At 41.4% G+C, this 121,896-nt stretch overlaps 1 protein-coding gene across 2 annotated transcripts; it reads right to left on the reverse strand.

Moving 5' to 3' along the window:
• Positions 1-62,372: 62,372 nt before the first annotated feature.
• Positions 62,373-120,688, reverse strand: TUBGCP3 (tubulin gamma complex component 3). Of its 2 annotated transcripts, none has more exons than XM_059835851.1 (22): positions 120,613-120,688; positions 108,827-108,934; positions 107,342-107,409; positions 103,635-103,712; positions 102,789-103,006; positions 96,728-96,900; positions 91,731-91,849; positions 88,621-88,746; positions 85,061-85,129; positions 80,175-80,307; positions 78,646-78,812; positions 76,763-76,873; positions 76,226-76,334; positions 73,630-73,819; positions 72,207-72,342; positions 71,335-71,403; positions 69,956-70,091; positions 67,268-67,356; positions 67,003-67,134; positions 66,478-66,618; positions 65,774-65,890; positions 62,373-63,481 (listed from the first exon to the last, which is right to left on the reverse strand). In XM_059835851.1, the coding sequence occupies exons 1-22, from the start codon at positions 120,686-120,688 to the stop codon at positions 63,323-63,325; spliced, it is 2,724 nt and encodes a 907-aa protein (XP_059691834.1). In that variant the 3' UTR covers positions 62,373-63,322. The 2 variants fall into 2 exon arrangements, with proteins under 2 accessions (XP_059691834.1, XP_059691844.1); XM_059835861.1 differs by having other exon boundaries at positions 102,789-102,975; positions 103,631-103,712.
• Between the last annotated feature and the right edge of the window lie 1,208 nt (positions 120,689-121,896).

Genomic DNA, 121,896 nt, shown 5'->3' on the forward strand with positions numbered 1-121,896 from the left:
GGTATTCAATATTAAGAACCTCTTACTTCAGCCTGTCATTGTAAGCAAAGAAAAATACAGAGTAAGAAGCAAAATAATCTGTTTCCAGGTGAAGGTGCAGAGGGAAACATAATGAACACTGCCATACCCGAGCTAAGAAATTTGTTTCTACAATGAAGATTTCAGACTTGGAAACAAAGTTTGCTTGTGAAAACCAATCAACTCGTCACGACTGTGTTTAGTCCTATAACCAAAATTTTTAGCCCCTGACAAAAATAGCTGCTACCAGGTGCCTACATCTCCCACTGCTCAAAGACTGATTTCAGGAAACCGAATTCTGCCCCAGGCTGCCCCACTTCTCAGGAATGTGAGTTATTTGCAGCTTTCTCTGGAGCAGCGTCAGGCCTGGCACTGGCGTTTTGCAGCTTGTCCGCAGGTTTTGGGATCAGCGGAAGAGAGAAAGCTCCGTGTTTTCCACCAGGTGCCAGGGCCTGTAGCTGTGCCATGGAAACACAGGGGATAGGAACACTCTGAGCACTGCATCCTGCTCTGCAGCTGCATCTTTCTACATGCACTAACTATTTAACTACTTTTTTCTTCTCCAGGTTTCAGTGATTTCAAAGCTCTGATTAATTTAACTAGCAGCAGAAGGTGAATCTGAATGACTACTCTGTAGCTGCAGAATGCGTCGTATTGAAGAGCTTCATAACCACCATTATAGTAGTCTTGGGCATTAAGACATCTCCATTTTTTTGACACAAAAGAGACCTGACTGTACAGCCTCACAGCTCCTTAAGCCAGGCAAAGCTTTGCCCTCACTTTCAATAGCAGCTGCCATGGGATTTTGTCTGGCAGTTCCTGCAGAAAAATCTACAAAATGTTTTCATTTCCTAAGGTGAAAATGCACACCCTGAATGCATAAATCCATAGACGCTGAGTTATGGCCATGTGCACCTAGGGCCATGGCCCAGTGATGTTTTCAATGGTCAATAGCGTTTGATGGCACAAATGGTGCCTTCGAAGTTGATGACATTGCTTTCGAAGCAAGCTGCTAGGTCGGACAGGACCAGCCCCCTGCTGATGCTTTCACAGCTGGCCCCAAATCCTGTTTTTCGTGCATTATATTTCTTCTGTGTTCCTGTGATCCATAAGGAATTCCCAGGTTCCTAGGCTGGGATTTGCCATAATGACGGGCCCATAAACATCCATACCTAGGGATGAAGAAACAATGAAGGGAGCTGTAACTTGCACCACTGCCCTTGAGGACAGGCTGGTGCGGTGCTGGGAAAAGCCAGCTGCGCCAGCCCACCTTGCCCTGTGCTTGTCCCCAGGCTATTTCCTTCTCCAGTGAAAGCAGTGGGTCCTGAGACCTGAGTGAGTCTTTATCCCCTGAGTGAGGGGCCTTATTTGCCTTTTCTGCTGAAAAAAGACTAAAACCTGTCCCCTTTCCACTACTGTATTTACAGGGCAGGGCTATGTGGTCAAGAACAGACCCAGGGAAGACCTTACACTGCAGCACTTCCCCGCTCACAAAACCCAGGCGTGAATCCAGCAGCACCGACACTCCAGCATCCCATCCCCAGAGCTGGATACGTACCCTCATTTCTGGGGAGCACTCAGGAAAGGGTATCACAGCGCTGCGGGGACAGAACAAGCGGCGCAGCCCTCAGCCCAGCGCTGGCCTCTGTCTCCTTGCTCCCCAGGAGAAAAGATACTGGGGAGCGGTTTGCACAGCCCTGTTCTGTCGGCCAAGAAGCAGCCCATGACCGACAGCCTGGCTATTGCTGGAATAAATGAAGCTGTGATCTGAGCTGGGACATGAGGTATTACTGCAGAACAAATAAAAACAGAGCTAGAACTCCATACTGCAGAGGTATTCATCCTTTGTATTCCCTCAAAGAACAAGCCTAATCTACTAACCCAAGTAGATTAGTAAACAGAACATTCAGCTTTCAGAGACTTTCAGTATGTCTGCAGGGCTTGTGAGGTAAAATAATATAAGTAAAGGAAAGAAATGGAAATTTTAGTTAAAAAAAAAAAGAAACTGAAGTATTATAGCTGCTTACTTTCTCACTGTTGTGAGGAAGATCAGAGAAGAGTCTTTTGTGTCAGTTTTATTTTGAACCCATTTCGCTCTTGAATATGGGAAGAGATTAGTTCACTGCTAATTGTGCTGTTGGTTTTGTGATTCTGTGAAAACCCCCTAAAAGTCTGCATGCAAAACCAATGAGGTAGAACATGTTTGACAAGCTTAGTTCCAACATGACCGATGTAGCAGGAAAAGATTTTAAAATCATTGCCTCTCTTCAATAACAATAGTACATACAAGTGTTTACAAGAGGATTAAAAGCTGCTTTAGTGAGTTGTGTTAAAGATTCCTTTATCAGACAAGTTTTATCAAAAAACCTGTTGGAGCACTATGCAGCTAATCAGATGTAAACAGAAGCGGGTTATGTTACTGACTTTATTTTACTTGCTTTAAAAGGATGCACGATGTATCTGTAAAATATACACCATGTGTACAATAAGCCATACCTATTAACAGCCTGCCCAATTACAACAGCAGCAAAAAAAAGCTCCACAAGCAACGACCCCTAGCACCTGGTAATTAAAATTGCTAATCACCAGCAATTATCTGGCACAGCTTTATAGCCAGGCGAAGCAGTTTGACCCTTTGCCCACTGAAAGAAGAATGTTTGCTGTCTATTGATAAGTGCTTAGGCAAAGCTGTGTTCGGCTCACATCCATTAAGTGGTGACTAATAGGAAGTCAACAAAAGAGCTCTGACATCTGTAGTGGGCACTTCTTGCAGGCCAGGTTTGGGAGCACAGGTGTCTGATGGGCTCCTGCCAAAGACCAGCATACAGGACACGGGGACTTCTTCTTAAAAAGCAAACTTGAGCTGCCCACGTTTCCCGACTGACTCCTCTGCAACCAAAGAGTAAATGCAGTAAGTTTCCAGGACAAAGATTAAAATAATTTCTCTTCTTGGGAGTGGTGGCTTGTTCTCAGACTGTCCGTACGCTTTCAAGCACAGGGAGGTAAGAAGTCTTGTAGACTCAGTAATTTAGGTAAAGATTGTTCTTCGGTCTATTTCTGTTCTTATTAAGTATCGAGTTAAAGATACATAAAAATGTCTCTCTAGTGTGCTCTTTAAGTCTGAGATAATAAAGATTTTTTTTTCCCATACAACACTATTATGCTCAAAGCTATAAAATACCCTTCCATTGTTACAACTCCAGGAAGCTGCCGCTAGAGATTATTTGAACTACAATAAACAACTCCATTAAAGCTTCTGATCTCACCAATGACTCTTATAAGGTCCTAGATAAAAAGATCAGATTTTTTTTTCTTTTGAGAGAAGGAAAGAGAGACAGAGTCTGGCAAAAATATTGCAAGCTTTTAATAATGAAATGACCTACAAAACCTGAAGGACAAAGCATCCCTTAATCGCTCAGGAATGCAAATTGCTCCAAGAACAGGCATCAGTGGAGATTAGGAAGCCAGGAGCTGCTGACATCCAGAACCAAACCTCTGTAGCCTCATCCCTTCATTTAGAAGGGGCTTTTGGGCATCTTGGCAAGTGGGAGTTTCAGTGTGAAAGGAAAGGACAAAGGATCAATCCCAGGGTGCATATTTACAGACACAAGCAATTTGGGGGCATTCTGACTTGCACATACCATGCCTTTTCCTCCATAAGATCTCAAAGCCCCTCCATGTACATCTTTGTATTGTGACATGTAACATATGAACAGTTTTATAAATGGGAAGCAACACTGCTGGTGTGATACTTGACAATATCTGCTAATCCAAAATCATTAGTGAAGTCATTCAAAGTGTTCTCTCCCTTCCGAACTCTCTCTCAAGCCCACCTCCCAAGATGCTTCAAGTTACTGGGGTTAGACAGCTTGAAAATAATGTTATTATTCCATGAGCATGTTGTGAATAAAGCACCCCCAACTTGCATCTCTGTACCATTTGCATTGATAAAGTTTGCATTCTGACTGGATATCTCTTGTCCGCAGAGGACATCTTGTAGAACTCGGTGTAGCTCCTGTTTAGCCCATACACAAAAGCTCCCTTGCTAGAGAAGGAGCAATGTTATGGTGGGCGCATACATCTTGCTCCAACATGGAGTAAAAATGCAGCTAGAGTTTACATCCCAACCTAAGAGCCTGGAAACACTTCTGGGTCATCCAGTTCAGCTGTAGCCCAGGAGTTCTCAAAATGTCTGTACTCTTTACCAAAGCCAACTGTAATAATTTAAATAAAATTTCAGATAAAAACATAAGAAGATAACTCCCCCCCGCCCCGTATTCCACACAGATTTCTTCCTTTGTTGAAAATAAAAGTTGAAGTTCAATTTTCTGCTTGAATTTTGGCACATGCATGGGTTATTCTCCATTAGATTCCAATTCTTGATCATCAGTGTTACCATGGGATCTCTGTCTACGGTTGTTTGTAAGCTCCTGCTAGTGTGAAAGAGCCAGATTTCTCTTTGACAAATCTTTAGTGAAGTCAGAAAAAAAAGAAGTCACTGGAGATACACCTACTTACAAGCTTGGGCTGTAAAGTGCAAACCAACATGAAATGATGGGTTATACATTCTGGCATTGCTTGACACTCAGATTCTTCTGCCTGCATGTCTAATTCAATAATGATCCATGGAAGAGCATGCTGGCAGATTTGTGTAGTCTATCCATCACAGAGTAAATTACACTCAGTGACTCTTCTCTGGGTTAGCTGAGGTAATGAAAAATCTGAGGAAGAAGAGGAGGAATAGATTTTCTGACACTCTTTGCCATTTGGAGTCCATGAAATGCCAATGGATTTCAGAAGGTTCTGTTCAAATTGGGACCTCATGGCCACTCAGGTTATGAAAACATACTTGCCTACCAACATTTACATTGAAGAATGTTTTTTAGTACTATTGTCCAAATCGCAGACTAATGGAATGGCCACTGGGGATAAGACATTCAGCTGGTTTTTGTTCCATTTTTGAGAGGGTGAGTCTTTGGGGGTGGTAGTAGGATGGGTGAATGAATTCAGGGAACAGTAAATTAATCCAACCTTTGAAAACTGAGGGGTCAAAACAAACTAGAAGATGGAGATGGGGAGCTAATATGCGGCTTGGGTGACCAATCATTCAATTTCCATTTCACATATAATATGTACCTAACACAGAATGGGTGCACAAAGTTCACCAAATCACAGCTGCACAAGTTTTCTCTTCTCTCTGCGTGTCATTCCAAAACAAAACCACCTCGCCCATTTCTTCTTCAGGTGAAAGCCTGGCTGTGCCCCACAGGTCAATGAATCCATTCTGGGCTTCCTTGGAAGAGAGCTCCAGAGTCAAGAGTCCTCCACTGAAAATGTCTTACTAGTGACTGCTAGACAATTAAACCTGGGGACTTCCTGCTCAAGTGCCTGTTAACCTCTTCTGTCCTGGGGAGGAAGAAGAAATGAAGGAGGAAGATTTCAAACCACTCAGCTGCTCCACTCCGTTAGGAGTGCTGGTGAGCTGTGCTAGTGTAGACATAGTCCTGGGGAGTGCTCTGTCCCAGGATGGCACGTCTCAGGTGGCATACCTGCTAGTGCCCTCCCTGACAGCTTGGCAGCCCCAAGGATATGCCTAGGAAAAGAAAATACACTGCTCTAGAAATCGGGAAGGCAATGCCTATCTGGCCACAGTTCACTCGATTTGGACATAGGGTAATAAACACACTCCTGTACTGCCAATGCTTTGTGGAAAGACAGGCAAACACTCACTGAGAAAAGAAATCTCCATTCCCCCAGGTTATGTATGTTCCTGCACATTCCTTCTTTAGCACCAGCTCTGTCTAGTCCAGATTAAAGCTCAGTGAATTCGCTCGTACCTCCCCCTCAAGCTCAGTCAGGCTTTTGATGGACAGCAATGCTGCTCCTCCTGGACTAGGCGAACTGCTGCTAAGCAGCACAATGTTGCCACGGTGGCCCAAATCGTTTCAGCACCTCCCCTACCAGAAGTAGGGCACAGGGAATCACAAAAGAAAGAGAAAGGTGGAAAATAGAGCATCATATACCTGAGATGATGATTTGTCCCAGTACGTCTTGGACTTTTGACCGGTCTGGGAGACAGGCTCCTACAAGAAAGATATAAAATAGAAATATAGAACAAAAAAAGTGAAATGGAAAAACAAATGAAAAAGCTCACCTTTAATTTAAAAAATGTTCATAAACTCATATGTTTTACAAAGAACTCTAAAAAAATTCAGACTTATTTTCTGCCCAGTTTACATCCTGCAGACATAAGCAGACTACAATAGGAATGCTAAATCCTGACGCCAAACTTTGCAGCCATATTATGTGAAGTTAAAATGGCTTCAGAATCAAAAACTGTAGACCTCACCTTTATGGAAATGCGTCGAGTCTCACCAATTAGTGGGTAAGCAAAGAGACTACAAGGGGCACATAGTCTTTATATTTGTTGGACTATAAGAGTTCTCACACTAAAAGCAGAGCCAAGCCTCTTGAGCACTTTAGATTTTGCAGAGAAGTAGGTGTTTCACCTAAAGAAGGATGGTAATATTTTACTGGCATGAGGCAGAGGACTGCTAAGTAGCTGAGGAATTGCTGCACCAGAAATCAGGAATTTGAAGTCAAGATCCCTCTTCTCTAGAATTCATTTTCACACCGTGTTCAAGTGATGGTCCTGTGCATCCTCAGAAACTTCTTGAATAAAACAGTAGTGCAGAAAATTAATGCTGTGCTGACAGTATTTATCCTATTTAGCCAATATTTATTCTGTCCCTCTCGTGTCTATCCCATCTTTATTTATTGTGTGAGATGGCTGTGAAAGTACTGTGGCTTTTGGTTTCTTGTACCTAAGTCTGTAGGAGCATTTTAAGAAGTCCAAATACTTGTTAAGTGGATTTGTTGGTCATTTTTCTGATTATCTCAGAGGACTCAACTTTGAATAGCACAATATTTATTTGAGGGAAACCATGCCAGGTTTCGCCATCAGTTGTCAGATACTGGATCTCTGGCATAATGTGGCTTGCCCTTAGCTATTGCCCTGGCAGTACCCTATCCGGTACTGAAGGAAGAATGGTTTACAACTCCCATGGCCCAGTAAAAAGGTTTTCTTAAAAATATATGCCTTCACCATTCTCAGATACATTTTAATGACAGAAAGCCATAGTTTGGTTACCAGCTCAGCTACCTTCTGTTTTAGTTGCTTATGGTTGCTAAATGCATGTTGAGCAACTCTTTCTACTTAACGTGCTCCAGAATCTTCTCTTGATACCTCTTCACTTGTTTTACCTTTATTACTTGAAGAGACAGATATTTTTTTAATATCTTCTGGATGGAAGGCAGATACAAACAGATTATTTACCTCACTTGAGATGTCTCCATCCTCCTTAGAAACTTTCCAGCTTCTTTGTAAGTCCAGAAGATTCAGCAACTCTCTGACTAAATTTTTTTGCTCAAACTTGAAGGAAGTGAGATAAATACATTGTAAATTGTTTCTAAAAGAAAGCGAGAGGGTCTTGGTCAAAACTCCAGACACTTTACATGTTCCTGTAGGCTCTGAACATGGGAAACATAACACCAGCCAAGCTGGCAGGTCTGCTGGTGCTGATGGCACTGCTGCTTCTATTTCTGCTGTGCCCCATGCCACTCATGACTGTTTGAACTTAGATCAACGTGAATTTAGCAGCAAACTACGCCTTCCTCTGTTTACCACACCCAACCTCTGAAATAACACCTTTTGTGAGAGAGAACGAACAAAAAGCCCCTGCCACCTAGAGCTCCCAAGTGCTTTTCTAGCTGGAGGTGTACACAGCGTGGCTCCTGCCAGACTGAAGCAAGTGTGGGTGCTTGCATCCATGCACGGAGTAGGAGTCGGACACCCAGGTGGTTTGTGGGTCCTAATCTTACAGTAAGAGTGAATCTACACCAAAAGTCTCTGTAATGCTGGTGTTAGGTGGGCCCAGGTTTGGCCAGGCATCTAACTGCAGCTTCTGCAAGGCAGAGCGCCCCATGCCAGCCGTAGCAGGGATTTGGGACAGAAGGGGCACCTGAGCCAGCTGGCCGTCTGCCTTCCTGTCCTTGGAAAGGTCTTCAGAGCCTAAAAAGGTGCCTGAGCCAGCCAGGCCACAAAGATGTTGCTTCTGTGCAGGCCAGCAGCCTCCATGGTTGCCACCTCCCAAGAAGGCCATCCTTATGAAGAAGGGTGGGTTAGACAGATGACAGGATGAGACAACCCCCAGCACACAGAGACCTCGTATCTTTCCAGGCCTATGCACCGATGTCTTCCAGTTTACAGGGTTTCAAATCCCTATTTTTTTTTCTGATAAATGTACTCCTAGCCCACAAGGAAATAAAAAGAGAGCCTAATAGTGGATGGAGGTTAACCACAAATGGTTAGAAGTGTTGATATTGGACTGATCTTCCCAGCCCTCTAAATCTGAAGAGAAACTAAACTAGATCTTTCAGACCAGTAGTACAAATGCAAAAATGTATTATCAGCGTGTCAGTCTTGGCCACAACATTTCCCCAGTACCTATTAGAAGGTGGAAAAGAGCTCCATTAAATAAGAAGCCTAGCATTTTTTTAAAATAAATTGTCTATTCATAGGTTATTTCTGTACAATGGAAACTAAGTCTTTGGCCACCGAAGAGCACCATTAAGCTGAATACCACGACACACTCCATTTCAAAGAATTAGGGTAGGGAAATCCTAAGTCAGTGGATGACAACACGACTAAGTTTCTTCAGAGAGCTTAAATAGAACATTGTTGTTGAGATGTAGCGCCCTTGCTGAGGGATGTCATGAAGGAAACAGCTCCAGCAAGCAGCAGAAAAGACTGCAGGAGATGCTAAGAAAAAAAAAAAGTCAACTGTGGGAATAAGTTAAAAATAAAAGTAAATAAAAAATGGGATGTGGAATGGGAAAGACAGCCAAGAAAAAATGTTAATAAAAGGTATTGGATGAAAGCCCAGAACAGAAGTACAACAAATACAAACAACTAGCAAATGTACACATAACAGGGTGAAAATCAGAGTCCGTCCTCCCCTTGCATGCAGAACTGAGCAAATAGAGCTAGAGGCAATTTTGGAGAACGGCAGGTCTAGACCGTCCAGAGTACAAACATTTCTTTCAGGCCACAAGACAGAAAGACACCAATGCTACCTGTGAAGTACTGAGAAGGGAGGTGATGTACAAAACGGCGACACAATTCAAATATTCCATGTGCCATTTTTGAAGATTTCTCAACAAGGTCGTGTAATAAAAGTCTCAAAATCAGTTATCTCCGTTGTTAGTACAATGCCTGCTCTCTAAAAAGTTTCATAAAGCATAAAAAGCATGCAAGATCACCAAAAGAGTATAACAACAAGTTTCAGATGTACCTCATTGACACGAGTAACTCACAGATACTGATTACACAGTGAAACCTTTATTTTTCTATTCACTGTATATCTGCATTATTTCAGGTTTATTTGAGAATTTCAGCTAATAAACATTGAATATTATTGTTTATGTTTACTCTAAAATATGTGTGAGATCTTTAATAAAATGCTTCATATCCAACAGTCAGAGTTTGAACTGTGAGTTTTAGTTTGAGTTTTGTCATAATGTTATAGCTATTTCCTGGCTTGATGAGCATCACTTCTGCAACTGGGAGAGATTTAACAAGCCTCTGAAAAGAGGGTGTATTTAGATAGGATTGAAAGTTTTACATAGTTGCAATCCTTCTTCTCCAAGCCTAAACATTGTTTTTGCAAGTCAGAAGAGGTGTTTACGAATAAGGAGATGATGTAGTCAATGGTAAAATGTATTAACTGAACGTTAGTTTTAAAGTAAGTCTTCTCATTCAGAAAAAAAAAAATGCTGGTTCAGACCAACTTGTAAAGGATTTGTTATCCTTTTATTTCTTTCTCTCAGAGTTCAGGCTGGGATTTGGAATGCTGCTTCCCCTTGTGGGCTCAGCATATTTCTCTCACTTCATAAAACATTCCACTTCCAGGGCAAATACATGAACAAGAAGTATTAAAATTTTGTATCATCAATTATTAATATGGGCATGCTTAAGATTCTTAAAAAAAAATCTCATTAAGGCCTTTAAGACACTTAACTTTTAAGTAAGCACACATATACAGAGGTAAATGTTCATATGTAATTGGAGATGGAATAGCTTTAAGTGAAAATAGGTTCTTTTCTATGTGAAAATGGGAAGGGAGGGATAAAATTAAAATTAAAATGGCTAAAGGGAAAAGCTAAATAAGTATATAAATGCCTACATTGAAAATGAGATTAAAAAAATGTAGCAGAGAAGAGGACACAGAAATATTTTGGAAGAGTTTCCTTTTATATTAAATAAAGATTTAAGAAAGTGGTGAGTTGTCCTGTTAAACAATTTTCTGGTTCCCAACCTCCTTCAGGTGTCTCAAATCAGAGAAGCAAGATCTGAGACACTTAAGATGAATCCCCACTTTTGAGAGACTGGGCCCGTGATAGAAAAAAATAGTTAAGTTCTTCCTATCTTGTTCAAATCCACATGCACTCTCATGGGGCAGCAAAAATCCCCCCTTATTCCCAGGTCATCTCTCATGACCGATTTCAGATATCGTCTCAAAACCATGAAAATGGTGAAGACTTACAGAGAAAAGTTGGAATAGTTCACAAAAACTTTTTCTAACTTTGTTCACAGAAAAGTCTTGCCTCTCTTTACAAACACTCACCCAGGAAATTCAGGGACTGGCAGAGCGCAAGCAAAGAAAATTTCATCTCAGGTCACAGAAGTTTGACAGAATTATGGACAGAAGAAAATAATGTCATATAATGGAAAGGATTAGGCAATCATAAGAGGTAATAGAGACATCTCTACCTCATTAAGTGGAACTCGCTCCAGATGCTGAAACATTTCTTCAGCCAGTTCCCTTTCCTAACCACCACCTTCCTTTTCAAGACAGTTTGGGTTAAAAATAAAGGCCTTGGGCATGTTTTTAGGCCTATCTAGTCCTAAATTCCCTTTCTTTCCGATCAAGATTAACAAGAGTCCTAAATCGTCCTGTCTCAGGGTTAAGCCACAGACCCACTGGCCTTTGCCTTCTGGACCAAAGGAAGCAGAATCCCAAATGTCCTTTCTGTTCCTCAAGCTGTATACAGACACCTCCCACTCCTCTTTTCTTCTGGCTGCAAAAAGAAAAGCTCCAGGCATCTTTTCCAAGGGTTTCAACAAGCTCACAGATGTCTCAGGGAAGTTCCTCTCAGCAGATATTTCACCTTCCTTCAAGAAGCCCAATAAACTTTGGTGTTGGTTACGGCGATGTTCCCGTTAAAGAAGATTTCGTACTGACCTGATGGCAATTTTGGGAAGGGTGAGCTTTATTTTTCAAAAAGCCAAACGAATGTAGCGAGGCCTTGGCCAGCCAACAAGCAGAAGGTTGGCCTCTATTTTGCACAAGGCAGTGCAAGTACAATTTAAAAGAAACAAAAGTATTATATGGGGCTGCACGATGGGCAGCCCATTTCAGGTGTGCAGCAGTTCTCCAAGCACAGCTGTAGTTTCAAGTACATTGTAACAATGACATACGTGCTGTATGTATGTATATATAATGTGCTTAGGTTTTAGGATCAGCAGGTAAGATGGGCAATGAAGGCTCAGAGGCCTTTCAAACCATTTTTTACTGAAGGAGGTAAAGCTCAGACATTACAGACCGAGAGGCTTAAAGAACTTTCCAAACAGGTCTTTCAGCAGTTTGTTAAGGTAATATAATGTTCACCATTTTGTTACTGATAACGAAGTCAAAACTGCAGTTACAGAGTGCTTTAGCAAAACTTTAAAATCCAAAATGTGGAGATATTTTACAACCTACAATGCCTTCACTACACTGTTACCCACATTTATGAAGTGCTCTAATGGCAGCTTTCAGAGAACTATGTGTACCAATCCTGCTGGTGTAAACCCCTCAACTCTGAGGATTTAGCAAGCAATGTATGGGGGCTTAAAGGAAAAGCACCTCTTTTTACAAAAGGAGACCATGTGTGGGTGTCTAAAACCAAAGGAACTCTAGAAAAACACTGGGAACAGACATTAACTGATTAAATTTTCATACCGCATGAAGTTATTAGCCAGGCGCGAATGATCGTGTTCAGGATAAAAGATGATGAGGATAAGCAGGTTGTTGCTCTTTTTACCCAAAGAATTGCAGAAAGTTAATACCAAACAGAGCAGATTTCACATGACTGGAAAAAACATAGATGTGAAAGGAAAAGCAATTACTGGTAAAATGGTTGGCATGGCCTTCTCAATTCAACAGCTTTGTGGAAGCGATTTAAATCTATGCCATTTAGATATTAGGCACTGCTGGAAGAAAATAAAAGCAATGGAAGTTTTAACATTCTTCTCTCCAGAAACATCATGGTAAGATTTTTCCTATAAAACATTAGTTCACGTTTTGCAAAATAGGTAATTAAATGTTTACAAATACACTGCTCTTACAACTGGTGCGGCAGCAACAGCAAGATTCGCTTTCAAATTGTACTCGTCAGTAAGAATTGGATGCATTTGGTGCTACTATTTGACCTTCTAGTACTGATACAAACAAAGCTGTGCTGATTCAGTCTTTACATCCGAGGCTCCACAATCGAAAATATGGCACATCATAGAAAAAATTATCCTGATAAGGCTAACACATTTTATACTGGTGGTGAACAAGCCAGTATCTTAAGTTGCTCCCAATTTAAACTATTTATAAGCTTCCCTTTATCACAGTCATCTCTGAAGGGTTAAACTTTTCGTACGATTGCATGGATGTCACAGGATACAACTTCTCTGTAACCCTCTGTAACCCTTACTCCAAAAGAACAACCTGTTTGCCCTCACTATATGTGGAAATACTTAAGTCCCTGTGAGTAACAATACCATTAAATTTAAAAATAAATCAGACCAAATAAGATGTGTCTCATTTTGTTTCATAAAAAATGCAGAACCCATCACTCTTCTCCTTTTTAAAAACGTGAAAGGTGGTTGTTCCATCCTTTCACTCACCCAGGACATGAACAATGTGCTTGAATTTCTTTCTTGGCAGCGAGGAAGCAAATCTATGTGTGACACAAGAGCTGCAAACTGCTAAGTGTCTGTCTGTAATGTAACCCAAGTCACCAGCATGACTCCATAGCTTGCTGGCTACAGCACGAGCTTGAAAAGGAGTGTATTAAATGAAGGACAGTATTTTGACCCATGTTCCAAGGACTCTAACAGGACATTAAACAGCCAAAGAGCAAAATACAGTTCCAGATTCATCTGCTAATATTACTGAATGATAAAGTGCAGGGTGCAGAAAGTAGTAAGTTTTCTCCTTGCCTGATCTTCATAGAGTCAGACCTCTGATTCCTACTGACACTTCACTCTGACAGGGTCTAGTTCTTTGGGTTTGGGGATTTTAGGGTGGGGTTTTTTTGGTTGTGGGCTTTTTCTTTTTTCATTCTGACAACATATGTTTACAAAACATTCTTGTGTCTGAAAGACAAGACCAGAAATGGTCTCAGGAAGGAATAGAAGCTAAGTTATGTAGGCGTGATTTACAGTAATGTGATTTGCCTGATGGAATGTAAAAGACTATGAAAAGTCCTGGTCATTCTTTGCATCTTGCCTAGTGCTGCGTTACGTCCTTGTAAGGAGGACTATAGTGATGACTGTTGCCAGTTGTGACTACTGCAGATGTGGTCCACCATGACCAACACCAGCTTCAGTGGTGATGTTACTCAGTTTGAAAGGCACTGATAACCATTCTTTAGTTTCTCCAGGCAGCACAAACTTCCTAAGGAGCAAAGACTTCTGGTCAGATAACTATAGGAAGAATTCCTATTTTGTTCGGGTTTTTTGTCCAATCTTCTTTTAGGATCCCTTTATGGTTATAGTTATTTGTTACATGCATGCATTACTGAAGGCTTCCTACTTGTGCACCGACTCTCTACCAGGAGCTCTGGAAGGTGAATCAAGCCCCCAGTGTTCATGCCTGAGGAAGCTGAATCACCCTGCCATTTCCACTGTATCAACTAGACACAGCTGACCATAAGGGAGGCCAGGGCTCCTAGCCCATATGTGGCACCTACACATACATATCTAAGCACAAATATCCTGATTCAGATCCAACCCTGTAAGTCTAGGAGAATACAATAAACATGAGAAGTGGACGAGGAGATAGTGGTGGTTTCTGCATCATCTAAGAGATGGTGGTTTCTGTACACCAGTAGCCTAACCACTTTCAGGATCTTTGTAGGCATAACAGAAGAGCCTCAGAGAGATCTGATAGAACAAGATGAATTGCAAATTTTTAGGAAGAACTTTCTTCTAAAGTGGAGAGAGCAAAAAGATGCTTGTTTGAATGTTGAGTGAGTGAGTAATGGAGGTAGGAGTTTTCCTGGCAGTGCCAGGTAAGATGGGGAAGAGTCACAGAAGAAGGTGCAAGTCAGTGGAAAGATGTCATGGTCCAAGAGGCCACTTTTTCAGTAGGCTACACACCCTTTGGGATTCTTGCCTTCCACAGCAGGGAAACAACTCACCTGTTGATACTAAGTCAGGATATGAGGTTGAGGATGGGAATGGCATGTAGAAAGATACCGAGGAGGTCAATCTAGAGATGGTTCCCACAGTGAACTGGAGGCCTCTGGAGGAAATACAGGAAAGGTCAGTAGAGAATCACAGCTGCCCGCCTGCCCTGAAGCCCCCTGGAAGTGCAACACGTGCAGCTGGAGCCACAGAGGCACCCAGGCTCTCAGATCACAGCCCAGAAAACTGCAGCTGGGGACAAGAACCAAAAGTACAGCCTCCACCCCCTGTGAACATGACAGAATTTTTTAAGGGGCCTTTGGGGTGCACATCCCTTGCCTTCCTGAAGATCATCCTGATATCATTCTGGTTCAGTCAGTGGCATTGTGGGGGCCAAACCACCCTGGGTGACATCCAGGTGGGACTTTTGGAGGCACATGCACACAGCTGTGTAGCCACTGGCAAACATGGTCTGTACGGATCAGCTCAGATGCAGGACCAATAACCACCAGTGACTCAGCAGTCTCAGACGTGGGGACTGACGCTCATCTCACAGCTGAGGAGAGGCTGCCACGGTGAACGGGAATACCTTGCTGGTGTTAGGCATACTGTCATGTAGCAGCAGTACCTCCATGAGTTGGTCTTGGCAGATGAGAAGGGAGCATTGCGCAGCTGCTACGGGGTTTCCCAGAGGCAGGTACAAGCTGGGTGTTGTGGGGTTGATGAGCTGTTGTCAAAGGTCCCCTGGGAAGTGTTGTACCTGTCATTCATACAGAGACAGCATCACGCACGCCTGGCTTCATACACAGGGCTGGGGCAGGAGTGAGGACGCCGTGCATGCCAAGGACAGCCTGAGGAGGCCTCTGACCACCGAACTTTTGGGCCAGAGCACAGCACTGGTCTCATTAGTTTTAAGAGAGCCCTCAGCTACTTAAATGAGGGTGACAACATCTTGCAAGATGGCTCTGTGCAGAGTCATCGATAAGCAGCTCTGTTCTGCTTTCATGGCAGCTTTCGGGACACTGAGGCTTATCGTAGCCTGGTGCATAATCCTGAGATGCAGTCCCTGGTTTTACTCCCTAATTATTCACCACCACGCATTCCTTGTTAATTTGTATACAGAACGGTAATCTCACCGAAGATCCTGTGTCACAGGTAAATCAGGTTATTATTGTGACATGTTACTGTTACAGCTTATAAATGCCTGTAGTCATTATTTGTATTTGCTGCACACAGCCATTGTGGAATAACATAGGAAAGAAATGGTTTTAAGATTAAACATGTCAAAATCCAGAATGTTGTGGTGCCTATTATTTTGGTTTTATTTTTGTTTCCTGTGTTCCTGCAGGTAAATGCTGCCCCATATTTTTTTTATCATGGTCATATTATCAGGGCACGCAATATAATAAACAGATCTGTTAAAGCACCAGTGATGTCTCTATTGGCAGACTTATAAAAGAGCTCGGTGACCTTGGTTAATTAGCCATGTAATAAACCAGAACTGAAAGAGCCTATTCCCACAAACCACAGCACAGCACCCCTCCACCCCCCCAGCTTGTCAGAGAGGCTCTGAATGGGAAGTCAGCAGACGCAATGCAAAGTGCAGCCACTTAGCCTTAGAGGCCTTTGGAATATATGCAAAGATTCACAAAGACATTTCCTTCCAGCCACTGATTAAGAAGCAGTCTTTAAAACAGAAAGATAAGTTTTCTGAATACTTGTGGCAGCTATTTATTTTCTTTTACTGGCTAGTACTGCTTAAGTTATATTTAGATAAATGTGTGTCTTTCTGAAGCCTCACAACACTTGTATTTCAAAAAAATCTTTAAATTTTTTTCTATTATTTCAGAAATGTTTTCTATAAATTCTCCAATTTATTTGTTTTCATGTTTATTTTGGACATTCCAAATAGAAAAAAATGCAACCCCTCTATTAATTAATAGCTAGTATTCTTTAAATGTAATTTATTTTGTACCTGTATGGCGCAGTCCTCTTGAATTGAAAATCATGTTAATACAAGTTATATGGAAAAGGGTGTTACATGCATTTCTGTTGCTCATTTGATTTGACTAAAGAGTGAACTTACTTAAAAAGTTAAAACTGTGCTATAAAAATAGAATGGTTGGACCTTTATCAGAGGGCAGGAAGGAAAAGGAACACAAATTTTTAGCAGATTCTTTGACTTTATCCTGTCAGACTCTTTAGAAATAAAAGCTTATTTAAGTACAAACAAGAATCACTGCAGTTTTAAATTCACCCAGATGTCAGTTCATAACAAGCATAACCACGATTAACCACACAGCCAGAGAGTTAGTATTTTCTTCTGCAAATGCAATAGTTTTTCTGATTGTTTTAGGAGTTAGTTCTTTCTTAAGTAAACTTATTTGAAGCCTGTGACTGCTATCCTTTCATGGCATGCTCCTGAGTTCTGGCACGACAAAGAAAACAAACAAAAAACCCCAACCCCCTAAGAGAAGCTAACACTGTTTTTCATACCATCAGCTGTCACTTCCATACAGGACAGTGATTTTGATCTCATAGAAAAAAAAAATATCAGCATCAGCAGTTTCTTTAATTAAACTTATTTTTTGCCAGAACGCTTTTCATTTTCCAAGTGAATGTTAAAATTACAGTGTTCCTATCCGGTAAGACTAATGAATATCACTCTGGTTTTAAATCCTATAGATCTGTTGATCCATTCAAGATTGTTTTAGCTGCAGTCATTTCCTTCAGTACTGCAGATCATAGTAAATTCGCTTGAACAGAGAGTTTCACTGGGTCTGCCAAACAGTCTCCATTGTGCTGGGGAAGTTTTAGAATATCAAGCACAACAACATCCTCGATAAATCTGAGATTACAGCTGGTTGATACCAGAGTATCCAAGAACAACCTTTTTCCTATATATTCTTGATTGTCAAATCCCAAAGTAAAGTGGGAGAGGTATTCTAGGCAAAATATATTTGCTAACTCATTCCCTGTGTTTTCTAATGTGATCTGAGAGATCTCTGGAATGTATCTCAAGACTCAGGAAACTACATAGATACATGGCTCAGCAGCTCATTCAATAGACAACGTGTGTGTGTGTTTGTTCACGTTCATAAAATTGAAGATTTTGATCCACCTACTATAAATACAAATGCTAGTACTCATACAGGAATGTGAGCCATCCCCATGACTTGCAGTAAGAGTATGCATAAACAGTTCAGGATCAGACACTTCAGTTGAATTTTCCCTTCAGTGTTCAGCTTCTAGGGTGACTGCAGCCACATAAAAACCCCTAATTAGACAGGGAGAGGGGTAGGTACATGCTGATAGAAGGGGCCATTACAGCTTAACGTGAAGTTGCAGAAAATACCAGCAAGCAGAAAAAGAGGAAGAAGAGAACAGGGAATCGTGAGTTAGTCGCTCTCCTAAGATCCTGATACTGTAAACACTTCTGCAAGGGAAACAAGTGGGACCCTTCCCAGGGACGAAGCTGGACACAGGTTTAAATGTTAGTAGGACCGGGGCTCTTACAATTCAAAAATGTTATGCTACATAAGGTACAATGTGTTGGTGGAAAAACAATCCCACCAAGACGACTCAGTAGGTGCTGAAAATACACACGTGAGCTGCGATCTCCTCTGGCAGACCCTGGTCCTGCCACGTCCCACATGTCAGTGCAACCACATGAAGGGGCCAGAGGCACAGCGGTGTCTCCCCAGGCTGCTCTCCGGGGCATGGGGGAGCTGGGCTGGAGGTGTCCCAGGTCAGGCCAGCTTATCCCTGGGGAAATCCCAAGGGCGCCAGTCCAGGAGCCAGCTCACTTCCCATGGAGGATTGCCACTGCTGCACAAGCATATACCCAGGAGAGTACTCTCCTGACTGCAAAGAGCGTGTGCTCGGAAGAGAAAAGTTGGGAAATGTCAGCTGCAGGTATGCCTCTCCTCTCTGATTTCCAGCTCCTTCAGGTCTGCAGCTGCTAAGGCTGGAGGAGGATGCCCTCCTCTGGCTAGCATCCCCTTTTCATCAAGCCTCGGAGGCTGAAGAGAAATCACTTTGAACACTGAGGCGGGGAGCTGGAGGCAATTACTTGTGATTGATAGCACTAAATATGAAACCGCATGTACCTCATCCATGAAGCATGGAATCAGCAGCATATTGTTAGTGGGGGAGATGAATGGGGCTTGAGATAACCTTGGCAAATTAGGCATATGTTAGCATTAAGCTTTGTCAGTAAGCAGGCTATAAATTACAGACATATTGTAACTCCATAAACTCATCTAATGAATTGAATGACAGTGGTAATTTAAGGCAGAATGGAACTGTTTAACCCTTTTAAGAATTTAGCTGTATTTCTATATTATGCAACAATCCAAACTGTATTAAAAGGTTGGCGTTTCATATATACTGCAAGATACCATAACCATAACAGGGAAACAATTCTTCCGTGTTTCATGTACATTTTAACAAACAGTTGGCAACCTGCGACTTATTTTACTTATGAGTTGATTAAAAAAGAATGGAAAAAGAACGGAATAGCTGGGGGGTTCCTTGCACATTCTCTAACTTTATCATTATTTTTCTGTATGATCTAGCTAAATATATTTAAGCTATAAGACACAGCATGCTGCGCATTTCTGGACTACCACTGAACACCTCGGGAGGTGTTATAAGACACAAGGCTAAAGGGCAAGTGACTTTAGTCATAAGAGAATTGCTATAATCCCTTCAAAATGCATGGCCTGCAGTGTCTTATTGCTATTCTGAAATGGAATTTATAAATAAAAATAAGAGGAAAAAGTCAGTCTCCCACATTTACTGGCTGCTGTTGACAGACTTATGCCATCAGTGACAGCTAATCCAGGATTCTGAAGCCATTTTCTATTTTACTGTGTATTTCAGCCAAAGTAACATTTGAAAATCTCTGGCATATCAATGGCATAAAAGGGCTTAAAATCTAAAGTAGAAAATTTAATGCAATATGTTACTAATTAAAATGCATTGATATAATAAAAAGTATTTTTGCTTCTATTCAGTAGAAATAACTGAAGAAATTAGTATATCAACTGTACCATAGGGACAGTCCACTTTCAAGGAAATTTTAGGAAAGCACACTTTTTCACACACTTCTAGGCACTTGATCTTGGCACTCACACAAACCACTGAAAATTTTCTCCTCAAACTTCTGTAGAATATTTGCCTTTGTACACATCGTTCCCTTTAAAAAGACACATCAAATGAAACAAACAGGAGCATTTATCTTGGTGCCAATTGAATACAGAGATCAGGGGGGCAGTCCTGTGGGATGCAGGGTTGGAAGGGGGCCTTGGCAGAAGGGACAGTAAGCAGAGAGTGAAATCCTCGACATATGGCATTTTTTTATTAAGTAAATAATCATTACTCCTGCTGCCCACCCATGATAATAAACCATATAAGACTTAAAATGCCAGGATGCACTTATAGCTCAGTGTGAAAAAAAGAGGGAGATGTACAGTTACAGATATTTTTCTCACGTATGACACTTTCTAGTTAGTCCTTCACAGGTATTTCTTTTTAGAAAAGAATAACCTTTATCACAACATCAGGAAATACAGGTGCATTATTAGCTCTGCTTTGGCTGATGAAGAAACAAAGCCTCCATGGGGCTCACCTGGAGTTACACAAGGAGTCTGCAGTAAAGCCAGGAGGATGCCCAGTCCTCATCAATCCCCTTCTTTTAACACACGTAGCAGTAACCCCGTGCTTGGGAACGTGTCTGAGATCAAACAGAGGCTTTCTGTTGCCAAGAGTTGCAATACAGTAAATTTGAGAGTAGAAGCAAGATAGCAGGATACTGCAATGGCCAGCAGTGATGTGAACCCTGAATAGGTCAGGGTAAAAAGGTAGTCTGTGAGTAGCTGGCACGGAGAGCTTAGAGGAGGCAGAGCTCATTATCCCCAGCTACGTGCCCCTTCTTCCAAACCCAGGTGCCTCCTTCGCCTGTTTCCTGTACGAACTGGGGCTTTCCCTTCTCCAGAGTTCCCAGCCCCACGTTACCCTGGAGCAGAGTCAGGGGACTGTCATATGTGAATAAAAATGTAATAAGGTTTGTCACCTTGCTGTGATACCAAATGTACCACAAATGTATTTTTTATTTTCTTTTTTTTTTTTCTTTCATACAGTGCAATTATAGCGCACTTTTCTATTGACACATGTGGACCTGTATTTGGGAGGGCTTCCTCAAGACGCTGGTGGTTATTAATTCCTTTAGTTCTCTCCATGTTGGTTTTTAAATCATATTTCAATAAACAGGACTAAAGCTTAAGGCTCATGGTTCAAAAATCCACTGCTTTTCTCTGGATTACTGCTTCCTTCCAAGGAAAAAGTTCTGCAGAAAGTTCCATGACTTCCATCTACATTTATGAAATATATATATTATATTTTCTTATAATAATAGTGCACAAACTTATTTCTGTGTTTTGTTAGTGTTCAGCGTGTCACGGGTTCAAAGTTGTTGGCACTCGGGACACGATGTAGGGAGTACAAAGAAGGATATCAGCATTTTGACTGAAAGTAAAAAAGAAACAGCTAAATGAGGCAAAGAGCGTTATGTTAGTAGTGAAAGAATTTAAAGTAACAGCAAGTGGGAAATCAATATAATTCCTGTAAACTGACAGAGCGAGATAAGAATTTAGGCAGAAAATGCTCCATTTACTCAACTCTATTTCTAGCCCTGGTAGCCAATGATACCTTGAGCTACTGGTGAGGACTTTTATGACAGGAGCAAGTAAAATCATTCAGTAGCGAGTGGCCTTTTGTGCAGTACACAACAAGGAGGAGACTTCAAATACCACATGTTCCGTAACCACGCTTTGTTAATTCAGAAAGGCTACATCCTCGCGTCCAGAGGAGAACAAAGCCCATGCTGTAGCAGCTGGTGCTGCAACATCCTTCTTCTGCGTGGCATGGCTGGTACCAGGCTTTGGGTGGAAATGGTTCACCACAGCCTGGATATGGCCTCGAAGCTCAGTTGCTGATGATATTTGAGCTGGTAATGAGATGGGAAGGGAGCTGCCAGCTGTGGCTGAAGTGAATATTGTCTTCTAATACAGTCGTCCAAACTCTGCTCCCAGTGCTGCTGCTCCCGCGTGGTGGAGCACACTAATGCAGGCAAATGGCTGTAGTTAAGCCTTAAACTAAGGGGATTCTGAAATGTAGCTTTCTGCAGAGCCTAACCTCTCCGGGTTTTGACAGCTTTGACTCGAGGTCGCCTGCTCTCAGCTGTCCCTCACCTCTTAACACAGAAGCTCCAGGGAAAGTGGTTCAGGTGCCTCATGCCATCAGGCACCCTGTGCAGCTGAGACACCTGAGAGGCTGACAGACCGGATCCAGGATCTGCTGGAGACTTACCCTCGTCCTTAAGGGATAGCTGGGGAGCCAAGTCAGGTACCCTGAGGCCATCTGCAGCAGCTCTAGACCCCTGTCTTTAGGCATCTGAATTTCTCCCAACATTTACATGCTAAGGGCTTACAAGGTGTTTTCAGGCACTTGACAATACCTTGTGGTTGTAAAAGCCAGTCTTTTTTCCAAGAAACAAATTTATAACTTTCATACTTATACTGCCTTCTTTTAAATGTGAAAAGGCTGTGTTAAAACACATTGAATATCTTTCATGTGCAAAAAGAAGAAATTTAAGATTAAAGTCAATAAATTCAGTTTATCTCATTTAGCAGAAAGTATTTTCTCTAAGTATCCCTGGAGGACAAAAGTGACTGCTGAGAAGAAGAAAAGTGATTACTTGTGAGCTTATGGGTATGTGTCTGAGGCAGATCCAAGGGCCTTCTCCACGTCACAGTCAGAAATCACAGGGCCAATGCAAACACCTCCATAGGATGAAGGAGTACAAAAATGCCTATGGATAATTACCCTGCTTGCGTAACATGGGAAATTCACAACCCATGTGTGGAAGGAAAGAAGCTGCTTTTCCATTTTCTGTTGAGCAATGTTGTGTTTCACAAATGTTGTATATCAACAAAATTTTGTAAATGCTTAAATAATGGCACAGTGTGAGTGCCTCAGAGGTTTTGGTACAAATCTGACCTCTGAATAAAATTGGTTCTTCATTCTTCATTCCAGAACAGATTGCTGTGACCTTTACTTATCCATTTTCCTAATGGTTTCTTCACTACAATGACAAAATTGAATGACTATATCTCAGCCATTTGTAAGCTTTGGAATTAAATTTACCTAGTGCAAATCAATAAAGTGGAAATCAAAACTAAAAGCCTGGGGTTATTTTTACAATACTCCATGTGTAATACAACTTTGCATTTAACCTCTGGACTAAATGGTGACTCCGTAACTAAAAGTCAGTCACTGAATGCATGCTTTACATACTTCAGTGGGATCAAACTATTTAGATCAGCAATGATTAATGAGAAGATCTGTTAAAAGTGATTTAGAGAAATGATACCTACTCAATCCTGTGAGTTTGTTAGGCCACCAAGTCAGAAAACCTACACAAGATACATATAAAATTATCTTTTTAATGGAAAATAGGGTGAATTTTGTTTCAGCTGTATAACGATTACACGGCCTAGTTCTAGTGAAGGGATGCGCATGGGGGAAGGAATCCCCATCCCAGCAGTGCCAGTGGAAAGTACAGTAAGACTGCAGCCATTTCCCCCCATTCCAGCTGTGGGAATCTCAGAGCTGTGGACTCAGGTCTTCTCCTGGTGACAGCCAGCTTCTCAGCGGCACTCACAAGACCATCTGCCTAAGAAACTCCCTGTTCCTAGGGCTACCACTGAGCTGTTTATCAGCAGACCTTGGAAAGACATGCAAACATCTGATTTTACAGCTGGCAGGCTGTAGGTGTAGAAGAAGCTGAAATAATTTGCCTAGAATAACGTCAGTAGGGAAGCAGTGTCACCGGGAGCTGAACCTCACTTTTCCCAAGCTCAGATCCCTGTGTCTGCTGGACCACAGTGCTGCTGTGCTGTGATGCTGGAGGATCACAGCAAACAGGCAGCAGAGCAGAGACCCTCCAGAAAGCCTGGTCCGTGACACCAGCACTCCCTGTGCCACTGCTCCTTCCCACTGATAAAAGAACCTCATTTACCTTAAGGGAATAGGGGTCGGGCCCAACAAATAGTGAAGGACACCAGGGTGTACTGGCAGGTACCACTGAATGGGACTATTTATGATTACCCTACCCCAAGAGTCGGTGACCTGTCTGACATTTTCTTCCCCAACGTAAGATTTAAGTGCATTGGTAGACACTCAGCAGGAGCCAGGGCACACAGCCTCTCCAAGAGAAGTGATGCCGTGAATCGCATGACCCGCAATACTTCATCTGCCTCCCCAGCAACCGACCCCAGTGCTCAGTGCGATCCAGGCACGGTGACAGGCAGGAGCAGAGAGGCGCTCACCCTTCCGTGGCGCTGCTGGGTGCCACACAAAATCTGCCTGTTCACCAGCCTCGGGCTGCTTGCCTCAAGTTGCTGGTGCTGGCTCTGCTCTGGTTCTTCAGCAGCACAGATGTGGTATGGAGGGAGAAAGCATCTGTGCTCCTGCTGCCGCAGATGGGAGTCTTTCAAGGGCTCTCATCAGCTCACAGGGGCTGGGAAAGTCCTTAGGCTGGGCAGATAATGGGTAACCAGCTCCTTGCAGGTCTCTCCCTCCCTACAGCACCAATGTAATTAGCCAGTGTTTTGCTGGAAGTAAGTATTAATTAACTGAGATGAGCTTTCTTTTTACCTTAAGATTTCAATTTAATTTTTAGTCTTGCATTCAGGATACACGTCATACAAGAAGAACACATTAGTGCATTAAAACTGAACATTAGTGGAGACTGTGAAAGGATAGGAGGTGCAATTAACTTTCAAATAACATACAAGTGTAAGTAGGCAGTATGATAATATACATAACAAATAATAATATATCACAGCTTAAGATAAAAACACCTATTTTAACAAAGGACACAATTAAAATGATTTCTAAGTATGATTTTGAGAAGTGCCTGTTCATCCCAGCCTTGCCTGAACCAGTCTACAGGAATGGTCTTATGGTCCCAAGTGCCAGTGAGGCCATGTCCCATGCCCAGTCAGGGGTAAGACCTAAACACAATGTCCTCCCTCATCCCACCACCTTCGCATTGGTTTCTCCTGGGAGAACAACTCAGGCAACTGGGTTAAAAGAAAGCCACAGCTTTTTGATGAAAATTATTCTGGTCTTAAGTCCTTGTCTTACTTCTATAAAGAGGTGAGCGTTATTCCTGCAAATTAATTTTTTTATAAAAATGGTGATCTATGGCACCTCCTCAAGCACTGAATAGAAATAGAGTAAGTTTTTGGAAGTTCTGGATGAAACTACTATTTGCCCAAACTGGTGAATAGAGCGAAATCCAGTTGGTGGCCGGTCACAAGCAGAGTCCCCCAGGGCTCAGTTTTGGGGTTGGTCTTGTTTAACATCTTTATCAATGATCTGCATGAGGGGATCGAGTGCACCCTCAGCAAGTTTGCAGACGACACCAAGTTGGGTGGGAGTATTGATCTGCTGGAGGGTCGGAAGGCTCTGCAGAGGGATCTGGACAGGCTGGATCGATGGGCCCAGGCCAATTGGATGAGGTTCAATAAGGCCAAGTGCCGGGTCCTGCACTTTGGCCACAACAACCCCATGCAATGCTACAGGCTTGGGGACGGGTGGCTGGAAAGCTGCCCTGCAGAAAAGGACCTGGGGGTGTTGATTGACAGATGGATGAACATGAGCCAGCAGTGTGCCCAGGTGGCCAAGAAGGCCAACGGCATCCTGGCCTGTATCAGAAATGGTGTGGCCAGCAGGAGTAGGGAGGTGATCGTGCCCCTCTACTCGGCGCTGGTGAGGCCGCACCTCGAATCCTGTGTTCAGTTTTGGGCCCCTCACTACAAGAAAGACGTTGAGGTGCTGGAGCATGTCCAGAGAAGGGCGACGAAGCTGGTGAGGGGTCTGGAGCACAAGCCTTATGAGGAGCGGCTGAGCGAGCTCTGGTTGTTTAGCCTGGAGAAGAGGAGGCTGAGGGGAGACCTCATCGCTCTCTACAACTACCTGAAAGGGGGTTGCAGAGAGGTGGGTGTTGGTCTCTTCTCCCAAGTGATGAGTGACAGGACAAAAGCAAATGGCCTCAAGTTGCGCCAGGGGAGGTTTAGATTGGATATTAGGAAAAATTTCTTTACTGAGAGAGTGGTAACACAGTGGAATAGACTGCCCAGGGAGGTGGTGGAGTCACCCTCCCTGGAGGTATTCAAGGAACGTGTGGACGTGGCATTGTGGGACGTGGCTTGATGGGCATGGTGGTGTGTGGTGTGTGGGGTTTTTATTGTTTTTTTGTTAATGGTTGGACTTGATGATCTTACAGGTCTTTTCCAACCTTAATGATTCTGTGATTCTGTGCAATTACATTAGAGGTAAATCCAAAAACATGATCACTGACTCTGGCTGCCTTACTGCAGATGGCAGCCTAAGTTGGCTGAGTTTGGCTCTTACCATGCAGTGCTGGAGTGAGAGGCTGATCAAGCAAAGGCAGCAAGCCTGAGCTGATCCCATAGGTGGGAAGTTAAGCCCTGGCTTTTCATACAACTTCCTAAAATCTTTCTTGCATGCACTTTAGGAGTTCAGTTGTGTCTGGGGTGACATTTTCTGGATGGGCTCGTGGTCCCTGTTGACTTTGGTGAGGTCACGTTTTCACAGTGTTTCATTCAGTGAGTAACAAAGTTAAGCCAAAACTGAGGAGGTATGTTCTGACAAGTGGAAACAGTCTATCAGTCTTTGATAAGACGGATTTCAGATAAAAAGAGAGAAATCCTCTAATTCAAAGTTCATGTGAGTTAAGAATTGCAAATCATAAAAAAGAACAATATTGAGTAAGTGTTCATAAAATTTCAAAGTGCTTCACAGGCATGAATTAATTAGCTATAATCTGAGTAAAAACACTAGATGTCAAAATGTTCATGAGTTTCATTGGGGCCCGGATGTCATTACATAGAAGAAAGCCTGCAGGTAGAATAGCTTGCAACAAGCTCTGACCCCATAGGAGCTTTGAAGGCATTAAAGGGGTCACATTTAGCCCCACACCAAAGGGAAGGGAAGGGAAGGGAAGGGAAGGGAAGGGAAGGGAAGGGAAGGGAAGGGAAGGGAAGGGAAGGGAAGGGAAGGGAAGGGAAGGGAAGGGAAGGGAAGGGAAGGGAAGGGAAGGGAAGGGAAGGGAAGGGAAGGGAAGGGAAGAATGACTGAAAAGCAACAGCACTTTTGAGCACCACAACCAATTTGCAGCATTTATTTTCAAGGAGACAAGTGAAAAAAATATTGCAATTGGTTTAAAAAATGAAAAGGAACAGATGCAGCTACTAACTCAGGAAACAATGATTCATTAATTAAATTAGGGATCAGAGTTCTTGAAACAGCATGTGAGGAAAGAAAAATTGGTCTGATGGATGACATTAAATGTCAGACAATTAAGATCACATTTGACAGAACAGAGGTTTAGCAAAGAAACCTAAAGTTTATAAAGAATACTGCAGTAGCTTCTGAAAATGTCTGCATTTCAGTAGATTTTGTTAGTAAAGCAGATGAGGATGGAACTCTGTCAGCAAAGGCAAGTTTGAAATTCATACAAATAAATTTTTCAAGTCTGTTTTAATCTCACTCTGTTAAAAGACTTCTGATAACAACTTACTGAACTTTGACCAACACTTTCTCATTTGTCTCAAAATATTTATTGCCCTTTCAGACATAAATTACTAGCCAAAATTCATAGACTTGTTTGTTTCCATTATGGTCAGAAAATGACCATATTTACTAAAAATACAGGCCTTTTCCTCCACAGCGAAGAGACGAGCGACAGTATTTCTGACCTTGAAATCCTTGTATTAGTGAGAACAGACCTCAATGGTTCCTTTAAGTGTAGTACAGGCGTTGAGGTGCTTTTTTCTCATCATTTGAAGATGTCACTCTTTACACTTTCTCCTGTTTTCCTCTTACCTGTGATTCTTGCAGCCTGCAAGCAGTGTACTAGACCTGTTCATTTTGTGAGCAATTTCGGAGGTAAGGCTCCTCTTTGTTATTACCTCCCTTCTCATAGCAGCCACAGGGGCAAAATGAAGAGGCAGATGCCATGACCTAAGGCTCTGTATTGGGGTATCCTGACTTCACCTCCTGAACCCTATCCCCAGGCTTCATGTGATCCAGCCAACCCAACCCATTCTACTTAATCTGGCCAAAATCACCCGATCTGAAATCACCGTGATTGATGATAGGGAAAATATTAAAATCTTGCTCTCCGTTGAAAAGTTTTATCTGAACAAAGATTTCAGACCAACCCTGAAAAAGTGTTCTACAGCAAGTCTTGAGATGTAAACAAAAGGGTCTGTCCAGCAGTGTACTCAGTGCACCTTCACTCAGTGTGCCTTCACAAGAGCTTAAAGGGTTCAGCACTCCACAAGAGCCAATCCTAACATTCCTCCTTCACATGGGTTTCTAACAAACGTCCAGTCACCTTGGGTGAATTTGTCACTTGATCAAAAGCAACAGGAGTCTTTCCACCAACTTCACTGAGATGAGAATTCCCCTTTTTGAGTGAAAATTAATTTTACTGTATATAACTTGATGTCCCTATATTGAATCTATCAAGATCTCCATTTTCCATCACACTTGTTCCTTTTCAATCCACCCCACCAAATCATTTTAGAAGGAATTTCCTTTTAGGATTCAGTGCCATGTATAAAACAAGTGATACCTTTAAATGGTGAGAAAAGTGAGCTAAATGACTGGTAATCATTAAATACTCTAACTACATGTTGTCATGTTAACCATAGGGTGTAGCACCGCTTTTCTTTTCTTTGTCATAGAATGGGGCTGTCCCCATATTTATAGGCTGTGCAACCAAGTTGTGTGCTCTTGTATCCACAGACTGCTTCTTCTGTTGCCCATGTGAATTATCCCCTCTGCTTTCACTGCCAGCAGCAGTATGGCTTACCCCAAGAAGGCGCTGTTGTTTACAACTACGAACAAGTAATACTAGAAGGGAAACAAATTTTCTGGCCTCCGAGTATTTGGTGGTAGTGTCTAGTAATTAAATACTAGAGGCTTCACTTAGGTGACATGCATCCTTCCTTGTGCAAGGCAAGACCTGAAACAAGGGCAGAGGAGATGAACTCTATCCTCACTGCCTTCATGGAAGCTGCTAGCCTTTGATGGGTACCATAGCAGGTCCCCTATCTCCCACTATTCCCCTAGCAAGGTTATGGGCTCCTGAATATGTTTGCATACTGATACACTGATCCTTCCCTACTCTTAGCAACATTCCCTGAACTGGTCTGTCCAAGACTGTCTCCACAAAATACCGGCTAAGGTAGCTTTGCTCTACAGTCAGATTGCTCTACCAGCACTTCTACCCACGCAGGGTCAACCCACCACCAGGCCTCTGTGTTTCATCCTTTGCTAGAACAATGGAGAGGAGCCTGTGCTTTCTCTTCTATAATATGTGTTTCCAGATATTTTTAAAAACTATGGTTTTAATTAAGTTTTGTTGGATGTTAATTAATAATAACCAGTGTATTTTCTTATGTGTGTCAAGAATTACCATGTGCGCGTGCTTGATGAGGAACCAAGTACAGAAAGGTAACACTGAGGCAAAAATAGAGATCTATGACCTTCATGAAAGAAAGAAGGCAGAAAAAGAAAAGGAAAGTAGGAGGTCTACCTGGGCTCCAGTACATCTATGTTCACGTCAATTATTAAAGTGCGTAAGGTGAGTCATGGTCTAAAAATGACTGTTTCCCTCCGCTGACCATAAAGCAGCCTTGAGTGACTAGCTCTTCAGAAGACACGTAAATGACATGTCCTATGAGCATCTACAGTTAGGTCCCATCCATTGTGCTTGGCTATAATAAAACAATGAGCTTCTTAAGAAATTCTGTCCGTGCCTCCCTTCTGCACCAGAATTGTATAAGCACAGGGGAAAAGATTTACTAGAAACACAGAATTTTCTCCCTTTGGAAAATAAAAATATCTGCTTGAAGTGGATATTTTTTGTTTCCTTTCTTTTCAATTTTATTGTCTTTTAGGGGGGTGGGATGGAAGGTTGGCTATTCAAGGGTTAGTACTAGGGTTGTTTTTTAGTGGAAAGGCCTTTTCAAAGAGGAAATTTTGAAGAAATCCCCAAAAAGACAAACCTTGATTTGACTGGTCTTATTTGGAAGGCTGTTTCAAACTGAATTTCTTACACTCGTAAGACTTTGGTCTCACCTCTCACAGGGTTCATCCTGGATTTTGTGATGTGTGGTGATGTAAAAGAATATGGCTGCTTCAATGGTTCCCAGAAATCTGGTCTCCAGTATAGCAGGGGCTTTACTGGAAATTTTATTCCATTTTTAAGGTTAGAAGCAAAATGTCACACTACGGTCACAGGCTGTCCAGGCAGAAGGGAGGAAAGCTGTAGTGATCCTAACCAGAGAGAAGGTGTAGAGACCCTTTTTATATCAGATTGCATGCATTACCCTTGCCTTTCCCTTCAGACCCCATCACTCAGTCACTCTAGTCTAGACTGGAAGTGACATGACACAGCTTTAGTTTGAAAGACATGCCCCAAATACAATCAGAGTTAACAGAACAGGCAAGAGGGATACTTTCCAGTCAAAAAATAACAAAAAAACATAATAAATCAGAGTTTAACTAGGCTTTGGTTCCAAAGAGAGGACTTGTACCTACGAGTCAAGTAGCTGTGCATAACTTTAGGGTGCTGACTTGCAGATGGGCGTTCAGAGTCTATCCAAGGATTAGAACCATTCTCATTTCAGATTAAAATAACTCAGGAACAACTTGCACCCATAAGGTAATATGCTGGTACTTTTCTCATCTTCCCTGTTATTTACTCCCCAAAAGAATGATGCTGAGCACTCAGACTCCTCTCCTGGTCTTCATTCAGCTAGCTCAGCATAAGCAAGCTCAGCTCTTCAGGTCTCATCTTAAACACACAAATTCTTTATCTTTATCATCCAAGATCTTCCCTGGTCATTTTTTAAAAAGTGGACACAGAGACATTTGCAGTTACTGCATCGTGTTTCAGAAATGTGCTTAGACCACAATGACCCATTTAGGCTTTCCAAGGAATTTGGACAGAGCTTTCCCTTGAGCTAGATCAGACACGGGCAGGTAACGAGGCCAGAGCAGCTCTGGGTGATGTGCAGCACAACTGCAGGTATCTAGACAACCTTCAGGACAAAGAAAGACCTAAGAGTTTGATGAGGAATGGAACTGTTTTAGGGTTTTTAAAGTAACACACCTCAAGTCTGCTTAGAAGACCTGCTGACTCGTCCAGGACAAGGGTGGGCAATGTGGTCATTGTTACCTGCTGACCTCATAAATTCCCAGGGCCCAGTTTTGACTCAGAAAAACATTTAAGACATGCTTGAAGCCATTTCTATTCAGGAACTGACAGGCAAGCTTGTCCCAAAATGCAGCACTGCAAATCAGCATCTGTCGTGCGGTAGGGTGTGGCTCACAGGACTGGTCCACCCAGCCCACCACCTTTCTTCCGAGGAGATGGGAAGGCTGCTCAGAACCATGGGCTGCCCAAAGTCCTCCCTTATCCCTGCATGCAGCATGGTGCTGAGGCAGCCATGGATGCCTCCTACCTAACTCCAAGCATGAGACTGATGCCCTGCATTAGAACCCCCCCGAGGACATCCCTCCTCCTGCGCTGCAGCCCAGCCCCTGCCCGGCCATGCGGTCACTGACCCTCACTCGGACCCCAACCCGTGGTCTTGGACTTGGCCCATCCTCATCACCACAAACTTCCCGATGACCTGGGTCTTGAGCAAACTCTATTTTATGAAGCCCTTCTTCTCTCACTCTGCCATCACTGTTGAGCACTGGAGATGACTAGGGATGCCAGAGGTTCTTCAGTTTCTCAGAGGAAAGCTGATAAAAGCTCAAAGGCACCAGCTTGTAGCTATGGTGCCTTCCAATAAAACAAGATAGGAAAAAAGATTAATCCACATAATACATTAAAAAAATATAGTCCTGATTTTCGACATGGCTAATCTGCCCTAGTGATACTTTACAAGCCTTTGTACAAGACAAAAGTAGAAAGGACAATTACATAAACTGCATGAAGACAAGAAATAGAAAGTAAAAAAGCCAACAACAATATATCACAAACAGCTCAGTAAATAATAGTGCAATTTTCCTAGCTAATAGAATGGTTTAACACCTGAATACACTTACACGCCTGATTAAACACTAACAACATAAACCCGTGAAAGAAGATTATAAGTTGTAATATCTCTTTGCAAATAATAGCATATTAGCCACTGTTGCATACTTCTCCAATTACATCCCTTTAATTCTTTTCATCTGGAAAACAGTTCACATCATAATAGTCAGCATCATTTGTGTTTTAAAACAAGCGATTACTTTATATGCAGTGTATATTGCCAAATTGCAGGTCTCTTTCTATATATATCTAAGTATACTCTTGAAGTTAATAAAATCAGTAATTGGTAATGCAAGTTATCTTTAACTTGGCTTTCTATGAAAAAACATTTGAACTTCAACAAACTGTTACCCCCTGTCAAACTGGACACTTTTCCCAGGCCTTTTTCCTTTTTCTTACTGGAGGTTGCCAGGAGCATGAATGATATCTAACAGCAGCACCCTCACATTTTCCAAAATGCATGAGCCTGCCCAGATCCACATCCATACAGCTTTGCTTAGCTTCTGTTCAGTTGACTTGGGGTGTGGGGTGTGGGGTGGCTTGGAAAGAAACGTGGGAAGCCAAAGCCTCTGGTTTCAGTCACAGCAATCTCCATTCAGCACCTTTTCTAATGAATCACCTCTCCCTTCTCTTTTCCATCCACCTCCAGCTATGCAATTCGCTGTCTCTTCTTGCTTGGACATTCAACACTGTAATTTACTGACCTTCAGGCCTGCCCTCCTGCTTGAGTTACTTGGAAATCCCCAGCTAACTTGAAAATCCCCCGAGTGAGACAAGAGAAGAGAGCCCCTGCAGATTATTCTGCTCCAGAGATTTAAGCTAGTAAACAAACTTTCCAACCCAACGGCAAAACACTGGAAAGGTGTAACTCAGTGCACTGTAGCATTTCTACTGCTGGAGCTTTTTAAGGACAGGAGAAACAAACATTTCTCAGGAACAGTTTGTGTGTACTCCATCCTGTTTTAGTGCGCCAGGTGAGACTCCATCATCCACTGCACTGCCGTGATTCCTTCGGAGCACAGAGCACTGTGCTAAATGAAGCCTGGGGCTGAGCCAGTACGGCAATTTACATGTTTCAGAGGATGTTCAAAGTGAGGAGGAAAATCAGCCCAGTATTTTTGAAGTATGCTGTTTAAAAAGGGGTGATACTCATTCACAACAGGTAGCCTAGGTGGAAGCATCTGTTAAGAACAAAGGTAGTCTACTTTACAGATAACTGCTTTCTCTTTTTTCTTGGAATTTGGTATTCCAGTTATTGAGGCATATGAAATGTACGGTCATGATTTATTCACCGCCATACAGGGAAGACTGTATTCTGAGATTTTTCTCCATGCTCTTCTAAGACATCAGCTATTGGCTATTTACTGAGAGAGACCAAGGATGTTCTGGACCAGTCCTCGCAATTGATATGGCTAATGCTATGCTTCCTACCAAGAAGGTTCAAATAGGTTAGATTTATATGATTTTTTTCCCTTCCACTTTTTTTGACTCCTAGAAGTTTACAATTTGCAGCTTCTTTATTGTCAATCTATCCACTAATATGCCTCTAGTTCATTTACTAATTTTCCAGTGTGTTTCATGACGAGGTATTTTTAAACTACTCCCGTAACTGAGCCAAAATCAGAAATAACATGCCCGCTCTTTCTAGTGATCATTTTTCCTAGTCTATAAGCTCTCTCTGGGTTGGATTATCCAGTATTATCCTAATAGCACCCCACACACCTCTTACCAAAGAGCTCTTAGTATGCTAAAAAGCCTTATTGGACAAAGCTTCCTTGGAGATAAAGCAGATTAAAAAAAACAAAAAACAAAAAAAGAAAGAAGAGGAAATGTAAAGCTTGACAGATCCATGAATGAAGTTAAAATGTTTTGCTGGCCTGCGAAAGGGTATTGAACCTGACTGTAGTCCACTTCTACCACGTCTACAGGAATAAGAACAATTATCAAAGGAGACAGATTGGCCAGTTTTTCTCTTATAGAGAATGACAGATACTTACTGCTAGTTTATTTTGCAGTTTTGTTTTCTTGTGCAGAACTATTGGTCTGTACAGAGATGGCGTTAGAACTGAAAAGCAGGTAATACAAAAGGACGATTAAAAAAACAATTGAAAAAGTAGGAGAAGGCCTGAAAATAGTTGCCTGGTGTAACCTCACACCCAGCACACATCTCAAGAGCAACAATAGCTATCTGAGAGCTGACACTGTCTGCCAGAAAGCTCGTCTGCCACAAACTTGTAGATGCTCTAGGTTAGTAGCTTAGGAGGGTCTTTTATCATCGTTATTATTAAAATAGGTGGGTACAAAGATAAGACAATTATATTTACTGGACCCAATGAAAATGTAAATTTTGTTCACCTTTTGCTACCTGCTCAGCTGAGAACTGTTTTAAGCTTCACATTTCTCTTAAAGGCTCTGGATGAATTTATGTTGACTGCAACCATCTTAACATTTATCAGGGTAAGCATAGACTGTATAACAACATACAGACTTCTGATTTAGTGCAGTGGCTGAGGACTGGGAGAAGGATGTTTGAGAAATCTAAACCAGCAGAAGTCTCACAATCGCAAGCCCTTGTTCTTGTGGGGGACTTCAACTTACTGGATGTCTGCTGGAAATACAACACAGCCGAGAGGAAACAGTCCCGGAGGTTCCTGGAGTGTGTGGAAGATAACTTCCTGACACAGCTGGTAAGGGAGCCTACCAGGGGAGGTGCGCTGCTTGACCTGGTGTTTACCAACAGAGAAGGACTGGTGGGAGAAGTGAAGGTCGGAGGCCATCTTGGGCTTAGCGACCATGAAATGATAGAATTCTCAGTTCTTGGTGAAGTAAGGAGTGGGGTCAGCAAAACCACTACGATGGACTTCCGGAGGGCAGACTTTGGCCTGTTCAGGACACTGGTTGAGAGGGTCCCTTGGGAGATGGTCCTGAAGGGCAAAGGGGTCCAGGAAGCCTGGACATTCTTCAAGAAGGAAATCTAAAAGGCGCAGGAGCAGGCAGTCCCCATGTGCCGTAAGAAGAGCTGGCGGGGAAGATGACTGGCCTGGCTGAATGGGGAGCATTTGCTGGGACTCAGGAAAAAAAGGAGAGTTTATCACCTTTGGAAGAAGGGGCAGGCAACTGAAGAAGAGAACAAGGATCTCGTTAGGTCATGCAGAGGGGGAATTAGAAAGGCAAAAGCCCAGCTAGAGCTCAACCTGGCCATGGTCGTAAGGGATAACAAAAAATGTTTTTACAAATACATTAACAACAAAAAGAGAGCCAAGGAGAATCTCCATCCTTTACTGGATGCGGGAGGGAACATTGTCACGAAGGATGAGGAAAAGGCTGAGGTACTTAATGCCTTCTTTGCCTCAGTCTTTAATAGCCAGACCAGGTATCCTCAGGGTATTCAGGTCCCTGAGCTGGAAGACAAGGATGGAGAGCAAAATAAACTCCCCATGATCCAGGAGGAAGCAGTTAACGACCTGCTATGCCACCTGGACACTCACAAGTCTATGGGTGCTGATGGCATCCACCCAAGGGTGCTGAGGGAGCTGGCGGAGGAGCTTGTCAAACCACTCTTCATCATTTATCAACAGTCCTGGTTAATGGGGGAGGTCCCGGATGACTGGAAGATTGCCAATGTGACGCCCATCTACAAGAAGGGCCGGAAGGAGGATCTGGGGAACTGCAGGCCTGTCAGCCTGACCTCGGTGCTGGGGAAGATGATGGAGAGGTTCATCTTGAGGGTGCTCACAGGGCACGTGCAGGACAACAAGGGATCAGGCCCAGCCAGCACTTTGGCCACAACAACCCCATGCAATGCTAGAGGCTTGGGGACGAGGGGCTGGAAAGCTGCCTGGCAGAAAAGGACCTGGGGGTGTTGGTTGACAGCCGGCTGAATATGAGCCAGCAGTGTGCCCAGGTGGACAAGAAGGCCAACGGCATCCTGGCCTGTATCAGAAATAGTGTGGCCAGCAGGAGTAGGGAAGTGATCGTGCCCCTGTACTTGGCGCTGGTGAGGCCGCACCTCGAATCCTGTGTTCAGTTTTGGGCCCCTCACTACAAGAAGGACATTGAGGTGCTGGAGCGTGTCCAGGGAAGGGCAACGAATCTGGTGAGGGGTCTGGAGCACAAGTCTTATGAGGAGCGGCTGAGGGAACTGGGGTTGTTCAGTCTGGAGAAGAGGAGGCTGAGGGGAGACCTTACTGCTCTCTACAACTACCTGAAAGGGGGTTGCAGAGAGGTGGGTGTTGGTCTCTTCTCCCAAGAGACTAGCGACAGGACAAGAGGAAATGGCCTCAAGTTGCACTAAGCGTACTTGTGCTAGACTGGATATTAGGCAAAATTACTGAGAGAGCAGTGAAGCATTGGACCAGGCTGCCCAGGGAAGTAGTGGAGTCACCATCACTGGAGGTGTTCGAGGAACATGTGGACGTGGCATTGCGGGACATGGTTTAGTGGGCATGGTGGTGTTGGTTGATGGTTGGACTTGATGATCTTACAGGTCTTTTCCAACCTTAATGCTTCTGTGATTCTGTGATTCTGTGATTCTGTGAAATGTTAGTGTTGGGCTGGAAGGTGCCTCAAGAAGTCCTCTAGCCCATTTCCCGTGGACTGCTGTGAGATCGAGACGAGACTTTCAGGCGGATATTGCTCAGGCATAGCCATAGCATATACAAATGAAGCAACAGCAGGCAGGAGTTTGAGACTGAGTGGCCCACACCACTCCAGAGCTGGGTTCAACTCAGCTGTCCTCACCAGCAGGCCAGAGTTTGCCAAGATGATTTGTTCTCAGAAAATCAACTTGCCTAAATTATTTTAGGAGTCTTTTCTTTACAATTAGCCTACAAAGTTTTTATGGCAAATTAAGCTTCTTGAGAAATTCCCACAGGACAGGACAGGATAATCATCTGTCCTCCTAAGTACTGCAAGACCACTGTCATGGCACTCTGCTTTGCTCACCTCTTTCTTGAAGTCTATGGTGCAAAGCCAATCATGGGATTCCACCGCAAGCTTCACCAGCATTTTCCCATGTCTTACATTTGATGTTTCTTTTAAGACAACCCAGAATTAGGTGCTTCTGGAAGAGGATCATGTCACTGATTCAGATTAGGCTTCTAATCTTCTGCAAACCCATGATCCCTCCCTATGATGCTTCGAGAGATAATACATATTCTCCGCATTTGTGCATTGATTTCTTCTTACATGTAGTGTTATGCACTTTGCATTGAATTTGTTCTTTTTTTAACATCAGGTCATCTCTTCAGTTTGTCAAAATCATTCTGGATTATGAATCTGTCCTCTAAAAGGCTTGACAGACTGCCCCAAATTTCATCTTATGAAAATTTTATACTCATATGTTGTCTTTCAATATCAAGGCAGTTAATTGAAATATTGCATGAATGTTGGCTGTGAATATAACTGGACAGTTTGAAAAAGCTGTGTATGACTTCAGCATAGGAGAGCCTACAGTGTGTTATCTGTCTATATAGCTTCATGAAGTGATATGGAGCATTTAGTTGCCCTGACCATTTTCAGCAAATTCTAGCACTTTTTGAGTTGCACTAATTAGTAGTCACTGACATAGAAAAGATATACCTGAACAGCTTCCATTGAAAAACTCACCAGGGAATTATTAAATAATAGCAGTGGAAAGGTTAAACTGCTCAGAAATCCTCAAACATGTTAAACACGCTGAATACTCATATCTCAGTGATCTGATTTTATCTTAGATCTGCAACCTGTTCAGGGTAAGTCTGTACCCTACAAGAAATCATTTCCTAGCAAAATGTTGCTGTCTCAAACACAGATGTTTAAGACCTGTTCAAAGCATATTGTTGTGGATGTGGCTCAAATGGTTCCTGATGTTACTACTGATGTTTTCTTCTACATCAAAACTAGCTTTAAAATATATACCTTTAAGATTTATACCTTTTTGTTCTTGCCTCTTTGCTGCATTCACTTGCTCTTGTGTCAACATTGCTGATAGCCTGGATAAGCTCCAAGGCAGATGACTGAAATGATCTGCATTGAAAATAAATGAAGAGAAGAGGTTCATCACACCATCCCAGCAATCTTTGTCAGGACTCTCTGGAGGAGAGGGCAAGTACCCTTGCTCCGCCACAAAGATGGCAGAACCACGAGGCTGTCAAAACTTGCACTTGCTGCCAGAGCAAGCATCATCCACCCTTGGTACTGGGGGAATGGAAATGCCAGTGAGAATTAAGCTTTCAGCTGGACCCCTAATAGTCTTTCAAAACCAACATCATCAAGGCATGGAATCAGAAGCACCAAATACTAACCGAGCTGAAAAATAGGATTAATGATTCTTAGTCTGGATGATGTACTCTAGAGCCATATTTGGGACCCAACCAGAGCATCTGCCTCTGCAGAAGGAAAAAAAAAGAAAAAAAAGAAAAAAAGAAAGGGCAACCTTTTCTCTGGAACAGTTGCTCCATGGGAGTTACCCTGGGTACGTGGCAATGGGAAGAGTCAGGAAGCAGACCTGCAGTGTCTGAACTGAACTGCTCAAAGTCAATTCATTCCTGGCATGTTAGCAGCTTCAGTTTTATTCAACTCATTCTTTATAAATAAGTTTTGGAAGAAACACAGTATAATGACAAAAGGGGAAAAATATATATATTTTATTTTTCATACACACATGGCATGCCTCCCTACTCTGGAGGTGGATACCAAGGGAAGGCAACAAGGCAAGAGCAAAAATGTAAGTAGTCACTATTCACCCAGTGAGGATTTGAGCACCACTTCAAACAGCCAGAATCTCTTGAAATGGATGGGGGCGGCTGCACGCTAGCAGATTGTTTTGCACAGCAAAAGGCTGTGGTCCAGCCTACAAACTCTTCCATGAGCCCTGCTCTCTGCAGCTGTTACGTGCAATGTTAGAGTCCTGGTGACAAAGCAGTTGCATGAGTGTTTGTGTCCTTCCCGTTCGCTTATTAATATATTTTTTCCCCTAGGCTTCATATTCTTGCCTTCTGTTTACCCTCCCACGTCGCAGCGGTGTGGCTGGCTGGGATGCGTTTTAGGCGTCCCCTCTGCAGAGGCGGGCAGGGCCCCTTGCTACCCCTGCTTCCCTCTTGGTCCCTGCTCAGGGGGATGCCCTGAGAGCAGCCGGCCTGGATGCCGGGGGGGTGCTGCAGCAGTCAGTGTGGGGCTGGTGGGGGGATCAGGCCACACCGCGCTGCTCCCTGCCGCCTGGTTGTTGTAAAATAGAAACGCGTTGCAGCGTATGCTCGCTGCCTGCCTTGCACAGTATTTCTGTTGTAATTACGGAAAAGGCGCAGAGTGAAAACAGTGTGTCTAACAAAGTGCTCGTGTGATGCAGCTGTATCCGCTCTTAATCCTTCATTAATGCCTCATCAAAAGAGTACTGTACTTTCCGTTTGTTTCATTTACCGAAGGTCAGCATACTTGGAAGCTATTGTCATACAGCATTGCAGACTTTTTACATATTTCTCTGGTATTGTTCCAAGCTATCGTATATGCAAATGAGTCAATTGGTATGCAGATTGTCTATCATTAAAACTGTTTCAAAATCAGCTTTGTCGTTGGTTTAGTGTTGGAGCTTGCTTACCCTTCAGGAATGTAATGCGTTGTTCTGCATGGGTGTGGTGAGGTGGTTGTGCCAAACTCCCACAGGACCTGTCCTGGTTTTCATATTGGCAGAACTTTCGCTGAATTCAAGAGAAATTTTCCCCAGGGCCAGGCCTGCAAGCTGAAGTCCTCTGCTTTCACTGCCTTCTGTTTGCGAACTACATAGTCTACGTATGGTCTTATCAGTGACTGTGCTTTTCCCTCCTCTCCACCTCTGTTCGCTGGGTTGTGTTTTGCCTCGGTGTCCATGCGCATTTATCTAAAAGGCTGCAAAAGTTTTTCCTAGCCACCTTGGAAGAGCTGTCAGTCCCAGCAGGTGGCACATCTCCCGCAGCTTTCGGCACTGCCTGCGCCAGCAGCTGCCTCGCTGCCGATGGCACTGAACCCGCATCATTGTCCCAACACATCCAAAGTTCACACACACCCATGGTGGAGTGTTCTGCTTTGGTTTTACTATTGAATTTCAGCTTCGAGCAAGAAATAGTGCTTCGAAAAATGAAGGCCACTTGCCTTTTCTATTATCTTCACACAGTTATTTAGTGTTTCCTCTGGGGTTTTTTTGGCAGTACTTACTAGGTATCACAAGCTCTTGGTGCAGAACCTGGATTCATTCATCTACAAAAAATTTCTTAATTACATCACAGAATCACAGAATCACTAAGGTTGGAAAAGACCTGTAAGATCATCAAGTCCAACCATCAACCAACAAACACCACCATGCCCATTAAACCATGTCCCACAATGCCTCCTCCACACGTTCCTTGAATACCTCCAGGGAGGGTGACTCCACCACTTCCCTGGGCAGTTTATTCCAGTGTCTCACCACTCTCTCAGTAAAGAAATTTTTCCTAATATCTAGTCTAAACCTCCCCTGGTGCAACTTGAGGCCATTTCCTCTTGTCCTGTCATTCGTCATTTGGGAGAAGAGGCCAACAAGCACCTTTCTGCAACCTCCTTTCAGGTAATTGTAGAGAGCGAAAAGGTCTCCCTTCAGCCTCCTCTTCTCCAGGCTGAACAACGCCAGCTCCCTCAGCTCTATGTGAAAAAAAATGTATTTTTATTTGCAGCTGCATTGTAGATGTGTCAAATGGCATAAAAGTCTTCTCTCTTTAACAAGTGAACTATATAATCATAATCAGAATAAAATGAAAGTAAAAATTAAAAACTACATCTATATAAAAAGATTCAATGACAGGAAATGTTCATTTTAACAATGGGCAATTTATCAGGGGGTTTAGAAGAACAGGAAATGTAGATATACAATTCTTACCAATAGTGGAGGAGAGCTGAGTTCGGGAACACCTGTACAAACCTCGTATTTACAAGTCTATGGGACCTGATGAGATGCAGCTGAGGGAGCTGAAAGAGTTGGCTGACCTCATTGCAAAACCACTTTCTATCATCTTTGAAAGATCATGCAGGTAAGGGAGTCCCAGACAAGTAGGAAAGGGCTAATATTATGTTCATCTAGAAAAGGACAAAAAGGAAGATCTGGGAAACTACGCACCCGTCAGGCTCACTTCTTTCCCTGGGAAAACTGTGGTTTGAGCCCTCATGGAAGGTATTTCCAGGCAAATGAAGGACAAGAAAGTGACTGAGAAAAGTCATATAGTGGGTGGTAGCCTTCTATGATGAAACAACTTGCTTGGTAGATGAGGGGAGAGCTGTACAGGCAGTACAGACAGGGGTCTCACTGGCTGGAAAGCAGCTCTGCTGAAAGGACCTGGCGGGGAAGCAAGCTGAACATGAGCCAGTAGTGTGCCCAGGCAGCAAAGGCAGCAAATATCCTCCTGGGCTGTGTCACCAAGCACACAGTCAGCAGTTCCAAGGATATGATCATTCCACTCCTCTTGGCACCTGGAATATTGTGTCCAGTTTTGGTCCCCATAGTTCGAGAACAACATTGAATAATTGGGGAGGGTCCAGTGGATGGCCACAAAGATGATTAGAGGGCTGGAGAGCATGATACAAAGAAAGGTTGAAAGAACTGAGTTTTCTCAGCCTAGAGAAGAGAAAACGCAGGATAGATCTAATGACAGTCTTCCAATACCTGAAACAGAGTTATAGAGGAGATGGAGGTGCTCTCTTCACAAGGATGCACAGTACCAGGATGAGAGGCAATGGACATGAGTTGCTTCAGGAGAAATGCTGTCTGGGTACAAGAAAAGAGCCTTTACTGTGAGAACAATTAAACATTGAAATAGGTTGGCCAGACAAATGGTGGAATCTCAAGACTTACCTTGTCAGGGTCCTGGAAGACTTAACTGAAGGCTCTGCTTTCAGCAGAAGGTTGGAGTAGATGGTCTACAGAACTCTCTTCCAACCCAGACTTTTCTGTAATTTCTACAGTTTCTATCACAGTAATGGCGAAGTAGCATGTAAGCTATGCAAAAAAACCTAAGTTAGGCAAATCAACAGCCACTGGAAGTACCATCTTAGGTGACTTCTTAATGGAAATACACTCTTGGAGTTGGAAACCACCTCCCACCATCCCCTGAAAGAGCATAACATTACTTAAGGACAAAGCTACATGCACTAGTCCAGACACCCAGCCACCATAGAGATTCTGTCTGGAGAGATTTTCTTTTCATTCCTGAGGGGGGGAAATTAACAAAAATGGGCACATGATTATAAAGTACTGTGAAGGCTGAAGAAGTCATAACTCATTAAGCTAGGAATAGTACAATACAATAATCCCATAAACTTGAGTTGTTCTGGTTAGGGAGAAAGTATTGGCTGGTCACAGTAATTCTGACACTACACAGAGCAGAAGCTGTGCAAGTGATTTGCCCTCTGTGATGTTGAATAGCAAGGTCACCCGTGTCTCGGTGTCCCAGCTTCTCTTCCAGCTGGGTGTGTTGCTTCCCACACTCTCTGTTGCTTGCATAGTAGGTGGTACCACGTGGTCCTACAGCACTGGCGACATGCTATGTCAGAAGTCAGACCTTTGTAGTTCTTGCTTTTTGACCTCATACACAGACCCATTTGTTATCACAGAATCACAGAATCACACAGAATCACAGAATCAGTACGGTTGGAAAAGACCTGTAAGATCATCGAGTCCAACCTGGGGGGGAAAAAAAAAAGAAAAAAAAAAGAAAAAAAAAAAAAAAAAAAAAAACAAAAAACCACACAACATCAAAAAACCCAAAAAAAAAAAAAAAAAAAAAAAAAACCACAACACAACCACAAAACCCACGCCACACAACAACAATAACAAAATAACAAGCCACAACCCACCCAACACCACACAGCACCATGTCCATCAAGCTACATCCCACAATGCCACATCCACACGCTCCTTGAATACCTCCAGGGAGGGTGACTCTACCACCTCCCTGGGCAGCCTATTCCAGTGTTTCACCACTCTCTCAGTGAAGAACTTTTTCCTAATGTCTAGCCTGAACCTCCCCTGTCGCAACTTGAGGCCATTTCCTCTAGTCCTGTCACTAGTCACTTGGGAGAAGAGACCAACACCCACCTCTCTGCAACCCCCTTTCAGGTAGTTGTAGAGAGCGATAAGGTCTCCCCTCAGCCTCCTCTTCTCCAGGCTAAACAACCCCAGCTCGCTCAGCCGCTCCTCATAAGACTTGTGTTCCAGACCCCTCACCAGCTTCGTCGCTCTTCTCTGGACACGCTCCAGCACCTCGATGTCCTTCTTGTAGTGAGGGGCCCAAAACTGAACACAGTATTCGAGGTGCGGCCTCACCAGAGCCGAGTACAGAGGCATGATCACCTCCCTGCTCCTGCTGGCCACACCATTTCTGATGCAAGCCAGGATGCCGTTGGCCTTCTTGGCCACCTGGGCACACTGCTGGCTCATATTCAGCCGGGTGTCGATCAACACCCCCAGGTCCTTTTCTGCAGGGGAACTTTCCAGCCACTTATCCCCAAGCCTGTAGCGTTGCCTGGGGTTGTTGTGGCCGAAGTGTAGAACCCGGCACTTGGCCTTATTGAACTTCATCCGGTTGGCCTCAGCCCATCGATCCAGCCTGTCCAGATCCCTCTGCAGAGCCTTCCTACCCTCAAGCAGATCAACACTCCCTCCCAACTTGGTGTCATCTGCAAACTTGCTGAGGGAGCACTCTATCCCCTCATCCAGATCATCAATAAAGACATTAAACAAGACCGGTCCCAAAACCGAGCCCTGGGGGACTCCGCTTGTGACCGGCCGCCAGCTGGATTTCACCCCATTCACCACAACCCTCTGGGCTCGGCCATCCAGCCAGTTTTTTACCCAGCGAAGAGTGTACCTGTCTAAACCACAGGCCGTCAGCTTCTCTAGGAGAATACTGTGGGGAACAGTGTCGAAGGCTTTACTAAAGTCCAGGTAGACAACATCAACAGCCTTCCCCTCATCCACTAGGCGGGTCACCTGGTCATAGAAGGAGATCAGGTTGGTCAAGCAGGACCTGCCTTTCATGAACCCGTGCTGGCTTGGCCTGATCCCTTGGGTAACCTGCACGTGTCCCGTGAGCGCCCTCAAGATGAGCCTCTCCATAACCTTCCCCGGCACCGAGGTCAGGCTGACAGGCCTGTAGTTCCCCGGATCCTCCTTCCGACCCTTCTTGTAGATGGGCGTCACGTTGGCAAGGTTACATTCTGCTTACACTCCCAAATACCCACTTCAGAATCACGTAAAGGGGGTTTTGTGCCATCTTGCCACTCTATTGCAAGCATTTTCACTGGCAATAACTACCACATGCCCTTGCAATTTCTTTAAGTAACATATTTTAGGATTTGCTTCTCTGTCACAGGGGTCTTCTAGATGTACAAGAGGCCCATGACGTGACTCACACACATCCCTGCTGCTGCCAGTGTCCACACTTGTGTAGTTATGCTATTCCTGTAACTGAGGAAACCAGTACACCATTCTGGGACCATCAATGTATTCATAGGTATTCTAAAATATCTTCAATATGACACTTTGTGAAGATGCAGTCTTCTCAATTTCAGCATTGCAAAGGCATGTTTAATGCTGTAAAATTTACTAAAGTAAATTTACATTTGGAATAATTTCTGTACTGATTTGACTTGGGGCAATTCCATGGTAAAGTAATAAAAAGCTATTTATTTGAAAGAATAAAAATTTATTTTTAAATATTTTATTCAAGTGAGATTTAACTTAAAATGTTCTCTGGTCAATGTGGAAAATAATCAACTCCAAGTGCAATTCACCCCAACTAAAATACTGAAGTTATTCATCTTCCTTCTGTTTCCAAGGTCTTTGTGCTTGAAATATTCCTCACATTTCACTAGGCAGAGTAAGTATTTCCCAAGGTCATCCAGTCAAGACTGCTTGCATACTAGCATGTAGACTAATGAATAAACTGAGTCGGTAAACTTCAGTTTGCTCTTCCTGCCCATCTCTGTGCAATGTAGGGTTGTGCAGTTAAATTGACTCTTACCTAATACAAGAGGGGTATAATTTTTGGCCTTGGGGTCCTGTATTTCTTAATTTAGTAAAATACAGCTATCCTCAGGCTGGTTTTGAAAACTTGCTTTGGGCCTTGCGGTTGGGTTTTATTCAGCCAAAAGACAGCAAACATTTTTCTATTGTTGTATGACCTCAGCTACAGAAACACCAGGGCAGATTTTGTTGTTATTATATTATATATTATATATTATTTTTTTGTTGTTTAGAATACAAGGAAAAACTCTGGTAAGGCAAGACCTGAGAATTCAGAATGAGACACTGCACAAAACTGATGGTCTATTTGCTGGATTAATTTTGAAATCCAGCTGTGCAAATTTGGTTTGAGAATTCATCAAACAGACCCTAAGAAAACACTTTACAAATTAAAGCTCACTAATGGGTCTAGCAGAGCAATATTTTTCAGCTGAAATGTATTCTACAGAACAAAGAAAGTTAAGTGCAGTAATGCTCTTATAATAATAACGCAGTAAAAGCATATGATACACGATTCCCCCATGTAGCACATCTTCAGTGAGAAGCATACAGTTTGCAGTTAGTAGGCTATAGAGAGATGGGCAGGAATATCAGACAGAGGGAGGAGGAGCCCAGTGGAAGTGCTGCTTATCCCAGAAGTCCCCCCCTACTGCATTGAGGTATCTTGTTTTACACTTCTGTTTTTTCCCCTTAGAGATCCATTTTGAAGCTAATTTTTGGATGTCAAAGTACTATGGTGTGTTGGGTAGAAGTGGCAAGGGGCTGGCAGCAAGGGTGCTGCAGGGGTGGTCTCTGTGAGGGGGCTGCCCCATGCCAGAGAGAGCCATTTGCAGGTGGCAACAGTCGACCCGCTGCTGGCCACAGCTGAGCCCATCAGTGAGGTTGGTAGTGCCTTGGTGATAATATATTTAAGAAAGGGCAAAAAACACTGAACAGGCAGAGGAGTAAAGAAAAAGGTGGGAAACAGCAGTGCAAACACCAAGGTCGGAGAAGGAGGAGGAGGTGCTCCAGGCACTGGAGCAGATATCCACACTACAGCCCTGGGAGGGAGGACCCCGCACCAGAGCAGCTGGGTATTGCTGAAGGAAGCTGCAGCCCATGAAGAGCCCACACTGGAGCAGAAGAAAGATGTGGGAGGAAAGGAGTGGCAGAGAGAAACCACTACCTACTGACCATAAACACCCCCCTTGCACCCCTCGTTGCCTCTCTGAAGGGACTGAGAGTATCTGCAGTGGTAACAAGGGCAGGAGGGGAGGACTCTGAAGTGAAAGAGTGAACTTGAGTGTGGGAAAGGAGGAAGGAAAGGTGTTGTTTTAATACTTGTCTTTTTGTTTCTCACCACCTGATTCAGTAATTACATATTTATTTTATTTGGCAATAGGTTAATTTTCCCCAACTCGAGTTTGTTTTACCTGCAGCAGTAATTGGTAAGTGATGTCCCTGGCTTTATCTTGTCCCATAAGCTTTCTCATTTCTGTTCTTCCTAATTTCTCCTCCCTCATCCTGCTGAGGGGGCGCGTGAGTGGCTGGGTGGGAGTTTGGTTGTTAGCCTTGGCTATCCCACCACATATAGCTATTGCACTGGAATTAGTCTAACAGACACCCCCCCCCCCCCCCCCCCAATATTTTTTTGTGAGCCAGAGTTAGTGTCTCAACTTCCATACATAGGGATTATTTCTGGGGATGCCTAATTTAGCAGGCAAGATTCTGCAGCAAAGTGAGTGCTTTAGGTCTATGTTGTAGCAAACTCTTAAGGATAGTGATTATTCTTCAAGAAACAGGTCAACCCAAGAAAAGTAGTGCTATAAAGTCTCTCACTTCTTTTGCTTTTGAAAGTGTTGAAAAGGGGAAAGAAGGCAACACCAAAATAACAGATGGCATGGAAAGAACAAGAAAGCAGGAAAGAAGACACATGGAAAGAAGAATGAATTAACATGAAAGTGGAAAGGAGGGAACTTGCTACTGTAGTCTCTGGATTTGCAAAGCAAGGGTAGTGCTCTGTTGAAGGAATGGAAGTTGTACCAAACTAGGTAGAAAGATTTCCTCATTGAAAACTGTCCAAAAATGCTTTAAGGGCCAAATGCGGGCCAAGGGTAATCATGGCTTCATCTGATGCTGTGTGAACACAAGGAGGGAAGATGAGAAACTTACCCTTTAGGCTGATGTTGGCATAGGAACATATACGTGTAGGCTGCCCATGGAAAAATTTCTTTTAACAGCTGTGATGTGTAACCATTAAAGCAATTCAGAGGCAGATGGGTCTTCCACTGGGAGTTGTGGGGAGAAATGGCATTCACTGCTCTGAGGGTCAAGCTCATAGAACCATAAAATCATAGACTATCTCAAGTTGGAAGGGATCCACAAGGATCATCGAGTCCAACTTCCTGCTCCTCACAGGGCTACCTAAAACTAAACCATATGACTAAGAGCGTCTTCTAGATACTCCTTGAACTCTGAGTCCGGTGATGGAAGGAGATCCTTTAACACGGCAGCAGCAATAGGACGGATGCACCAGCAAGCTCTTTCAAGGTCTTTCCTCCTGCAGCTTCCCAGTCTAGATGATAAGGTCCCTTTCGGGGTAGCAGCTTTGAGCCCAGGCCTGTGCTCCAGAGCCCAGACTGCATGTGCAGAGATGAAAAAACATTAAATACAACAGCAAATTTAAATTGTTAGCAAAGCTTGGCAAGTATCCCTTGAATGTTGAAATTACAGCTCTCCAAATCAGTGCTTATTAAAGACTCAGTTCTGCACTGTTTAATAGGAAAGCTTTTAGCACCTGACATGGGAACGAGGCATGTAGGAAGACAGCGATGACTTCCTTTCTGTTTGACCCTCTCTGTAACTGCATGGATAGGCTGTAAGGACAAGAGGGAATGTGGCTGCATCTTGCTGAATTGGATCATTACAACAGTCAGAACTGCCATAGCCATAAAAGCAGTTCTAGAGACAGTCTACAGAGAGACTCCACAGCACATCAATTTGCAATGACTTGGAAGTTCCCTTTGTTGCTACTGAAATCAAGAAAATGTTGCTGTTTCAGGATTTTCACTCATTCAGAGACACTAACAAGGGAAAAAGAAAATTTCCTGTCAATGTCGAGACAGATTACACAAGATTACACAAGAATGTCAAACATTCTGTGAGATTATCAGCAATGCAAGATCTCCCCCTCTAACACGGATTGCATGATTTCCTCCAGGCAGGAGGAACATGAAGGCTGCAGATCCTAAAGGCGTATGAAAACACTGTATAATAGTCTCTGCGGCAGTCTCTGGTTTCATATCGGTTGGGACAGTGTTGACTTCAGTAGTTACTTCACTGACGGAGAAGAGAAAACAGTCAGTTGATTCCCCCCCATGCACATAACTCTTTATTAGATGGTTGATATTAGCAATTAAGTATTTATAGTTATGTATTCACCACAGAATTCTGGAATGCGACCTTAGCTGTTAACGATAATCTTCTGAGATCTTTGCTATTTTTTGCTAAGTTGGTTTTTTTTAATTGGCCTCTTAATTCATACCAGTGAGTGTCCTTTTCTGAAACATGTTTATTATTGCAGAGAACAAATACTAACTAATACTGACACTGCCTATGAAAGAAAAGAATCAAAAGCAGAAGAACACAGACAAAACTCAGGAATAAAAGCAAAAAAAGGATGTGATTGCCATACAAAATGTGAATCTCAACAATAACCGCAGTCAACTATCTGTGACTGCCAGCAGTGGAATCTTAGGGCAATGGTATGGACTCAGCAGCTTCAGAAGAGCAGCCTGCTCATGAGACATCCTACACTAACAACTCAGCATCAAAAACAAATGACAAAGACCAGAACTTCTGCAGTTCTACTCTACCCCAAAACCATGAGCAGCTTTCACAAATACCTGTAATCCACAGCTGCTGTTCAGAAATGAAAACTTAGAAGAACCACAGCGCCTGCCTCAAAACAGTAGAGAAGTTGCAATCTCACTTGATCATTTTAGTACTAGTCATTTTGTACCATGAGAGCTTAGCATCTATAATTTTACCTGGTGTGATTGTGGCTTGGTCCTACAAGGGCTGAAAGTCAAGTTTTATTTTGTAATCATACTAATGAAAAAAAAAGTCTTTCTATTAGGCTTGGGAACTTGCTGATATTAGAACCAATTGTGTATTAAGAGCATCTTAAGTAGCAGTGAGACATGAACTAACAAAATCTTCCTTTTCCTCTCCAAAATAAACATATCTGGCTAAAATGGAGCACATTTTTGGTGATTTCTGTCTGGGTATTTGGGTCCACCAACACAGAACTTGTTGCAAGCATCGGCTATGTGAGATGAGTTGGCAGAGAATAAATATTTGGGGCTCCAGAGACACTTCTGCAACAGTTACAGTAGCACGTACAGAGACCATCAAATTATTTAATCATGCCTGTAAATGAATATTGAGTTTTTACAAATGGCCAGAGCTGATGTGGCCACATAACTAATGCAATGGTGGTATACAGAAGGTGTCTATACTGGAGAGTGAGCCAGTCACCAACCCTTCAGGATATTTGCCAGAGGTCTGTACATGCACTTTGATTTCCAGAGGCAACTTACTTTGGCAGTTCTTTAAACCAGAATCCTCTGACTCCTTCAGCTTTCCCATTGCACACAAAACAACACTTGCCTCATGGTCCAAATTTTCTTTTGGCTGAAATGATGCCTGCAAGTGCTCCCATGAAGCTGCATTGGCAGGTCCCTTAAGTGGAACAGAAGTAAAAACTTTACACGTTTTAATTCACGAGAGTGAAGGATTCAATCCCTAAAACGTGCTTGAACTCATAACTGTAACTGGTGAAGCCAGAGAGTTGCTGAAGTGGCTTAATAAAAATGCAGGGGTTTAGTTAGTTGGGAGAGGAGCAGAGTGAGAAGGAGGCAAAAAGCCTGACTTCTAGTTTAAGGGAGAAACATAGCTCTAACTATAGCTAAAAGGAACAAAACTAGACCCCAGAAGAGAAGGGGAAGTAAGACTTTCTGAAGTCCATCCCCAAGCCTCAGGTAAAAGGCTCAGGGAAGCACCAAGCAAGTCGCAGGAGCTCATTGCCGGAGATCTCCAAGGATCAGGGGAAGAGCAGAGGGCTGTACTGCTGCCGGAGGGAGGACATGGCAACAATTCAGTTAAAGCTAGCTTAGTGAAGTGAAGAGGGGGCAAAACAGAGGGAAGGGAGAGGGAGAAAAGATGAGACAAACTCTTTCCATTAAATAAGCACAAGACCTGCAAATGACACTGAAAGACACAACAGTTTGGTATTACACGTCTCCATCCTCTACATGGGCCACAATTAGTTTTATCAAACACATTGCGATAATGGATGTTTCTGTTTCAAAACCTGGAGATTTACATTTTATCTTGCTAAAAATAGCCGCTTCCAAGCAAAGATCAGAATCTCAGCACAGCTTACCTAGGTCAGGACAGAGCTCAGCCATCCTGTACTGTGCAGGTTAGGAAGAAGCTACCCCTATGGGCAGAGTGAGCAGGCTGATGTAGGGCTGGTCCCTCTCCTGGTAGTAAAACTGCTTACTTAACCTTAGAGGTTGACCTTTGACTGCTTCAGAAGCCTAGTGCCAATTTAGCCTAAGTTTATACTACACCAGACCTTTGCATCATCAGGGAGCTGTTCCTCCCTGGCCTAAATCAGCGACTCGGTGCTGAGAGATTGACCTCCGTTGTGAAACAGCAAAATGACAGACAAATCGAGCAGACTGGCAGTGTAAATTGCAGGTTGCATAACCCAGCTTCTTCTGGTGAAAAATACAGGGCATGTTATACTGGGGTTGGGAGGAGGCAAAACAGCGTCTTTGCCTCAACTACAGAATTTGCAAAGTCTTGGTCAGCGGATTTGTTTCAAGGGAGTGGCAGCCTGCTAAGAAGTTAATCTGCCCCTTCTGATTTTGACTTAAAAGGCTTCCTCTTGAGAGCGGTATGTCTAATTGTCCAGAAAGAAAATGACATGGTGGCTGAACCCCCACCTCCCTTGCCTTCTGCCACCCCCATTCCCAGGACTCGCTCTCCACCTGTACTTTTGTTCTTCTCTACAGTTCCGTCCGTCTTACACCACATGGTGCAATTGAAAAGTCTGTGTCTGTCCCGCTTGGGAAAGGCAGGTTGTCCTGCAGGATAACCTACTGGGGAGCACTGCTTCCACCATCAGCAGCGACTGGATGTCCAGAGGGCAAACCTCTTAGTCTGGACCTGCGGGTTTGAAGCATTGTCTTCATGAGAGTTTACCTCCATCATGACTGACAACAGCCTTGCCTGCATGGCCTGGCAGGTGCCTCTGCTTCCCAGAGGTTCAAGCAGAGTAAGGGAAAGGGCAAAGAAAGGCCACAGACTCAGTTTATTTGAGGGTAATTGTTAATTAATGAATTGTATGCAACTGTAATTATAGTTAATACTGGTACCAAAGCCTTGTAATGGGTTTGTTTGCTAGAGAGATTTGTAAACCAACTGCACTCTGAACTGGAGGCTTCTCCTTGCTTACCCTGCTCAAAAAATAGTGTCTTTCAATTGCAAAAGGCAAAACAAGCATTTGAAAGAGAACTGTGGTTTTGGATACTTCAATTACCTGATATAATGACATTCTTGCAAACAAAAAAAAGGTTTCCCTCCCCCGGTATCTGGACAGCAATATACAAATACTTAGAACAGAAAAACAGTCAAGGAAAGAGAAATAAAGTAGTCTTGATTACCCAAGCCATTTCCTTTCTAACACATCAGATTTTGAAAATAAACTACACTTTCCTTTGACAGTATTGAGGTTTTAACTTCAGTTCTTGGGATATTTCATACACAACAAGGTCACTCCTGCTCTGCTTCTACAGTTTGCTCCTGTACAGTAGCTGTGGAATTTGCCTATTACATGACTTTTATTTGTAATATTAACCTTGACAACAAACACAGAAAAACATATGGAAGTTTGTCATAAATATATCACAGTACTGAAAATAAGCATAACTACATACTTTATATAGCTTCTTAACAAGAACATTAGGTCTGAGTCCAAAACTCTTGGCTTTAACCAAAGTGATTTCAAATAGAACAAGTATATATAGAAAAAGAATCTTATTTTCTTGTTAGAAAAGGAAAGGGTGATTTCTTAAACAAAAGAACATGTGATTTCCTGGACACAGACCCAAGTTATAGTGGGGAGAGCTCAAAAAGCTCCAAATTAAATATCGCAGTTGTTAAGGATGATTTAAGAAGTTGATTGGAAGAGGTTCAATCAGCCCATTTAGTCTGGTAATTCTAGAAACGTCAGTGTAAAAAAAACCCTACTTTTTTTGCTTTCTGCTATACAGTGTCGCACAATCACATGACTGAAAACATGTTGCCTGCAGAAATGATAGACACCGATCACGCACGATTTGGTTGTATTATGTCAACACTGATTGCCTCGTCCAACAAGAGGTTCAACATCCTTCGGATACCGAGGTGAAGTCCTTAGCAGCTGTTTCACATATGTGAGCTTCGCCTGCCCCTAGTGCCCAACGATACACGGAGCCTTGGCTCTCTTGCTTTATAATGTTCATTGAAGTCCAATCTAAAGCTAAGAAACCGAAGGCTTTCGTCAGAACTGGTCAGTTTTATCTTCAAATGTCTGTCAGGCACTTCAGAGTCTCCAGTGCAAACAGCTTGGTCTTTTCAACAGACCGCCCCTTGCCCTGCTGGCACCCGCCATTTATCCAAAGGCTCCCAGGCTGCAGGGGAGCTGCCCCTGCACCACTGCCCCGGCCCTCCCAGGGCAGCCCCACCGTACCTGGGAGACCAGTTCAGGATCCAACCCATACCAACAGGAGACCTCACCTTGTTTCTGTGTTATACATACAATACAGGCCAGGCCAGCATTCGACCACTGCTTGCTTCAAAAATCCGTATTTGATGTAGGCAACACAGCATCAAGTGGCACCCCAGAACAGCAGAGCATCTGCCCAGCAAGGCAGTCAGTACTGCTGACCCAACCAGATTCTCCCAATTTAGAGCAAAACCCAACTACACTCTAATTATTGCTAACAGCTCTTAAAAAAATTGGCCCGACTTCTCCCAGGGTGGGAGAAGTGCACTATTTGGAGCCAGATGGCCAATTTCTTACAGATTTGAAGTCCCCATGTCAAAGGCTAGGGTCACTACACCTCCAACAGTGATCACCCATGTTTTTTATCTGGGGACAATGTTCTCTTTTCCATTAGACCTGAACATTAAGCACTGAGCTCCATTTGACAGTGCAGTAGTTTGCTCAGCGATGCTATAGCTTAGCCAGGTGGAAACTGGAATTCTTAATGATAGAAAAGGCTACAACACACTTAAAAATACACAGCTGTAACGAGCCCCAGCGTTATCTTGCAAAGCCATAGTACATAAACAGCACACATTAATACAGAAGTTACACTCCGCCTGCACTTTGAATCAGAACTCATAATTCATATAAAAAACCCCTGAGGATCCCGGACTATGAGGCCAGAGCTGAAAATGTGTCATTTGCAATTCTCCGCTGTCCTCTAAAGGCTGTTTCAGGAATTTCAGCCTCGGAGTTTGAACAGCAAATTGCTTCTGCTCTGTGTCCATGCGCTAAAGCTCAGGCCAGTGGGTGGAAGAAAAGCGTGAGGTTTATGCGGAGCTTCAGCTGGAGCTCTGCAAGCCGCTACAAAAGATCGGTCTGACCAGAGCCACGGAGAGACCGTGTCTGTGAGGTGCGTGACGCCGCACCAGCAGCATTGCTGTCTCTGGCAAGGGATGGGAACAGCAGGATTTCTGTTATTCTACATCCTGACACAGTTCACTCTGCCGGTGAGGCTTGGAAGTCCTTTAGCATGTCCGGACGCCCGCTGCGAATAGTAACGTGTATCCAATTCAGCTTGCCAGGATGAACTTAAAAATTTGATCTTGTTTAATACCTACTTACGCCTTTATAAGCTGCTCTTGAGAAGTTCTTTATTTATAACTGCGAAAGTTCAAGCCTTAAAATAAGCCTACAATTACATAATTGCCCATTAAGAGACCCTGTAGTTTAAGTTACAAGCCCCTGTAAACTTCTATGCAAGCTGTTTCTTCTGAGTCACTTACAGTATTGCCCTTTAATGGTCTTAATTAAAGAAATGGTAACATTTATTCTTTTCTTATACATCCTGGCTACCATCCAATTACTCTTTTGGTAAACATTTCCTATTCTATTATTAATGTCTGTTTTGCTGTTTTGGTTTGCAAGAGCTTTGATTTATTTTAATTTCCAAAACTTTTTGCCTGTGAAATATTGGAACCTGTGCACACGCTCTAACTCTAGGGTAAGTCTTTATCTGACAGGTACCATTCCTCTGCTGCTCCACCTCTCAAGCTGCTTTGCCACTTTTGTCTTAGAAGATGGGACACCTTACCAGTAAAGGTGTCTCTTCACGATGCCCAACCTATTTTTTGCTTGTTTCTTTGGTGTGTCCTGAAGACATTTTGAAAATGTGTATCTGCTTCTTTTGCCCACAGGGGGTTACAGAGTAGATCTAATCAACTAATTGCTCCTGTGGGCAATGAAGTAACCTCATTGATGGAACTATGAAAGACCCGGAGTATATTGCTTGTAAAGCCTGTACAGTATAACGCTGGAGTACAAAGGGGATCTGAGTGCAGGGCTCTTCAGCATCTGAATGCTATTAGGAGGGTGTTCTGGGAAATTCGGAGAGGGTGTTTGTGTAATGCTGTGGTTATGATTATTTGTTCATTTATGGCTTTCTAAAGGATCCATCTTTCTTGCAAGGTTTGACTAACTTAATCTGTCAAGAACTGCATTTATAACACCCTTTAAACACTCCTTCCTAAAGGTATCCAGGATCCCAGTACACTCCCTGACCTTTGAAAGGGAGAAATGGGGCTGGTGGGGGGAACCAAGACAAAAGGAGTTGTGACACGACATTTTCAGATTTTATGTCTTCTTTATTTCTCAGTCTTCTTTTAAAGCAAGAATGATGAGAGGTTTAGGTAGTAAAGTCACTACACGTTTCCTCTTCAATTGTTTGGGGAAATGCTGATCTCCAATGGTTCTTGCAGCTAAGTTGCAAATGGCTCTTGCAGAAGTGCAGTGCTTGTTTTGTCTGCAGCGCTTGTGAAACCCATTTTCTGCAGCGTCTAATGCCCTGTCTGGCACTTTGGAGAGAAATAATGTTGGCTCATCCATTCTGCTGTAGCTGAGAAACCTGTATCATGTCTTTAGCAAATAAAATTACACAATAATTATATTCGTAGTTGTCTACTGACACTTTTATTAATTATATGCATATATTATATATACACACATATATGTACACAAAGAGTATAAATTTATACTGCATTAATCTCTCTTACAGGATAAGAAACAAAATATTTCAGTTTGTTTACAGATGTTTTAATAACCTGGATCCCAGCTATCAAAAATATACTCTGTTTTTGTCTTAAACTTCAGCTGTGTTAGTAAAGTTGCAATGAGTGGGAATTCTCCTGCTTTTCTCATTTATAAAGTATCATTTTCACCCCTCCATTTTATATTCTCTTTATGCTTTCTGTTCTCCATGGAAGTGTGCAATTTTACTCCTCTCCATCTGATGGTTGAAAATTCCTAGAGAAATCTTATTTTCTTCCTTTTCTGGCCATTATAACATGCTCTAATTCTTATTTTTACACACCAGGTTGTTAAAGGAAAGTCCTCTTTTGCGTTTTTAGTTGCTGTTGTAAGCCTGCCTGTAATTTCCGTCTGTTTCTTTACACCCTTCAGCACCGCTCATAAGAAACAAGAGGTTTAAAAGTCAGTACAAACACCCTCTTTTAAGGAGTGAACATAATGCCTTGTTAAAAAGCAAAGCAGAAGACTGTGTTCTCTGCCTCTCTCTTGGCAATTTTTGGAAAACTTTAAAGGGAGATGAAGTGACCTTGACTAGTTTTAGGAATGTTCCCACTGTAGAAGTGAGAGGGATCCTAGATGCCTAACTACCTTGTTCTTGTGGCATGTGTATCAAACGCAAATAATTGTCTTTAATTTTCTGTGGCACTGGAAGATTTCATACACGGGGTAATCACCTTGTGACAGCTTTTTCCTATCGTATCTTTTAATATTCAGACTGATGGTAACAATCACTCCAATTGCATTATCCATACTCTAGTGTTTAGCTAACTTAATTGCAGTTCTGATGACTTCCGGAGGAAAACATTTAACAGAATTTATTCCACAAAGAGCTGAAGTAAATTAACTGTGCAGTGATAGAAATTTCACCTCCTACACTCCTCAGTTGTTTGTTCTTTTCATGTTTTTCTTTCTCCACTCTTTCCTGAGCATCTCTTCAGTCATCATTTGCTGTCTTTCAGGATCTCTTCTCTCCTTTTGCGAGCGACTGCCATCACCTTGGTTTCTTTAACTTCCGTGACCTCTGGATTTTCTCTGACCCCCATACACCTCTGCTCGTCCCTGTCCTTTCACCTGCACTCTAGTCTCCATTTCCACTTGTGTGCAGCTCAGGTTTTGGCCCAACGATTTTGCAAGAGAATATACAATGTTGGGTAGTTAAAACGCATTAGCAAAAAGTCAGCTTTGGAACAAAAAGAAGGAAAACAACTACTGACAGAGGCACCTTTGCTGCTCTTCTACTGAAAGACAGTAAGTATCAAATTAACCCTTATGAGTGATTCTGATGAGTTAAAGACTGCACTGCTCCAAGCTAACATAAAGTAGTTAAAAAACTATGTCAGGGAGCCTGGCTTAATACTTTAGGAAGACTGAGTGGTTCATATGTTAAATTCTTAGTATTTCCTGTCAACATAAACCTAATGTATTTTCATTATATTTTAAAATTGCGGTTCAGCAAGCCCTCAGAGTGATATATGACAAGTTAAATCAACGGCTGCAGAAACTTTTCACTCTGAAGAACTGCGGACTAAGAAAGAGAATATCTTACTTGAGACTGTTTATTGTTATCCTTAGCACTGTAAGTAATTTTGATTTGTTAAATTGGGTAGAGCAGGTGATGGTTACAAAGCTCTTCTAGAAACCAGCAGAATTACCTCCTCCAACTTCTGAAACAGCAAGTTCTTGTATCTGTCCCTGCTCTACTTACAAATGTTTGCACACCTCTTGCAGCTCTCCCAACTCTTTTTTCCTCTCTCCAATTAGTAGAATCTTATTAAAGAGATATTTTAGGTTTCAAGTAACCAAAAGATTATTTTCAAAATGAATTAGGCACTTCTGAGAAGTCTCTGGGCACCTTTACGTGTGTGTGAAATAATGCTCTGTTGTCTCTGAGGCTGCTCATTACGGTGAAAATTGAAATGAGTACAAATGTGTACACCCACAGCTGGTTTCTAAGGTCAGCATTAAGGAAACATGCATGCAGTGTCAGAGGCAACTTCGATCCTTAAGTTTAGAAGTTTTAAAATAAGCTTCAATTGTCTGTCCAGATACCTCCCTTTTTTCAGCCTTTCATTACCTTTCGACTCTTAGTGTGTGTTTAAAAATTTACATGTGCACTTAAAGAGTGTCCTTAATACTAAAAATCATTCTTAGATGTGACATACTGGAAGTTACAGTTTTCACACTGACAAAAGGCCAAAGGCCATTCTTCTTAGAAATGCTCTTTTGAAGGGTTGAAAAAAGTTCTTACATATGTGACAGGAGGAAGACAGAATTCTTTCACAACTAATTTTAACAAAATAAAACATGTAGATTTAGGTTTTTTTATAAAGAAAAGTAACCTCCTACGTAGAGTTGAAAGACCTTGGCATTTGTTCACTGCATCTGGTATAAGAGGAGAAAATCCACAGGGCCTTGAGTGAAAAATAGAATCGCTAAAATAAAACCAGATTATGGTTATATTCTGTCCTTGATCTCCTGCCCTAAACCTATAACTAATTAACTGAAAAATCCATTCTATCCTGGGCTTCTGCATTTCCTAGTAGATGTTTCTAAGACATTAAATTGCATAGTACTGTACCCTGAGGCAGACAAGCTGTTGTATCTTAGAGCGCGAGATCAAATTTTCAGGGGCTGTTTTTTAACTTTTTCTTCTTCAGAGTTCATATTGGTGAAGATATAATTTCCATGTTAGTTACCAGGACAAATATCTCTTGTAGCACAAAAGAATAACACATAAATACTCACCAGCTCTTTTCCTTTAAATGCATTTATGATACTGGTAGCACAGCATGGATAGCCCTTCACTCCAGAAGAGTTCGGTGTATTGTATGAGTTCCTAAGGTGGGTGACAATTTTATTCTCAGTTTCTGCATTTCTGCTTTTTACTGCAGTTTCTCAGAAATTTATTTAGTCCTTGGCAACTCTGAAAAGGAGGGGGCCAAGCGTGCAGGGTCAGTTAGCGATGGCCCCAGGATGGGAGGCGGAGAGCAGGAGGAGCTGGGCCTGATTCAGCCCAGAGATGTGACTGCTTGGGCCCTCAGCGGTATTTCTATTTTCAGACACTGTACCTCCAACAGAAAAACATTGAAATTACCAGCCAGAAGCCTCCATTACGTACCATAAAATAACGAATAGCCTTGAAAGAGTAAATGTGTTGTTGAGAATGATAATCTTTAACGCTGATTGTAGTAGACAAGCAGCTCAGTGTTAAAAAGTAAAATAAAAGGGTAAAACTCCTATGTTCCTCTTCAGAAAGGTACCTGAACGGTGCTGCTGCCACCCACTGAAAGGTAAGCCACTTGCACAGTCGCAGCCGAAGGAGGTTGTAAGTATGCACATTCATGTAGAATTCAGTATTAGTCTCCAGACACAAATGAAATGCAAGATCATTTCTCTCTCGCTTTTGTTAGGAATTGCTGAATCCAGCAGCCTGACAGAGGTGAGGCTGCCACAGCTCCATGGCCCCAGGAGGTCCAACCAGTAGCAAGGCTCAGGATGCATTCCCCATAGGCACACACACACAGAGGACGCATACACACCACATATGTATATATACATGGCTGACCACACAGGTCAACCCAGACGGACACACAGCGCAATCACATGAACTCAGGCAGCATCAATGGCCTCACTGTGCTCACCTCGCTGGCTGAGCGGGATGGAGGGCCATTAGTGGAGATATAGATAATGTAAGTAACATATTTATAAGTACAATGTTGTTCTGCACCAGGAGCTCAGTGAGAGAGAGAGGGACAGTGTAGGGTTCTTTCTGGATCTCAATAAGAAAGGCCTGACAACAAATAGCTTAACAAAACAGCTGTTTTAATACAACAGACTAAAAACAGGAATATAAACAGGATAAAAAGAGGAATACAGGTAGTGAATAAAACTTACGCCCCTTCAGATGCTTGGTGCCCCGTCTTTGTGCAGCATCAGACAGAGCCTTCATGGATTTTCCTGCAGTGTGCTGTTGTGCTGGTTTTGGCTGGGATAGAGTTAATTTTCTTCATAGCAGCTAGTATGGGGCCATGTTTTGGATTTGTGCTGAAAACAGTGTTGATACACAGGGATGTTTTAGTTACTGCTGAGCAGTGGTTACACAGGGTCAAGGCCTTTTCTGTTTCTCACACCACCCCACCAGCGAGTAGGCTGGGGGTGCGGCGCAAGAAGTTGGGAAGGGACACAGCCAGGACAGCTGACCCCAACTGAACAAAGGGATATCCCATACCATACGATGTCATGCTCAGTATATAAACTAGGGGGAAAGCTGGCCGGGGGACCGCTGCTTGGGCTGGGCATCGGTCAGAGGGTGGTGAGCAATTGTTTTCATTTGCATAATTTGCTTTTCTTGTTTGTTGTTGTTGTTATTTTCCTTTTCATTACAAATTTTATTATTATAATAATTATTATTATTATTTTATTTTATTTAATTTCACTTATTAAACTGTTCTTATCTCAACCCACGAGCTTTCTCGCTTTTACTTTTCCTATTCTCTCCCCCATCCCACTGGGGCAGGGGGGGAGTGAGTGAGCAGCTGTGCGGTGCTTAGTTGCCAGCTGGGCTTAAACCACGACAGCTGTGCAGGTCCCATCCATGGAGGGTTTCGTTCTTCCCAAGCCCTGGTGTGCAGGATGGGCTGGCACGGGGCACTCCATCAGGTTCCCATACAGTGCCTGCTCATGCTGACGTTGAGGCTGCTCAAGCCCCAGGTGTGAGGACACGTAGAGCAGACACGTCTGTTCAACATCACTAACTCCTTGAACACAACATCTTCTGCAAGGCTCCCAGTACAGAATTGGATCTCTCCAGTAGCTGGGCTTACACACACAGTCCAGCCAGTAGCTGACCCCCAGACCCTCTCACCTCCAAATACATCTGTCCTCTCGCTGCAGTTGCTGGCACAACAGGCACACCTCCCACCTGCAATCCCACTCCAGTCGCTGCACTCAGACCCCCATCACACACACCCAGGAAAAGGGAAAGGGGTTTAGTATGGAGACAGGACAGACTCCACTGATCAGGTGAAGGGCAAGGCTAGAAAAACATACTGACCAGCACTGTATTTAGACATGACTGGCCCTTTTTATCTGCTTATCCCACTATTTTCCCACACTTTTTCCTTCCAAAATCACCTTTGGGTTACCTGGTTAAATCGCTGCTGAGGAAGAGAAAAGGGTGAGTTGGTTTTCCCAGCATTCTTGGTTGGATGGCTATTCTGCGCAGTGAAGCATTTCTAGGGACAGCATCCTGGAGCGCAGTTAGCTGTGGGCAGCTCTGTTAGCATTTCTGTTGTGAGTGCTTTATAAAATCAGTCTCCTCATTCACATTGATGAAGATTCTTTCACAAAAGCCATGCTTTGTATTGCAAAGAAGCAGTACTAGGTAATGCCGACAGTGCCCCAAAGAGGGAACACCCAGCTGCAGGTGAAGACAAAGCAAAAAAATCAGCGAAAGGGAAAAAAAAAAAAGGCTGAAATTGCCATAAAAATCAAACATGACAAAAGCTCCCATCCACTTCCAGGGGATCTTCCAGCAGACCTGGTCCAGTTACTCCATGCCAGGGATTCAGAACCTTCTCCCCATCCTGGCAGTCAGAGGGGGTCCGAGAGTGGTGATGGCTCTTCCCCAGGTACAGGCGTGAGCAAAGCAATCTCTGAGAAACAGAGAATGGATGCCACTGCCTGAGAAACTGAAGATCTTGGGAACAGTTCCCGTCCACTTCCAGGGGGCTTTCCTGGAGAGCTGGACAGGTTATTCTATGCCTTGCCTTTTAAATATTTACTGACGCAACAAGTCTTAATTTTCTGCTCTGGTTTGAAGTGTTGGTGCTCTGGTATTATTTATATGACAATACTGTTAATGCAGTTCTTTCCAAGCCCAAAGGAAGATTTAAAGTATTTATTGCTCAACTTTTGATCCACTCTCTTGCTGAGAATCTGGCCCTAACAGTATAGGGCCAACGGATCATCATGAAGATACATCTTTTTGTCCACGTATTTTTTTCATTGCTCCATCTTGAAAAGGGGTCACTGGCTTCCTCAAGCTACACTTGTTAAACCACAGCTGCTGTTTTAATCATAGGATTGGAAGATACAAAAAACACGTGTAGATTGAAATAAACACAACAGCTTCTGGGTTAGGGGATAAAAGACTGGTCTCCACCCACAAAAGGAGCACCAAGGACAATGGCAAGTCCCCAATGGTGACTGTATTCTGTGCTTTGCGTTCAAAACGTCCCCCTCAGCCTGGCAATCGGAGCAACTCCTGCAGCAGTGAGGACTCTTCCCAGATAGATGGATATCTCTGGAATCACCCCAATATGATTGTTCCCAGCATGGCCACTACTGCAGGTTTCCTGCATATTGCTGGATTCATTTTAGCACCGAAGGGAACTAAACCTTCCTCTGGAACTTGTCCTCTAGTTCTAACATTGATGCTGCCTCCCTGGCCTGTGGATTGTCTAATGATACATGGGATCATGCAACATGTCTCAAGGCAGTGTCCAAAAGAGTGCCTGTGCAGCTAATTTTTTTTCCCACAGTTTTAGCCAAAACACAATCATGTAAGCTTTGTAGTTTTTTCAGACTTTACAAGAACAATACTCTCCCACCACACCCACAAAAACATAGTACTCCTGCCTGTCAAGTGATTTGTGACCTTTTGATGCCAAGCTCAGCATCCTTCAGCTTTCCTTTGGCACACAGAATATCACTGGCTTTAGGGTCCATATCTTCTTACTGCTGAAATGCTGCCTGCAAGTTCCCCCCATGAGGGCAGCTGCACCAGCAGGTCCTTTAAGGGCACAGGGTTAAAAGCCTTACATGTTTTATTTAACAAAAGCAAGGACTCCAAGGCCTGCACAGTAACGGGAATCCTGGTGTCTGGAGGGAAAATTTGCTAGTCCAGGGCTGCAAGTTGGTGCGTTGTCCCCACAACAGTTCACCTCTGTCATGACTCACAGCAGCCTTGACTGCATGGCCTGGCAGGTGCCTCTGCTTCCCAGGGGTTCAAGTGGAGTAAGAGCAAAAGGCCACAGACCTGGTTGACCTGAGGGCAGTTGTTAATTAATGAATTGCACACAACTCTAAGTATAGATAAGACTAGTACCAAAATCCTGTAATGGGTAGGGATCTGTAAATCAATAAAACTCCTAACCGGAAGCTTCTCCTTTCTTACCCTGTCCAAAAATCATGATATTTCAATTACAAAAAGCAAACCACTTGTTTGAAAGATAATTGTGTTTTTATTTTTCTAAGCTTGCACTTGTGGAACATAATAAATGACCTGATAGAATGACAACTTTGCAAAAGAAGAATCCCCCTCTCCCCAACATCTGGACAGCAATATATAAATATTTACAATGAAAAAATAGGGAAGGGAAGAGAATGAAGTCAACATTAGCCAAGTCAGATTGTTTCTACACATCTGATTTTGAACATCAATTATTTCATTCAATCTTAACCAAAACTTTCCTTTCATAGTACTGAGGCTTTAACTTCATTTTTTAGATCTTACGTGCAATAGATACACTCCTGCTCTGCTTCTATAGTTTTCTCCTGTACAGTAACCATAGAATTTCCCTACTAAATTTTTTATTTCAGTTTGTTAACTTTGAAAACAACAAAAAAATTAAATATAAGTTTATGCCTCCTGATACAAAGTTTCTCACATAGTCAAACACATCACAACACTGAAAATCAGCATAATGAAATGCTGTAAGCTTCTTAACAAGGACATTAGGTCTGAGTCCTAATCTGTTGGCTTTAACAAAAGCTCTCTTCAAATAGAACAAGTACATATAGAAAAAATAACCTTATTTTCTTGTTAAAAAAGGAAATGGTGCTTTCTATAAACAAAAGATACGACTTCCTTGACACATATAAGTTACAGTGGAGAGAGCTCAGAAAGCTTCAAATAAAATTGGCATTTGTTTAAAAGGATGATTTAAGAAGTTGATTGGAAGAGGTTCAATCAGCCCATTTAGTCTGGTAATTCTAGAAACGTCAGTGTAAAAAAAACCCTACTTTTTTTGCTTTCTGCTATACAGTGTCGCACAATCACATGACTGAAAACATGTTGCCTGCAGAAATGATAGACACCGATCACGCACGATTTGGTTGTATTATGTCAACACTGATTGCCTCATCCAACAAGAGGTTCAACATCCTTCGGATACCGAGGTGAAGTCCTTAGCAGCTGTTTCACATATGTGAGCTTCGCCTGCCCCTAGTGCCCAACGATACACGAAGCCTTGGCTCTCTTGCTTTATAATGCTCATTGAAGTCCAATCTAAAGCTAAGAAACCGAAGGCTTTCGTCAGAACTGGTTGTCAGCAGGACCAAGAACTGCTGGACGATTCCCTGAATGAGAAAGAAAAACCCAAGAGACAACTAAGACAACATCAGTACCGTGTTTTGCACAGGGATGCAAGGTGGTGCCCAGGCCTGGCAAGGAGGTAGAGGGAATACGGGAAAGGGCAAGCACAAGTATTTATACCCAATTGTTAGCAAATGAGTTATGCTGGATTCATTCTTTCTGCAAAACCCCAGAGCTTCATTTTATCTTCTAATGTCTGCCATGCACTTCAGACTCCAGTGCAAACAGCTCAGTCTTTTAAACTGCACCCCCCTTGTCCTGCTGGCACCCGCCATTTATCCAAAGGCTCCCAGGCTGCAGGGGAGCTGCCCCTGCACCACTGCCCCGGCCCTCCCAGGGCAGCCCCACCGTACCTGGGAGACCAGTTCAGGATCCAACCCATACCAACAGGAGACCTCACCTTGTTTCTGTGTTATACATACAATACAGGCCAGGCCAGCGTTCAACCACTGCTTGCTTCAAAAATCCATATTTGATGTAGGCCACACAGCATCAAGTGGCACCCCAGAACAGCAGAGCATCTGCTCAGCAAGGCAGTCACTGCTACAGACCCAGTGGCCAGAGTCTACACATTTGGAGTAGTTTGTATGTGGGACTTGCACTCGGCATGGGGGAGGCATGCTTCTGGAGCCCATCTTCCCATTCAGCTCTAGCCAAGGGACTGCGGGATCTCCACAGCATGCAAGAAAGCAGGGGACTTTGGGAGAATGGGAAGACTCACTTAAAGAGCTCATTCCTGATCTCCACCAAATACTAATGTGAACATGCTCATAACTAGAGCACCCCATTACTTCCAAAGATGACCAAGGCTGGCCAAGGAAGTCCTGCATGGAAAATCCGCAGTAGGGCTCAGCAGGAATACAGTCCAAGCAGGCAAAAGCTACATTGCCAACTTGGTGCAACCCTGTAGAGCACACAAACTACAATCTATTCATAGCCTACACTTCTTAAAGAATTTGGCTCCATTTTTCTCTGGGAGGGAGAACTGCAATATTTGGACCCAGGATCAAATTTCTCACAGATTTGAAGTCCTTGCATCAGAGCTCAGGATCTCTACAGCCTTCAACAAAAGCCACCAGTACTTTATAACCTGGGTGCCCTATTCTGTTTTCATTCAAACTCCCACGTGAACTGAAGTCTTTTGACAATGCAGCACTTTATCCAGGGTAATCATAGCTTGGCAAAGCTACAGGCAATACAGAAATGGACCTGGTGCAAACCACCAGAGAGAAAGACTGGGAAGTGCTCTGCATGTGCTATACAGGTGCTAAGTGACAACTGTAACTGCTATAAAGAGCTAATTGTACTCTTACAAGGTAAAATGAACATACAGGTAACAACCCAGCAAAACCACTTCAACCTCATTCATTTACCTAGGGAAACAATGCATGCTTACATGTAAAATATTTGTCTAAATGTGTATTTATGGATATTAAAGTAAGAAAGAAAGACACAAGAAATATCAACAGCAAGATAGAAGAAAGCAGGCCATACATCTTTAAGTCAAAATCAGTATCAACATCATTAAAAAATCCTAACTTCAGGCATGCCAAAGGTGATAAATAAGAGAAGTTAAAAGGTTACACTACACGACATCAAGAGTATCTCACATGTCAAAGTCAAGAGATGAGCTGAGGTAGGGTTTTGGCTTTCAGTTGACCTGGGGTCTAATCCTGAAAGGCTGCTGTGGCACATACTGCTGTGTCCCTCCCTTTCATCGTTTTCTGGAATGCTTTCCCTGAAATCTAACAGCTGAATTTCTTGGGGAATGGTACCTTTAGAATCAGATATAACAAATTAAGACAAAGCCAGAATAATTCCCATCAAAGAAGATAGCCTGTGCACGTTCCCCCAAACAGCTTACCCACTGCCCATCTCACTGTGCTTAAAATCAAATGTTAGGCCCTTAATAAGGACCCTTTCTGCAGTCTTTAATAGCAGTAACTTGCAAAGATGGCGAGAAGAAATGGAATGCAGAAGGAATTTAATTTTTTTTTTTCAGATTACACCAGAAGATAGCTATTACTTCCACTATCGGAGGAGACTTACATGAAGAGACCATTCCTCTTTGTCAGGGGAACATAAACAATCACAAAACCTGCTGTCTACTGAGGAACAGTGAATACAGGCTTCTAAGCAGAGAAGCAAAAAACGAAGACCTAGATCCACAAACTGCACACACAAATGCAGAACTTACGCCTACTCCATATTTGAAATTTATTTCTACATATCAAAGCTCAGCATCCATATTAAAAAAGATATAATCTAAGGGGCACCTGGTAAAAGTGAGTGAGTATCCGCAGTTGTGAGCACATTTTGGGTATCGAGTCTTGAAATTCTTTCATCCTCTTGCTCTCTTCTTCATCTTCTGATGCAGTTACACCCCACTTGCCCTACACAGAGACCAAATGAATTAAGAGGTCAAGCATCACATGATGAAAGTTGTTAATTCGGCCACCTTCTGCCCGGCTAAACCACCATGTTTATACAAACCAACCATTGCCATAGAAAGCCGAACATGGAGCCTCTAGCATTGAAACTAGCCGTCCCCTTGGTGGTTGTACAGCACATGAAAGAAATCTGAAGTTAGCAAGAGCAGGTGAGTCTCACACCAGCACTGCATGTCCCACAGACTGACAGTAGGGAGGTATGCATGGAGCTATGGCATTTTTTGCAAAGGGTTCAGAATATTAAAGCTTCTTCCACTTCCTTCACCTAAAACAGACCTAAATTTCTGATCCTCCAAAGCCCACTGCAGAATCTATTCACCTAGAGGCTTTCGGAAAGACAGAAGTGAAAGACACCATTCAGCAGTATTGTTTGAATTCACTAGCTATGGCTGATTACTTTTACATTCGTCCCAACTACCTTTTTTCATATTTGCTGTACCTCTGCATGATATGTAAAATCCTCCATCTATCAAAAGACAAGTATATCTGCCTCAATTAATTTTCATGTTCTAGCAATATCCTTACTGTACCTCAAGCTCACGCTGTTTTTTCCTCTCTTCGAACTGCAATCTCAGCTGCAGTTCCTCCAAAGCAGCTCTGTACATTGCATCTTGGGCATTCTGGAGCTCAATGATCTGATCAAAAACAGCTCGAAGCTGGTTAAGAAGTACCTGTGAGACAGTTAAGAAGCAAGAAAACAATGAAAGTTATACGGCAAAAAAGTTCTAAGTTACTACCACTCTTCAGAACGTGAATAAATCAAATCTTTCTACACACAACTGGAGAGTCTATTTTGCAAAGTCCTAAGTCAGTTGTTGCATGATCACACAGCTTCTTAGGACCAAAAGCAACTGGCTCACATTGTAAGAAGTTTTATAATCTGCATCTGTCGCTCTGTGTGGGGAATATGTAGAGAGCCTACCATAATAAGGTCTTATATCAGAGGAAGAAAAATTACTTTTCCCCTTGCTCCTACAATATAAGAGGAGATGATGGTTCCTAACACATATGCCAAGATCACAAAGCTACAATTCAATGCAAAGGAGAAGACTTACCCTGGAATCACTATCCAGCAAGCACCGAGCTATGATTGTATCTAGAAAAACTTCATGAGCTGCAATGATGTGATCCAAGTCCTGTGCTTGTTGGACTTTGTTCCAGAGTTCATCCCACGAACATTCAAGCACCTGGAGCAATGATTCAGGATTGGGCTGTTTTGATTTGCTAGATGACAAGCTCTTTGAATTTTAAGACACACAACACATACAGAATATAAAAGTACTTCATTTTTAAGCAACTTATTGGGTGGATAGAGTATACCTCAAATGTAATGTAATACTGCATTTGATGAATGAAATGGACCATTTCTGATGCCAGAACGTGACACTGATGCAGCACCCCAGAAAGCTCTGTAAAAAATCCAAAGATATGGCATGTTAAAGACCGCAAGGACAGGCACAGCCATCAAACCAGCTTGGTAAACTTTTTCTACCAAAGTGAATACTTCATAAAACAGCCACTAGTCTTGGATGGTAGCAGCAATACTGGCTGGCAACAGATGAGCAAAGAACATTGCACAATTAACTCCTAGAAAATGCAAGCCCAAGATGACACCAACTGTACCCTCAGACAGTGCTGGAAACTTGCCAAGTATCACAAGTGAAAAAGACCCTCTCAGTCCCAAGAGACCAAAATACAGTAAACATCCCATACGTTCTTTTGGTTGAAAATCCGAGGCCACAGATTTACCGTTGCTTCTGGGGCCTCTCATTCCTTACCATTAGCTTTCAAACCACAGACAGTATATTTTGCGTTACTTAGCTACATCGAGACCAAAAGAGAGGGTGGTTGTGACAGGGGTAGGGAATTTGTGGCTCATGAGGTCCACGCTCAATTCCTGATCCACCACAGAGACCCACAGGTAAGTCACTAATGGCCTCAGCTGCTCACCTGTAAAAGAAGGTCTCTCTGTTGCAGAGGGGTATTATCAAGATTACCATCAACTGCAAAAATTCTTTGGAACAAAGACACTCAGCCTTGTGGAATCAGTCAGATATTCAGATAGAGGAAGTAATTTGCCACTGCAGGCAAGCTATGAGACTACTATAAAAGGAGTTCTACATTTTCGTATCTTGGGATGTTACAGAACCATCCAATGATCTGAAAGATATTATAAGCTATTCTGTTCTTCATTTCTTATGCCTTTGCAGGAATACTATCCCTAACACATTATGTTGCATCTACTTTAAACAGGATCAATAAAAAAAACCTCCAGGGTTGGCTAAACAACAGAAACTCCTCAACATTGGTGAGATGGATACATCTCTGTTTCTTCTTCAAAACACTGATAGGAAAAGAGCAAGCCTGACACTACTGTCTAGAAGTACTCCTTTAAAGCATTAAAATCCCTGGCTGTTAAGACTTTTTGGGAATTGTGAATAAAGCTATCCTTGAAAGTCAATGCTACCTCTTTGTGGTTGAAAAACAAAAGACCCTGCATTTGCTTCCTCCCATCAGTTACTGTCTTCCATTTGTGCTCTGTGACTGGAAGGGCAAGGTACTGTTTTGGAGGGAGAGAGACAAAATAAAAGCATGTTCTACTACTTCTTCATGAATCAGTGCTTGGGTGGACTCTCCATGTATTTCAGAAAAAATTCTACTTGCAGCTTCTAACTTAGACATGCCAGTGAGCAAGAAAGACTCACGTCCCTCCAGGCAGAAGGCAGCACAGGTCTTTGTAAACATACTCTCCTTTGTCAGAGGCACGAACTGAGAAGTACAACACTTGGCTCCTTCTGCCAACAATAGCTGTAAGAGCTTGGCCAGTATTTTAAATGTCTGCATTACTTAAAACATAACCAAATCTAAAGGCAACAAGCAACTGAGCTTTTAGTTACAGAAGATTGCTCCATGGCAAAGCATAAGAAAGGCCTCCCCAGGAAACAGGGGGGAAGAAAAACCAAACTCCCCTCTGGGAACAAAAGAACAAACAAAACCCTCGCAATGGAAGACAGCTCCAGCCTGAAGACCCTCAGGTGATGAGAATAAAAAAATCTGTTAACTGCACCCTAGTCTCAAAGGGAACAGAAAGCAAGTATGCAATAGACCACTGGTTTTGAGTCAAACAAGCACTTATTTGGGACACAGAAATGACAGTAAACTAAATCCTATTTCACAGAAACAGAAAGGAAGCCTAGTCATCTCGTACAGTTCCAGATATCAGCCTTGTGCACTGGAGCAGACTTTGTAAGACCTTGTTTCCTAGCGACTGTCTGAGGCCAAGGTGTACACTCCCACCCACCAAACAGTTCCTAAATATAAAAACATAAATACATCTTTGTAAATATTACTATGCCACAAAAAAGCGTAACCCTCAATAGCTATTTTTTACTGAGAGAAATGTAGCTAGGTAAAAAAAGTCAAGATTGAGCCAGTACAGACGCTCACAAATATGACTATATTCTCAGCTGAGAAGTAGTATCAAAAAATCGCAGTCCATTAAACATACACCACAGCCACTACACTTAAGAGCTTTCCTATTTCTTCTCAAACATCTGTTTCTCTTATCTTTGCCTCTTCTGTTCTTAGCTAAACAAAAGCACAAGGAATGAGTGAAAGTAAAACTAGAAAATTCAGAAGCGTGCATGTGTGAGACTTACTACTTCCAGCACAAGAAAAAGGGAGACACAGGGTACAGCTAGGAAAGCATCAACAAAGGTGAGTAAAAGGAGATGGAAGAGTAACGGTCTCTTTCCAGAGACACGAGACTGCTACAAAAACTGACAACCAAGGATTAAGTAAAACAACAAACAAGAAACTTCCATTTACAATAATGTTCTATTATCTTCACCATCTACCATTAAACAGTTAGTCGAGAAGAGCAACAAAATATAAAACTCATCTGTCCCAACAGACTTTTTTTTCCCCCCTCTTAGCATACAGTTTAAAGAAAGATGCAGTCATCTAAATCCAGTTTACAAGTATGTCATCCATTTGGGCCTCTCTCACCTGGTATATTTTTCAGAAGCTTTGCATTGCACATGTGCCCTTTCCATATATCAGTAAGAATATACTCCATTCGCTTTGCTCTCCAAAGGAAATTAAATACTCTTAGATAGTGGCTCATGCACTCACGTGTAAATACCTACAAAACAAACAAAATATCAGTACAAATACCCTGTGTTCATATATCATGTGTTCACATACCATGTGTTCTGAAGGACTAAGAACCTCTTCACAGTCCACCTATTCCGACCCATGCAGTTTATTGGTAAATATTGTCTAAACAAAATCCATGGAAACCCCAGGGCTTTTGTGAAGATCCTCCCTCAAGGGCTGAACTAAGTTGCCTAACATTCAAGTAGGCACAGAGACCTGCTGAGGGCAGAGCTATACCACCTGCTCTGGTCCAGAGTGCACTTCAACAGCACTGTCATTTTATTTTTTGCATTTTAATGCTAAAAGGATTCCCACATTGTCAATTTTTCCACATCATATCTTTGAGAAGACTGAAGACAATAGAGTAGAAATGCATTGCAGCTTATATGCTTCTCTACACAAGTCCTCCACATAGGCATCTTTTCCATATTTAAACAAGTTAAATAAAAAGGTTGGGTTTTTTTTAAATCCTAAGTACTGCTCTGATGCTTTGGTCAGTTCCAATTCATTGCAGGCTGAGAAAGTACAACTGTATTTGATGTCCTACTAACATGCCAACTGAAAAAGCTTGAACCCACATGCTAGGAGGCAATCATTTCTTGGGAGGTTCTGAGCACTTCCAATCCCATATGGGAAGAAGTGTAAGAAGGGATGAACAAGAGAAAGCCTAAACATTTTGCTCTTTTCAAACTACATATGTACATGAAAATTCCTTCTCCTGGTCAGACTCACATTTGGATGTTCTGTTTAAAAAAAAAAGTTCTTTACAAGTTCTTTATAGATGCTAAATGCAGTCTGATCAATAGTGCAGCTATTTTCTCAGTAGTTCTAATGAACACTACCTATCAAATTTCACTTAGATAGTACAAATAGGTTCTCCTCAAATACATTCTTCAGTTCCTTGCAAATTACACCAAATTAGCAGCTACAGCCTAGTAATAATGGAAGAAGAGGAGCACTCCATTTATTAAGTAATTGCTAAAATCTCTGCTGGAAAAAATGAATTACTGATTTTCAGTAATGATTGTTTTACATGTAGCTTTTTAGCATTCATGGTTAATTTATAAGAATTGAGATTTTGGCTCAACTATGTATACAGTGGGTGCATCCTAGATGCAGAAAAAAAAAGTCTCTCTGATCTTACACTCCAGAATAAAAAAGGTTATTTCAATTAAAAAAAAAAAACCAGCAATTCAATTCAGTATCTGAGACATGTTCACAGACATTACCGTTGCTATTGGTCCATCAACATGATAGTCCAAGCTGAAGACATCCCATCCCGTGTCCCCAGGAGATACCTGTATTAAAAAGATACGCTACTTTCAGTGTATAACCAGAGCATATTAGTGCTGAAGAGCAACTCTTACTCTTCCATTCTCCACAGCCTATGAAAAAACAAGCACCCACATCTACATGGGATACAGGAGTTCCTTGTCAAAAGTAGTAGATTAAGCAAAAATGAACCGAAGTTTGACACAAGGGCGGGATTCATCTGACCCAAATGTTGATGTTTGTAATGTCAATGTTTTTCCACTGGAGCTAGTAAAGGAAATGAAGGGAAGGAAAAACTTCTTAGGCAGGACTTAGCCTAAGGTACAGGCTTATTTCAGATGCTACAGTACATCAGTTAACTCCCACCTCTGGGACTGGAGCTTTCTCATTAACTCAAGTTTCTTAATGGAGGTCTCCATGAAATGCACTTTCATTGCTTCACTCTTTATAAATACTGGAGATAAAGAGATCACCCCCCAGATTCTTTTAAGAGCGACAGCAGTAGGAGCTGTTTGCAGAACCTCAAATCAGGGCCGCCAGCATCAATTACTGTTAGACCCCAAATACTCAACTTTGTATTGTCAATGACACAGCTGTAAACCCACAGCTTGAAATACAAATAGACAATAGGCAGGAAATGGGAAAAGAAGAGACGACTTATTAAATGAGGTTTACATAATTCAAAGTAGACTTCAATGGAAAGTGGGGGAGGGGAATGTATTTACTATATACACATATGAAAATTTTGTTTCATATAGATGTCTGCACGTATACACACACACACACAAAAAGGTATGTTTCAGGTCAGAGTCACTATGATGCAACAGACCTCCAGAAGTCGAACATCCAATCGTTTGAGAATCTCAGGATTATCAAACTGGGCATTAGTTGCCCTCACCGCTGTTTCAAGGATTCCAGTTAGATTATGCTGATATAAGGTTGTAGCTGGTCGTGCAAGCTCTGGCCTGGTGGGGTTATGAAAAGTTGACAAACAGTCATGACATATTACTGAGATACTCTGCAGCAGCAATTTGGTAGTAACTGCAGCACACAGTGAAACACTTTTCTGACAGACTTTCAAAACCTCTTGTATTACTCTTTCAGTCTCAACCATGAAAAAAATCAATGAGCAAAATATTTGAGCAGAATATGTCTATTCATATGCAGCTATACACCTGATCATCAGCATGAGGAATAACTTTATCCTCATTTAATGCCAGTAATTTGAAATTACCAGGATTGCTAGCATAACTTCTGTAATTTGAGTTGCATTCATATCTGAAATGAGGCAGATTACATCATTAACAAATCAAACAAATAATTTCATTTCAATTTTGAGAGACTTGCTGATAGTTATCTCATGGGCTTAGAAGTGCTGGCAGACGCACACAAACCCACCCCCTCTATGTAACTTAAACTTTCCCAAGAGTTGCGACAAGCACTACTCTTCTCCCCCATGATCAGTACTGGCAAAGCCCCTCACCACTTCTGCCTCAAATGTAATACTGACTCCACAAACCAATCTTATTCTGCTTCACACTAATTTTTACTTTAAAAAGCACGGTCATGTACAAATCGTCACCAGACAATGTTGATTTTGATTTACAAACAAGTTAATGGAAGCTCTATTACAAAGCCTACCTTCTAGACCAAAGGAAAGCTTTGTAAAGGACATTTTTGGTAGACTAAGTTTCATCAGTAGCAGCAGCATGTAAAAGCGGTGAGCTTGCAAATACACTTTAAGAACTGAAACTGATGCTTGTGGGTGTACCTCAGTGCTTAAAACAGAAGCTGGTGAAGCATCAATTACATTTTTACAAATGCATTGAGGGGTTTTGACACAGTGTTTGGACCAGACAACTCCAAAATATAGAAGCCTAACTTTCACAGCAATGCTAACTAGCGGCATCAAGAGCAACAGAACTTTTCTGCTTAAACTTGCTGACAGGAGCAAGACAGCATCCTCAAGGATGCTGTCACAGCATCAGCGTAAAGATACCTATATTAGTGCAACTTTTTAAGACATTGTGAAATGGTACTGTATACACCTCCTACCGAAAAGGAAAAGCAAAGTTTAAGCCTCAGGGTCAAAGAAATTAAACCCAAAATAGAATTTAAAAGTTGTTCAATTAAACATTTGAGTAATAAGGTACTTAAAGGGTCCTCTTCCAAAAACAAAACAGTTTCTGTGCTGATCATGCACATTTGCAAACATCAGAAATTCAACATAATTAACCTTCCTACTCTCTTACTTGAGCAAGTCCATTAAATGCCTGATAAAGTCTCCTTGACCAAGTAGTAAGTAGCGCCTCATGGCCTGCATGTGTTCCAGTAAATTGTACTTCTTATTGAGAACATCCAGCAGGTATTTGCTGGTCTCAAAATAAGCTGCATCAATTTTCTCTTGAAATGCATTTTCCAAATCTGTGAACAAATCAGCAGCTAAAAAAAAGAAAAAAGTTAAAATTAAATTAGTATTTTTCCAAAACTGAGGCAAACAAGCTTTGGAATTGAAACATACAAGCAGAAAAATTGCTATTTATTCTGATCCACTATATTATACATTTGGCATAGCCAAAGTGAAAGCAAGTCTAAAGCATCCCATACTTCAACATTTTTACTTTTAATCTGTGCCCAGCTTGTACTTTCCAGTAAGAGCTCAAGTCCCCTGTCAGGCAAGATGACCAACCTCTACACTGTTCTTCAAGTCTGACTTCCTGTTTTAATACACGTTCAGACAGTTTTTTACATCGTGATTACTTCAGCATCAGAAAGAAACTGGGGAAACATGAGAGTTAATGTTCCAAAGTAAATTCAAGAAATAAAAAATACAGCCAAATCCATGAAACGTTCAGATTTAAAATGAGAAAAAGCATCCAGAATTCAGGCTGGCATCCTAACTTTACATCATCTTACTGTAAGTAATAATCTGAAGGGACTCTCAGGATATTGTCAGATGGCACAAACAAGGAGGACAGGCTGCATTTCCACCATCACTGACACAGAATGTTCTTTCTGGATTGATGGGTAAAATGCCCTAAATACAAATGCAGTTTCATGCAGAATTAAGGCAATGCAATACTATGAAGTATTTAGGCTACAGACCATAAGCTCAGCATGCTTTCAGCACACTGCAGATACAGTGGATAACATCCATTTCTAAAACTACACTTCTGTCTGAAACAGGTATTCTCAGCACTTAAGATAATGTACTTGCTTTGAAGCTCTTGTCCCACACATAATAGGGAACCTATATTTGTGCAGATCTTCCATTCAATCAAGGAGAGAGAAACAAGTGCAAATTAAAAAAATATTGGAAAAGCATGGCTATAAATGATGTGTAAAATAATGAAAGTATTGTAGCCAAAGAACGTTTTTGCCTTTTTCAGGAGTAGCTGGCAAGATGATGGTTCAAATGCATTTACAGTTCTTATTTACTTAATCCTGACCCCTCTGCACTTTAAGAGCATCTTTCACTAGGCAAGCACTGTGCATGGTACAAAAACCACATTATTAGATGAAATATTCTTGCAGACATGAATGGGATTTTATTATTAGAACATCCTTCATGGAGGTACTAATCCTAAAAGTCCATGCTGTGAAGAGTTAATATAAAAACTAATTCAAGGTTAACCTGGAGGGGGGGAAAAGAAAGATAATCCTATAAAACCAAGCTTCAAAGTTATATATAATAAAATCCTATTTGAGTACAGGAATAACAGAAAACATATTGCACAAGATGTCAAAAAGTGCAAAGAAGGATGTTCTTAGAAAACTAAGTGAAGAACTTGACAGAAAAACAAATGTTTACGTAATTCTTCTCTTGGGAAAAGCTAGATATACTAGTAGGACATCATTAAACTTCTAGAAACTATGTACAAAATATCATCAGAGATATTATCCCAGTGATCTACATCTTAACAATTAGACTCACTTTGGTATATTAAACAAGTTATAAAAAGAAGTTATAGCAGTAAAATATCACCTTCACCAGGAGAAAGCAAGTTTTCCTTTCTCCCAGATGTAACAGCATCCTATGCATTACCTTACTTTCTTTGCTTAGTATTTACACATAAAGTCTCCTTGTTTTAGATGTTTATTATTTGCTATCTTTCATCATAACAATGTTAACTTTGTTGCAAAGAATACGCCACCAAAGAATAACTGCAAATGGTATATAAGTTCTCATTTGTTAAAACTGAAATCTCTTCTAAATAGAAAGAAATAACCCGAACAAATAAGTTAAGTTTTGGTTTAACATTCAACAGCTGGCAACCCCAATTTTAAGTAACCTTCAAAAATAATTTTACTAACCTTCCACATACTCAATTTTCTTCAGACATATTATAATGGTAGAATGCATTTACAGAAAGGCTTCCGTCCTGCCTGTTTTTACTGCTCATTCTCTAATTTACAATTAATGGATTATTTATTATTTTTTAATCACAGAATTAATTCAGTATTATTATGGAATCAGATGATGAGGTATATTTGATGAGAAGTACTAAATTCTTACTGCAACACTCAATAATATCCCTCTGCCACACCTGCGCTCTCAACAAAACTCAGCTAATGGCAGACAGGTTTCTGAATGGTTTAGTTCAGAAATCCAGTACATTAACAACCATCCAGCAAACATATCAAGTTAAGAAAAGAAAATTACACATATGCACCTTCATACATCTTTTGTAAAATGCAAGTATCCATTAAAATACCTATATTTCAGGGCAGATGGGACTTTTGTACTCCTTTCCACTCCACTATCCAAAATGTCAGTTTACAGTCTAAACCACATACTGTACAGAGCTCAGTTCAAAGGGAAGAAGCTGACTAACGCTGATACTCTACCATCTTTTGAAGTCTCTGCAGATTTTGCCACAGCAATCATTTTTGTGGATGGAGTTTGATCATGACAAACTTGATGCAAGAAGTTTATGGATTTTCCTATTAGGAGGACCTGAACAAAAAAGGATATTTTTTTTTTTTAAAGTGATTTGCATATACATATATTTACATATATAAAAAAAACCACAAACAACACACCAAACAAAAAAGCCATCCACAACCGCCAGGACAACAGGGTATTTTTTCGTCTTTCCGTGCTCTTAGCTTCACAATCCCAACCACAGCAATCCAGAACACTTCAATGCTAACACAAAAAGGTTTTAAACACAAACTTCTTTTCCCCCTTGACAGCTCCTTAAACAAAGTTTATCAGTTAGAGAATGGAAAGAAGAAACAGTGTTACAGTCTTCCTCAGCAAACAATTATAAAATTCTTAAGATGATTATTTATTGTTAAATTTGGTCTTTATTTTCTTAATGGAAATCTAAGCAGCAGCACAGGGCAAACAAATCACCAGAACATAAAATTTTGAATTCATACCTTTTTTGATTGCTCCATTGTAATAAAAGAGGGGATCATTGATTTCCTCAAGGTGTATTTGTCATGCCACAACCGATCAGTTTTAACTGTAGGATCTGAAGCTACAAAAAACTGTAAATTGAAATAAATATTAAAAACAAAAGATGAATGTAAACTCTCTCCCCTAGTGTTTCATTTCTATATTCAGAAACCTGTAAAAATATTCTGAGTTGTTCTTTTAACTAAAAAAGCAAAAAAAAAAAAATTTTTTTCATAGCTAACATGCAGAATTGTCCTGGCAATTGATATGTAATTCATATGTTGACCAATATGAACTCTGAAGAAAACAGTTAAAGAACAGCTCACATAATTTAATCTCTTCTGTAAGTTACGAAACCTTGACTACATCAGGGTAAAGTGTACTATCTGCAAAACATCCACTATGAAATAGAGAGCGTACAGCATTTTCCAGCAATTAGTTATACAGTTAGGGTAGGTGATAAAGTTCAGAATAAAAGTATAATATGCTTCTATTTTTGCTCAAGCCCCTTTGGATTTCCTCCTATTTTAACAGATGCAGAATTGCAGGAAAAGAAAAAAACAAAACTGAGAAATCCTGTGATTGAACTGGTGATCAAATGCTAAGGTCTCCTAACTCTATGCAAGAGAGTACTTTAATTTGTAAGAAACTAAGACTACATGATTAGTTTTGTTCAAATGACTTGTGGAAGGATTCTGTCCTCATCCTGTCAAATAAGATACCAATTTTTTGGACAAGAACTTGTTTCACTGCCTCCAAATACCATTTTCATCAAGAATGGCCAATTGTCTTTGCTCAAAAACTGCGTCTGTGGTATGAAAATTGTAGCTTTCAGTATACCACATCCAATAGTGATTTTCAGTATTAAGAGCACTCTTACAGTGCACATGTACGTTTTTAAACAAAGAGTTAAAGCTAGTGAATGATATAAAAAACAAAAAAGACAACACCTCACATGTCTGAGGAGTGGCTGGAAAAAAAAAAATTGAAGTCTATTTCACACTTCTAGCCATAAAGATTCATAAACATTTCACACAAGTCTCCTAATGCTGGCCTTAAAGATCAGCTGTGGATGATATTTTTACTCATTTTAATTTTGACCCAGGTGGACAGTTTCAGAAATCAGACAGCATATTTCACACTCAAGTAAAGTTACTCAGATGTGTCTCAGAAGTGCTCAATTAATTTTTGAAAATTATTCTTTGGCTTCTTCGAACAAAAAAAATGTCACTTGAAGAAGACTATACAGATTGGAGATGGGAAAAAGAGTTGGAAGAGCTTAAAAAGGCATAAAAGCATTTCTAAGAAGAAAAGGGACAGTTACTAGAACTTACTGTTACAGAAGTCAGAACAAATAACTCCGCAGAGTTTCTAGACAAACTCTGGAACCATAAACCTCTTCTACCCAATCTGAGAAACCAAAGCTATTTATGAAGCTGAGGATAACCATAGGTAGTCAGTAGAATATTCTGAACTTTATTCCAAATACAAGGCTTGCATTCTAAACAGTTACAAAGAACTCTGCATACATTACAATTGTTACACTAAGCAAGAAAAGATATAGATGATTTTGTCGCTCTTCAGAAGCATCTACTGTTAGTCCACCATTTTGCCTCTACTAAACAGATCCAGGATATGATTCACTGAAGACAATGTACTGCATCATTGCAACCTCCAGACATCACACTGACTGAATCCATGAAGACAGTCACATTTTGTGTTTTTATTGTATATACTACTTACTCATATGTTAAACATTTCCATCGCAGTCTACTTTTCAAATTCTCCTCTAAGCTTCCCACAGAGTATACTCCCACAAAGCAAATGAATGGAGATAAAATATTTATTGTATCACATACATTACCTCATGGTATGTATCCTCCAGCTCTCCATCATAAATCCAGCGATAAAGGAAATTCAGTACTGGATGGGATACTAGGCCAAGAATGTGCTGAACTAGAGATCTCATGTAGGGATCTCCTGTTTTAGTATAGGCATGAACTGCTGAGGCTAGTTCACCACCTTTTCTTCCTGTAAGATCATAGGGGAGAGGAACAGAAAAGTATGAAGGAAAAATATATACACCACACTTAAATTCAGCAGCCATTGATTTTAGCTAGCCGTATGTCACTCGGAGCTTGCTGAACAGCAATTCTAAAATGTAGCAAAAGTACTTTTTAATGTTGACAGGGAATTCCTAGGTTTTAAAGCATGAATCATTAATCTCACTGAAGCATTAAGCACAGTCCTCTGACACCATATTCTGTCTACTTTATGATAGCTTGGAGGAATACAAATTTCAAGACATCAGATCACACACAAAGGTTGACTTTATGCTTCTTTTCTTCACCACCGCCCCACCAGAATAGCATTAAAGGAGCCCTAGTATGTTTTCCTTCTCTCCTGTCCTTGACTCTCTCTCAGATGTTCCGTGTGCATACATACACACAAACATATCTGTCCTGCTTCTGGGTTGTAGTTCCCCCCCATAGCTCCTCTAGGCAGTATCTCCTGTCTTCTTGCAATTGAAATGTAAGAGGCTGTCAAGAAAACAAATTTAAAAAATAGAACTAGTACTCCTTTTGCTGTTATGCTGCACAGCTTAAAGGTTCCTTGCAGCACAGGCTGTAGCATTCAAAATTTCCATGAATGTCTTAAAGTAAAGCCCACTTTTTTTTCAAAATTGTTACCAATGCTGATAGTCAAGTTAAAACAGATGTTGCAAGCTTTTTTGGTTAAGATGCTCTTTCCAAAGGGCCACAATCTCCATTTATTTTCAAAGACAGCAATGCTGAAGTACTCTTAAGGAGAAGCATAGCCTATGGGTCAGTTACTGCCCAAAGTTTTGGTCAACTCCAACACCACTCCTCAGCATTTTCTGTGGATTGCCAAGACAACCACGCACTGTTTGCAGATTTGTAAAGTTTCATTGTTTCACATGAATCTGCAGACAAGTTGCAAATGACTCCTATATAGAGAGGAATAGCGTAATACTCATACATAATGAAGAGACTAAGCCAACCATTTAATAGTGTATTAGTTGGTTTGTTGTTGTTGTTTTTTTTTTTTTTTTTTTACAGTGTTAACATTCTCTGAAAGATGACTAAAATTGAATAATTGAAAACAGCATGAAAAGTGTGTGCTTAAAATTTGAAGGGTTTCTCAAGCATATTCTACTTTAAAAAAAAGCAAAAAAGTGTAAGTGTATCAAAAGAGCACTACAATTTGTCATTTTTTTGCTTAAACTATAAAAGAGAGAATCCTGTGGATTAGCTACTCTAAAATTTTCTAAAAAAACTGTAACAGTAATATTATTGATATCCACCTTTGGCATGCACTACCATGCAAAGTTACGTAACTTCTCCATAAATATTAAATTCATGTTAAACAGACCTTGACAGTGATCAACAAGTGCTGCAAGGGTCTTTAACCTTATTTTAGGATCATATGTCCAGACTAGAAGACGGCGAAGTGTTAAACTGCTCTCAAGTCCCAGATTCACGCCCTGATCATCTTCCAATTGCAGCTGATCAAATGAGAAACAGAAAGACATATCAAGGAACAAAACTGGTAAAACTGAAGCAGAACTGATGTTTCATAGTTTTTGTTCTGAAGTTCTCTTCTTACTAATACACTTGAAATAGCCAGTATAATATGTTCTCTCATTGGGCCAAAACCAGAGAGCCACACAAGTGGAAATAGAGTATCAAGCGCAGGTGAAAAGACAGAGACAAGTGTAATAGGGCAGACAGAGCACAAAGGCCAAGAAAGTTAAAGAAAGCAAGGTGATAGATAGTTAGTCACAAAAGGAGAGAAGAGCAAAAGGAAAAGAGAGCAGAGATCCTGAAGGACAGCAAATACTGGCCAAAAGATGCTCAGAAAAGAGTGAAGAAAAACATCTAAAGGAAAGGAAGCGTGTAGGAGGTAGAAGTTTTATTACTGCACAGCCAGCTTATTTTAGTTCAACATGGGACAAATTCTGGTCAACGACTTCCTCCACAAACCATCAGAACTTGTTAAGTATATAGCAAGATTAAGGAATTGCTACCATTGAAAAAAAACATTAAAAGCGATGGTAAGAAAAATCTGTCATGATGTGGCTATCATGCATCTTCCAACACCACGGAAATGAAAGCTAAATATTTGCATCTGAGATGCAAATGCATATCTCATACAAGTACAGATGGGAGAGCAGGACAAGAACACAACCTAAGAATACAGAAGCAAGTTCCTAGAGCAGTCCAAGCAGATAAATTCTTAGAAAAGATGCTCTGTTTCTTCCTGTATGCCATAACCAATCCACTCTGTGCTTCTAGGTCCAGCACAGTTTTTTGCCAAATACAATGTATCAGTTAAACTTAAGACTAGTGTCATCCACATTAAGCTCAGCCTTAAAGCCAGTTGAATTAATTAGCTTCTGAATGCTCCTGGGTCCATGTTTTGTTTTGTTTTTTAAACTCATCTTGGAAAAAGATGGAAATTGGCAATGATAAGAGAGATATATGAGCAAGACCCACCCTCTGTATTTAGGGAAGAGATGACACACTTGCACTTTCATCATGCAAGGGCATTTTTAAAGGGGCTGACAATGTGAAAACAGTCTGCAAGGAAAAGACCTGAAAAGTTTATGGAATAGTACACTCAGGACGACTCTTTCAGAGGAAAAAAAAAATGTTAGGAGGAAGCTCTGAAGACATAATATAAAGTTATATAGAGAAAGACAGTACAGAACCCTTTGATGAGATTCTTGTTATGTGTACTACTATGCCTGAACTAACTGGAACTGCAGCTAACAGCTCCTAAGCTGGCAGCCTGTATGATCTCCTGAACACAAGAACGCAGCATGAACTCAATTCCAAGACACAATTTTCTACATGTTTTCAAGCAAGTGAAATGTACAGTTTTGTAAAGAAAGCATCTTTCAAAAAAGTAGATTTTTTTCCATCACTTTTAAAAATAAAATTGACAAGTCACCAAGCTCACCTCTGGGGTAATCTCATACAAGTCTTGAGAATGCTGACTTCTTTCTTAAAGACTTCCTCTCCATCAATTATGAACATAAGAAATGCCATCCTCTGTCAGAAACCTGGCTAGATGAACTACTATTCTATCTCCAATAACGACAAAAGGAAGTGCTGTACAAGAAGAGCGTGCAAAGCTGATGCCTCCAGCAGTCCGTCCCCCTTAGACTCCCTGCAGCCCAGCTGCAGCGTTCAGGACATCAGAAGATGCATCCTTGCTCAGCCCTTCTAATAGCAGTTTACAGATTTGCCTTCCATGAATTTGTATAATCCGTTTTTCAACATGCTGGTACTGCCTTTTGCCATGACATTCTAGGGAAACAAATTTTGCAAATTGGCTACTCTTCTCTGTTTTACACCAACCTCCTTCTAATTTTACAGAGTGCCTCCTTTCCTCTTGTAGCCATTCACCAAACCCCACAACTTTGTGTTTAGTTTGGAAGCCTCAGCCACAGCCCCCCTGCACCTTTTCCTCTTGAGCCTCAAGAGTCTCAGCCCATCTACCCTCTCCCCACACAGCAATTGTCCCATGCTCCTGAGGATTTTAGCTGACTTTCTTCCTCCTTAGTCTCTACCTCCCCAATGTCTGAGAGGCTGCCATCAGGACTGCACACAGTGCTCCAGTGTCACACTGACACCAGTTGCCCTGTTCTGAGTGCTCATCTCCCTGGCACCCAAACGTACACCAAGTCCAGCCGTGCAGACAACCACCTGCAAAGACACCAAGGTTTTTCCCAAATTGGGCCTGCTGATGCCAAGTTTGCACTGAGGAAGCATGCATTAGATTAGCTTTCCTCCACATAAAAAACCTTGTACTTCCCACACTGGGGGTCCCCAGCGCCTATTTGCTCACACACCCTGTTTCATGCTGCTCCTTGCCATGGACAGAGCATCCAGAATACCAATGTTAGCAAGCTTTCATTGACAGACCGGGAGATTTCACTCTGCCTTACCTTCTCATCAACATCAACTAAAATCAGTGCCAGCACCTATCATTGGTGCACTCTACTGACCCTTCTCCATCCTGCTATGTGACCTTGTGCTTCCCAGCCTTCAAGGCACAGGAGACTCTCTCCTCCACTGTTGGATCTCCTTCCTTTCTTTCACAGCCTTTGGGAAGGAATCTTGCCAGGGGCTTCTTGAAAATCCTCTGGGATCCCCTTCAGTCAGGTGCTGAGGGACATCCCCAGAAACTCCAGTCTGCTAGTGCAGCAAAACTTTACATTACAGACATTGTATTGACTGTTCCCTACCAGAATGCATTTAATCTATGTGCTCAATACACTCATGAACTCTAACACTGGAGATTAATCTGGCAAGGAACACGAAGAGCAACAAGAAAACCAGTAAAAGGAAGTCTGGGAAAAATGGTGCTGGGAAAGTGGTGATAGGAAGAATGGAAAAGGCTGAAGTACTTGATGCCTTCTATGCCTTGTTTTTTTGGTAAGATTTGACATTGGGAATACCAGACGTCACCTGAGATCAGAGGCAAGGGAGACTTACTCAGAGTGGAGAAGGATCAGGTTAGGAAATACTAAACAAACTGGATATACCTAAATCTATGAGACCTGATGGGATGCACCCACAAGTGCTGAGGGAGCTGGCCAATGCCACTGCAAGGCCACTCTCGATTATCTTTGCAACATTATAGCAACCAAAGGAGGTTCCTGACAACAGGGAGAAAGCAAACGTCACTCCTCTCTTCGAGAAGGAGGATTCGTTGAACTACACACCAGAGAGACTCACCTCATCCCCTGGGAAGCTGACAGAGCAACTAATCCTGGAAACCATTTCCAAACACGGAGGACAAAAAACTTTTCTCAGGAAGAAAAGCTCAGGGAAACGAGGAGGAAGGCGGGACATTTGTGGTGATGGAGTCTGTCTTCCCAAGCAAGTATTAAGTGGCTGAGGCTCTGCTTGCCAGGAAGTGGCTGGACATCTGCCTGCTGATGGGAAGTAGGGAATGAGTTCCTTACTTTGCTTGCATGCACAGCTTTTGCTTTCCGTATTAAACTGTCACTAACTTGACTGACTTCTCTTTTTGCCTTCCTTCTGTTTTCTCCCCATTCCCCAAGAGACAGGGATGAGCAAGAGGCCAGGTGGGTGGTTGGCTGCTGGCCAGGGTAAACACACCACAAAGGCAAATGCAGTTTGAAAATAAGTGATGCCAGAACTTTCCTTTTGTTTTCCCCTTACATGCTTCCCCTCCCACCAGACTCATCTCTTCTTTTGAAAGGTTTAGTGGAGCCGGAAAGGTAGAGGAAGCTGCATTTCAAAGAAGTCATAAATATTTTTATGGTCAAGAAGTTTTATTAGTTAGAATAAATCAAAGCTCCAGCAAACCAAAAGAGCAAACATATTTTGGACAGAGCAGGAAATAATTACAAAAAAAGTAACTAGATGGTAGCCAGGAAAAACAAGCCAAAAGTATGTATGATAGGCATTCCAAAATTGAGGAATGTTAAAGTGCAAGTGAGTCAAAAAGGAATAGATGCTTTGAAAACATTTACAGAAGCCTATGACTTAAACTGCAGATTTTTTTAAATTGGAATTTTAAATGGCATTTTAATTTAACTTTAGGTCAAATCTCAGAATAAATTTTTCTCAATTATAAATAATGAACTCCTTAAAAGTCCCATATAGAAAAAAGTAAGCAAAAGAAAACCAAAATATCATTTTTATTTTAGAGCTAGCATCTAGGTGCACATACTTATAAATATTTGTGGACAAACTGCAAGATTATCAGCACTGAGTTGGTCTATACATCACAGAAAAATAATAAAACACTGAAACATCTTACTCTCTCAATACAACAGAAAATGCACAAACTGCCCCAGACAGAGCAAGATGTTGGAACTGTCGTACTAGCTGCTGAACCATGCATTGCTTGAAATAGAGATTTTTTTTCTCCCTTCAAAGATGTGTCATGCTCTTTGGGATTTGAATGATAAAGATATCACGCAAGATGAAACTGACAAAAATGATGCAAAAAAGGGAGAGAGGCTTAGAAATACACATTATATTCCTTGCTTACGTAATACGTCACATAACAGTGAATTTCTAAGAGAAAAATATTAATTGGTACATACATCCAAAGAGTAAGAAATGTACAAGTTACACAGAATTGCGTCCACTGTCAATAGAAACTGCTGTACATCCTTCCCTTTCTAAAGGGATACCTAGGTATCCTACCTTTTAGGAGATATTCAGATAAGGTAAAGCAAAATGAGAAAATTAAGTAAGAACCACTTAACTTACCTGAGAATGTAAAACAGAGAGAAGTCGGTAGTATTCTTTAAGTTCCTGATGTAAGGCTGCACAAAAACTCTGTAAGAGAAAGAGGATAAAACAGAAAAAAAAGAAAAAAAATCAGGAAAAATCTTTTTGGTTTGATCTAGAATAACTTTTATCCTATCACCACACTGTGAAGGTAGTTAGAAATTTCCTAAAAGGAATCAAGCTACAAGTTTCAGCACAAAAGCCAACTCTTTGAAAACTGGCCAACGTCTAAGTGCTTCGCTAAGAGATGCGCAGAACTTTTCCAAGAATATATACACATTGTCAAGTGACTTTCTGTTTCTTGCTGCCTTAATTCTGTCAACAGATTAAACTATGACAAGCGCTAACTCTCCAAATAGCTATATCATCTCAATAAAGACAATAATTACCATAGACATGTGCAAATCATAACATGACCCGGAAGAAATTTTCTTTAATAATTATGTAAAATACAGTATGTAGTGAAGTAATAGAGTTTCAACTTCTGGAACACCTCTAGTAACAGAATGCAGAAGTTAGGCAACCATAATTATATTTACAGTATAGGCTATATGACAGGAACAAGGAAACACAATGCTCATAAAAGAATACTCCCAGTAAGTGCTGCTGGATCAAATACTCTAAATTTTTGGCCTTTAATCAATTGACAGTCATATATGATTCTTCACTTCACATGGAACAACTGAGTAACACTAAGTATATCCTAAGAAATCTGTAAAATGTGCAGAATTTAACAGCCTGAACTAAAGCAAAGATTCCTCTTTGTAAAACAATTCTAAGCACAGCTACTTTGGGTTGTTTAAAAATAAATAAATAGATTTTTAAAACAATTCCTGAAAGAATACTTGTTTAGTAATGGATAGTCTTCTTGCTTTGTTTTTGTAATGTTCTTAACCTAACATAGAGCCTAAAAAAAATTCCTGCAACACATTTTCTAAAACAGAATTAAAAATATGGCTCATTAATTTTGGACTGAGTTGGAAAGTTTGGACTTTAAGCACTTTTTGGTGTTCTTAGAATTTTTTGTTTGGTTGGCTTTTTGAAAAGTACTTCTATGCGCAGACACAAATTCTTCAGAACTGATTTCTTAACCAATTCTCGGCTAATCATTTTGATATCTGTTTTAATGGACTTTTTTAAATTAGAAAATTCCCCAGGATTTTCCCCTCAGCCCCTTTTAAAAATCACAGTCAAAGTAAATTGGAAAAAATAAGGAAAACCTCACACAAAAAGAACCCAAGAGCTTAAAGTAAAATATTTATTCACTAGAGTATGTACAAAGGAGAAATCATTACTACAAGCACAAGGAGAAAATAAATCTTCTTTCTGCTAAGCGGCTAAGAAGCCTAGAAAAAAAAAGATCATTAATCTTGCAATTGTATCCTTTATAAGGAAACAAGAGTTCCTTTCTTCAAATCAACATTATAAATTGTAAAATTTGAAATTAGTTTTATTCCAGAGGATACTGAAGGGCAAAAAAAAATCCCCTTATGTATAACCCCACTTTTCATTTCTTCTCACTTGCTTCTTCAGTACATTTTTTTAACCTATTAAAGTAGCACTTGCCAAGATAGAGGGCAGAGTAGAGCCTCCAAGAAAACATTCAAAGGCACTATACATCTACTCAAAAAGTGAGAACAGTAATCACAGCCAAAAGGATTTAGGATCTAACTGGCCATCAACTTTTCAGAGAAGCTTTAGAAGTTAAAATTTACATCCAGTGCCAATTCCTGCATTACAAACTACACATTTTTGTTTCCCAAACTGTTACAGAAAACTGGACATTATCCTAGAATTCTGACTTGGTCTACAGCAAAAGAGAATTCAGGAAGGAAACAGAATGCTTGTTCAAGAGAAAAAAATTAAAATGCCCACTACCACAACTGGTTCTAAATGGGCAAAATGTCCAAATATAAGGTAAGTTATATTTCATTGCTGATTATTCTTTTTGCTTTCTGAGGACAAAGTAGAACTTAGATACTAAGCAGCAAAGGTAGAAGAATATAAAGTGCAGTGTATTGTTATAGCTCTACTCCTAATAATTGCCAACACCTGACATTTTGCATGGTAAAAGCAGTCACCAGAATCGTATAAAAGGGGTGACAAACATCTTATCCTTCATGTGGTTTAAATAGGGGTTTACGTAAGCATTCTTTTAAAACATTAAGCAAAAGATACTTTAGAATGCACAACATATTCTTATGCTAAATTCTTAATGCACAGCGCACAGCACCTGAAACTGCCCGCTATAAAAGCCATGAAAAGCAATAGTATATACTCTTTTTGCCTAGATACTAACAGCAGGAGTAGAATATATGGTTTTATTTGTACACTTATGTCCTAGAAATATATGTAAGTGCTTGCCTCAAGCAAAATTAACAGTATTAGAGCTATGCAGATTCAGCTAACTAACTGCATAGCCTTCTGGACAGGATCTGAAACCTGCATATGGTAGCTAAGATATCGCACGTTTAAATTCACTGAAGAATTAAAGTTCTCCCCTTGCTGTAAACTTGAAGATTAAAGCCAGAGACGGTACAAATAAGCATAAGCAGGAAGCTGCTAGATAAATAAGAAACTTCACCCAGATATAACGGGGAGAATCTGAAGGAAATGCATATACAGTAGCACTATCATATAAAACATGGAAATCAGCATTGGATCACTAGAAAAATAATTATATATATGCAACTAAAAGGGTTACTAGGAATAAGAGACAGAAGGCAACAGAATAAAACATTAGAAAAGTAGGAAGCACTACAGTGTCTCTACTGACCTCTTAAGAAAAATTAGATTGAAGGGAGAAGCACTTCAATTTCTTGGCAGATTAGGTAGGATGTTATGGCTAGAGGCAAGGATAACATTTCTGTCGACTCAGAAGGGATAATATCCAGTTTTACAGAGGGAGCAAGTGAGAGGAAACGGGAATGCCTTAGCAGTAAATGTGGTTTTGGGTATTACAGCAGCTGTGAAGTTACTGTAGACTACAAATCATGATGATGAAACCTATAAAAACAAAAATTAACATTCTTTTGATGCTGTATTCAAAAGAAAGGGCAGAAGATAATGGGGTATTTGCATTTTATGTAAGTTAGTGCAGTATTAACACGCGAACATGAACATTAGTCGACAAGAGTGTCTCTTGCATAGGTCACCCTAACAAATGAATTGGCGATTCATTAGCTCAGGGATGCCACCATCCCATTTAAGCAATGTTTTTGTTTATAAACATGCATGAGCACTTAAAAAATATGAATTTAAGAAAAAGGAGATTAAGAAAAGGAATCTATGCATGAGACTTTCTAATTACAAATTACAGGGGCAACTTCTTCTTACAACCAGCAAGCGCAAATGCCTTTCCCTTGCCTTCAGACTATGACCCATACCGAAAGTGGCAGTCCATAAAAGGACTACATCAAAGGATGAATGATCCAGGCTCCAAAGTTTACAATTCATTCTAGTACTGCATTTTACTCAGTAGTTTCTAAGGGAAACAAGACCAAAATATTGTAGCAAAATCAATTTTTCAGCTGACCTACCTGACCCACAAGTCCAAATGCACGATCCAAACTCCTCTGGTCTGTGTATTTTCTTATTTTATTATGTAGCCATCCCAACTCTGCAAGTCTACTTGTAGTATCTCTGAGAGATTTGGACAAGCTCACCTACAAAATTAAAATTGCAAGTTATTGTTTCTGTTAAGTCAAATCTACCATGCCAATACTTGTTTCTTTATGGAAGTCCCTCTTCCTCATAAAATAAGCCAGTTCAGGAAACAATAATTTTACGTTCTACAGCAGAGATAGTGCCAAAAAAGCAGACAACGATGTAATTAGCATTAAATTTATACCCATAAGCATTGAAAAGGCAGCATGAACAAAGTCCTGGCAACTTTGTGACCTTCCCTTTTGGAAATCTTAATGTAACAGTATTCATACACCCTTTTTACATTAGGCAATTATAGCAGTAACAAAAAGGTCTTCAGAAAAGAGGAAGAAATCTGAAATTTTATGATATAGAATCACACTTCATCTTATCCTGTTTATCAGCAAGACTGAATATATTAGAGCTCTAGAAGAGGAGTCAATGACTGAAACTAATGAAGAAACCTAGAGAAAATAATGAGTTACTACTACATGTGAAACAAACCTTTAACAGAAGACAAATGACCCAATGCCAGACTAGGTATCAGGACCCAAAACTTACTGAATCCAAATTCCAAGTTTAAGTCCAATCCACCAGTAACAGCTTTTATAAGCTATTTAATTATGTGCTCCTCTGAGCTCTTCTCGTCTGTTTCTACTTTTCTTATACCAAGTATCTCACTTCACCCTGCAAGCCTGCCTTAGTCCCAACACCCTATTTAACTGCTACTGTCTTCATCTGAGTCAGCACACTTCTTCCTTTAAATTAGGAACACATAAGACACTGTTCCTCTTGTTCCTACTTGAGATTTGCTTCTACCACACTTTGTCACGTTACCCAAGAACACCATCACCAAGTTTTCAAAATTTTATTGGATAAATAAAAACAAATAATATGACTGATCCTTTAGGCCAAGTGGCAGAGATTGACTTTTGCTCACAGTGATAGGGCCTATCCCACCTCTACAGACAATTTTAACTTGGAGAACCACCTGGAACAGTCCAAACCAGAGCAAGGAAGTGCACTAACAAGCTGAACTGCTTGCTAAAGAACTACAGATCAAGCTTACTCATTAAGCCTTTTAGCAGTACAGGCATTCCCTAAGATAAAAATCAGCTACAAAAGTGCTTTAGCCACAGCATTGTGGGCTTGAACCAGGCAGCAGCACTTGGTTGTAAGACCAGAGCTCAGTCCCTGGCCCTCTTGGTTAGATATACAGGCACAGCTTTAACTTCTTAAAACACTTTCTATAAGATAAATTCTAGCCCAAACAAGCATGATTGGACACAAAAACTCTGCCTGCAGCTAAAACCAAAGAGATGACATAAGAACTATTTAGAATTCTACAACTACAGAGTGCTTGGCAAGCATTAAGTACAATACACGTCCGCTGGAATCAAATGAGAAATAAGCAAAATTGGCTTAATGTTATTACATTTATATCTCTTAGATCAAATCAGAAGCTGCTAGCTTATACAGTGCTGAATGTCACCAACAGGCCTAATATTAATGTCAACATTAGAAAACATTTAGGCAAGAACAACGGCTTGGAAAATGTGTTTCTTCCTGGAAAAAACAGACTGTGTACAATGACATTTTCTTTGCGCAGCTGAGGGAAAACTACATGTTTGGACTACTTTTTTGCCTAACATGCAGTCAACACAGCTAGAGGAAGTATGATCTTGGTACTCCTTATTCATCAGAAAAAGATCCAGCTGCAGCTCTAGTCAGTCAAATAATTTCATCTTCAGTGGCTCCAGTAGCTCAGTACAAGTGCCAATAAGGAAGAAGGATGGAAGACAACTGCCTTCACAAAAATAACTGAAGACAGAAAGTTCTCACGAAAAAGCACTATTGACCTCAAACCACCTGAATAACCAAACTGCCTGTATTAACAGAATTAGAAGTTCAAACTAGAACAGTTTTTCACCTCAGACTAGCCTATTTGTATTGTAAAGTTACAGGGAGAACAGTGATATATTTCACTTTTTGCTATTATTATGGAAGAGAAAAGGAAATTAGTTCAGTTATCATCAACATGAAGGTAAGTCTACTGTGCTCTTGGAACATGAAATGGCCCAAAAATCAATTCCCCGCCATTTTAGGACTATGTCATATTGTCATAGTATAAAGTTCTTAACACAAGTGAAAATCAGAAACACTGTCTTTCCATTTGAAGAAGAACATGAAAGCCAATTAGCAAGCTGAAACTGAATTGTGATGCAATACTGTCTAAAAACTAAATAAGGAGAAGATGCTAAAGCAACTAGCACCATTTTTTGTTCTTTGACAAGCTGGCCCCACTTCACCCTTGGGTTTGGTTTTGGTTTTTTTTTTCCACATTGCAAATATGCTTAACATCTCACCACCTTAAAGCCAGATCTTCTCTCTCTCAGACTTCTCTCCCATTCCTCTGCCCCCTATTTGACACCTTCCTTCAAATTCACATCAGCTGGATTTTCTATCAACAGGAGTTGAAAGCAATCTCTTCAGTTCTATCACCAGTCCTTTCTTGGGTGATCTGCATGATCCCATCTGATCACTTGTAAGGTGTAATCAAGCCCATAACATCAAGTGGCTAGCATCCATTCCAGACCTCAGGCTGTTAAATTTAATCCAATAATAATATGGTCAAAAGCCTGCATCTGCTTTATATTCCTTGTTATACACTGGGGAGGGAAAATGATGACAAAAATCCTCAAATTAAGCCATAACTTAGGAGTCTTTGCACTGGCTTAATAGTTGGGAGTCTATTCACATCTTGTGAAATGCTAGTTTCTTTCTGGGATCTAATCTACCCAAGCAGTTTTAAATTAGTACTGTTGAAACTACTCTGTTGTATGGAAAAAAAAAAGCGGGGGGGGGGGGGTGGGGGCTGGGGAGGAGCAAAGACTTGTGATAACATTTTAACTTTTTTTTTTTTTTTTAAAACACAGTTTTCATGGCTATTTTTCCCCTACATACCTCTCTGCTCATATACGAAATACAAGTCACCATACAGTACCTTTCCCTCCACTTTATAGCAATTTTCAGAATTGCACATTTTGATGCTTTTGCCATCTATTCCCTGGAATACGTACAAAACATCTCTTACGAGGTTTGCTTCGGTTATTTCCACAGAGCCTAGGGGAAAAAAAAAACAAAACCAACAACTAGTATTTAGATTTCTTGGGACAATTAGTTTTGATTACAACTTCAAAAAGCTATTTAGAAGCCTAGCCAAAAAAAGCAAAGAGAAAGCCTCTGTTTACAACCTGTAAAAAAAAAAAAAAAAAGGTTTAAGTCCTATTAACAACCTGACAGGAAAGCCAAGAATTCCCTTTATTTGCCTCTACCGATACTTGGGATTCTCAGAGCAGGTCAGCTTGTATGACTGTGCTGGTTTTGGCTGGGATAGGGTTAACTTTCTTCATAGCAGCTAGTATGGGGCTGTGTTTTGGATTGTATGGGGCTGTGTTTTGGATTTGGGCTGGAAACAGTGTTGATAAAGCAGGGATATTTTACTTACTGCTGAGCAGGGCTCGCACAGCACCAAGGCCTTTTCTGCTCCTCACACCACCCCACCAGTGAGTGGGCTGGGGGTGCACGGGAAGTTGGGAGGGGACACAGCCGGGACAGCTGACCCCAACTGACCAAAGGGGTATTCCATACCATATGACATCATGCTCAGTATATAAAGCCGGGGGAGGAAGAAGGAAGGTGGGGACATTCGGAGTAATGGCGTTTGTCTTTCCGAGCAACTGCTACAGGTGATAGAGCCCTGCTTCCCTGCAGATAGCTGAACACCTGCTTGCCCACGGGAAGTGGTGAATGAATTCCTTCTTTTGCTTTGCTTCTCCGCGCGGTGTTTTTTGCTCTACCTATTAAACTGTCTTTATCTCAGCCCACGAGTTTTCTCACTTTTACTCTTCTGATTCTCTCCCCCACCCCACCTGGGGGGAGTGAGTGAGCGGCTGTGTGGTGCTTAGTTGCCAGCTGGGCTTAAACCACAACAATGACACAGGGCATGTTATATTTTAACCAACACTTCAGCCAGTTCTTAAACTTGTTATCTTTTCTGATTCAATCACCAGTGCAAGTTCAGAGGCAAGCATCATAATAATGAAACAGCACCATCTGCTTTTGTAACTTCATTTAAGATATCAAGAATGAAACAATTTCAACAACCATCCAGAAATCAAGATGCTAAAACATGTTTCTTGCAAATTTGACAGCACTCTTACTCTCATCAGTTTGCCTCCCCAACAATCCACTTTCCCAGAACAAAACCAACAAAAAATAAATTCTATTCTTATTTTGGCAAAAGTAGCCATCACCTCAAGATGCTGTTTAAAACTCAGACTCTCCTCATAATATTAAGATATGCACGCAAGTAGCTAGCCCCTTTTAGGAACTCTTAGTGAAATGGTAGAAGATTCAAGTGCACATTTCTTTAATTGGTAAATAATACAACAGGTATTAATATCAGCCACACAATGCTCCTGATTATATTGTCTGTGCAAGTGTAGCAATAAGAAAACTCTAATTAACAGCAAGCAATTTTAGAAAAAACCACAAAACCTTTTAATTAGAATTTCATATTCATAGAAATATATCTTCTTGACAATAGCCTTTAATATTCTGAATGCAGCTCTATTTCTACATCAACCAGTGACTACACTTAAGACAACTGTTAGTACTTATACCCATCCCACATAAGAATCATGAGTCACAGCTGCTGGCTGACTAAATGAAACAAGTTTGTACTGCTCTTTACAGCAATTAGTACAACCAAAATAAGACGCAGTGCTAGATTTTATGTATTTTTATATATTTTCTTCTGTAGTTATATATATTAAATCTATCATGTACACAAAAATTCTATATATTTATAAATATATTTTATATACACACACGTCTTCTTGCACATCAATAGTATTGTTAATTAGGTTCTAAATGCCAAACACTGCCTTCAGATATACCAATACAACTCTCTTTGTGCACTGTTACTCAAAGATGCAGGGGCTGGCAGACAGACTATATTTTAGCTTCTAACTACCCACACTTCTTTATATAGGAGTTATTAAAAAAAACCCACATAAAAACCCCACATCTCTTATCTTTCTTTGCCAGAGAGTAACAGCACTGTAGGATGACATCTGCCATTAGCTCTCTTATTCAGAAAAGTCTCTCACTTTTACTGTAAAAGTAGAGTGGGTTGAAACTTACACAATTGCCACAGAGATCATCTGTTAAACAATTTATCCTTAGTTACACTTGCGTAAATTCAGAATAGATCCTCTAGGCATGTTTCAAGTTTACAGCTGCTTAATGAAGGAAATAAATTAGTAATATTTATCTATTTTTTATTTTATTGACAATATTTTATGTCAATTGCTCTAAATACAACCACCATAAACAGTATGCTAATTTAAAGAAAAAACAGTTTTAAGAGCTCTATATTCCAGTGCACTTTTCATAGAATCATAGAATGGTTTGTGTTGGAAGGGACCTTAAAGATCATCTAGTTCCAACCCCCTGCCACAGGCAAGGACACCTTGCACTAGAGCAGGTTACTCAAAGCCCCATCCAACCTGGCCTTGAACACTTCCAGGGATGGGGCATCCACAACTTCTCTGGGCAACCTGTTCCAGTGCCTCACCACCCTCACAGTAAAACACTTCTTCTTAATATCTAATCTAAATCTACCCTCTTTCAGCTTAAAGCCATTACCCCTTACCCTATCACTACATGCCCTTGCAAAAAGTGCCTCTCCAGCTTTTTTGTAGGCCCCCTTCAGGTACTAGAAGGCTGCTATAAGATGTCCCCGGATCCTTTTCTTCTCCAGGCTGAACAACCCCAACTCTCACAGCCTGTTTTCATAAGAGTGATGCTCCAGGCCCCTGATCATCTTCGTGGAGCGAGTCCAGAGGAGGGCCAACAGGTCCACGTCCTTCTTATGCTGGGGGCCCCAAGGCTGAACGCAGTAGTCTAGGTGGGGTCCCATGAGAGTGTAGTAGAGGGGGAGAATCACCTCCCGACTTGCTGGTCACACTTCTTTTGATGCAGCCCAGCATATGGTTGGCTTTCTGGGCTGCAAGCATGCACTGCCAGCTTCTCGTCAACCAACACCTCCAAGTCCTTCTCCTCGGGGCTGCTCTCAATCCATTCCCCACCCAGCCTGTATTTGTGCTTGGGATTGCCCCAAACTACCTGCAGAACCTTGCACTTTGTCTTGTAGAACTTCATAAGGTTCTCGCGGGCCCACCTCTCGAGCCTGTCAAGGTCCTTCTGGATGGCATCCCTTCCTTCCAGCATGTCGACCGCACCACACAGCTCGGTGTCATGGGCAAACTTGCTGAGGGTGCACTCAATCCCACTGTCCACGTCGCTGACAAATGTGTTAAACAGTGCCGGTCCCAATACCAACCCCTGAGGAACGCCACTTGTCACTGATCACCACTTGGGACATCAAGCTGATGACTGCAACTCTCTGAGTGCGACCATCCAGCCAATTCCTTATCCACCAAGTTGTCCACCCATCGAATCCATGTCTCTCCAATTTAGAGACAAGGATGTCATGCAGGACAGTGTCAAATGCTTTGCACAAGTCCAGATAGATGATGTTAGTTGCTCTTCCCATGTTCACCAACACTGTAACCTGTTGTAGAAGGCCACTGAACTTGCCAGGCATGATTTGCCCTTAGTGAAGCCATGTTGGCTGTCACCAATCACCTCCTTGTTTTCCATGTGCCTTAGCACAGTTTCCAGGAGGATCTGCTCCATGATCTTGCTGGGCACAGCAGTTAGACTGACTGGCCTGTAGTTCCCCAGGTCTTCCTTTTCTCCCTTTTTAAAAATGGGGGTTATGTTTCCCCTTTTCCAGTCAGTGGGAACTTCACTGAACTGCCACGACTTCTCAAATATGATGGATAGTGGCTTAACAACTTCATCCACAAGTCCCTCAGGACCCATGGATGCATTTCATCAGGTCCCATGGACTTGTGCACCTTCAGGTTCCTTAGATGGTCTCAAACCTGATCTTCTACAGTGGGCAGTTCTTCATTCTCCCTGTTCCTGCCTTTGCCTTCTGCGACTTGCGCGGTGTAGGCTGAACACTTGCCAGTGAAGACTGAGGCAAAGAAGTCATTGAGTACCTCAGCCTTCTCCATATCCTGGGTAACAAGGTCTCCTGTTTCCTTCCGGAGAGGGCCCACATTTTCCCTAGTCTTCCTTTTATCACTGATGTACCTATAGGAGCTTTTCTTGTTGCCCTTGACATCCCTGGCCAGATTCAATTCTATCAGGGCTTTAGCTTTCCTAACCGGATCCCTGGCTGCATGGACAATTTCTCTGTATTCTTCACAGGCTACCTGTCCTCGCATCCACCCTCTGTAGGCTTCCTTTTTGTGTTTGAGTTTGTCCAATAGCTCCTTGTTCATCCATGCAGGCCTCCTGGTGTTTTTGCCTGGCTTCCTCTTCATTGGGATGCATCGCTCCTGAGCTTGGAGGAGGTAATCCTTGAATATTAACCAGCTTTCTTGGGCCCCTCTTCCCTCCAGGGCTTTATCCCATGATACTCTACCAAGCAGATCCCTGAAGTTTCCAAGTTTTAAAAGACAGAATCACAAACGAATCAGTTTATTTCAACAAGTTCTAGTCATTGAGCTCTCTTTCCGACTTTCTAAAAGCAATAGCATCTTCTAATCATCAAAAGCGTGATCATTATTCACAAACCGCAATCACTTGATTCTGACAAACACTGTAAGGAAGTCAGTCTTAAGACCAGAACACATTATCAAACCAATCATTGCAAAAAGAAATTAACAACCAGCCAAAGAGATTGTGGCCAAATATACTAGTCTTGCATATTTGCTTCTATCATTCTATCAAATACATTCTAGCAAAACACTGCTCAAAAATAAAACATGCTATAAAACTATTTCAAAATCATTAAAAAATAATGGATGATACAGATAACAATTGTAAGAAATTATCTTTAACAAATGCGTCTTTGCTCACCGCTTGTATCCCCTTCTCGCCTTGACCTTGGCACACCACGGGAGACAGCATTTGAAAAGCCTTTTGAGGTAGTGCTTTGTAAAGAAGGCTGGCTTGCAGTTAGAGTCCATGCAAGACGTGACCCTAACTGCTGACGGAGGCAATCACTAACACCTGGAGCTTGATAGGATTGTCTAGAAGGACAAAAGGAAGAAACATCTTTAAAAACTTTGATTCCGTACCCATCACCTGGTTTGGGGCATGCAAATTTTGAAAAATGACCCAAGCTTGAGTTTGGTTTTGTGGATGTTTTGTTTCTGTTTTTTTTTAAATAAAGGAACCTTAGAAAAGGGTGCAAAACATACAAACAATTTATTCCTTCCTATAAGCCTACACTTTAAAATAAAAAAAAAACTGTAGAAAGAAAAGGAGGTACAAATTTGACAAATACGATTTCATATCAAAGATTGACTTTGTTCACACTGAACTGTGTAGATATGCTGAAATGGATTAAAAGTGAAGTCAAGTGTAATAATAATAAACAACAGTCATACATTTAACTTCTGTTATTACTTGAAACTGTAGTTACATGCCAAAGAACTAAAGGAAAGTAGAGAAAGAGGAGAAAGTTCACTTTCCTGCTACTCTACTGTTTAGGTCAGTTTGTATCAAGTGCCTGAAGACATGAACAAGAAGGGAGCATCTAGACAAGCTCCAATTTCCCTTCCTCTCAAACTTGTCAATTGTCCTCACAAAAATAGTCTTAAACGTGAAAAATGTTAAGACTAGAAGTTAACTTTCTGATTATTTCTGTATCATGATGATGAAAAATAAAGTTGGAAATATTTGCTGCTGACCATTCCTCCCCACTCCCGCGACTGAATGTAAACATTTGGAAATATATACATATTTAAAAATAAAAAAGAAGAATTCCACAAAGCTGTGAAAGCACAGTTGCAGGGAGAGATGAAACAAGATTGCAACACAAATGTCCATGTAAAAAAAGTTGAGGAATGCCTTTCCTCTCAACTGCCACATCATAACTCATGGGATGGTCACACATGATACTTAATGTGATTGTAGCTAGTGATCAAGAACACAGCCCACAAGACAGAGCAACTCTGTTTTGCTTAGCATTTGTAACGCCTCAACTAGAGTAAATCACTGAATTTAGGCTGTTACACTTCAAGAAGAATGTAGTCTAGAAATAAAGGGAAACATGTATAAAGAGAAGTTCAGGAGGAATGAAACTCACCAAAAGATCTAATTTGGGTTGCCCACCTCACAGACTACAGCACTAAAGAGAGAGCAATGAAATTGCTATAAAATTGAACAGTCTGAACAGGTCAGACCAAGAATATGTCAGGAACAGGGTAGGTTCTGCTGATATTTTTAAGCAAGCAAATATACAAAATAACCTCACTGACATAACTGCCATACCGTATCAGCATTATATAACGGCTGAGGTTGGAAGGGACCTCTGGAGGTCACCTCCTCCAGTCCTCCTGCTCAAAGCAGGGTCAACTAGAGAAGGTTGCCTGGTGCATTGTCCAGTCATGTTTTGAATATTTTTAAGCATGGAGACTACACAACCTTTCTGGGCAACCCCTTCCAGTGTTTCACAACATCCTCCCTGCCCTGAAACACACACCCCCACCTCACTGCAACAGAAGCTTTTTTCCCTTATGTTTAACTGGGATTCCCAGTCTTACAAGTTTTGCCAATTATCTCTTGTCCTTTCCCTGGACACTACTGAGAAAAGTCTGGCTCAGTCTTCTCTACTCCTCTGGTCAGGTATAACCACATAGGTAACATCCCCTGAGCCTTTTCTTCTCCAGACTGAACAATCCCAGCTCTCTCAGCCTCCCCTTATATGTCAGATGCTCCAACCCCTTAATTAGTTTGTGGTTCCTTCTCCAGACTCTCTTCAGTCTGTCTGTGTCTTTTTTAGCGCCATAACCGGACCCAGCATTTCAGATGTGTCCTCATCAGTACTGAGCAGAGAGGAAGGTCTACCTCCCTCAACCTCCTGGTGATGCTCTTCCTAATGCTGCCCAGGAGGCTGTTGGTTGTCTTTACCACACATTGCACACTCATGTTCAACTTGGTGTCCACCAGGAACCCCAGGGCCCTTTCTGCAAAGCTACTTTGCAGCCAGTCAGCCCCCAGTATGTACGGGTGCATGGGGTTATTCCTCCCCAGGTCCAGGACTTTGTTGAACTTCAGGAGGTTCCTGTCAGCACATTTCTGGAGCTTGTTGAGGTCCCTCTGAATGGCAGCTGAATCACCTGCTTTATCATCTTCTCCTCTGAGTTTTGTATCATTTGCAAAATTGCTGAGGGTGCACTCTGTCCCATAAGGTGGGATGAAGGTGTAGAGGATCCAGCTCCTGGGCTACACTATTAGTGACCGGGCTTTATCTGGACTTTGTGTCGCTGACCATAATCCTTTGAGCCTAGCAGGTCAGTCAGTTTTCAGTCCACCTCACTATCACCTTATCTAGTCCATATTTTATTAAGTTTGTCAATAAGGATGTTACAGGTAGACAGTGTCAAAAATCTTACTAAAGTTGAAATAAACATTCCCTGCTCTCCCCTCGTCCACCAAGCCAGTCATCTCATCATAGAAAGCTGTAAGATAGGTCAAGCATGTACTCCTTTTCTTAAGTCTATGCTGACTACTCCTAGTCCCCTTCTTGTCCTTCATGTGTCTGGAAATGCTTTCCATGACTAGATGCCACTCCACCACCTTCCCAGCTGTTGAGGCGTGGCTAACCAGCCTGTAGTTCCCTGGACCATTCTCCTTGAACAAAGCAGCAACATTTGATTTCTTCCAGTCCTCAGGAACCTCCCCCAACTGCCATGTTTCAAACATTACCAAGAATGGCCTCACAATGACACTGGCCAGCTCCCTCAGCACTTGTGGATGTATCATCCCCTTAGGTCTCATGGTCCCTGATCATCCTCTGCCAGCAGTAAACTGGGAGCAATGAAGATTTTCCCAGGGGTCTCAGGGTCCTGGGCTGGTCTTACCAGCACAGACCAAGGCAAAGAAAGCACCGAGTACATTGGCCTTTTCCACATCATCTGTCACCACAGCCCCTGCCCCTTAAGCAGCAGGCCCGTGTTTGCCCCAGCCTTCCTTTACTGCTTGTATACTTGTAGAATTCTTTCTTGTTGCCCTTCATGTCCCTTGATAGATTGAACTCTAGGTGAATTTGGGCTTCCCCTGCTTCCATCTTTTGTACACTTTTTTATGCCCAAGTTTTGTCATGAGCAACTTGTTCATCCATGCAGGCCTCCTGCCACCTTTGCTTGAATTCCTGCTTGTCAGGGTGGACCATTCTTGAGTGTGAATGAGGTGATCCTTTAATATCAAGCAGCTCTCAGGTCAGGCAGTTGGACTAGGTGATCACCATAGGTCCCTTCAAACTGAACTATTCTATTTTCTCCTGAACCCCTCTTTTCTCCAAGGGAGTCTCTCATGGGATTCTTCCGAGCAGTTCCCAGAAGAGCCCAAGTCTCCTCTCCTGAAGTCCAGGGATGGGATCCTGCTTTTTGCCCTGCTTCCTCCTTTCAGATTCCTCAACTGCACCATCTCATGATCACTGCAGCCAAGGCTGCCCCAATCTTTGCCTTCCCAACCAGTTCTTCCTTGTCTGTAAATAAGTCAAGTCCAGCAAAGCACCTCTCATCATCATCATCTCAATCCCCTGTGTCAAAGTTATCATCAGGACACTTCAGAAACCTTCTGGATTGCTTATGCCCTGCAGCATTCCCACTCCAGCAGATACTGAGGTGATTAAAGCCCCCACTGAACACCAGGTCCTGCAAATGTAAGGCTTCTTCCAGTTGTCTAAAGACCTCATCTACTTCTTCCTGATAAGGCAGTCTACAGCAGATACCCACTACACCACCACCCATGTTGGTCTGCCCTTTAATCCTAACCAATAAAGTCTTAGTTGGCACCTCACCTGTCCCTAGGCAAAGCTCCATACATTCTTGCTGCTCTCTCATGTAAACAGCAATTTCCTCTCTTTGCCATCCTAGCCTGTCCTTTCCAAAGAGTCTGCATCTACCCTCTGCAACCAACTATCCCACCATGTTTTTCTGATCCCAATGAGATCATAGCCCTAGTACTGCATACAGACCTCGTAACTCCTCCTGTCTGTTCCCCACGCTGCATATGTTTGTGTGTAGGCACTCCAGCAAAGTTGTGCTGATGTCCCAGAAAAGGTATGAGAGCTTCCCTTTTAAGGCTGTCCTCTCTACATTCCTCATTTGTGTGCACACACTTGAGTGGACGCCCTTCTGCCCTGCTCTGTTGGTTTAAAGGTCTCTCTTGACCACATCACCCTGCACCTTTTGCTTAGTACCCTGGTCTACCACCTCCTCACTCACTTGTGGGGCGCAGTCCTCACACAATGTTCCTAGCTTAAAGATATCCTCTACTGTGCATCCAAGATACACCATACAAACCTAGTACTGGCAAAGTCAGGTAAGTATATGTATTGTAAAACATATTAATGACAATAAAATCCAGTTGTATCAGCACTGGTTATTAGCTCCATAATATGAATTCTATAAATCATCTCAAATACACTGTATTAAAAAAAACCCTTCAACTCAAAATAAAGCTGTGAAACTTCCTGAAAATGCATGTATTTTGATTTTGTGTTTGTTTCATGACTGTTGTGGGTGGGGAGGAGATTAAGAGACAAGAATATGGTGTCTTTCTCTTTTCCAATTATGAGAAAGGAAAGAAATTAATAAAAATTTCCATAAATTAGCCTTGTATTAGGAATTTGGTCAAACCATAACCCATGAAGCTTCTGTCAGGACAAAATAATAGGGCTTTGTTCATTGCCGCATCCCTTAAGATTATTTTTGTTCCCTTTTATTATATTCTCCTGAGTCTTTTTGACATTAACCACAGTTTCTTGAAAAGTAATGTCCCCACTGCTTTTAGACAAAGGCTTTATTTACAGGCTTTTTCATTTAAGGCTGAAACAGCTATGCAAATAAGTACAGTCCTCACTTTTACAAGTTTCGTAACATCCTGTTCACTTTTCTATGTCAACTTCTATGAAGCAATGTATTTCCAGGTATATATTACAGAATGACCATTGAATCACAGACTATGAACACGATCGTTTTCCCTCCATAGAACAGAGTCTCTATGCAGTGCATCTCCGTCACGCTTTGTAGAGCTGCAGGGGTAATACAACATGCTATCCAATGGCATAAGAAGGGCTCAGATTTTGAGCATGTAACTCTGAGTTGGCTTATTTAACAAAGTCAATAATTGGGTAATCACCTTATGGCTTACAATGGCCAGCTTCTACTCATCAAAAATCTGAACTATTTGGTATTTGAATGTTTCAGTTCCAAATGTAGATTCATCCTGGTATGAACAGACAATTAAATCACTGCTGAACAGTAGGTGTTTTAGGATTTTTTTTCCTAATAGGTAATTTTTTTTAAACAACTCTTTTAGAATCTTTTTTTCCAAAAAAACCAAAACTAAAACAAACCCTGTCCATTCAAGATGCAAGACTGCTCTGGTACAACAGCCAACCTGCTGTGAACACACTTAAAAGAAAGTCAGACCATGCAAGAAAGAACATCCTCCATTTTCAAGTGGGTGACAAGTATACTAATTTGACACTGGCTGAGGGATACTTAGTAAAACGAACTTGAGTGTGGACTCTAAATCCAAGGTGTTTACAGAAGAAAGATAAAGACTGTTCTAAAGGGTTTCAGAGAACTGAGAAATCTGGAAAAGGACTTGGCACTAGAATCCAAAGGAGTGGATCAAGTGAAATATCAGCTGTTCAGCAGATAGCTAAAATTAAGTTTAAGAATGGATACACTTGGCCAGTCATTTCTGGCTTCATATGGTCATATGGCAGCACTTGATATTTGAACTGTTCAGCTAAAGAATTCAGTTTCTACGCATCTACCATGGAATTTCCAATGGCATACAAATGGGGAAGTTGGGGGAAAGAAAAGAAAAAAAAAGAAGAGCAGATTATCTCTAGTCTTCCCCAAACCTATCTGTAAGGTAAAACAGTTTAATTTACCCTGGAAGGAGTGATTGCGGAGTTGGCGTTGGCCCGTTCAGAGCGTACAGGCTGATGCTGCTGATCCCACTGCTCCCCATGCTGCCAGAACTCTGGGCAGACTGAGCACTGCGGTCTTGGTAATTCAACGGAAGGCTTTGAGGCCTGGCATAGTAATAAGGGGTTGAGTGAGCATCCCGTGGCAATGCTTGAGCAAAAAGTGTGGCATAACTTGACACCTGAAAAGGAGACGATTGGAAAAGGGAGTAATGAAAAGAAGATTTGTGAGTTGCTTTAAGTCATGTCTTTAGTTAACAGAAGCATAATATTCAAGAACGCCGAAAATAACTGAAGACCACCTTTCTGCCAAGAAAAATTTGTTGTTACAATTACAATGACAAAAAAGCAAGTCCCTTACAGTGAGCAAAAGTACTTTTAGCAATAGACCTTATTTTTGCCTGCGAATTGCCATTAGCCATAGCTGCAAAAAGCACTTTGGTGCTAGCAGAGCTGCAACCAAAGGAGGAATTCTGCTCTCCCCACTCCATTTCAAACTCATCAGCATGTCAGCAGACATTACACCACCAACCAGAAAGCAAACAAAAAGATCACCCTTCTAATAAAGTCACAACTTCAGCTACAAATATTAGACAGCTCATATTTGCACATTTACTTCGTATAAAAAATTACACAGAAAAAAATTGCAGGTACTTGTGTCAAGTGTGTTCTTTCTTTCAGCCTCACACACAAACACCACAAACACAACCTGAGGTGTTGGTTAAGTCTGGATAGTGATTCTTAATGACATCTAAAATAAGCGACACACATTTACTGTTTCTCAGAAGTAACAAAGGTCTCCTCACCTACCTTGTTAGACTGCTTACGTGGATCTTCACTAAGGCTAAGCAAGAGGTAGAGTATTGACCATTTGTTTTTCAAAATGCCCTTTAAAAAAAGATGAAGACAAACAGAAATTAGTTTGGTTTAACTCTTGATAATAATGGATTTTTTTTTTAAATTATCCAGCCTACTAACATGTACATATAGAAATCAATTTTCCACACAAATAAGACCAACTCAGAGCCACATTCTTGAGTAAACTGGGAATGTGCAGTGCAGCCTCTGTATTGCTAATTTTATTAATTTTCTCCACTGTGTTCAATTCATGAACTCACACCTGTTCTGAGATCAGCAAGTACACTCAATTTTAAATTCATATCTACTAAGAAAGAGGTTTATACAAAGTTAAACTTTTACCAGCATTCCCACACACTCTCACCATTTAAAACATGCGGATGCTACTCTAACCTAAAGGTGAAGATGGAAAACTCTTGGTACAATTTTAAGCAAAGAACTGTCTTTTCTCCACTTTCCCATTCACTCTCCTTTACAGGGAGGCTTCAAAAGTTGGAGGGTTTTAATTTCTATTACTTTAAATGCCATTTAAGAGAGCTACCAAAATTTTCACAGCTTAAGACACTGTGAACATGAAATTTGACGAATATGCAATACAGTCTCTAGCAAACAGACAAATAGACAGATACATACAGACTGTTAGAATAACACTCTCAGCAGCTTTAGATCTCAGCAGAAAGCTTACAAGCAGAAGACAAAACAATGCTAAAGCCCAAGCTACAAAAAGACACTTTGAAGAGAAGAGTTATGGCAAATGTTAAAAAGTTTTATCTTAGATAAGCATATGTTTCTAGATATGTTACTCCGTAGTTCTGTGACACTAATGCTTGCACCCGAATTGATCAGGGACATAGAACCTTTTAACAGACATTAAGTAGTGGAGTAAGTCAAAGAAACTCATACAAGTTCCCTCACGATATTGATCAAGCTATGGTCTGGAATACTAAGCAATGTTGAATATAAAGGAAACTTTAGTCATACCAAGATTCAACAAAGATTCCATCCCTTATGAAGCAATGTAATTCAGTGCTATCAGTGTTGCAAAAAGCACTTTCAAGGTCACTTTGAAATGATCTTTTTTAAACACATTTTAATTCTCACCTTTTTCTATTTTTCCTGTTTCTCTGCAAATTATACATTTTGTGTGTACGTGTTACATGGTGTAAGAATTTTGGCCACAGAACATTTATTTTGTCAGCACAGAGCCCACTAATCAAACCTACTGAAGCTCTGTATTGTTATATAAGAGTAGAAGGAGACATTCTATATTATTATGTAGAGCAGAAGTCTACTATCTTCTGCTTTGATCTCAACAACAAGCAAAAAGTAGAGATGTTCCATCTGTTGCAAATAACTAATCCAGCAACTTATTAACAACTGGTGAAGAAGCAGCTTCTTCTACTGGCCAGAACAGAGTAAGTCTAAGTGCCTCAAGAAGCATGGTTTGCTCAACTGGCAAGCTGCCACTAAAATAAGCACTGACCTCCTTTTCTCTTTAGAGTAAGGGATGAAACGAAGTTAAAACAGATCCACACAAGCTTTTTTCTTTCTCCTCACAGAATCACAAAGGTTGGAAAAGACCTTTAGGATCACCAAGTCCAACCATCAACCCAACACCACCATGCCCACTAAACCATGTCCTGAAGTGCCACACCTACACGTTTTTTGAAAACTTCCAGTGATGGTGACTCCACCACCTCCATGGGCAGCCTGTTCCAATGTTTGATCACTCTCTCAGTAAAGAAATTTTTCCTAATATCCAGTCTAAACCTCCCCTGGCACAACTTGAGGCCATTTCCTTTCTTTCGTTTGCTGGAGGAAAAAAAAGCCTCATTGATTCAGAAAACGCATATGCCTTCTGTGCCCTTCTCTAAGCTCATGGGGAAAAGAAATGATTGTCCACCATTAGTAATAAACCTAACAGTAGATTGAATAATAATTGGTAGCGTGCATTTAAAGAAGGCAGTATTCAGACGATACCATTTCATGTACACAAGATGCTATCACAGAAAAAAAAATGACAGAAGGTTGAAAGAACCTCAAACATTTCAGCAGGCAGCAAAATATGAGGAGATAGCTGATGTAAGCTTGCATTACATTCAGAAGAATAACCAAACCGATAAGAACACAGACAAAGCATTTTGTTTCAAAGTTTACAGCCATCATGCTCTGCAGCTACGTTGCTTGCCAAATGCAATGGTATAGCAACATAGTACCTAAGCTACAGAAACATGTTTCAGAAAATTGGTATTAAAAGAGCAAAATCACATAGTACATTCAAGAAAAGGCTGAAAACAATGGCTGAGGTCATTGGAACAGGTGTCTGCAAACCAGTGACACTTGCTTCACTGTACAAACCAATGCAAATAATATACAAATCCACAAGATAAGGAAAACAGGAAGAGTTACACAGTAACTTTAGCTCCAAGCACTAACAAACTAGTAAGTTAAGTACAGATGCAGGAAGGGGCAGAACAGAGTTCTGACTAGTCATAGTCTCCACAGAATCACTTTTTTGTAATCTTAAAATCTTACTATTATCCTGTATTATAATCCTATATATATATACACACACAGGACATATAGATATACACAGGATAATCCTATATTATCCTGTAACTTAGCCATGATCTATATGTAAATTCATTATTAAAAAGCAGAAGACCAGAGAAAAACATTTCTCCAAATACAAAGAGCAAAATATGGACAAATTTTCTGTTATATAGAAAACATCATCTTTTACATTAACTAATTTTTGTTGTCAAAAATCAGGTACGTGCAAATGACAACTGGGAATCTTATTTTATTACTGCCCACCATATTCTACCTTGCTAAATACTCAATTTTATGGAGAATCCAGAACAGATTAGCAGCAGTCATTTTTCACCTCCCTCAGCTAAACTTCCATCCTTGTATCCTTGCATCTTTCCCCCCTTTCACCTGATCCACCTTCCTGCATCGTGGGCTTTCTATACACTAACATCTTTTGACAAAATATCAACATGCATTATTCTGTGATTAACACTGGTGTTAGTAGAATCGTCAAAGTCAGCAAACACTTAGCCTTCAACATTAAAGATCTGGAGAACTTAAAAATTCAGAAAAAAGAGGACTTTTTAAACCCTAGATTAATAAAATCAACATACTTGCAAGGTATTGCTGTAAAATAAATTACAATGAGAAAATTCATCAGTTTTACATATAAAAAAAGAACACTTCCATTTTCACAGAGTTCCTTCCTTCATATGAAATGCCCCTTTGTGTAACTGGACTCAAACTAAAAATTTATCCTTTATTCTCTTCTGATTTACAATTAAATTAATAGCAAACAGCTCATAGTAAAAAGAAAAAAGTAACTTGTAAACTTTTTCAGAAAAATTACAAAATGGTTGAGGTTGGAAAGCACCTCTGTCCAACCCCTCTGCTCACAGCAGCATCATCTACAGCAGGTTGCCCGTGACTGTGTTCAGTCAGGTTTTGACTGTCTCCAAGGATGGAGACTCCACAACTTTCCTGTGCAACATGTTCCAGTATTCAACCATCCTCTCAGTAAAAACACTGTTAATGCCCCAAGCACTCTCCAAAACAACTCTAATATGCATCCTTCTGATGTTAGGGTGCTTTCAGTTTCTTTACTCTCTATACATTTATCACACTACCTGTGAACTGAGTTTTCTGTAGAGTTCTGAAAACAACGCCGCATCTGCTTCCCTTCTTTGTCGCACAACTATTGAAAAAAAGAAATATAGATTAAAAAAATTGAAAGTAGTATAATAGTCATGTCTGAAATTATATATTTGTAGTAAATTGGAAAATGCACCCAAGAAAGCATAATAATGCTTAACTGTTTCTCTCTATTTACTCACACCGTTTTGCCTGTTTTCATGTAATCTGTATTACAGCCTGGAAAATTCCTGCGTCAGAAGTGATGCAATGAAGCACCTGCTTTTCTTAGAGCAATGAAAATATACACCTTCTATTTAAGTGCCCTTTTAAAGTCTAGTCTGCCATTCTGTATGTTTAGGGAAGTAAAAACATAACTGAAAGCAGGTATGGGTTAAAGAATGCTATAAACCCCTTCACAAAACTAAGTGTAATTGTTCCTATTTTAGGCAATAAAAGCAAGAAACAAAAGTAGTAATGCCACTTGATCAAAGTCAAGCAGAATTCCAAGGTCACACAAATTTCATATATTAAGAAAAATAACAGTCTCAATCACTGCCAGTTACATAACAGAAGTCTTTGCTCAGAGGAAAAACATCTTCAAGCTTTAAGTTGTCTTCAGAAAAGCCATGTTACATCAGAAAGAGCCATGTTTAAAAAAAAAGATAAAAACATCTGAAGAAACCTTAATAATAAAAAAATAGCTGTTAAATGTTAGAAATGTTAATTAGCATCAAAAGCTACTGCTAAGTACATCTTGCCAAATAAGTCACTTCCTGCACAGTAACTCCAAAATAAATGTAAAGTTAGAAGGATATATGCAGTTACTTGTTACATGACCACTAACATCAGCCTACAAGCTGAAGCTGGGGAGAAGGAAGATGAGGGAAATAGCCCTCTTCAGAACTCCTGGCAATAGGCCCAGAGAATATATGCTATGTTTCGGTTTTGAGAAGATGGTTGCAGATAAACTTGTAGACAAACTGAAGGCAAGAAATATCAGGTAAGTCACAAACAATTCCATCAATTCCCAGGATGCTCATTCAGCAAGTTTCACACAGGTGCTCATGAAGTTAATTGTGCCAAAGTGTGATATTTCTGAAGTGCACATCACAAAAATATATCTTCTAAAAAGAACTATGAATTCATAAAGTCTGAGTACTATTAAAGTGAAAGGACTGCAATATTAATTGTTCTTTATTTCCATGGTGGCTAAGGTATGAAGTCAATAGTAGCAAGGGAAGTCTAAGCTGAGCATTCAGAGAAATCTGAGCTGTGAATACAAATAGCCACTCAGGAATACTAACTGGGGAGTTAATGGAATTTCCATCAAGAGATTTTTCAGGAGGTGAGCATTAATAACAGATTAGATAACTATCTGTGAGGCAGAGCTGTCCCATTATCAGAGGAATAAACTGATCAGACAACTTCTTGAAGAACTTCCATTCCTATTTTTAAGAAAGAAACAAAGATGCACTTACGTTCTTTCTTGATTTTCTCCGCTACAAGAAATTCATCCCGTTCAACAGTGGGAGCAAAGTTGCTTCCAATAACTCTCACTGCATATTGAAACTGTTGGGCTGCATCAGCTGAAAGAAAAAAGGAAAACTCTCTCAGTTAAGCAGAGTGTTCAAGTTCTATTAAAATAAATAAATAAAAAAGTTAGACATGAGATTGTACTGCTAGGGCTGAATCCAGCATAAATGTACCTGGTTTAGATCAGATAACGTTATACTATAAACCTTCGACACACTTCTAATCAGAGGGCAGTAAAGTCCAGTTTACCCATGAGCATATTGTCAATGCTATACTTCAAATACACTGCAAAATAATTGCACTTAAATTTGTGAATAAGCCTTTCCTATTCTGTGCTGACAGAAGAGACACTTAAGCCTACCCATTTATTAGAGAGCATTAGCACACTTGAGCTGGCTCTGCCCTTCTCCACAGACTGAAATGCTGCGGGACTTGGCATAAAGTCACACAATTCAGCTCACACGTGGAACAATACAGCCATGTTAACCAGGCACACTCTTGCACCAGGCACCAAAACTGGATTATCCTACCTGCGGATCTTTGCTCAGATATCCACAAGAGTGGTTTTACTAGTTTGCATGTTGGTCTTAGGTTTTTTGTTTCATTTTTAAACCAATTTATGTGGTTTCACCACTTAGGTTTAAAGCTAGCTTAGAGATATTGGAATCATATTCCAATGCATAATATAGATACGAATGGAATGGTCACAAGCCAGTGACCTCCATCCACTGCTCCTTCATCATGCAATAATTCTGTTTTTAATATTGTTGCTGAACAGTATTGTTTTAATGCAAGAATCTCTGCTTTTTGGGAAGATTAATAGTCTGGTACAACTGAGATAGGGCCAGATCAGTATTAATGCCTCTACAGCATAGTCACATTCCCATTTATTGACCTGAAAAAAAAAAAAATCAATCAAATTATGACCCTACAGACATGTCAAGTGCCCTTACAAAATAAAATAAATTTCTACTCCTCTTAAGGAGTAACTGTAATAACGTGAGGGGAAAGGTACATAAGAAAAAGTAAGTATAAATGTGTGGTGTCAGCTACTTGAATCCTTACACTTCCCGACTTCGACAAAAAGAATCATCTACGCAATTCTGCATATTAAAACTGTCTTGTATATAACAATTTTGTGGGCAAATGCATGAGACTCCTCTCATGTTTTACTCAGTCAGTTAAGCAGTCAACTTTCAGAAAAAGATTGTACAGTAATGCAGCAACATTTCAGCTAAGGAAAAAGAAAACATGCTGGCCTGGACAAAAACGTACAAAAGGAACAGAAAAATGGAATAAGGTAAAGGTCCATTAGAAGCAGAGATATTTTAAGCATTGAATCATCTCTTAAATTAACTGACATTGACAATTGAAAAAAACACCTGGAGATACTAGGAGTCAATTATTGATTAAATGCATGAAAATCTCCAGAAATTTATGGAAAGGAGAAATTTGAAATCAGAATGTGCTACATGCTTTTTGAATGACCACTTTTGACTGTCTTGTGATATAAATGCCACCCACTGGTCCTAATCTACTAGAACACAACTGTAGACCTTCAAACATTAACCAGTTCACACAATGCAGTACGCAATCAAGAAAAAAGCCTGCTCAGACAGAATCATTAATATTTACAGTATTTGACAATATTGGACTACAAAAGGAGCAAGGGTATCATTCTACTTTCAGGGAAGAAAATGTCAATATCCAGACTAATGCAAGATCACAGTCTGCATGACTTAAAAGCCTCCCAGAAAGAATAGTTCTACTGCTAGACTAAACAACCTCTCATTTGCAATAAGGACTTGAAAATACACATATAAAATAATACTTCAGCTATTGATAGCTTAAACTGAAATGATTAATCAGGTGGGAAGAGTAAGTATGAGAAAGTGTTTCTGAGTAATTCTTAAGCATAATGCATGTCATTACAGAACAACTTAGGATTTCCAAAAGTATTCTGTGATGCCAATTAAAGTCAAATATTGGCACTAAGTTATCCCAAACAACAGCAAGAATTTTGTTATTCATTAATTCCTCAACTGTGTACCTAGCAGCAGTTAGGAAAGAGCTAGGTTTTTCTAGTCATTCTTACATATTTTGGGCATGTTGCTATAGTGATTTTACATGGGCTACAAATTAAAAATAAAATTGCTACAAGAGTTCCAAGTCAAGCATCCAGGAGAAGGACCAAGGGTTGATACCAAAGTACTTTACCAGTTATGACATGTATCTAGATTAAATAATGAACTCCCTCACTGATTATCCACTAAAAAGCGGGAGAGAATGGATCTCCAGTAAATTAGTTCAATACAAATTATAGAAAAATATAAAAAGAAAGAAGCAATTAAAAAAAACCCTTAAGTAGACATCATCTTAAAAAACAAAACAACAAACACAAACACACACACCCCAACCACAACAAAGCCACAAGAACTTCCCCCTACAGTTCCTCCTCGCTCATTAGATGCATTACACTGGTTTTCTAAGGAAAATTATGTTCCGAAATTAACTTCTATGTCAACCTGCACCACCCTATCCCATAGGGATTGCCCTTTAACTTTTTTTTTAAATTTGATAGAGGTCTCAGGGATATCAAGTTAAACAGCTTTCATAGAAACTGCGGACTGGTAGAACAACCAACCAAACAGCACTCCCTGGGGGAGAAATTGCAAGCAAAAGCTCAGTGGTTAAGTATTCACTCTCATCTGCCTGCACAGAATTAGCAATATCAGTTACTGCATCCTGCCCGGACCGCAGCCAGCAAGCACGAAGGAACAGAGACCTGGAGGATGGAGGGAAGAGAGATTTCTGGAGAGACCTACAGGGAATGAAAGTACAAGCTGGCAGTATTGCAGCTGAGGAATGGTTTACTGAAGAGAAGACTTGCAACACAAATCCACAGGAAATAAAGACATATTTAATTTCACCGCATGAACTTGTTTCCTATACATTTATGATCTTGCAGTATATCAGAGTATGTTTATCTTAATAAGAGTGTTGAATAAGAAAATATGTAGTTGATTTAAAAAAATAATTCTGCTATGTCTGGACAACTGAGCATTATTCATTCAGCTGCTTCTGCTAACTTCTCAGTATATGCTATGATTTATGCTGTGATTATCCGTAAGCTTAATGCTTGGAGAAAAAAATACAAATCAGAGCATTACATTTTATTTATTTATACTGGTCAATGTACAGTTCTTCCATGTAAGCAATGACATATTTACTGTGTTATTCACTTTTTGAAAAATTCTTTGGTTTCTGAACAAAATATTTCATATCAGTGTTTCAAAAATACTTAAGTGCTATGTTTCCTCTCTGTTGTTCCCTGTGGTTTTTTGGGGTTTAGATTAAGTTCAAGTGAACCAAAATCCACACCATGAGAAATCACATGGATTTACTGTCTTTAGTCACCTGATGAGACAATTCCAAAATCCAGCAAAGATGCGTACAGAGTCTCTAGAGACTCTCTGGAATTTCATTTCTCCAGAAGAACTAACTCAGAAAGACAGCTATACATTACCACACGTTTGGGTGGGGATTTTTTGGTTGATGATGTTGGAATACGGATTTACCTCAAAATAATACAAGAAAATCATGGACTTTGCCATTCATATGTTTTCCAATCTGCCTCTGACACTAGAGTTTTTAAAAGGCTACCTATGCTTCTAGTTCTGTGGTACAAGGGAATATTGATGGCAAGACTGAGAGACAAAGAAACACATGTGAAAGTTTCTGGACAGAAACCTTGAAGATTTAAACATAAATCCTCAATCTAATAAAAAACCACAACAGATATATTATCAATAGTAAGTAGCAGGGTTTTTTCCTGTAATGGGGAAGTTTTAAGAAATACAACCTTCTATTTCAACACCAACCATAGCAAGACTAGTTAAAGCACAGAAACTTAGTACAGTCTTTTCCATACTGCCCTAATAAGGCATCTGAGAGAGATCTCAGTTGAAAGACTATAATTCCATTGAAAAATTCTGATTATTAAACCTGTTACATTACTAATGATATGGAACAAAGTTATCTGCTCTTTACACATACAGATTTGCACTGGCAATTCAACATCATCGTAGCAAGACTGGTTTTATATTATATTTTATTCAGATTTTCATGGTTTATTCCTATTGAGTCCAGTTTCTCTTTTACAAACAAAACTCCCTGCTGTGGGATTTTCTTCAGATTATTTCTTATAGGTCCATAAAATAACTTCAGTACCTAAAGTGATTAAAGAAACTTAATACAGATATCTGTCAGTAAAATAAAGACTCACATAGTTTATAACTAATAGACACATTTAATTGCTTCCCTCCTCAAAGAGCAGCCATTATGACAGCAGATGGGCTTAAAATACACAGCTGTGTATCTATGTATGTGTACATCTTTCTTCATCAAAAAGTGATTACAGCATGAATCTATTATGTAACAGCAAGCTCAACATGTCTGATGCATGAAATTGATGCAGGTGTTTGTGGGGTAAGGGAGGAAAACAACACCAATCATGACTTGTTTTCCAGAATCTGATCAGAGCAGTGAATGCAGATAAAGACAGCCACTCCCCCTCAGACTATATACCTTAAGTAATATGCACATACATACACAATTAATGATACTGGTAAGCAGGCATACAGCTGAACAAAGAAATGGCACTTGCTTATCAACACAATTTTTTTAAAACTCTCTCCTTGGAGCACAGCAATCTATCAATAATTCAAAGATCTATACTCCACCCAGCCATTCAAACTTTCATACAAACAATGCAGTATTAACACAGAACTACTTCAAAAGGCAGATAACAGCATTTTAAAGCTGCAGAAAATACAAGTGTAGCACATGCAAAAAAATACAGAAGCAATGCATAGGAAGAATTTGGTTGTAAAGAAAGCAAGGAAAAATTCAACAAAAGATAAAGTTTAAAGGAAAAGTTTAAGAGACAAAGAGACAATCGGCTGATATACTTCCAGAAACCAGTATTTCAGAAGAAATGCTGAAATTCAGCAAGTCTTTTGCTAAAAAGAAGCTTCTAACATTACTTGTAATTTTAGGAAGTGAACTGAAATTCAGTTTACAGTCTTATACATTTCTTCCAACACGTCAGCTATGAGTCTATTAGAGGGAAAAAAAAAAAAAGGTTTTGAAAACCTGTCCTGGTTTCAGCTGGGATGGAGTTAATTTTCTTCCTAGTAGCTGGTATAGTACTGTGTTTTGGATTTAGGGTGAGAATAATGTTGATAACACACTGATGTTTTAGTTGTTGCTGAGCAGGGCTTACACTAAGTCAAGGATTTTTCAGCTTCTCACACTGCCCTGCCAGGTGCACAAGAAGTTGGGAGGGGACACAGCCATGACAGCTGACCCAAACTGGCCAAAGGGATATTCCATACCATATCACAGCATGCTGAAGAAAAGCAGGGGGCATGGCCGCTGCTCGGGAAGTGGCTGGGCATCTGTCAGCGCGTCGTGAGCAATTGCACTGTGCATCACTTGTTCTGTATATTCTTTTGTTGTTAGTATTATTTTCTTCCTTTTCTGTCCTATTAAACTGTTTTTATCTCAGCCCATTAGTTTTACTTTTTCTCCAATTCTCTCCCCCATCACACTGCAGGGGGCGGGGAGTGAGCAAGCGGCTGTGTGGTGCTTAATTGCTGGCTGGGGTTGAACTGCGACAAAACCTGAGTACCAATTGGAACTGTGTTTCCCAACATTAATGTATCATGATTGTGAGAAACCTTGTTTCCTGGAAAGAAGACATTTGGTTATTTCAATTTGTCTGTAAGCATTAATTTCTAAACTATAGGACAATTCTAAAGAAAGCTTATCTAAACCAAACAGTAATCACTTTCTTTCTTGAAAGACTTCAAGAGATTAGCAAACTCTCTCCACTACTTGTTCTTCCAGTTAGCTGTCTGTCATCCCAGACAACAGTTTTGCTTAAATGCAGATGCAAAACTGTGGTAAAACAATTACACTCTAAACTGTGTTCAATGCTCTATGTGTGGCACTGACCAGCTAAAAACTCAGATGCAGACGCTGTCATCTAACACATACTGAAGAAAAAAATCAAACATCTTTCCTGTAACAGTGTTTGCTAAACACCTAATGGGCTACTGTTGCAAAACTAAGCCTGGAAGAAAAACTGTAAAACTTGAGAACCTTCTCACATACACCCCATGCAGATACTGAATTTGTCAATACAGTAATACTGCTGTATCTTCTCTGTTTTAACTGTATCAAAAGTTCTACGTTGGTATGAATTACTAGTGGGGAAAAAAAGAAATTTCATTAATATGATGTCATATACTGATAAACTAAAATGCTAGTCTAGAATGCTGTTAGTGTTATTATTTTGGTTTTTTACGAGAATCTACACACATTGTAAGCAAAACTGCTTGTTCCTCTAGAAAACCTTGTGTTTGAGAAGTGTAATTTTAGGACCAGCCCAGTTATGAAGTATTCCTCAGAAAAATTAATTTTGCATGAGTGCTCTGCTTTAGTCAACTACCTTCAACTTTTCTGTAAATTAATTTCTTTCAGAAGGAAACACATCAGTTAAAAGAAATTATAAAATGTAAACATAAAATATTCTGTTCATGCAAGCTTTTATTTGAAGCATTTTAAGTTTATTCTTAATTAACCTTCTTCCCAGTCTCCACACTCCTCTCCTACAAAGGAAAAAAACAGCAAACCCACAAAATAAAACCCAAACCACACACACTCCCATGCCTTTCCTTACTTAGAAGTTGTCCACAAACTTTGAAGCACTGAACAGGAAACATAACTATTCTTTAATTCTGTTAGTATTGCTGGCTCTTGTTGTATTGTCAGTAAACAGATTTATTTGAGGAATGTCCCACTGGACTATCAGCAACTCAGTCATACAATCTTCTCAGAACTTTCCCCTCACTGGGAATTTTTGCTTAACTCATCAACTTGCATTTGCTTCTTTTATTAGCATAGGTAAAAAACCTCCACACCACCTTTTGAATGAACTCTATGCTTTCCCCATACCATGAAAATTTAAGATCCATTCCAATAGTTCAGAGCTTAAAAAAAATTAACCCACCCACCAATCCACACAACAAAACCCCCACTGAGATTACAGTGATTAAATTAAGGCCATATTACAGACTTCAGGTAGCAAACTGCTCTCTGAAGACTGAAATACTACTTTCTAGAGCATATGCACCTCCAGAAGCACTTTGACACACAAAAATCTTTTTAGGATTCAAAAACAAATAGCTTGAATATTTACAGCAATACCATCTGATTCCATTGGAGGCACTAAGTGTTCTTAGTGACAAGCTTATACGGCAGTCTACAAAGTCTCTGACTAAGATTACCAAGAGGTTTGTGAAAGTCAGCTAAAAAAAAAGAAGCTTTTTGTCAGAAGGATTAAATTCAGTGTCCAAAGAGAGGCATACAACCCTGTATAACTGTTGGCATCCACAAATAAGGGGGAAAAAAAAAAAAATCATAGAAATTACTGCATAGGCAGGCAAGCTCTTTGCAAGATCAGGTATTAGTGTAAAAGCGAGGTGGATAGCCTGGATAAATACAGAAGACTGATAATGCAAAACTAGTACGCTAGTTCTTAGACACTGTGAGGACATGAGGAAGAAGGAGGTCAGCAATGGCTCCCACTGCAGAGTGCAGAGATCCCCAACTAACCGCAGTGAGTAACTGCAGACACATAGCACCATGGGAAGCTAGCCTTAAGCCCTTAGTTGAGATCTGGCTAAAGCACAGGAACAGAGAGCTTTCAAACCTCAGTTCTACCAAAAAAATAGTTGAAGTACATTTTTTTTTTTTTAAATTTTAAATTGAGTTCTTCCACATGACTCAGCAGACCTTGTAATGAATTTCTCAGAAGCTGAGCTGTTTGCTAGAAAAACAGTAACTAGGCCTATGCAGCTGACTGATTTTGGAAACTAAGCAAACCATCTACTTAGTGGATGGTCTCAAAAAAGTGGGAAGAGAGAGAGGATAGCTCCACCACTGGGAGCCTCTGCAGTCACATTCCATCATAGCACAAATTCACTTCAACATAAATCTTTAACAAGCGGGGAAGGTGGAGGCCTTCTAAGGCCATCATGGACAGAAGCGAAAGAATCCCCAGCAGACAACAGGCTCCATCAGGTTTATGGAGGACTTCAGGCATGGGATTGCAGAACGCAAACACGGATGCAGGGTAAGACCTCTTATCCCACATTAGCTGTAAGTGCACTATTATGATACAGACATTATATAAACGGAATCCTTCAGCTCCTTCTGAAGCCGTAGCTTCCTCACAAACATGAGAAGGAACACTGCCAAGTAGATCAAACCTTCTGAAGTACAAACTCAGGGAACATACAGGCAGAAAGAACCATTAGGTCATCAAATCTCAACTCCTTTCTATTATTTACCCATTACATTTCACCCAATTACTTCAGTACCTTGTACTATACTACAGCACTTATTTCAGGAAGGTATCAAAAGCTAGGATTTCAAGACGTTCACAGCAGGATAACTACACAAATGGTTAAAGATGGCTGTTTGTACCTAGCTTTAGCTTCTTGTTACTAATTTTTACAATAAATTTCTCTAATGAATTTAAAAATCTTTTAAGGTTCTAAGCTTTTTTCTCCTAAACTCTGTGGAAATAATTAAATATTATAAATCACTTATCAAAGACTAAACTGATAACTCTTGTAAAGTCATCTTCAACAAAAGAGAACGTGTGTATATAAAGCAGCCTAACTTCATCAGTACACAAGGAGAGGGTAAGCTGCATGTAGACCACTAACCACACACAATACCATACTTCAAACTTAGCCTGTGCTGAAAGGAAATTAGAGTTACAACTCTGAAAAACAGTGAGATGCTAAATAACTTGTCTGGTGGTTTCCCTATCATCCAGGGATACGTGCATCACACCTCAACACAAAGGATGCCATACACACCTTTCATGACCGGGATTTCTTCCACAAAGACTTGTTGCTTTATCAGTTTCTATAAGCTTTATATCAATAGCTGAGTTGATGACAAACTAACACACATACGACAGTTGGCTGTTTCAAGAGAAGTCTTATGTTAGAAGGGCGAGTCTTCAGTATTAGAGTTCCTCGTAACACAAAAATAAAGAGCAGGGTAAGGATGGTCTTCCTATCTGTCACATGCATAAAAATATGGGTGATAATAAATGTGGCAGACAACCCACACTAATTTTTTAAGTTGTTACGTCAAAGAACTCCTCAGATAACCCACAAGTGAACAGACACAGTGAACTACAGGTTCCACACAACAGCTTACCATGAAACTATGATTTCAAAAAGATGACTAGATCCAAAGTCAGTAGAAGAGAGACAACTCTCCTCAATACTCATACAGTGATTGAAAAAATGCAGTTTTGTTTCTATTATAACGCTCTGTTTAAGTTTTATAAGTATCACAGACCTAAATAAGACACTCAATACCAAGAAACAAGCTTAGATTAAGTTTAGATCACAGCTCCTTTCAAATCTACGAAAAAGAGTCATGAAGAAAACAGAGGCCTCCACTACTCCAATGAAGTAAAACAATGTCCTTTCCAATTCCTCCCCCCTCCCCCCCCACCCGCCCTTTCTGGAAGCAGACAGGGACATCTTTCCCTAGGTCAGGTTGCTCAAAGCCCCATCCAATGTCACCTCGAACACTTCCAATGACGGGGCACCCACAACTTCTCTGGGTAACCTGTTCCAGTGTCTTACCATGCTCATCATAAAAAAAAAATTCTTCCTTACGTCCAACCTAAACCTACCCTCCTTCTGTTTAAAACAGTTTCCCCCTCATCCTGCCACTGCAGGCCCCGGTAAAAAGTCTCTCTCCATTTTTCTTATAAGCCCCCTTCAAGTATTGAAAGGCCGCAATAAGGTCTCCCCAGAGCCTTTTTTTCTCCAGGCTGAACAACACCAACTCTCTCAGCCTTTCTTCACAGGAGAGGTGTTGCGGCTCCCTGACCATTTTTGTGGCCCACCTCTGGATCCCCTCCAACAGGTCCATGTCTGTCTTGTACTGGAGGCCCCAGAGCTGGATGCAGTATTCTAGGTGGGGTCCCAAGAGCAGAGCAGAGGGGGAGAATCACCTCCCTCAACCAGCTGGCCACACTTCTTTTCATGCAGCTCAGGATATGATTGGCTTTCTGGGCTGCAAGCACACATTTGTGGCTCATGTCCAATTTTTCATCTACCAGTATCCCCAAGTCCTTCTCTGTAGGGCTGCTCTCAATCCATTCATCCCCCAGCTGGTACTGATACTGGGAACTGCCCCGACCCAGGTGTAGGACCTTGCAGTTGGCCTAGTTGAATTTCATGAAGTTCACATTGACCCATTCCTCAAGCTTGTCAAGATCCCTCTGGATGGCATCGCTCCCTCAAGAGTATCAACTGCATCACTCAGCTTGGTGTCATCCACAAACTTGCTGAGCGCGTACTCAATCCCACTATCTACGTCATTAACAAAGATACTGACCAGCATCAGTCCCAATACACCACTTGTTACCGATTTCCATTTTGACATTGATATATTGACTGCAACTTTTTGGATGTGGCCATCCAGCCAGTTGCTTATCCATTGAATAGTCCATCCATTAAATCTGTATCTTTCCAAATTAGAGACAAGGATGTTGTGTGGGACTGAGGTGCTGGCTCCAACAGGTAGAAACAGAAAGTTTCAGAGAGAGACACAAGAAGTATATTCGTACCTTGTCACTCATTTTCTAGACTTCAAAGATAGCAATAATTCACTTATAGGCCATGTTTTAGTCAGTTTGAACCCAATTCTTTACAATGGGTCAATACTCAAAAGTATTAGCTACTGTCACGGAAATACCTAAAGGTAACCAGGAGAGACTTGTCAGAGGAGAGCGGCATGGAGCAAGAAAAGCACACAGAAAAGACTTTACAGCTACTACTAATAAGGAAGAAAACCATCTCTCATACAAGAAAATAGATACAACTAAAGCTATGGCATGAATTTGTCCAGTAAGCAACGCTTATAAACAGAGCAACTTAAAAAGGAGACCTAGCAGATGCACCTCTTCCTTTCCACCTTCCAACTGCTTACTAAAAACAGTCTTTGCCTTGATTGCAACAGATAGAAACGCAAACAGGCAAGAGATTAATTCCCTTGCTGGAGGATCACAGCAGCATCAAGATGTAGAGGACCTAGCGCATGTCAATGGCTCAACTTGAGCCGACACCGGAGGAAGGCAGAGATTCCTGCACGGGTACGTGAGCCACCTTTTTTGCCCCACGCACCCCGGGAGCGGTGCCCCCCTCCCCACGAGAACGCCGTCAGGAGCCAGCGAAGCGCTCTGTGGGGGGAAGAGGAGGCGAAGGCGCCGCAAGCCCACCTCCCGCCACAGGGCTCCCCAGCCTCCCGCAGCTCCGCCTCACGGGACCGCTGCCATGCCGGCCGGCAGCAGAGGCGCCCGGAGGCCCAGGGCGGATCGCCCGGGCTGCCTGGCCCCGCCGCAAGCCCCGCCGGGCCGGGGCGGGCGCCGACACGCTCCCCGCCGAGGGGGACGCCCTTGGCGGTCGGTCGGGCGGGGCCGGCGCCTCTCCAGCCCGCCACCCCCTCGCCCCCCCCGGGGCAGCGCCCTCCCCCCTCGCTCCCTCCCGTCCCGACCCCCCCTCGCGGGCTCCAAGGGCTGTCGGTGGAAGGAATGGCGGCAGACGGGGGGGGGAGAGAAAGCCGTTACCTTCGCTTTTGCCCAGGATGCGGCAGCAGAGGTTCTGCAGCAAAACGTTGGGGGATTTTTGGTCCGGAGTCGCCATCGCCGCCCGGGAGGAAGGGGGGGGGAGGGGGGGGGGGCCCGACGGGATGGCAGAAGAAAGGAGGAGAGGAAGCGGCCCCCGCTCAGCAGAGCAAGGACCCGGCGACAACTCCCGCCCCGGCCGCCGCCGCCCGCCGCCTAGGGCGCCATTTTAACAGAACCCGCCGAAAGCCGCAGCGGCGGCAGCCCAGCACCCACAATGCCCCTGCGCGCGGGGCGGCATCGGAGCGCGCCGCGGCGAACGCGCTCCGCCGCGCCGCCGCCGCCGCCCAGAGGTTCCGGGGCAGGCGCCGCACCCCCCCCGCCCCCGCCTCGCGCCGGCGGCCCGTGCGGAGGCTGAGGGGCCGCCGGGCCTGGCACACGCCGGGGAGAGGGCAGGCAGGGCCCCAGGGAGGCCCGAGCGTCCTCAGGCAATGCGGCGATGACCAGGCCTGGACCACCGCTCTGAGGCCTGCGATGCGTGCCAGCCCTGGCCAAAAATGTCCCTCAAATTCCCAAAAATGGAAATAGAAAATTCCCGTTCTGCAACAGCGTCCCACTTTTGGAAAACGTCCTCTCATCCCTCCCTCAAAAACGCAGGGCGATCAGGCTCACTCATTCCTCCTCAGAGAAGAACAAGCTAGGTGCAGCCGTGGGGTAATTCACGGCCTTGGGGAGTCGAGGCACATCGTTAACTTTTCCACACAAAGTGATTACGAATCAATGCGGATCTGGAAAAATGTGTGGAGATCCTCATCCCACATCCTCCCTGCACTGCTTGGCCTTGCGGCTGGGCGGCCCCGGTCCCCTGCGGAGGTCTTGGGCCTCTGTCTGGCCGGGCAGAGCGGGGTGCTGGGGGCAGAGTGGGGTGCTGGGGCAGCACGCTCACGGCTGGCCCACAGTGCTCTCGGTGACCTGCTCCTCAGGCTTGTCACCCCCTAACACAGACACTGACTTCCCAAGATGTCTGTCTTCCATTTCTTTTATCCAGTGAAGTCATGCTGGGTCCAGCCCAAAATGCATAATTCAGGAATAATTATTCTCCCTGTGCTGCTGAAGCTCTCTGTCTAATCCACCTCTGCTCTGTGCCGTAAGAGGTGCTTTGAAACGCTGCAGCAGCCAGGTGGGCTTGGTGCATGGCTGGCTGTAAACAAATACGTTCCTGCTGTGCAACACACTTCTTTCTGGCAGCCCCTGTTGGCTTCATCATCTCTGTGTAGCCATGATTTT

The sequence above is a fragment of the Gavia stellata genome, chromosome 1 (genome assembly GCF_030936135.1).
Source record: "Gavia stellata isolate bGavSte3 chromosome 1, bGavSte3.hap2, whole genome shotgun sequence".
Lineage (NCBI taxonomy): Eukaryota > Metazoa > Chordata > Aves > Gaviiformes > Gaviidae > Gavia > Gavia stellata.

Excerpts from the sequence above, each read along its gene's own strand:
- TUBGCP3 (XM_059835851.1), bottom strand. The coding sequence starts at position 120,688 with ATGGCGACTCCGGACCAAAAATCCCCCAACGTTTTGCTGCAGAACCTC. Across the intron at positions 107,410-108,826 it reads GGAGAAAATCAAGAAAGAAC|TTGTGCGACAAAGAAGGGAA; the intron begins GTAAGTGCATCT and ends TTTTTTCAATAG. Across the intron at positions 67,135-67,267 it reads AGTATTACATTACATTTGAG|GTGCTTGAATGTTCGTGGGA; the intron begins GTATACTCTATC and ends TCATTGCTCCAG.